At 35.5% G+C, this 144,179-nt stretch overlaps 4 protein-coding genes and 2 long non-coding RNA genes across 7 annotated transcripts; 4 read left to right on the forward strand and 2 right to left on the reverse strand.

Moving 5' to 3' along the window:
* Positions 1–8,387: 8,387 nt before the first annotated feature.
* Positions 8,388–16,009, forward strand: LOC144351979 (uncharacterized). 2 transcript variants are annotated; one of them, XR_014929091.1, is made up of 3 exons: positions 8,388–8,541; positions 15,462–15,521; positions 15,852–16,009. It is a non-coding gene; the product is annotated as an uncharacterized LOC144351979 (long non-coding RNA). The 2 variants fall into 2 exon arrangements; XR_013420511.2 differs by lacking the exons at positions 15,462–15,521; positions 15,852–16,009 and adding an exon at positions 8,794–9,212.
* A 1,832-nt stretch (positions 16,010–17,841) lies between these two features.
* LOC146746633 (uncharacterized) lies at positions 17,842–19,808 on the forward strand. The gene is made up of 3 exons (XR_014929160.1): positions 17,842–17,974; positions 19,300–19,479; positions 19,607–19,808. It is a non-coding gene; the product is annotated as an uncharacterized LOC146746633 (long non-coding RNA).
* Positions 19,809–33,398: 13,590 nt separating this feature from the next.
* On the forward strand, positions 33,399–42,359 carry LOC102805298 (synaptic vesicle glycoprotein 2A-like). The gene is made up of 6 exons (XM_085497810.1): positions 33,399–33,762; positions 34,414–34,497; positions 36,169–36,359; positions 36,903–37,120; positions 37,850–38,009; positions 41,740–42,359. The coding sequence occupies exons 1-6, from the start codon at positions 33,493–33,495 to the stop codon at positions 41,921–41,923; spliced, it is 1,107 nt and encodes a 368-aa protein (XP_085353936.1). The 5' UTR covers positions 33,399–33,492; the 3' UTR covers positions 41,924–42,359.
* LOC100375867 (sorting nexin-25-like) lies at positions 42,158–68,711 on the reverse strand. Its single transcript, XM_006816478.3, has 23 exons — positions 68,648–68,711; positions 67,211–67,582; positions 66,446–66,524; positions 66,260–66,344; positions 65,759–65,816; positions 64,706–64,779; positions 64,065–64,240; positions 63,116–63,302; positions 54,648–54,792; positions 53,641–53,852; positions 53,379–53,418; positions 52,471–52,587; positions 50,839–51,015; positions 50,586–50,747; positions 49,969–50,100; positions 49,334–49,486; positions 48,099–48,215; positions 46,520–46,614; positions 45,542–45,658; positions 45,189–45,329; positions 44,730–44,911; positions 44,211–44,311; positions 42,158–42,806 (listed from the first exon to the last, which is right to left on the reverse strand). The coding sequence occupies exons 2-23, from the start codon at positions 67,421–67,423 to the stop codon at positions 42,672–42,674; spliced, it is 2,898 nt and encodes a 965-aa protein (XP_006816541.3). The 5' UTR covers positions 67,424–67,582; positions 68,648–68,711; the 3' UTR covers positions 42,158–42,671.
* A 30-nt stretch (positions 68,712–68,741) lies between these two features.
* On the forward strand, positions 68,742–81,274 carry LOC100375716 (transmembrane protein 185A-like). Its single transcript, XM_006816469.3, has 7 exons — positions 68,742–68,903; positions 72,192–72,368; positions 72,752–72,959; positions 73,801–73,884; positions 74,556–74,732; positions 77,414–77,537; positions 78,431–81,274. The coding sequence occupies exons 1-7, from the start codon at positions 68,866–68,868 to the stop codon at positions 78,655–78,657; spliced, it is 1,035 nt and encodes a 344-aa protein (XP_006816532.3). The 5' UTR covers positions 68,742–68,865; the 3' UTR covers positions 78,658–81,274.
* A 9,326-nt stretch (positions 81,275–90,600) lies between these two features.
* Positions 90,601–108,787, reverse strand: LOC100375573 (diphthamide biosynthesis protein 3-like). Its single transcript, XM_006816468.3, has 3 exons — positions 108,621–108,787; positions 106,366–106,440; positions 90,601–93,036 (listed from the first exon to the last, which is right to left on the reverse strand). The coding sequence occupies exons 1-3, from the start codon at positions 108,726–108,728 to the stop codon at positions 92,974–92,976; spliced, it is 246 nt and encodes an 81-aa protein (XP_006816531.1). The 5' UTR covers positions 108,729–108,787; the 3' UTR covers positions 90,601–92,973.
* Positions 108,788–144,179: the final 35,392 nt, after the last annotated feature.

Consider the following 144,179-nt stretch of genomic DNA (forward strand, 5'->3'; position numbering starts at 1 on the left):
ATTGAATGTAGCAACCACTCGCATGCACATGAATACAAGCGGTCCACATTCTCAATGAGAAATGCATGGATTTAATGGGATACACTCCCAGAACAAATGATGGTATACCTGACTTGTTGGCTTGTCTCTATTCTAATAGTCTGCTAATCTTTGATAGCAGACAGTTTTCGTTCTTTTATTAGTCCCTGTTCGAACAAAGTCCGAAAATGAGGACTTATAATTCGTTCTGTGCGTCCGTTCGGAGTCGTATTTCAGAATCCTTTATACCGATTCCGTTCATTCTTTGCAAGTGCCGAGTACTTTATGTGGGACATATGCACATGCAGTGGTTTAGCGATTTGATTCAAAATGGCCGACTGGCAGCCATCTTCTTTTTTGAAAAAGTTGTATTTTGGACATGCATGTACTTGGTACATAGATTACCGGGGTATACATGTTAGGATACATGTCCATGACAATTTTTTTTGCAATTGGATCAAAGATGGCCGACATCAGACATCTTTTTTTAAATGTGGTATCTTGGATATGCTTTGTCAGTTTTCATTCAAATTTGGCACATACTTTTTTTTTTTTTTTAAATTTTAAATTACAATATACATATTCACATAACAGTAAAAACGTCAGACACGACATACAAAACATTACAAAAATAGTTTAGTACAGGGAATGATCACATACTTAGGCACATACTTTATACATGTTAGGATACATGTTCATGACAATTTGTTTCAAAATCGGATCAAGGATGGCTGATTGACAGTCATCCGACTTTTTGGCCTTGCTACTATATTTCCATGATTTATGTACCATTTTCATTTGTATTTGGCACATACATCATACATGTCACTTTGTTTCATAATAGATCACAGATGGCCGAATAACAGCTGTTTTTATTTTTGGCCATATTACTATATCTCTGTCATTTTCATTGATATTTAGCATGTCATAAATGGATACATGTACATGTCAATTCAATTTGCAATTTGATCAAATATGGTCGACTGGCGGCCATCTTGTTTGTTTAAAGTGTGATTACTTAGACATGTTTTTTTTTAAACTGGAGGGGTCGCCACGCAACACGTGTTTGAATTTGATGTAAATAAACAATCTGTTGTATACACCACTTGGGACTCAAGTTTCAAGACGCACTCGTGACAACCCCTCCACTTTAATATGACGAGCACAATGACTTGTTTGAAAAGTAATTTCTTAGTTCAAAACAGTACCAATTTACTAGGAAAGTGCTATTTTCAGGACTATCTTGTTCATGCATGATCTAAGTGAAGAGTGCGTTTCGCCTCACTGAATAATAATTGAGCATTTTTTTTGAGCGATAGTGCCCTGATATTCAAACAAATAATTTCCAAATCGACAAGCAGTGTGGATGCATGGGCACTGTACTGAATGAGCTGTATAAGTATGAGATGTGTGATGAAATACAATATATCGTTATATGTACATAAATCAGGTGTGGTTTCATTGGCTCAGTGTCTTGAACAAAAGGAGTTACATAACATGCTGTGATAACACGTGATGGGGGTGCAGAAAAACTATCTAAAACTTGCTAAATTTAACAGTATTACCGGTACAAATAGAGAATCGTGGGTTATTTCTGGTAGTGTGGAATTTTTCGGCCTATAAAATGTTGCTTGGTTTGAAAGTTGCTGATGTTTGATATGTTATATCATAGCTACAAATGGGGTTGTTTGTAACCCATCCACAGTGGAGGATCATTTAAATAACCTAAATTGCAATGAAAAAAAATGACATTACATAATTCACTCCTGAGACAATTTATTCATGATTTATATACATCAATATTAAGTGAAAATAAAAAAAAAAACTAATAAATAAATAATACAGATGTCTATTGGCAAAAATCCATCTCTCAACCCACTGGTGACAGAAACATGAGGAAGCTCGTTAGTAGGCCAGGTATGTTTAACGCTGTCATAATTCCACTGCTGCTCCAGTGCAGCCGCGTTTTTGTTGAGCCATTCTTCTTGGGATCTGGCGAGGTATTTGAGTCTTTAATCATGGCATTAGCTGAACATTTAGCAGTCAGAGGGTGTATGTGGATGTTGGGTGTTGACCTTGGTGCAGGACTGCTAGTGTGATTAGGTTTGTTCGCAGCCTGCTCTGACTTGATTGTGTTTGAAGCTTGGACCCCATATGATGCAGGAACGACAGTATCAGGGGTAGTTGACTCTGTGGTGGTGTCTGCTGTCTCTGCAGCCTGTTCTGATTCTGGGAGGCATTTGTTGGAGATACTTTCATTGGCCATATTAGGAAGTACATGGGTGTCAGCTCTCTCTGCTGCTTGTTCAGACTCTGGGGAAAGGTTGAAGAGATATTCTGTGGCCAATTCAGGTAGTGCAGAGTTGTATGCTCTGTCTGTTGCCAGTTCTGATTCAGTGAGATATTCATTGAAGAGACATTCGCCTGCCAATTCAGTTAGTACAGTGGTGTCAGCTTTTTTAGCTGCCTGTTCTGATTCAGTGAGACATTCATTGAAGAGACATTCGCCTGCCAATTCAGTTAGTACAGTGGTGTCAGCTTTTTTAGCTGCCTGTTCTGATTCAGTGAGACATTTAGTGGTCAGTTCAGATAGTACAGTGTCTGCTCTCTCGGCTCCCGATTCTGATTCAGTGAGATATTCATTGAAGAGACATTTGCCTGCAAATTCAGTTAATACAGTGGTGTCAGCTTTTTTAGCTACCTGTTTTGATTCAGTGAGACATTCAGTGGCCAAACACGGTAGTACAGAGGTGTCAGCAATTTTTGCTGATTCAGTGAGACATGTGGTGGCCAATTCAAGTAGTACAGGGATGTCTGCTTTTGCACGCTGTTCGGATTCAGTGAGACACTCATTGGAGAGGTATTCAGTGGCCAAATGCTGCAGTACAGGGGTGTTGATTCTTTCTGCTGCCTGTTCTGATTTAGTGAGACATTCATTGGAGGGGCATTCAGTGGCCAAACATGGTAGTACACAGGTATCAACTTTCTTTGCTGCCATTTCTGATTCAATGAGATATTCAGTGGCCAATTTGGGTGGTACAGTGGTGTCCGCTAATTCTTCGGCATGCTGTTCTGAATCAGTGAGACATTTGCTGGAGAGACACTGGGTGGCCAATTCAAGTAGTACAGGGATGTCAGCTTTCTTTGCAACCTGTTCTGATTCAGTGAGACATTCATTTGAGAGACATTCAGTGGCCAAATAAGGTAGTACAGGGGTCTCTGCTTTCTCTGCTGCCTGTTTTGATTCAGTGAGACATTTGGTGGTCAATTCAGGCAGTATAGCGGCATCTGCTCTTTCTGCTGCCAGTTCTGACTCAATGAGGCACGCAGCCAATTCAGGTAGTACAGGGGTGTCTGCTCGTGATCTGAAAAGAGAACGTTCATGTTACTTGTTGTATCAGAATAAATATCACCCTCAGTGATAACACAACATTAACAAGACATGTTGTCAAAATGATGAACAATAAACAATGAAAGAAGACCACAAATGACCTAAAAGTCAAATATAGGACTGCAACTTACCCAATATAACCCTGGTGAACATACAATTCCATGTGACACAGCTGTTCAACATTACTGAAGTTATTTCTGTATGTGTATGTATATTCCCCATCACACCATGTTTTAACCACATTCAAGGGGTCAAAGGTCGACTGGTGTTCATACGTCAGTCGGTTGTATACGTCCATTATGGTGGAATTATATTTCCATGGTAAATCCTGAAAAATTAAATATCATTATTAATTTATATGCAGAGGCTGGAATGTTGTTAGTTTGGTTGTTCCTAACATCGTCATCTCATGGCCTTTTTTGGCACATGATGGCTACAACAAGAACGGCATAGTAAAATACGCTCAAATTATAGTATATTCAGTAGCTTACAAACGCACCAATCAGCATGCCTTCCTTCCATGACTGGGAACTGATCAATCTACTTGTAGAAGTAGAAGATTCCTGTTCCCCCTAAAATGACGCACTGCCTGTCATTCGCTTTCACATTTACTCTATGCGCAGTAAAGGCATTTCCTTCGTCTTCATATTTATAAATTTCAATGGCAGTTAAAGCAAACAAGCCAATCAACGAGCACAGTGCGCAACGAGGTCAATTAAAAACGTTCCAATGATATTCAATTGGCCAATAGTAACCACTCGAATGAATGAATGAAGCGAATGCCTTTGTTTCGTCGAGAGTACTCATTTCAAATCATTTTTGCCAAATACAAATGCAAGCCAAACTTAGTGTATAACACTAAACAGTTCCTGGATAACTAAAGAAATCCCCAGCACTTGGTTGTTTCAAGACTTCTTAGGAATTGAATTGTACGTAACGACTTGAATATTTCGTAAATATTTGTTGATGCGTTCATACCTGTTGTGACGTCATACTACTGTAAATTGGGTACAGGTTAGAGTTCAACATCTGGTGGTGATATGGATCCCCGTTTACTTGAGGGCTGTATTGAGATTGGTATGGATCCTGTGTGAAGGTGGCTGGCATATAAGCAGGGTCTGCATGAAATGTCTGTGAAGAGGAAAAACGTGTTTAGATACTTCTGTCACCATAGCAACAATAGTTGTACTACTGATATACTGGTATTTGGCAAAATCGTTGAATGCATTCTGCGTAACGTGAAATATAAATAGTAATGTAATATTACGTGGGTGGCGCCCTCTATCGGTGAATGTACATCTGTGTTGGGCAGCAGTCACCTACATGACGTTTACAGACCATTGGATCAATGATTGTCATAGTTCAAACCATCTGGCCTAACGATTTTTTTTCGACCGTAACACTTTCCCAATCTCAAGATAACCCACAGATGGCCTTAAAAATAATAGTTTGTACGTACCTGTTGTGACGTCATATCACTGTAACGCGGGTATGGGTGAGTGGTAGACAACATCTGGTCGTATAGTGAAGTCAGGCTGTTTGATGATTGGTTGTATTCATGTTGTAAATTGCGGTCCATGTTCCAAGAATCGTCTTGGGAATCAAGATTGCCATTTATTAACGATGTGAGGGGAATACCCGGGTATTGATCTTTGCAAGTTTTCATTAATGCTGCTAGGAACAGGGATGAATTGAACTGTGAAGAAAAATGTTTTCAAGATGTTAGCGTGAAGTTGTGCAGGCGGGGGTAACAATAACGCTATGTAGCGCCCTCTGCGAATGAAACTAACGATTGCTTACACCCGGGTGGCGTTTTACCTGATTTTGTGTACTTTGTGTTTCCTGGAAGCTGTTTGCTGCGTCAGATGATGGCCAGCCATGGCAACCATTATTGTCAGGTGTGGCAGTTATTTGTTTTGCCGGAAGTTGGGATTGACTACTTGAAAAACACTCCATCTGACCAGTCTCTTTCACGTCGGCCACCTCAGAAACAGGAGTGTCTGCTCTCGATCTGGTGAAACAACATTATAACCGTTAATGCTGGCGTTTCAGCCTTGATGTATAAGTACGCGTTGCGTGAGGATCACGACGAAGCTGAACGAGTAAAGCCACGATTTGGAACAACAACACCAACAACCGCAACAATGAAACAAACAATTACATACCCTGCATAATACTGGTGAGCGGAAAGGTGTTCTTGACAAAACTGCTTCAGTTTTTTTATAGTAGGCATATATTCATTGCCATATTGGCCGTTATGCCAACGGAAAACCACGTTGCCTGTGTCAAAGTTGACTTGTTCTTCAGCGGGTAGACGAGCATATATCGCTACAAAATCGGGAAAACCCGCTTCACATGACATGGGATCCTTTGAAATACAGAAATATTATAGTTTTAGTGTTCAGAGATAAACGTACAGTATGTGTACTGAATTGTACTGTCAGGAAACTATATCATGTACAAATATAGATGCAACTTGCTTTTTCTAGGATACATTAAACTGTCCAGATCTACTATTGAGAAAGAATACTTTGCCCGAAAAGTTTGTGGTTATACTATTACCAGGGTCTACAACTACCTACTATAATTTTCTATATATTTTTTTTATCGGTTCTATCAGCTTTCTCCTATTTCATCATGATACATAGCAAACGGAAGGCGAACGTCATACGCATAATTTAGCATGATTATGCAGATTATGCAGATTATGGAAAAATATTCTATTTAATATTAGTTTGAAACATACCTTAGGCTTCTGACGTGGAGCGTTAAACATTTTCTGACCATTATTATTGGTGTACATTTTGAAAGGTGGCTTCAGTGTTCGCTCTTCTCCAGCAATTTCTCGCTCCCGTCGGCGTTTAAGGTGGTTCTTGTCTAAGTCGGCGTAAGACAGATGAACCTGCATCCAGTGCAAGGAAGACATTTCCAAGTCGTTTTCATCCTGGCCACCCTGAGTGTTTTTAAAAAAAATACAATTATTGTAAATGTATATGATTTGAAAATATGATTTTACTTCAACTGCTCCTGATTACATATATTAAATTCAGCATTAAATACCTTGCTCAGTAAAGTAACCATGCAAGCGCATCGAGTATACATTTGTATTTGTAATGAAAGCCATGTCGTCAAACAACACGCAATACGCCCATCAGAAATGCGCGGACATAACGTGTGTCCCAGACAGTTAACATCGAACGTAATGAATAATTTTAAGGAATGCAAAAATATGGTTCATACCTGATTGTTTTCAATCTCACTGTCCTGAGGATACCATATGTCCAGTAATGAATCACGATATCCGTTTGATCTGCGATGACCATCGTTTTTCCATCCCTCGTCGCCATCCGTGGAACTGCATGTAATATGCATACTGAAGAGTACTGCTTTTGGCCTGGGTCACTTTCTGGATTTAAAATCTGTAATTCGTTGAACTCAAGTCTTTCCAAAGCCGTAATAATACGTAAGATGTGTAGACAACTACAACAGGAAAACTTATGAACTTAGTTGTGTCGTTTTGTTGCGTAGTAACGTCCGAGCGATTGTACTATATGTTCCATTTGCGCCCTCTAGTGCCTCGCGCCGGTGATACGCGTTCGCTGAACTGTGCGTCAGATCACGTGATCCGGCTGGGCGTAGAGGCGGGGACCAGCCAATGATACGCGCTGCCGCGTTGCATCCCGGGTGAACCGTGCTATTCTTCACGTCCATCATTCCAAGAAAGAATGGAAAGGGGGAAGTCATCCTCTGTTAAATGTTGTATATATGGACAGCAAGCACAATAAGCAAGAATAATAATACAAACGACAGTCTTAGGTTGAATCTAACATGAAAGTAAACAAACTAATGTGGAGACTTCATGGGATCATGTCCAATACAAATTATGGTTATTTATTTATTTATTTGTTTGTTTGTTTGTTTGTTTATTTTATTTTATTTATTTATTTATTTATTTATTTATTTGTTTGTTTGTTTGTTTGTTTGTTTGTTTGTTTGTTTATTTGTTTGTTTATTTATTTATTTGTCTTTGTCTATAACATATATATTTTTAATAGTCTTGTTTGATACTTTTTGCTTGTCGATGTTATTTTTGCAGCATGCACAACAGTGTTCGTTTCCCGGGTTTCAAAATTGTCTGATCTTAATAAAAAGGAAAACAACAAATTCAAAACTTATGTCATTTAACAAAGCAAGTGTGAAGATTATTTGGATTATATTTCTAACCATATAGACATCGAATTAGTTTAACAAAATAGAGTTCTCAGTAGTCACAACCAGTCAATTAAAACTTGCGACATGTGGAGAAGTTGGTGATGAGGTTCACGTATTATTTAATTATAGAAATGATATAGTTACTCAGTTCGTGAGAAAATGTTTTGATTTGACTAGTCTTTCACAAGCAGGGGAATTTAACCATAACGCCTGGCCCCAACCTCAGGCAACTAATAAACTTGACTGAGACTCAACAATGGAGATTTTGAATGTCGCGACGCCCCCAGGGAATTTGACATCACCCAAAATTGATAATATAACTACACTCCAATTTATTGGATCCATGTTCATATACTAGTATTTCTCTGTGCTTTGGTAAAGGGGTTGGATCCCGGAGTTGGATGCTAGGCTACAACCACAGGTGCTCGGAACGTTTCTTGGATAATAAAAAATGACCTAAAGTGAGATCGGCATAGTCAGTCAGTCGCCGGTACATTCGCCGATCCCACTTTAGGTCATGTTTTATTATCCAAGAAACTTTCCGAGAGTATTTATTAGACCGCGCCCTCTTGCGCCAACGAAAGACATGTTAGGCTGTCGTTGACCTGATTTTAATTTGACCTTCACACTTTGCTCAACTCATGGACGTACTAGGTCTCATGCCACTAATCAACCAATGGCTGCTCGTAGCCCGCAATTTAAATGCCTAGCAAGAACCAATGATTTTTTTTAAATATTTTTTTTTCTCAGGTGCTCCCTGTTTGAGGGCGTAATCACCTGGGTCAGAGGTGAGACCAACAAGTGGTCTTTTGTTTACTACTTAGCGGCTGTGTACCTGTGGGTTTATTCTGGGTGTATTTGGATGTTCTGATCTTGGCGTTTTTCCAGTGATTTCTCTTGGTGCAATCCAAATACAGTAGGTGTGTCTTGTTTACCTGAGATTTGCAAGAGTTTGAGCTGGCCAACATGTTAGTTTTTTTCACATGATTGATTACTGGCATGTTGATTTCCCATTTTTGAGCCATATTTTCAACTTTCTTCGTCATTTTCATATAGCAATCTCGTCATATGTTAACATTGTCGTCTATGGAAATTCAATTAGTGGTATGAGCCCTGTACTAGTACGCCCATGCTTAAACTACAAGACGGCGTTTTGTAATTTTTGTGTTCAGGAACCTCCCTGGGCAGTTGAAGGCTATAATATCAAAGTATTCGGGCGCTCTCAGCTGTGAGCCGGTTGGTGGCGAGACAATTTAAATGGAAAACAAACGTTCTGAAGACAGAAGACATCTTCTAGAGGAGTCAGATTCTTCGGATTTCGAACTAGACTATGTAAATAGAAAGCATTTTGGTGAGTTTAGTCCACTGGCTTGCAGGTTCTTGTCAACGAGTGGGGGCAGTATAACGTAATTGGAGTGCACGCTGAATTTGAATTATACGTGTATTTATATCCCAGATTTATATATTACTAAACAGTGGACACTACTCACCGTATTTACTCTATTAGAAGCTCATCTCCACATAAACTAATAATTGCTTCTGTTGTATATATTTCTATTGTTTGACAATAGACTCACATTTACATACATGAGCATGATGTGTTTTTTATCAGGGAAAATTGTAAGTGGTGTCAGTGCAAGTTATTTCTATATACTGTGGAATACTTTATTTTCGCTGAAAAGGCTTTTTGGGCATTTTGTATGGACTTTATTTTCACTGATTTTTGATGAATTTAATGTGAAATATAGGAAAAAAAGTATATTCGCTGGATTTTATTTTCACGGAATCATCCACTCAGCGAAAATAGCAAAAATAAATTCCAAGCGAAAATAAAGTATTCTACACAAATTGGTGACATCACAAAATACATGACCTTCAATCGGGGTCGTTTCCTCAGCATATACGAATTGGTATATACAAATTATAATAAAGATATTACACATAAGGTAAAACAAATCACGTGACAATATAATGATAATAACAATAATAAATCCTAGCTTAATTGCTGAACAGAACGATTATATACTAGTAGTCAGTTGGGTCACACCAAGGGTAACGCACTTTGTTGCAAAATGGTCGTGTGGTTGAAACTGGGTCATGGCATGACAGGTGAGGAAATAAAAAGACGCACAATACAAACGCCATGAGTTCGAATTCCACTAGATACACACTCACCAAAACCAAAGCAATCGGAAACCAGCAATCGTTTTGGCTTTCCCGTTCAACTCATCGGAACATTGAAGTAGTTAGCAAAATGAACACCACTCAACGTCCAACGTCGTGGCGTGGCACACAAGCGTGCCATCGAGATAAAACAGAGAGCTACCGTAAAAACGTAAATCAAATAAACTGAAATCCCTCAAACCGTAACAAGTAAACAAAGAACGTTGCGAAAAAATAATAAATCTCACGAAACTCCACCATGCAAAACTGAATGAATAAATAATAAAATAACTTACGTCTTAAACTGGACGATGCGCAATTTGTTCAACAGTTTCCAGATCGTCACAAGAGATAAACAGAAGACCAAGGTAAGTTTTGTTAAAGTATCGATGGCGTTCCCTATATTACGAAAACAATTCAGACAACAGACGAAAATCTCTTGTGGTGTTGTGGAATTTATACTGTGTCTGTGAAATTGTTGATCGGGGGTTCGAAGTCAGCAGTTAACATTTTGTTAGAAAGTTTCACAATTAAATCAAATATCCAATGATACCAGTATAATTATTTCATTATTTTAACAACATGCAACAGTGGAAGTTGATCAAACACGAGTTCTTACACCTAAATAAGTATCAAATATTTGTCGACACATTTGTTCTCTCAATTTAACAACTTGCAATTGTGGGAATTAATCAAACGAGAGTTGTCTACACCATAATAAGTCTCAAATATTTGTCCACACATTTATTTTCACAATTTAACAACTTGTAATGGTGGAAGTTAATTAAACATGACTTGTTTACACCAAAATAGGTATTAAATATTTGTCCACACATTTATTTTCACAATTTAACAACTTGTAATGGTGGAAGTTAATTAAACATGATTTGTTTACACCAAAATAGGTATTAAATATTTGTCCGCACATTTATTCTCTCAATTTATGACTTGTAATGGTGTAAAATTATTAAACGCGACTTTTGAACACCAAAATAAGTCTCAAATATTTGTCCATACATTTATTCTCTCAATTTAACAACTGGTAATGGTGTAAAAGAGAGTTGTCTACACCAAAATAAGTTTCAAATATATATGTCCACACATTTATTGTCGCAATTTAACCACTTGTTAATAGTGGAAATTACTTAAACGTGACTTGTTTAATTAATCAGTTAAATCAGTAAAAACACAAAATTGGCAATTTTTTTGTCAATTGTAACTCAATAATAGAAATATGTTATATACACACTATATAGTCTCATCAAATGCAAACACAACCAGACAATCCATCGGGTCTTGTGGGTCAGTTGTCTACATAGTGATAAAGAAGACCAGGGTTCAATTCCCATGCCAGCCGTCTTTTCTTGCAAACAGTAATTTGCAATAAAGCTAAATATGACAACAAATCATTCATTTGTATGACTACCCACATGGCTCAGTGGATTTGTACAATGTCAGCAATGTGAGAGATTGCTTGTTCGAATCCAGTATGGTTAGTACGATTTTTGAATGCTAGTGAGAACAGAGCCTCTATAAATAGGACTTAAATCCTATCACTTGTGTGAAAATCCTTTTGATACAGTGCGCTGGGAACTCAAAGCGTGCAAGTTTGAATCACAGACTGGACACTCCTACAGAAGACATGGAAGAAGTTAAATCATAAACAGCAGCTTCAGTATATCAAGAACACAAGTCCTTGACGAAATCAAGAAATTCCAAAATTTAATTGACTCGGTAGATATCCCTAACGTCGACAGTTTGCAAGAACTTGCAATAAAACAGGATGAACTACAATCATATTACTCAATGAAAACAGATGGTCTCATTATCCATGCGAAAGCACGCTGGATGTTAGGTGGTGAACGGCCAACTAAGTATTTTTTAAATTTAATTCAAAGGAATTGTTCTCGAAAGAATCTAAAGAAATTATCACTAACAAATGGTACGATAATTAGTGATCCGGAAGATATTCTAAACGTGGAATTGGATTTTTATAGCAAATTATATTCTTTGGATGGATAAGTTGAACTAATCAGTAAAAGATTATGGTAAATTACAATTCTGTTAGTGAATTGAAAAATTCATTGTGCGAGGGTATGATCACAGTGTCCGAGTTACGTAATGCAATCAACTCTTTTCCACCTGGGAAATCACCTGGTTTATAAGTGTTTTTTTTACACAGTTAGCCCCCAACATGCTTCACTGTTTTGAATATTCATATGAATGCAGTCAAATGTCATCGTCACAAAAAAAACGGGCTACTAACTTTGCTTATCAAAAAGGATGCCCAGGGCAAAAACAAAAACCCAGTGTTTTTAAAAAATTGGAGACCACTAACTCTTTTGTGCTATGATGTCCGTATCCTTGCAAAATGTCTTTCTCGTCGTGTGAAACATGTGATCCCAGATATAATTAATGAAGACCAAACTGGGTTCATTCATGGTCAATTTATTGCAGACAGTATTCGAAGGTTGCTGGAAATTATTGATACGTATGAAAAAAATGATTGGGATTGGTCTTTATAGCTGATTTTGAAAAAGCATTTGATAAGTTGAGATGGGATTTAATTATAAAAAGTTTAGAATATTTTAATTTTGGTCAATCATTTATAACCTGGGTGAAACTCGTGTACCGGGATATTAGTAGCTGTATAATCAATAATGGTAATATTTCAATGCAGTTTGTTCTCTCCCGTGGTGTTAGACAGGGTTGCCCCATGTCACCTTATCTGTTTATCATTTGTGTTGGCCAATCGAGTGAGACGCTGTGACAAAATTAAAGGTTTATATACAGGTCCCATAGAGAATAAGATCTCTCAATATGCGAATGACACGAATTTTGCTAAGTATTTTGTCTAATTTTGCAATTATTTCTGGGTTGAAACCAAATTATGATAAATGCAAAGTCTTGAGGGTTGTGTCTATAAAAAATACAAACTTTACTATTGAAACATCTCATCCTGTAACCTGGGCTGATGGTTCTGTTGATGTGCTTGGAATACATCTTCCTGTTGATTATTCACAAATAACTACATTGAATTTTAATTATCACATTGAAAAAGTGAGAAAGTTTTTGCAGCCATGGATGGGCATGGGTCTGACAGTATATGGTAAAATAACGATTATAAAATCTTTGGCAATTTCACAATTTACTTGTTTATGTCTCTTCCCTCTCTGGACGCGGCTTTTTTTCAAAAATATGATAATATAATTTTCCAGTTTTTATGGAGAGGTAAACGTAATTAGGTTAAAAAAGACAATGTCTACAAACCATATGATAAAGGTGGCCTCAACCTAACCAATTTAAGAGAATTCAATGCTGTATTAAAAGCAGCTTGGATGCCGAGACTTTATTGTAATACAAAATCTTTCTGTAGTGTATATTACAAAGCTATACTAGGTCAATTTGGCGGTATTTGACTCTTTTTCGCAAATTTAGAAAAAAAAGACAATAGTACTCTCGACCCATTACCCTCCGCTTTTTTGAAAGAAATTATTTATCCATGACTGCAATATAACTATACCTCAATTGATAAAAATAGATAACATTTTGCAGGAAATAATTTGGAACAATTCCAATGTGCGCATCAACAGGGACCCTATTGTATTTAAACAATTTATAGATGCTGGTATTATCTTTATCAATGATTTATTTGGTGAGACTTGTACATTTATGAAATATGATGAATTTATTGTAAAGTTTGGTAAGTTATGTACACATCACGAATATAATCAGTTAGTATCAGCCATTCCATCTACTTGGAAAAAAACAAAGCCGAATAATGAAAAGATTTGGGCATGTATGCCAAATATGCGCAAAAAAACATTAACAGGTGATAAAATTAACAGAGATATTTACACGTATTTATTGAATCTGCATAGTTCAAATGTTATCTCTTTGCATATTAAACACTATTGGCATGACATTCTTGACTGCAGAATTTCGTGGAAAATAGTGTTTTCACTTCCTTACAGGATAACAATGGATACCAAATTAAGATATTTTCAATACAAGCTTATTATGAAATTTTTGCCATCAAATCGTCTTCATCACTCATGGAATATGATTGATGATCCTGTATGTACGTTTTGTTAGGAAGTAATAGAGGACTATTTTCATCTCTTCTGGGATTGCGTTTTTATTTCAAACTTCCGGTCATGCGCATTACAGTGGTATCGCACTATAACACATACCAAAGTATCATTAAATGCAATGAAATGTATCCTTGGTGATGTTGAAAACCATGGCAATATATTATTTAATGCGTTTCTCCTGATGGGTCGATACTACATCTATCGTTGTAAAATATTGGGAAATAGTATCAACATGAATTGTTTCAAGCTGTATATTAAGAGAACACAAGTCAGAAAAAACAGAACACAAGAATACTACCTCACATGGAAGCCAGTCATAGACAACGAAGCTGGCGTCGAAGTATGAACACAGTCGACAGCTGCAAGTCACATGCAACAACAAGACACGAGGATCATTGCTGCTCTCTAAATGGGTCCCTTCTTTTGTAATTGACCCGCTAAGGATTGCTAATTCCCTCTTTCTAACTCTACCCCCAAAAATAACATATCGCCTCTTTTAGAACGTATTGACCCACTAATTAATGAATATTCATGAGCACAGAAACTGCTACGTCATTAATAAATTAGAATAATTTAAAAAAAAATTACATAAAGTGTAGTTACGTCTTCTGGAGTCCTGCCCTAAATGCCATCCAGAGGTGAGGACACAAATTGTTTGTTTCATTGCTGTGGCTGTTGATGTTACTTTCAAAATCTTTACACGTTCAGCTTTCTCGTGATCCTCACATAATGTTGCATTGGGTGGGGGGTGGGGGGTCTGCTAACCATCTCTTGCGCCCGCCCCGTAGGCACATTCCTTTATAATGCAGCCTTTCAATTGGTAATGAATGGGCAGATATTCTAAACTTAGTAAAGCTGACTCTGTGTTTTAAATTTTTTAGCTGCTCCAAGAATGGTTCAAATTCATACGCATGTTTATATTTATTGTATGTCCGTAATTTATTATTTTCAGACTTTGTTTTGGTGATTCTGTTTTATAATAGTTTTGAATTCTTTTGAGTCAGTTGAATCATCACTAATTTGTGTTATATTTATTAATTTGGTAATGAATGACGACCATGTATTACCACTCATATTGTTGTCTACAGTGAATGCACAGTGCAGTAGGTGATTTTTTCTAATTGATTTTATCCTTTCATAATAATCGAAAATTTGGGTACATATGTCAATAACAATTGGGTAGCTACCAAGTTCAGCTCTAGTAGCCAGGTTGCTTGCTTTTTTATTAACACCCAAAATTTGTTTGCAAAATCTGATGTGAAGTTGTTCAAAATTGGTCTTATTATTGAAAAGTTTTTCAATGAAACTTTCATTAGTAATTTCTCGTGATTGTTTTGATTTATGGATTTTGAAAGTATATGCTCCCCCAAATGGGTGATTTTGGTTCATGCTAAAAGTTCAGGCAGCAAATCTCGGCACATGCTGAGTTTCCATTCTGAATCTCAATCAGGACTGAGATTGTGCTGGCACGTGTTGACTCAATCCGACTGTTCAGACACCACATGTTTCAGCACAAGCCGACTAGGTCCCGACTCTCGGCAAATGTAACGTGAATGCCACTAATGTTGTATGTTTTCATTTAGGAACAAGAAATATTGAAAGTCAACAAACTTGTACGTTTGAAGAGGCAATTGATGCTACAGGTACACGTATTTTTATTGTCATAACATTTTCTGTTGATATGACATCACTGTTGTATGACATTGATATTATTGTTACATGACATCACTATATTATGACATCATTATTGTATGACATCACAAGCATTTCCAAAATAACAAAGTCAATGCGCATAGCAATACATTATCTGTATATATATCATGCATACAATGTAAAAATGTAAAGAAAATGACGTTGTTTCTTTTGATTGGCATTATACCATACAATATTTTGCCAAATACAGCTGACTAAATAAGTAGAGTTGTCAAACTGAAATGACTTCATCCACACACTAACTGTCAAATATTCTTTAGGTTTTGGGTTGTGTCACTACGTGTTATTAATTTTATGTGGATTGGCCAATGTTAGCGATGCCGTGGAAGTTCTTTGCATATCATTCCTAATGCCACATGCCAGAAAAGATATGAACTTGACAGGCATACAGGAAGGATGGTTAAGTGCAATCATATTTGCTGGTAAGTGATTAAAGGGTGATGGTTATCATGGAAACATGCAACTGTTGTGGGTCTCAAAGCAACGTATAGCAACATATTTACATTTAAGTCGAATGTGTTGTTTATTTACACATGATTTATATGCCTTTGAATGATGGCCCTTTAACTGTCGAAAAAAAGTATTTGGTTTTACATTATAAATTACTTTTGAGAAAATGATAAAACCGTCATATGTTTTTACCTTGCCCGTAACATCAAAGATGGAAGGGAAAAGTATATTAAGGGAAAAATTTCTGTCCAGCGTTGTCGTCGTTAATAATTGTTATTGTGTGCACAATAACTTTACTAATTCTATTCCAAACTTTATCAAACTTGATCACCTTATTCATCAGTATAAAGTCTTCCCTGAGTAGGAACGACAGATGTCCTGTATGAAAATATCATACAAAAATCAGGAGAAAATCTGATAAAATATTTTGACTGTTTCTACTTGACTGATCACTGGTGATACACATTCAAAGGTCATTGATCTCAGTGGAAATATGCATTGTTGTATGTGTTCAATGAAGTAAATCAATTATCTTGTAATAATATCCTTGGTAATGTATCTCCCAAATCCCATGGGAATACTAGACTGGGTTTCAAAACCAACTCATGGAGAGAGTTTTTGCACAGTCTGATACACATTTGCAAACCTACCAATAAAATCTTTACAGAAAACAAGATGTCAGAAAATCGATATGAGCACTCCTATGAATTGGGTGCCAAACTTTGATCAAGATCTGAAGCTAATAGAAAATCTGTTTATTCCAAGGTTATTAAATCAAAAACAATACATAAAAAATACATAAAAAGCAAAACGTTGCATCCACATTTTGATAAAAAAATTGTACTCAAAAATAGGTATTCTGTATTTGACAAACAGTTCATTCGACAAATGAAAATTCACAGGAATTTTTTTCAGCTATTAGAACAGAATGATAGAGCTTTTATAATAGTAATTAAAAATGCACTTTCTCTCTCCACTGGACACCAACTAACTATTTAAGTTGATTTGCATTACAAAACAGAGCTTGCAACATGATAGCTATTCATTTTTTTTTTTTTACTTTTTAAATAATACAGTAGTCACACAATGAATATCATAAGGCAGTTCATAATTGTCTCAGTGAATCATTAATTTTTGACAGACACCTGTACAAAATACTTGGGCAAAAGCCTGCTATGATTTTCTGGTATCTTGCATGTTTTATGAATCTATTCAGGTCTAAATGCAGCACTTTTTTTCTGAGATGCGACATTTGTTTTCACAATAACGAATCTGAATTACTTTGAATAAAGCTGGAAATTATGTCCCTTAAAATAATTAAACAAATTAGGCACCAATGTTTTTGTATGAAATTTACATCTATCACAGACATTCGGTAAACTGCTTTCCCACTTTTGTTTCAACCCCAAAACTTGTTTGTATTCAAAATTAATTATGACAATGCATATTGATATTGAAACAAACTATGATATAGAAATAATATAATATAATATAACAAAGGGCAAGGTCACCAGAGTTTAACTATGTTTGAAAATTATACTAAAGGGCCACGTTTACTACCATGTGAGATATTTCAGGACAAGTCATTGTGGCGACAATCTGATTAAAATAAGATCCTGGTTGGCTTAATTTTTTTTTTTTTTATATAATTACTATAATTATTATTTATTTTAATTATTTAATATAATTATTATTATTTATTTTAATTATTTTTTAACGTTACAATTATTTTGCTGCAAGAATGGTTTTGTTCGTGAAAGCCACCTGGATCTGAACAACCCGCATAGGAACTCTCGTTCCAGAACCAGGCAATTTACTCAGCCAATCACAGAGCGTCTTACAAAGCGGTTAAACTCATGTTTTGCGCAAGCGTAGAACTCCAGATGAAAAAATGGCTGACCACACATGTACTGCTGCAGAGGTGAAGTTCGAGGTAGGTTTAAGCGTGTTTCGATGAATTTCGTAATTATTACTGACAAACAATCGTTGTTTCCTTGCATACTTCGCATATTGTCTTGTTTGTAGCTGTTGTCCTGCAGCGTAACTTTGCGTTCGATGGCCGACTGGTTATTTAGCTTCTCAGACTTGAAACTTTAAGATACTAGTAGTACGCGCGTAGGATGCGTGCCTTGGCAGAACTTGCTGCGAGTTTGTTGACACACGTTAACCCGAATATTTCAGAACGCACTCGCATTTATCTGTTTTATGTGTTTTCGTAATGTCATTTCGTAATGTCATTCAAGTCGGCCAATTTTCGCCTGAGTCACAGCATTTTAGTATCTTCTACTTTGGTCTACGATATCTATGTCTATGAATACATAGTGAGCAAATTTATATCAGTATTTGTCATTATTTTGATTTTTCGCATATGAAGGTCAAATGGCGTCGACAGTGTTGTGTGAACGTTTCGTAGTTTTTTTGTGGACATTGCGTTTGAAAATTTGATATACTCACGCAATTAACGATTGAAGTCATTTAATATTCAGCAGGAAGCTGCAATAACTTGCATATGTTTTGTCGCAATTGTGGAGATTATTTAAAGATAGACAGTACTGATGTTATGTCATTATTTGAAGCTTGGCAGGCAGAGCACTTCCTGTTTTCCAGCCAGTTCAACCCTTACAAGAGCTTACTTGAATAAATACAACATTAGCATACCTATAACCAAAAGGGTATTTTCATAGATATTTAAAAGGGATAAATTAGGTAAAATCTACCCTAAATTACAAGACAAAAATTAAAATTTTGCAAAACTTGATGGGTAAAATCCAGGTTAGGTCCGCTCAGTTTTTGATGATTTTTCTTCTTTCTTATTCAATATACACAAGTCGCAAATTACTAGTATTATGTATTACTGCATCTAACAATGGCTAGTGTTTACCAGTACTGTCAATCTTTAACAAAGAAAAAAAGGAAATAAACTGGGATCTCACTAATACTACTCCCTGTCACAATCCCTCTATCCTCATTTCCAGACCAGGGATAGAGGGACTATGTGTACATCTTGCACTACCTGGTATCTTACATTTTTTGATAAAATAATAAACATCCCCTCATGCTATAGTCACATCAGTTTATTTGATTAAAAAGTTAAGCCCCCAAACAAATGCATCTGACCAATGCTCATCTGTTCTATAGTAGTCAGAGTTATCTTTCGATTCGTGTTATTGTCTTATTAAAAACCTGGTAATACACAGCTCGAGTGGTACTACTTATACATGACTGATCTATGTTATTTTTTTACTATTTAATTTTAAGGTCTGTGAGAAGTTCGGTTTTGAAAGAAAAACAAAAATTGGCTATAAAGTATCTTTTAGGTAAAAATGATGTACTTGCAATTCTGCCAACTGGATATGGGAAATGTTTTCAATGTTATAATCACCAACTGATGGAGCAATCATAATTGTATCACCTTTGGTGTCCCTGATAAAAGACCAGGTATGTACCTAATAAAATGATTTTAGTAGAATTCTACTTTACTTCCCCCTAAAAAAAATAATTCAATTGATTGATACAAACTTGATTAATTACAAATTAATGTTAATGTGCTCCTTTTTTTCTTTAGATATTTTTCATCAGAAATTGTAATTGTGGTTTGTCAGCAGCAACAATAACAAAATTAAATCTCGATGCTGACCTGCCAAAATAAAATTTTGGTCGCCAAAGGCTAACTTAAAGAATACACAAAATATTGAAATATTAAAGGAAAAACATGGTAACAAGATCATTTTATTAGAGGTTGATGAAGTTCATACAGTTCCAAAGTGGTAAGTATATCACTCATTAACAACACATTGTACCACAGCGTTTTAGAATTTATTGTTTAAAGCCATAACCATCGAATATGAGATCAAAGCATAGGCGTCATCAAATTTGCTACAAATTAAAGCGGGAGGATTGTCACCTGTGCACATGCAGGAATTGAGTCTCAAGTGATGATAAACAACACGTTAAAAATGTGTAGGCTTATGAGTAGATGCTTATTTGTGAACAATGACACGCTATGGCCATCTGCCATGCGCAGGTGATTATTCTCTACTTTAAACTACACGTATAACTATTTGATTTGCCAAAACTGCCCACTTTGTGACAGCCATGGTACAAATTAGTTAAATAATGCTTTACAAAAATTTGTTCACACTCCTTCCAAGTTTCAAATCCTCAAGCCCCTAAGACAGAGGAAAAATGAATTACCGGTATCTATATTAAATTAAGTTACACATGTTGAGTATCTTCATTTTTGCTCTTTACAGGGGAAAGCCGACTATTGCTCAAAGTAACAAAGACAGGCGCAAAGAGCAGGAATGTGCACTTAGAAAGTATTTTACCTATTTAGGAGAACTATGATCCTATTTTCCTGATGTGCATTGACCGCAACAGCATCCAAATTGTTACAGTCACAGATCAAGGACAGTCTCCATTTCAGACTGTAATAATATAAATGTTTGTCCCAATAAGGCTAATGTTATATATGGTATTTTGAAAATTGTATGTGATATCCCCTCAACTTTTTACTGGATGGTTGATAAGTTGATAGAGGAAACTGACCAGTTTCCACGTACACTTGTCTACTGTTCATCACTTGATTATACATCTAGATTATATGATTACTTTGAAGGGGAATATCCTGCCTCAATTTCTTACATTGGGATGTACCACAGCGAAACTGATTCTGTGGTATAAGAGTCTCACTTAAAAGAAATGACGAAAGTGTCACATAAAGAGTTGCATATTATTTTGTGTACAACAGCTATTAGAATGGGTATTAATTGATATGACAAATTTTCATCATGTTATTCACTATGTTCCTTCATTTGATATAGAGTTGTATGTACAGGAATTTGGGAGAGATGACAAACCATCTCATTCCGTTATTTTGTATCATACTTAAACTCAATGTATGCAGACGGGTGATACTTTATGAAGATTTTGCTTCAAGTCTGGAAATAAATCAATTGAAAGACAAAGTATTATATCACATATTTGATATTTGTGTATCTAAGTGTTCATGTGGACATGGCAAAGATGAGAGTAGTTATATTGAAAGACATCTTATTCATTACTGTGCTGATACAGATAGTGATAGTTTTAGCAGTGACAGTATAGAGTCTGATGCAATAATTGAGAATAGCTCATCAAGCACTGGTACACAGGACTGAATGTGCCATTGATAATAGCAGTGTGAAGTTGGTATAATCAGATTGGCATTGTATTTGTATTTTATTGTCAACGGATTAAAAACATTTAAAAAATATGCATTTTCATAATGTTATTCAGTGGTGAACGAGAATTGATCACATTGTCATAATTTACAAGTGTGACATGAGGATCTGTATTTGTTATCCAACAGATTCAAACAAATATCTCTGAATATGTGAAAATTCTTATTTTGGGGATATTTTTAATCCAATGTTGATACGATGCCAAGTAGATTTTGACAAACTTTAATAATAAATAACTAATTAAATTTGTAAAACCTTTTTTTACCCATTTTTTCCCTCAGTATGAGTCAGACATGTTATTTGTGATTGACTACAAAAATTGTAGTAAAAAGCTCTATCTTGCATATGAACTATTACTTGTAGTACAAAATTTCCTTTATTGGATCTGTCCCCATGCTGGGAAAACATGTGCAGAGACATCAATTATATTTTTTTAATAAATTATTAACAATTGCCAATGTGTCTTAATTGCTGTGAAAAAAGTTTTATATTTTGTTTCCTACACACATTTAGAACTATAAAACCATGTACCTAGGGGGTGATCCTTGTAGACAATACAACTGCATTTTATTTTTTGACCAAAAAATTGATTCTAACAGGCTAGAAACAATCATATGAGCTCAGCTGCTCTGCTGGGCACAGTCAACCATTTTTCAATCCAATAATTTCATCTGTATTCCGGAGAATCTTTTTTTCTGGTGTATCCACTGGCAAGGTTTCCAGCTTTATTCAAAAACTCTATTTTAAAACCGAAACTACATACGACATCGTAGCTAACAAACGGAAACAATCTGAAACTAAAAGAAACAAAATTAATAATTAGTTCACTTGTATTTACAGCTCATATTCAAGTTACGTCACGATAAATTATTCAATTATGGCGGCAAACACTGGGATTTCGCTGTAGTTTTACTATTTTCCGCGGTTTTCTTCGTGAAATCGACCAATCCTCAATGAAAATAACTGATGAAAAAGTTTCGGAACCCATCGACAGTAGAAACTTGAGGCGGAAAAATAATGAAAAAATTGCTGTTACGGCCCGACCTGATTTCAGGTCGGTAAAATAGAGCAACTCGCATAAGATAGAACTGTAGCTCTCTGATTTCGCGTTAACACCACGAAGAAGGAAATACCAGACAGCGAAACCAAGCGAGCTACAGAACTGCAGCTAACCTCCGACGCAAAATAACAAAAAGTGATTGAATTAGATCCATCATTACGAATGAATACAAACAAAATTGCTTTAATTTTCACAATATGTCATACATACACTGTCAGTTGACTAAAGTTGTCTGTCGTTTTTTTTGGACCAAGAAACGAATCTATAAATACACAATATACTTACCAATAACAACTCCGAAATCTTCACGCTGACGAAAAACAAAATGGCGACCATAACAAAAACAATTACACTCGCGTAATCTTGCACATGTTACAACGAATTTGATTGGCTGCTGTTTTTCTCGTAAATTGTGAGACTGGAACGAGAGTTCCTATGCGGGTTGTTCAGATCCAGGTGGCTTTCACGAACAAAACCATTCTTGCAGCAAAATAATTGTAACGTTAAAAAATAATTAAAATAAATAATAATAATTATATTAAATAATTGAAATAATTAATAATTATAGTAATTATATCAAAAAAAAAAAAAAAAAAAAAAAAATTAAGCTAACCAGGATCTTATTTTAATCAGATTGTTGTGGCGATAAACTGTTTATAAGCTCTGTTATTGGGGGGGGGGGGGGGTGGACTTGCAGAATAGGTAAACAACTATTCAATGTAAGTAAGTAAGTAACTATTCAATGAAAAATCTTTGTTTCCAATAATTTTCTAAACATTATTGATCTTGTTAGCAATATTGTACCAAGTTTACCATATAATCCAACATGAAAATAGAAAATTCCACTAACTGTCTTCTGGTTGATAAATATGTTCAAAATAAGCTTGGGATATAATTGAGAACTTAAGCTAATAAGCTTTGTACATGTGGATTACATTATAACAAGCAGATAATGTATAGATTTATAAATATTGTGGATCCCCCAACAGGATTGGATTCAGTTTACACATGATTTATTTTGGATAGGTTCATTTTACACAGGGTTCAATTTACACAGCGTTCAGTTTAGACAGATATTCAGTTTACACAGGGTTCACTTTATACAGATTTTCAGTTTACACAGGGTTCAGTTTAGACAGACAGGTTAAGTTTATACAGATTTGCATTTTACACAGGGTTCAGTGGGTTCAGTTTACACAGATTTTTAGTTTACACAGGGTTCAGTTTACACCGATTTCCAGTTTACACAGGGTTCAGTTTACACAGGGTTCAGTTTATATGGGGTTCAGTTTACACAGGGTTCAGCTTACACAGGGTTCAGTTTACACAGGGTTCAGTTTATATGGGGTTCAGTTTATATAGGGTTCAGTTTACACAGGGTTCAGTTTACACAGGGTTTAGCTTACACAGGGTTCAGTTTACACAAGGTTCAGTTTACACAGGGTTCAGTTTATATAGGGTTCAGTTTACACAGGGTTCAGTTTATATAGGGTTCAGTTTACACAGGGTTCAGTTTATATAGGGTTCAGTTTATATAGGGTTTAGCTTACACAGGGTTCAGTTTACACAAGGTTCAGTTTACACAGGGTTCAGTTTATATGGGGTTCAGTTTATATAGGGTTCAGTTTATATAGGGTTCAGTTTACACAGGGTTCAGTTTATATAGGGTTCAGTTTATATAGGGTTTAGCTTACACAGGGTTCAGTTTACACAAGGTTCAGTTTACACAGGGTTCAGTTTATATAGGGTTCAGTTTACACAGGGTTCAGTTTACACAGGGTTTAGCTTACACAGGGTTCAGTTTACACAAGGTTCAGTTTACACAGGGTTCAGTTTATATAGGGTTCAGTTTACACAGGGTTCAGTTTATATAGGGTTTAGCTTACACAGGGTTCAGTTTACACAAGGTTCAGTTTACACAGGGTTCAGTTTATATAGGGTTCAGTTTACACAGGGTTCAGTTTACACAGGGTTTAGCTTACACAGGGTTCAGTTTACACAAGGTTCAGTTTACACAGGGTTCAGTTTATATGGGGTTCAGTTTATATAGGGTTCAGTTTACACAGGGTTCAGTTTACACAGGGTTTAGCTTACACAGGGTTCAGTTTACACAAGGTTCAGTTTACACAGGGTTCAGTTTATATAGGGTTCAGTTTACACAGGGTTCAGTTTATATAGGGTTCAGTTTATATGGGGTTCAGTTTACCCAGGGTTCAGTTTACCCAGGGTTCAGTTTACACAGGGTTCAGCTTACACAGGGTTCAGCTTACACAGGGTTCAGTTTACACAGGTTTCAGTTTAGATTTTGATGTATGTCATGCTATAAAAATTGTTGTTATATTTAGAATTCCATACAAGAATTTGAACTTATCTTTCAGGTATTATGACAGGAAGTTTTAGTTGGAGTGTACTTGCTGACTTCAAAGGGCGTAAAGTGGTATTGATGTATTCCCTTTTTAGTCCCCGTTCGGACGCAGTCCGAAAACGGGGACTTATGTTTTGCCCTGTGTGCGTCCGTCCGTCCGTGCGTCCGTCCGTCCGTGATCACCTGTATCTCGAACATGCATGGACCGATTAAGTTCAAACTTCACTCATACATCACACATTATATGGGACATATGCACATGCATTTTTTTCATGATCCGATTAACGATAGCCGAATAGCGGCCATTTTAAGGCCGAAAATGCATCAAAATCACACATTTTCACCAATCCGGACCCGGATCTCAGTTATGCATGGACGGATTTCGTTCAAATTTGGTACATACATTAAACATAATAGGACCTTGATGCACGTCATTTTTTTTTTTCGGATCAAGTTCGAAATGGCTGACTGGCGGCCATTTTGTTTTGAAGAATTCAGTTCTGGATCTGTATCCGAGACATGTCTGGATTGATCAAGTTCAAACTTCACACACACAAGGTACATCATGTCACAAATATGTATGTGCATTTGTTTCATGATCTCATTAACGATAGCCAAATGGCGGCCTCTTTAAGGCTGAAAATGCATTGAAATCGCACATTTTCACCATTCCGAACCCGGATCTCAGTTATGCATGGACGGATTTTGTTCAAATTTGGTACATACATTAAACATAATAGGACCTTGATGCACATCATTTTTTTTTTTTCGGATCAAGTTCGAAATAGCCGACTGGCGGCCATTTTGTTTTAAAGAATTCAGTTCTGGATCCGTATACGAGACATGTCTGGATTGATCAAGTTCAAACTTCACACACACAAGGTACATCATGTCACAAATATGTATGTGCATTTGTTTTATGATCTCATTAACGATAGCCAAATGGCGACCTCTTTAAGGCCGAAAATGCATTGAAATCGCACATTTTCACCATTCCGAACCCGGATCTCAGTTATGCATGGACGGATTTCGTTCAAATTTGGTACATACATTAAACATAATAGGACCTTGATGCACGTCATTTTTTTTTCGGATCAAGTTTGAAATGGCCGACTGGCGGCCATTTTGTTTTAAAGAATTCAGTTCTGGATCCGTATCCAAGACATGTCTGGATTGATCAAGTTCAAACTTCACACACACATGGTACATCATGTCACAAATAGATATGTGCATTTGTTTCATGATCTGCTTAACAATAGCGGAATGATGGCCATTTTAAGGCCGAAAATGCATCAAAATCACGTATTTTCACAATTCCAGAACCGGATCTTAGTCATGCATGGATGGATTTTGTTCAGATTTAGCACAATGTGTTGTACATATGCAGGTGCATTTCGGTCATGATCTGCTTTGAATGTATATGTCACTCAAATATGAACGGAACGGGGACGTGTCATTGACAATGACTTGTATTTCACTGGGAGTAACAGAAACTGAATGTACACAATAACTCAGTAGAGTCTTAATTGTTTTAGTAAGAGGCTTTATAGTATTTTTTAACAAGTAACAGAAACTTAATATACAGATGAACTCAGTAGAGGTTGCTGTATCTTGTATCAGAGAGGCTAATGGTATTTTTTTATATTTTATATAGAACTGGATTTAAACTTGTCTGAACTGATTACATTCAAACTTCAAACTTCACACATCATACATAATATTACACATATACACATCAATTTGTTTGACGATCTGATTCAAGATGGCCAAATTGCAGCCATTTTTGTACTAAAAATTGTCAAAATCGAGCATTTCTTGGTTGTTCACAGATGGATTTTGATCAAAATTTACACATACATTGACATTATGGGACCACGATGCATGCCATTTTGTTTTTCAGATCAAATTTAAAATGGCCGACTGATGGCCATTTTGTTTTATTGAATGTGGTTCTAGTGCCATATCTCTAACATGCTTTGACCATAGACCTTAGAAAGAGAACCGTGAAAGTCAGCAGCTTACACCGGAAATGGCTGACCCGTGAAAGTCAGCAGCTTACACCGGAAATGGCTGACCCGGTTTATTTTAGATCGCCGTATTTTCGCCCGACTTGTCAAAAATAAAACATCTGTTGTTCAAATTATTGCATTTTTTACTTGAGTCGTATAATTTTCGAAGTAATTAGGGTATTTTAATTTGATGACTTTCGTTACAAAAGTCGAAATTCTGAATTTTCCAACGTGTGACAATCGTCCGACAACGAAAATGGCTGACCCGATCTTTTTTTGATTGCTTTATTTTCGCCCGATTTCTCAAAAATAAAACATCTATTGTTCAAATTGTTGCATTTTTTACTTGAGTCATGCCATTTTCAAAGTAATTAGGGTATTTTATTTTGATAACTTGCTATACAAAAGTCGAAATTACGAATTTTCTAAACTGTTTGAAACCGTGAAAGTCAGCAGCTTACACCTGACCTGGTCTGTTTTAGATCGCTGTATTTTCGCCCGATTTCTAAAAATAAAAATATCCGTTGTTCAAATTATTGCGTTTACTAAATAATTTGGGTATTTTAATTTGATTACTTGCTTTAAAAAAAGTCGAAATTCTGAATTTTCTAAACTATTTGGAGACGTGTGATACTAAGTGGAAAACCATTAACATACAGTTAGCATATTCATGACCGTCGCTTCAGTAGTCACGCAGGGAAACTCGCGCGTTTTGCGCGATTTCACGAGTGCTGCCGACAGTACAAATAAACAGATGGTTGTTTATTCGTTAATAGGATTGTGAGATTATTTGGAGGATTATAACCCAGGTTAAAACAAAAGAAATGATGTAGTTGCCTGTCCCTCTCTTTCTAAGGTCTATGCTTTGACTGATTATGTTTAAATTTGAAATATTCATTAAACATCATTCCATAGATATACAGATGTATTGGTTTGGCGATTTGATTCAAAATTGCTGAATGGTGGCCATTTTTGTGTTGAAATATCAAAAGTCAAGCATTTCTGTCATTCTGGAATTGGATCTCATTAGATTACTGATGGATTTCATTCAAACTTGGTACATACATTAGACATCATGGGTCCCTGATGTATGTCATTTTGTTTTTCAGATAAGATTCAAAAAGGCTGACTAGTGGCCATTTTGTTTTAATGAATGTGATTTGAGTGAGAGCCATACATGTATCTCTGACATGCTTTGATTAATGTTCAAATATTATATATTCATTATACATCATGTCATAGATATACAGATGTATTGGTTTGACGATCAAAATGGCTGACCGGTGGCCATTTTGTTTTAATTAATGCTGTTCTAGAGTAATAACTTTCAATATGGACAAATAATATATTACTATAAACAAAACTATATAACTAACAGAGACTGTGTCATACATGGCTTCTTATATATAAAAATTGTTTATGATTGCGGCATATTTTTAGTGCTATCAAACACAGCAAATCCATTCATTTATTTTTATAAATGTATTCCAATTTCAATGGCAGTTGAATCCAACCAGTCAATTGGTAAATGCAGTACAAAGTGGCATGAATTGAATGTCTTCAAATGTTATTCCATTTGCAAATTATAGAAACCTCCTGTTTGAATTCTGAAATTTGTAAAAAAAAAAAAAAAAGGAAATTGCTTTGTTACAAGAATAAAACACAGTTTTTTGATAGTGAGTTACAATGCATGACAAATGGTTTTGACCATTGCCCTCGTGGTACTTGCTCAAAATTAAAGCTATTTCATATATTTTATTTCTAAGCAGTGGATTTTTTATGTTTGGTTTCATAAATAAAAAGACTAATTCTATGCAATGTCTGTTTATTTTGAATTTCCTTGTAAGTGGTTGTCATGCTCATTGTAGAACCTATATCGATGTTTACAATATACATTGTTAAAATGTTGACATTGTCTTGATGTGCATTGATAACCATAGCATGTTGAGGTACATGTAGATGCATTGCATATAAGACATGTCAAATACATGGTTATTTGCATAAATTTCAAAGGCGTTGCACACCGACCAATGTGAGGGTGACAAATACTATACTAATGAAGATGTCTTTTCATCCTCGCAAACAAGTGTCTACCCATAGGCCTTTACTATATTTGGTGTGCAGTGTTATCGTTCAAGACTAGTTTCTCTCACATGAGCAGGTGATGATCCCTTCTCACACATACCAGTCAAATTTATAAATATCAAACCTCTGTAGCCGTAAAAATTTGTTTTAAAAAAACTTTTGTACATGTTGGGTAATCCCCCACAAATTCTTAATTGCTGGCACTGAAGCAAGCAAATAACTCATGAACACATTCCTACAACAATGCAAGAGAATAGTTTTAGACTTACAGAAGCCCTTTCCTACAACTATGCGAGACAATATGCACATGCGTGTTCTAAATGTCGTGGAGAGAAAGGTAAACTTTTAAAAGTTTGCATTACCATAAAAACACATCAAAGGCACAGAGACGGGCATATTTTGTGGTGTTTTGATTTTCAAGAAGTCTGCATTGTATCAAAAAAGTCGTTAGATGTGTATTGAAAAATCAGTTGAAACGAACTGTTTTTGATTTTGTAGAACAAGCAAATGTCCAGTAAAGTGCCCTTGGAATATATAATTACTACCAATATTTCGTTTGTGGCATATTATACGTGTCAGCATCAGTCTGATTTGTAGATGTGGTTTTATTAATCTTGTGCTTTTCGTTTAATGTATACGTACTACTCAATGCCGAAATCATTCGAATAGAGACGCAAGTGTTCATGGTCCTTCACTCATATTCATCATGTAATGCATATATATATATATATTCTATTACCTGGCTATGGGTATTAAATTATTGTAATTTTAATCGCTACTGCATAATTTGTGGTCAAATACATCACTCAACGTTATTTGTATCAGTGGTTTATAGTCATACCCATTTAAGCCCTTTTGGTTTGGTTCTTTGTTTTAGTGAGTACATGTACCTTATCTTGTCAACAACATTCTTAAAATACCCAGCAACAAAAACCAAACACATTTACAGTTCTACGCTAGAAAAATACAGTTTTTATTGGACAATTATGCATTACAAAAAACTGAATACAGCTCTTAGCATGAAATCTGAATAAATAAGAGAGATAATTAAAACCAATCATAAAAATAAACTATTTGTGTACTGATTCAACATAAAAACGTGTAAAAAGACCAAGCAGCACATCCTTCACTTCAGGTCCTTCATGTGAAGATGTAATTGATATATTTTTATATTGATAGAAAACTCAGTTGATACCTTGCAAACAAAATGGTAGCCATCACACTTACATAGTGGTTGATTTGAGTAATATTTATACCACTAACCATTTATATACATGCCATAGACTGCGCCATGGCAAAAGCAAGTTCTGTACATTGACAAATGTATTACGGTACACGTACGTACTTGAATATTAGTGTTAGCTTGACATCTAAAAAGAATTTTTCATTTCTGTCGTCAGTTATAATTATGTACATATGTAGCCTAAAATAATGCAGCACAAACATTTATTTTGATTTGATTATACTGAGAACACATTATGTGATTTGTTATAAATGATCTGTGAGAAATCACTTTTGAAATGTGAGTTTTGAGAAGCACTATTTTTGTGAGAAATGACTTTTAATAAATAACTTGGGACTTGGGAGTCATTTGATTTTATTTCTTTCCATTCTCAACACATCCTCAAATACGGCAAAATGTCAACAAGATAAAATATTTCTAAAAAAAAAAAATATTTATGTACTAAAACCTGCCAAGCATATAGTGGAGTAAAGTAAAACAAACCAACATTCCTTTAGCGCAGCTACACTGGAAATAATTGTATGAAAAAATTAATCATAAACACATAAAACAACAAAATTGTATTAAAAAAATGTGCTGGCCATGTGAATTTTGACTTGAGTAGAACAATGATTGTGTTACATTGAAATTTTAACTTGAGTAGATTAATAGACAACAACTGTGCCACATATGAATTGGACTTGAGTAGATTAATAGACAACAGGACATGATAGAGCTTGACTTGGAACAATCCATGAATAAGAGTTTGTTTGGAGTATCAGCAGGTATTTCTGTAATCTTGTCCTTGGTAGCACTGTAATACAAATCATAAATTATAGTATAAGTGAAGACGTCAAGGTTTTCTGGTTGTCAAGGTTTTCTCTTTGCTTACCTTGTTTGAACAACAGTGATTCTCATCATCATCAAATGTTTATAAACTATGGAAACTACTATAAAACATGTCTTTTTCGCTAATTTAGTGAGAGAACTGATTCGCTGACTCAAGATATCGCTAATGACTTTTTTATAAATTCAAAATGGACGCCAAGCAACGTCTTTTTTCTACACACACAGTTTTGGTGCAACTTTTTCTAAATTGTTAATATTATTTTCTAATACATAATACCTACACATTTATTTTTGCATGATTACTTCCCTCAGGTTTGCTTTACAAAATCTTCAATTATTAGATGGCTGTGGAGTACAGCTCTCCTGCACAGTTTTTCCCCCCTCCTCCCCCACCCAGAATACAGGCAAGGTACTTACACTGCTAATAGCACTTTCTACTGCACGATTCATGGCAACAGAAAACCCTCCTCCTAATGACATGCTGTAATAGGATCATTTATATATCAGTTTTTAACATTTAAATGTTTCAACATATGTCATTTAATTGTCAGCCATCATACTAGCATGACACTATGTCATTTCACTGTCAAATTCCCTACTACTGGTACTCGCATAAAAACAATCACGTTTTATAATACAAACCCACATTTTGAAACAATTCTTTTGCGATATGGCAATCCTTATTAAAGGTTGTAGTGTCATACTTAGAAGCTGCTATTATAAAACCCACATTTGAAAAGGACATTTATTTAACCACAATTATATTAGCCCAGAAAACATAGAAATATATATTAACAATATCCAACGAAACTAGGGAGTTTACTTACTTGGCTACTGACCCCTTAGCATTTGTGCTTTTAGTCTTCTTTGTCAAGTGATTGTCTTCTACCCATCTTACACCGTCAATGATGGCACTGCACACAAGAATAAACGATACAAATAATAAAACATACCATGTTGATAAACATTGATTTTCCCACAATCCAATGCGCTCTTCTAATGGAAATCACAAGTATGAGGTTTGACCTGGGCGCGACTTGCACTAATTACCACTAGTGACTCCCTCGATACCTTCCAATCACCTAAAAGATACCTAATTAGTCCCCGTTCGGACGTAGTCCGAAAACGGGGACTTATGTTTTGCCCTGCGTGCGTCCGTGCGTGCGTCCGTGATCACCTGTATCTCGAACATGCATGGACCGATTAAGTTCAAACTTCACTCATACATCACACATTATATGGGACATATGCACATGCATTTTTTTCATGATCCGATTAACGATAGCCGAATAGCGGCCATTTTAAGGCCGAAAATGCATCAAAATCACACATTTTCACCATTCCGGACCCGGATCTCAGTTATGCATGGACGGATTTCGTTCAAATTTGGTACATACATTAAACATAATAGGACCTTGATGCACGTCATTTTTTTTTCGGATCAAGTTCGAAATGGCCGACTGGCGGCCATTTTGTTTTGAAGAATTCAGTTCTGGATCTGTATCCGAGACATGTCTGGATTGATCAAGTTCAAACTTCACACACACAAGGTACATCATGTCACAAATATGTATGTGCATTTGTTTCATGATCTCATTAACGATAGCCAAATGGCGGCCTCTTTAAGGCTGAAAATGCATTGAAATCGCACATTTTCACCATTCCGAACCCGGATCTCAGTTATGCATGGACGGATTTTGTTCAAATTTGGTACATACATTAAACATAATAGGACCTTGATGCACGTCATTTTTATTCCGGATCAAGTTCGAAATGGCCGACTGGCGGCCATTTTGTTTTAAAGAATTCAGTTCTGGATCCGTATCAAAGACATGTCTGGATTGATCAAGTTCAAATTTCACACACACAAGGTACATCATGTCACAAATATGTATGTGCATTTGTTTTTATGATCTCATTAACGATAGCCAAATGGCGACCTCTTTAAGCCGAAAATGCATTGAAATCGCACATTTTCACCATTCCGAACCTGGATCTCAGTTATGCATGGACGGATTTCGTTCAAATTTGGTACATACATTAAACATAATAGGACCTTGATGCACGTCATTTTTTTTTCGGATCAAGTTTGAAATGGCCGACTGGCGGCCATTTTGTTTTAAAGAATTCAGTTCTGGATCCGTATCCAAGACATGTCTGGATTGATCAAGTTCAAACTTCACACACACATGGTACATCATGTCACAAATAGATATGTGCATTTGTTTCATGGTCCGCTTAACAATAGCTGAATGATGGCCATTTTAAGGCCGAAAATGCATCAAAATTACGTATTTTCACAATTCCGGAACCGGATCTCAGTCATGCATGGATGGATTTTGTTCAGATTTAGTACAATGTGTTGTACATATGCAGGTGCATTTCGGTCATGATCTGCTTTGAATGTATATGTCACTCAAATATGAACGGAACGGGGACGTGTCATTGACAATGACTTGTTATGAATGGAGTCTTTGGTTTGCTGTCAAGTTGTATGCAAACATATGGACCATTCCTTTTTATGAGGTTTCTCAGTGGCGTTGGGTAAGATATGTTGGATTGCTAGGATTTCTCGTTCTTCATATTAATTACAGATCTATGATGCTTTGTTTGAATTTTTTTTCAGAGTTGGTGGAACAATGCCAGTACTATGTTCGTATTTTATCGAATTTCAACCCAAGAATCATCGTGGTTCAATGTTGGCAGCCTTATCTATGTTCTGGATCTTTGGGAATGTGTTGACAGCGGGGATGGCGTTTCTCATCATTCCACACTCATACCTTGGATATTATTCCGAGAAATTTCAATTTGCAAGCTGGAGGCTGTTCGTTGTTGTCTGTACCATACCAAGTTTTATGTCTTCATTTGTCTTTTTTCTGCTTCCGGAAAGTCCAAAGTTTTTACTTGAGGTAACAAATGAATCAAGGATAATATTAGGTTACTCTAGTATTAGGGGAGAGTAGGAAAGTTTTGAAAGACAGTTCTCAATCACACACTGACTTTGCGCATTCAACCTTGCCGTGTATGACAGGGAACGTTCTTATGTTATTATTTTAACAAGGAAGTGTTGTGAAATTCGTGGGTAAAACGCGAGTGACTAATGTACTAATTCAAACTTTAATGTGAACAGGATAGCATCACAAGTATTTCATCTTTTAGTTGTCTCTATGACAACTTGATATCAAAGAGCTGGGAATTGCTACACTTTGTGACAATTCACAATGTGCTCCAGTTAATGGCATATATAATGCTTCATCCTCCAGAAGAAAAAAAAACAACAAAATCCATGTAACAGTGAATCTGCAATATTCTTTACTCTTTCACAACGCCATCAGTACATAACGAGTGAGATGCATGATGGGAATACCACAATGCTTCACTTGTAAAATAGCAAGAGCTGTAGTGTACATGTACTAGTCATTTTTCCCTTCAATTTTATTTAGCAATCGCCTCAAGAATGACTGTGATTAATTACTGTGATGAACTCGCACAATTGCAGTATTATTGTCTCCCTTTAACAAATTTCATTCTTTCATTTTGGAAACATTTCTTATTTACAGAATGGCCAAGAAACCCATGCACATAATGTCTTGAGAAAAATGTACATTATCAGCAATAGAAATAAAAGGAAAGAAGATTATCCTGTGAGTGTTCCTTCTAGCTGTGAGTGAGTGAATCGTTTTATGTGTAGGTTGGATGAGTGACAACAGAACCATGTAGAAAATGGTTTATGGTAATAACTTCTAACATTGCTACCGTGTCAGTTGAGTGTATCCCTGGCGATTTTTGATTTCCACTATATTGTATTAAGTTTGCCACTGCAGATGCTGTTATTGTTAATGTCAGTGCTGATTTTGTATGGCGAAATTGACAAATTAATGCGACTTTCGCTACAAATCAAAATACAGAACAAAGTTCTAGGCAGTTCCATGTGTCTTCACAATGATGACTCGCATTTCATGAATCTTGTTACGATACTTGATTGCTGGAACAACTCGACCAAATTCTAAATTAAACACCCTGCATTAAGAAAATCTTTTCTGAGATCATGAATTCTGCTATCTGATTGGTGGAAACGACTTGGTCATGTTAGAAATACAGTGCGGGTTTTCTATTCACTCTCAAAAGTTGAGTGAATATAAAACTGTTTTATTATCACTTTATACTTTAATAGCTACAAATGCACACTCTAGTGGTATTTATTTATTTATTTATAAATAAATATATAATCTGAGTTTATCTCTCTGTATTTGTAGTACAGCATTAATCTCAGTAGTCAGACTAAATTGCTATAAATAATCAGAATAAAATCAGTTTCCAAATATGACTAGTATACAATATATAAACTAATTATACCGGTAACATAGTTGCATGTGAAATACACCACAAAACAGCTGTTTCCAATTTTCTCAATGCCTTTTCCTGGATTGTATTTTATCATCAACAATCTCTCAGACATAAACTGTTTATTTCCCTGTAAGAAAAAAACAAAACAATGATGGCATCTATGAAATGTCTATGACATTTTACACTTGCCTTTGAAGTTTGTTTTTTATTCTCACAGAAATAAAAACCCTGGGGGAATGTTGACAGTTATTAAGAGGCATAATAAGATGTAGTTGTATTTGCATGAATTTACATTCGAATACTGTAGAATACTTTATTTTCGCTTGGAATTTATTTTCGCTATTTTCGCTGAAGTGATGATTCCATGAAAATAAAATCCAGCGAATATACTTTTTTTCCTAGATTTCACATTAAACTCATCAAAAATCAGTGAAAATAAATTCCATACAAAATGCTCAAAAAGCCTTTTCAGCGAAAATTAATTCCAGCGAAAATAAAGTATTCCACAGTACATTTCATATTATAGAACTTGCACGTAGATGACAATATAATTCAACTTATTTCTGGTGAAATTAATGATACTCTTTCTGTACATAATCCAAGCAAACAAGTTTAAAAACGTATGTATTGTTGATGTCATGCGTTCAATTTGAATGCTATGATGCAAAGAACACACTATTTCCTTGTGGAGGTTTTCTCAAAAATTCATAATTTTATTTTTTTAGGTAATAATAATAATTAGTATAAGCGTGCCAGATACAAAACCTTGCTTTAGCCAATCAGATTGCTAGATACAAGACTTTACTTCAGCCAATCAGAACGCTGGATTCAGGCAAAACATGTTAATTCCATCATAGAATGCACATCCAAGCAACATAGAACATGTGATGTAGCTCAGCCAATTAGACTGTACATTTGACAGCCCAACTCCTGTCTAATCAATAACTGTTTTTTCTCATTGTGTTTAGGTAAAATCCTTATGTCCGTCTCAGCTGGCAAGAAAAACAACCCAACTGGAAGCCGTAGGTCAGAAAATTGAATGGACACAATTAAAACAAAACTTTTCACATAGTTTTGCTGGTACAAAGAAACTGTTCCAGCCACCATATTTGGGTGTGATAGTAAATCTCATGGCGATAGTATTTACACTTTCATTTGGGTGAGTTTAATTACATTGTAATTTTTTGGCTCTACCTTGACTGATGAGAAAACAACCAAAATTGGCCTGTCACTTGGAGGTCAAACAAAATAATTTTTGTAATTTCAATTTTACATCAGTTTTGGACCAAATTAATAAAAAATGTTCCCTAAAAGCTAAAAATACGAAGCAGTGTGCATACATAGTAAGCATGATATCATATTTATAGTCTTTGATGAACTCATACTTATCCAAAATGTTCTAACCATATAATAGATTTCATGAAGTCAAGCCAAAATTACTAAAATATTCCATAAAAAAGTTGACTATATCATCACCAAATGTACTTATAACATAGGGTGGTTTTCAAGAAGAAGATTGAAATATCCTACAGTTAGTTATTCTAAAAAACGAACAAGAACCCGAGTTGGTCTGTTCATTGCACAGCTCACATGGTGTCTCTAAAACCAGTTCTCTGTTTTTACCAACAGACAACTTCTGTTGACTGTATTGCCAGTCTAAGCATTATGACAAAAATTATAATTACCTTCTCTGTAATTTCAGATATTATGGTTTGTGGATGTGGTTTCCTGAGCTGTTCCTGAGAGTGGAACAGTCTGGCGGCTCTGCTTGTTCACAGCTGCCTCCAGACGTCACTATCAACAAACAAAATTCTGAAATGTCCGTTTATCGATCGTCTTTCATTACGGCTGCGTCTAACATCCCTGGAAACCTCTTTGCAGTCCTCACAGTGGACAGGTTGGGCAGAAAAGTTTTACTAAGTAAGTACATTCCCTTTAATATTTGGTGTCCATCTGTGTTGTTATATCCATCCAAATTCCCTTGTTCATAGACATGTAGTAATAATAATAGAAATTTATATAAAGAATTCTTTTTGGACTATCTGAGTAGGTGATTTATGTCTGAAGTATGAATGTTTAGTTCTACCCAATTCCATAAGAATATTACCGTATATTCAGTCCAGCAGTTAAAATGAGAAGAAATCACTTGAGTAATGAAGAATCATAATAATAACAAAAGGATGAGGAATTGCATCATGACCATACACACATATGTCTTTTATGTAAGCTAATAATACCCCCCCACCCCCAACCAAAGGTAGAGTGTCTCCGATCTGAACTCAGTGCTGAACAACTCCCCTATACATACCCACACTGTCTATAAATAGACCATTACATCAGCATACATAATGAGTCTAGAATTTACTATAAATTTCTAGAATGTTCCATTACCTTCTATTGCCTCCTAGTGTTCTATTGCCCATTCAACCAGTTTCTAAACAAAATCTAGAATATTCCACCCAGACACAGTACGGTTCTAGAACATTCTCAGTGACATGGGAGTGGTAAATAAGTCGTATGCGACATAGAGCATACATGGTATGTTATATGTCTTGTTGCTAAACAGAATATTCTGAAGTTTTTATTCCAAGAAATTTTTTTTTAATTGTATATTGTGCGACTACATGTATTTTTTGCATTGATCCCTAGGTGGTAGTTTACTGTTATCTGGCGCCAGTGTGTTCTTCATATGGTTTTTAAGTAGTAAAGCTGAAGTGATTGCAATGTCTTGTATATTTGGTGGTGTTTCTGTCATATCATGGGCAGTACTCAATGTTATCAGTCCAGAAGCGTATCCGACAAATATGAGGTATGGACTAAAACTCCTGTATTCAAACTTGAAATATAATATTAATTTTGTTAGTGAAGCCACGATTAGATAATATGCATTATTTTACATCTTGTCACCATAACGCCAAAAGTTACAGTGTGCCATAATTTTGTGGTATTTTCACTGGGTATATTTTCATCCTACCATATTAGAAAACATGAATTCAAAATATGGAACGATTACGTGCATAGGAGTCCTCTAATAATAAAAAGAAACATTGCTGCCCCCAGGGTTTGAGTGGACCCACACAAAGAAGTTCGCTAAATCTGTTCTAAACGTTTTGGATTTTGGCATTTCCAAAATAAGATAATAATGTTATTACTCAGACAGTACATGGTTGCATCAACCTCCACTGCACGTCGGTCTATACTCTCGCTGTTTGCAGTATCCTCTTAATAACTTCATAGTACATTTCACTTTGTAAAGAGTATCATAAATACCGGTAACAAGGATATTACCAATATATTTTTAATCAGAACTTCCACGACATGGCTGCTATAATAGTTACACTGCATAGCTACTTTATTTCGCTGGAAAGACTTTTTTGGTGTTTTTTTTATGAAATTTATTTTCACTGATTTGGAATTGAATGTAAAATATAAGGGAGAAAAAAAAAAGTATATTCACTGGATTTTATTATTAGTGAATCATCTCTTCAGAAATCAAAGAAAGCTTAGAAAGAACTCCCATGTGCTGAGAGTATTGGAGACACATTAAATATAATTTGAAATTACTTAGCTGAAAACTTATTACTAGTATGCAAATCAGAAAATTAACATGAACATATTTGATTGTAAAACTAATGAGGTCTGCGCAATGTAACAAAAACTCTATGTACCAAGTTTAATTGAAATGTGATTAGAACCAAAAAATTATGAATTATTATGCTAATTAGGGAAATAATATGAACAGAGTTTTACCCCAAACTAATTACCGGTAGGTTTGTACATTGTCCTAGAGCATCTTTGTACTAAATTTCATTAAAATGGAAATTAGTACTTTAGATATCAGTGTGAAAGCTTAAAATTGGTTAATTATGCAAATTGGGTAATTAATATGTACAGATTTTAACCCACAATTATCCAGGTCTGTCTATTGTCCTACAGCATCCATGTATAAACATTCATTGATATGTGATGATTAGTACCTGAGATATCAGTGTGAAAGTTGGAAATTGGTTAATTATGCAAATTAGGTGATTAATATGCACAATTATTTACCCTGAAACTAATCAGGTCTCTGCATAGTCCTAAAGGATCAGTGTTCTCCACAAGGGGTTTTAGGTGGGCGGCCCGCCCATCAAGTTTTACGGCCGCCTAGTAACTCTCAACACCCGCCCACCAACGTACATCCAGCTGAAATTATTTGTAAAAAGCTTGCATTGTTCTTCCCAAGCCTAAACAAAAGAGTAGTTGCCCAACCCTTTATTTTGCTATTGTTTCAAGAGTCCAAACATAAACAATGACCACAGGAAGTCTGCAAGCAGTTATCAAGTGTATTCATGGCAATGTGTCAATCGCCTGAATTCATCGTCGCCCGACATTGTTGCCACTTATTGCTCACAATACGCAACTACAGTGGTTTCAATTTACAGCTGTATTTTTAATAATCGTCTTCCAATCACGAAAGAAAGAATTAAATACGAACGAAATGTATATGCACAGAAAATAAACAAATATATTAGCATATTGCACGTAAACTCGAACAAAAATTTAAATTCTAGCCGTATTTACAACGTTCGCTCGATTTTCATCGTGAAAACAGCATGGAGAAGGCAAACTGGTGACCTTTTGACCTACCCCATTCAACGACCGTCGGCCACCCACCGGTGTTGGCGCTGTAACGATTTAGTATCTAAGTTGCATAGAGGAGCAGCGCATTCTGGGTGTTCGTGTACTGAATTTGGAAAGCGGTAATAAACATCAAACAAGGCTGCCGGATTAGTTTACCGCGAGTATTTGTAATTGAATAATATTTTAGTTATCTTTTCCACGTACTTTTTTCATTTATCCATTTTTTATGTCTAATCTTTCGAGAACATAGCAGATTCTTTTATTTTGCCGATTGCTAGCATTTTTCTTGAATCCCAAAACAACGTGTGAAAACGCAACGTATCGTGACCGTACATGCGTAAATGCATCTTACCGTCCGTTGGCACGGGTGAGTACTGATGCCACAAATAAAAAATGTTATGAGTTTTATTTTGACAAATCGTCTGTTTTGGCGTCGGGAACAAATCACCTCGTATATTTTCTACATTATAACTCGTACTTGCTCTTGTGGTTACTCGAATTGCATTTCTTGAATGCAGAATAATTTGCGAACGTATAAATCACCGATTTCAAACTTTTTGCATTTCGTAAATATTAATAGTGACCAATCTGTTCGTATTTCAAAAAATTGTAACATGTTTCAATTAAATTAAAAAGAGAATAGTAAATAACTTAGTGTGTATTGCATTTCATGACATAAATGCTAGAAAGATGTATGTAAATGACATGCAAATTAATATGCAAATTTATGCTAATTAGGCCGCCCACCAGCTATTTTGGATTGTGGAGAACACTGAGGATATATGTACCAAGTTTCATTGAAATGCGATGATTAGTACTTGAGATACCCATGGAAAAGCTGAAAATTAACTAATTATGCAAATTAGGTAATTAATATGCACAAATATTTATCCGAAACAATCAATCTCTGCATAGTCCTTGAGTATGTAAGTACCAAGTTTCATTGAAATGTAATGCTCACTACTTATATCAAAAGCTGAAAATTAATTAATTATGCAAATTAGGTAATTATATGTACTAATATTACCATAAAAACTATCAGGTCTGAGCAGTGTCATATGACATCTATGTACCAAGTTTCATTGAAATGTGATGATTAGTACTTGAGATATCAGTGGAAAAACCGAAAATTGACTAATCATTATGCAAATTAGGTAATTAGTATCCACGGATTATTACCAAAAACTAATCAAATCTGCGCATATGTTCAGAGCATCTATGTACCAAGTTTCATCAAAATTCAATGAGTGGTTCTTTAGATATCAGTGGAACAGTCATAGAACAGCTAAAAATTAGCTAATTAACGAGCATGGATTTTTACCAAAACCTAATCAAATCTGCGCATTGGCCCAGAGCATCTATGCACCAAGTTTCATCAAAAACCGATGTATGGTTCTTGAGATAGCAGTGGAACAGTCGGACACACATACACACATACACACACACACTAACTGCAAAGACTCCCATTTTGTGCTTCGAACATGGGAGTCAAAAATAGCGAAAATAAGATATTTTATAGTACAGCAACTATGTTTTTGTACAATAAGTGATTGTATTGGTTGATTGATATTCAATGAGCTTGTGTATTGCAATTAAAGTACATAATACTAGACGGACAACACACAATTCCAAACTTATCGAACAGGTTTAAATACTTTAAAAATGCAAACGAATTGTTTTTCAGGACAGACAGATTGTTTACACATTAGAGATCACAACGAAATGAATGAGGATAGACTGAATGATGATTTGTAAATTCATAAGCTTTTTAATACAATTAGTGTAGTTGATGTGTTCAACAATGATATAATTATTGAGCAGCGCCCCCAGTGTTCAATCTGTGAATTTCCGATTAAATATATTGTCTGAAATGTATTACAATTAATCAGTTTTTATTAACTTGTTTTTTTTTCCAGGTCCACTGCAATATCTGTACAGTCACTGGCTAACAGAATGGGAGCCATCCTGGGGAATGTTGTTTTTGGAGCATTTATGAATACCCACTGTGCAGTGCCCATATTATCCGTCTCCTCACTCATGACGATCGGTGGTCTACTCACATTGAAACTTCCGAACACAATGAAAGCAGACTTGCCTTAATTTTTGGCATGGTATTGCAATATGACCAGTGTCTTTGGTCTAGTCATTTTCTTCTGTTCATCAACACCACCGTCTTTCAAAAAGTTGATATTTTTAAGGAATTCTCATAATGTACAACAATGATAATTTTATTTTTAGATTAAAGCATATTCTGTGGTATGATGACATCACAATTGCTTTTTAAACTGTAGTGAATGTCATGTTTACATTACATTACATATACAAACAGACAGAAACAGATGAAATTCTTTATTGTATATTTTACAAGATATCTAGTAGAAATACAATTTTGTTGTTCCAAGACATGCTCTCTTTATTACAAATACATGTCAGTATGTATATATAATATTTATATCCAACACTTGTCAATTGGTCTTATAGCATATCAGTCTTTCTGTACCATACTTTACAATAAATATATGATGTAAACAACTTATATTTCTTTCTGTATTTTAGATCACAGACCATATACATGACCTTCATAGCTCCCCAGACAATAGTTTCACATTTCGTGACCACATTTCTGCCAGCAAATTCTGCATGGGCAATTCTGTTTGCTTTTTGGCTAAACTCTACATTTCTCACATTTGAAGATATATTCTCGATTATAAAACTATATTCATATACATAAGAGCGAACTGAAATGAGAGAACCTTTTTATTCAGACACATTCTTGGAGTAAGACTCTTTTGACATGGGGAATTTTTTTCTAGTTCTATTTCCACACATACAGAGGTGTCATCAGTGACTACATTGCCATTGCCATGGTCATTTTTGTTTTATGTTGTTGTCGTGTCTGTCTCTGGTCCTCTTGTACCTTTTTCAGCAGTTTGGGATCTTTCAGTTCCGGGCACACTTCCAAGAGTACCAACTCGAATAACACCTGTGGAGATAATTATATAGACATCAAACTGGCTTAGACAGTTCTGAAACAAACAACGCCGCATTTGTTTACAGAGTATGCACATACTTTGAAGCAGGAGGGTTCACCTGCGCACACGCGAGAATTGAGTTCCAAGCGACGATAACAACACATGCAAAGGCTCATGTGTGAACAGTGACACGCTATGCGCAGCTGACGACTCCCCCGATTTAACCAGTCATTTGCTTGCTGCTGTTATTAAAGGAGATGAAATAAAGCCCACATTCATGGTTGAGTTAAACTATTGATGTTCACTTCCATCAAAAATAACAATAACAAGTCATTGAAAATGACACAGTCCCCGTTAAGTTCTCTTTGTGCTTGTCATATTAAAGTGGAGGGGTTGTCGCGAGCGTGTCCTTGAAACTTGAGTTCCAAGTGGCGTATACAACAGATTGTATATTTACATCAAAACACGTGTTCCATGTAGTAGTAATATGGCCAAAAATAAAAACAGCCGTTATTCGGCCATCTTTGATCTGATTATGAAACACACTGATATGTATGATGTATGTGCCAAATACGAATGAAAATGATACATAAATTGTGGAAATATAGTAGTAAGGCCAAAAAGTCAGATGGCTGTCAATCGGCCATCCTTGACCAGATTTTGAAACAAATTGTCATGGACATGTATCCTAACATGTATGAAGTACATGTATGTGCCAAATTTGAATGAAAACTGACAGAGTACGTCCAAGATACCGCATAAAAAAACAAAAACAAGATGCCTGCCAGTCGACCATCTTTGATCCAATTGCGAAATAAATCATCATGAACATGTATCCTAACATGTATAATTTATGTACCAAGTTTGAATGACAACTGACAAAGCATGTCCAAAATACAACATGGCTGCCAGTTGGCCATTTTGAATCAAATCGCTAAACCACTGCATGTGCATATGTCCCACATAAGGTACTAGGCACATGCAAAGAATGAACGGAATCGGTCCACAGGATTCTGAAATATGACTCTGGACATACTGACGCACGGACGGATGGACACACGGACGGACAGACTTAGGAACTCACGAACGGTCGGGGACATGTACCCTAACATGTATGATCTATGTACTAAATTTGAATGAAAACTGACAAAGCATGTCCAAAATACGACATTTTTAAAAAACAAGATGGCTGCCAGTCGGCCATCTTTGATCTAATTCTGAAATAAATCAATAAACCAACATTCAGAGGGATACTTCCAAGTGACAAAATGTATGATATTAAAAGAAAAGTTACTCAAATGATGAAATTTCCCCTGAGTGTTACGGTGGCTCAAAATATGTAAATATAAATTGGAGGCATGCCCCAAGCACAAATTCTAGATTACTCATCAAAACTGTCCAGAGTTTATACTTACATAAAATAGATGTTTGTTTGTTCTCACATCTTGAAATGCATTAAAAATCTTTATAGCTCCCAATTTACTATTTCTCTTACCGAGCAGATTCTGCATAGCATCTATATATAAAGTATAAATTACAAATGAGTTACAATGGAAATTATTTATTAAATGAAGATTTTTTTTATCAGACATTTAAAAACAAGAGAAAATATTGTATATAATGTTGAGGGCACTTGCATTGTTTAATCACTTCCCTTCTTCGTCTTGCATGTGAAAGCAACAGATTCAAGGTCCAGCAACACATATTTAAGTTTCTGACCATCGAATGCACGATTTAAAAATTGTGCACAGAACAAATTTCCTTTTAAATGTTTTAAATCAGAATTTTTCAATAAAAACACTGAAAAAAAAGTAGAATTTGTTTGGAAATTTTAAAATTAGAAAAATTCCACGATATTTAGAAAATTAGAAGTGCCCATCTATTTGCACAGCTGCCTATAGATCTGAGTAGATGTCTTCCAGTCATAAACTCACCTGGTATATTTTTTAGTAATTTCAGTCTGGCTTTTAACTTCGTTGTTATCTTGTCATCCTCACTTCTGACAGATAATGGCAGAGCTGGTTCTCCATTTGGCCACATGGCATCACGGAAATAATTAATGTAGTAGATCAACATTGGTTCAGACACGACCCAGTCGACACCCTCACGAATTTGTCTGTCAAATTTTAGCACAAAAAAAAACAAGCAAAATACTTTTAGTCACTCAAATGTAAACCTGAAAATGGATATAAATCCGAATCAAGCCAACTTCAGAATTGTGATCAATGAGAATTTTCAAGATAATGCCACTCCCATAACATCAGTGATCATAATTTCCAAAAGTTTTGTTATTCAAGAGAACAATTAACAATAGCGACATTAACAATAGCTTTTCTGATGTGTATTTCAGATATGGGTAGCAGGAGCTATTTACAAATCAGTGAAACACTCACTTGTTTATTGTACCTCCAAATGTTACTTGCACAAATACTATTAAAGTTTTTCTCAACCACTTAAAGACACCTTTCAGTTCAAAGATTTCACCAATCAGAGCGTACAGAGGCTCCGCTATAGAATCACGTCTATCTGGAGCACTGTAGAAAAACAATATAGTACAATAAATAAATACATTACAATAAATAAATAAATAAATAAATAAATAAAAATATTCATTTGGTCATACAACTTAACTGAATACAGCAATATCAAAAATCACACAAACAGCAAACATTTTTAGTAATAATTAGTAAGAAATAGAAGATGATCTGATTAAGGAATTTAATAGTTGCTAGGCAACAAGATTCACCTTTCTTCATCACCCTCCTCCTCCTCTTTATCTTCACTATCTTGCTGGGAGAAGAAATCACCGGGGAGATTCTTGAATATAGTTGCCAAGGAGAAGGCAGGTTTTCTCTCCTCTTTACTGCAAACAATAAGATGAAGTTTCGTATTTAAAGTCAGTATTTTCTGTACTTGAACACTGCAAGATCCGTACATGATGGACTCACTAGTTTTATTCATGTGGTTTATTGTATTGATTTCCTTTCTACACATCATAGAGATGAGCAGCACATGGCTGAGAATGGTAGGTATTTAAAGGGAGTCTGAATACATATAAAAACATAATAAAATGTACGGTACATCCTTTGAAATGGCCAGTGAATCAAAACACAAGTTTACATTCTTTACTTTGAAAGCACCCCTGATTTGGTTGACTCATTGTAGTTTTTTTTATTTTATTTTTTTTTCAAAAATGTGTGTGCCAGGCAACAGAAACTGACATTGAATGTCATTTTTTCAAATGCAAGTTCTATCATTTTTATATTTTTAGAACATTATGTCTTGGAGTGCTTTATAGAAAAAGTCAAACAAATATATACACAAAACAAAATATATACACAAAACATTTTTGACATCTTTTTTTAAATACGTCTTGCAAGTGAGATGACATGACTGAGTCAAATGTTTTCAGTGGTTTAGAATTGTCTTGTCATGAAACATGAATACTGAAGAGCTCAAATAAATAATCAGGGCAATGACCCCGAAGATTTTGAACTTGATGCGATACTCAACTTTCAACCCGTGTGGACTTTTCAAAACTAGACAAGTGTTATGTGATCAGATTTTTTGGTATATCTTGCTGTTCTGAAGGTACATATATCTGAGGTACCATTATGCTAATTCTCAATGGTCTACATTGTGACACCCTTGGTAATAGAGATGTTCAGTGACTGGTCAGTCACGCCATTGTGGACGGTAGAAACAGATTAGTTATGTGGCTTACCTTGGTGTCTTTTTGACTGTTTCTGTGCTAGGACTTGGTATCAGAAATGAATACAATGCTTCACTATAACGCAGACTTTCATCAGCAAGAACCGACTGCAATGACAAAGCACATAACTTAATGCTACAAAAACTGAATAACATGCATTACTGAATACTTCAACTCCTCTGCCATATTGAAAATAATCTACCACAACAACATCAAAGTAAAATAATTAGGGGCCCAAGCCTGTCCGGTTTTTTCTTCTTCTTTCTGAGGGTCTAGGCGTCTAGATTTTTTTTATGGTATATAGTACAACTCATGTATAATAGATATCAGCAATAAAAACTTTAGCGGTCACGTGACTTTTCCCGTCATTTTGTTTTTCCTAAAAACGGCAAAAAAACTTAAAAATCTTCTTCTTCAGAACCGCCAAGTAAAATGCTCTCATATTTAGTACTTAGCTTCGATATATGAAGCAGATTTAGGTTTGAAAAAATTATTATGATTGGTCACATGGTTTGGCCGCCATTTTGGGTTTCTTCTAAACAGGAAGTAGTTATCAATATTGCTGCATAGCATCTCTATATCAATCTCTTTCAGAAACCTAAAAAAGATTTCAGATCAGTCACATGGTTTGGCCGCCATCTTGGATTTTAGGCAAAATTGACCAAACGTTTGGGCATTTGTTTCTCAGAGGTGATTCAACCAATTAACTGCTGATTTTGAATATAACATGCCTGAACATTGCTCCATAAGAGAAAAATAATATATTTTCGATAAGTCACGTGGTTTAGCCGCCATCTTGGATTTTGTGAAAATAGAAATTATGCAACTACATGTTTTGTATTAGTCTGATTTCTTTCAAATTTTGTATGTGCATTTGTGTCATCAGATACATCATTTTGCCCCGATAGCACACTGCTAGGGCACGTGACCGGGCACCCATGGGGTGGGGGCTTCTAACCTCATTAATATGCATAACTGTTATATCTCAAGCACTGTTGCTAGTAGGAAGATGAAACCTGTGTTATTATGATGATGTTAAACAAGAGATTTGATTAAAATAACAGATGACCATATATGGTCATGGGAGCTCATTAATATGCATAACTGTCATATCTCAAGCACTGTTGCAAGTAGGAAGATGAAACCTGTGTTATTATGATGATGTTAAACAAGAGATTTTACTAAAATAAAAGATGACCTCATATGGTCATGTGAGCTCATTAATATGCATAACTGTCATATCTCAAACACTGTTGCAGTTAGGAAGATGAATCCTATGTTATTATGACAACATTGAACAAGAGATTTGATTAAAATAACAGATGACCATATATGGTCATGTGAACTCATTAATAGGCATAACCTTTATATCTCAAACATATATATGGAACCAACTGCATTTCGACTTCATGGTACTAATCATTCAAACTAACCAATTGTGTATCATGTGTATCATTTGACCTCATTATTTTTGGAATATATGTTCGAAAGCTTGGGCCCCTGTGACGCTGATTTCTTTTATTATTGTTGATGCAATAAATAAAATATTTTCATCATTTTGATAATAACAAATTACACAGAGAATACTTACTATGAGGTAATCTGACAACTGTTTCTTGGATTTCTCCAGAAATTCTTTGTCAATTGATGATTTGAATGGACTTTTACTGACTTGAGGTAGTTCTATGCGATGTAACCAACTACAACACTGCAACAATGACAACACAATGCATCAGAGTGTATTAATGTAGAAGCCTACTAATAACTTTTGAGAAAGTTGGTCATAAATCACATGACAATGTTCAATGGTTCATTATGTAAAATAGTGACGCTAGTGTCTCATGGAACCATGAAATAGCATTCTGCATATTTTGAGAAATCTTTCCTAATATTTTTAAAAAATTCCATAGAGCACAATGTTAAAGAAAAAAATATATATTTATTGACACTTTTTAAAACCAAGATTTTTGAAATAATTCAGCACAACAAAAAGTACCGGTACTCCATCATTACCAATATATGATTTGTTCAGCCTATGTCACTAGGCTATATTTTGAGATATGGCATTAATTAAGCTGGTGACCCCCAACTTTGTTTATTAAGTCAATATTTTTATATTGCCTAGAAGTACAATTTACTGGAAAATGAATAAATCATGAGTAATTGTAATCATGAGTAGGCTTCTACCTTAATTTAACAAGTAGAAGTGAGACATGATTGACAAGGTGACGGGGTTCAACATGCTACACATTTAGTAAATTACATCACTATTTTGAGTCACACAGACAGTTACATATATTGCTTTTCATTTTTTATCAAAAGGTCTGTAAATTTTTCTCAATATTCCAAGTAGGAAGGAGCAGACTACACAAAATCATATTGTAAATGGTGCCAAAAGCTGACAATGGTGCTCAAAGTGTCAACACAGAATGATTGAAAGATGCTCTATGATTGGCTTGCCAATTACATGTTAGGCTTTGATATCCAATCAGGGTAAGTCTTTGAAAAAAAATTAAGGAGTATCACATGAGTTGAAAGTTACTGAAATAAAATTAATTCAACCACACTGGTACATATTATAAAAGAAGACCCAATTGAACACACCATCTAAACATGTCAGTGCACCGCTTTAAAACCATTAAATTTCCACTCACAAATCTAAGGGTTAGTTTTCTGATATCACATTCAACAAAACAAGCATGCCTTGCAGAGTATTGATACAATTCTATTTGTGGTGTAATACCTGAATGCCAGCCAAGTTGAACAATTTCAATATTTTTTTGATTCATCACTTAAATTATTTTGCAGCATGACATTTTTTTTTACCTCTTTAAGTCTTTCATGCAGGTTATAAAAGTCCTTGAGTTGATGGGACACAACCCATCCAGTGGTAGATTGGTAGACTTCCTGTGTTGTGGTTTCATTCAGGTGTACAACAATAACGTAATAAGGGACAACTTTATCCTGTTCTTGTATCACCTAATGAATGATAACAAAAATGAAGGCATGTGTATACAGAGTATGTGATATACCATAATTATGACATGACTGACATATTTAAGCTTTTTAGTGTATCCAGTATCCTTAATAAGCAAATATGGCACTGATACAGTGTATACTTATCATTTCATCTCAAAAATGAGAGGAATGATTCTCAGTAATTTCACTGAGAAAGTTCATCTTCTAAAACAAGGCTTATTGTTTTACTTCTCGGGCTACCTTTGATGTATTTTACATTCTTGGTTTGATCTCCTGTAGTGGGTAGGGTGTTGTGGATAAAGGAGGCCATAGAACCACACAGTTTATATTGATTTGCCATATGAAAGATATAATAATTAACCAACAAACAACTTTTAAAACATTTGAGTTAATAAATGGCAACCAACCAATCATCTGCCCAATCACTTTATTCACATATTGTACCATGGATGACATGTTATTACATCACACAAGTTGCTCACCTCTGCGTTACAGATGTTAACCTGCCACTGTCCCATAAATTCACACCACATATCGGTACGGTCAATGTGCGACTCCAACTGACGTCGTTCTAATCTCATAGCCTCTATGTCACGTTCCAATTTCAGTAAAATCTGCAAAACCGCCAAATATAGAGATGTAAACAACAATGACAATGAATGGTTGATCTTTCTGACCCATTTTACCATATATGGTTGAGATCTTTGTCCCATATTACCATATATGGTTGAGATCTCTGACCCATTTTACCATATATGGTTGAGATCTTTGTCCCATATTACCATATATGATTGAGATCTCTGACCCATTTTACCATATATGGTTGAGATCTTTGTCCCATATTACCATATATGGTTGAGATCTTTGTCCCATATTACCATATATGGTTGGGATCTTTGACCCATATTACCATATATGGTTGAGATCTTTGACCCATATTACCATATATGGTTAGGAAATGTGCAAAACTTGTACAAGAATAGATATCTCCACATACATTCATTCAAGAGAAGATAGCAATCAGCAATAATTAATTGATAAATTCACATTTTAATATAGACATGTTTGAAAAGAAAAAACATGTCTATGTTTTCTTTACCTTAGAATCAGGTCTCTGTGAGTTTTTGATACTGTGCCATGTATGTATTTTATTGGCTAGTCTCTCATCCAACATCTGCAGTGTACTGACAGCATAGTTTGTCTGCTCCGCTATGCTGCTGCTCTCATTACTGTCAGTTTCATCCACAGAAAAATCTTCCTCCTGACATTTTATTCATAAAAAATACAATTATGAACAATATGCTGATAAAAAATGCAAAGTGTACATCATTGGTTGAGACACAAATTTTTACCTGTAAACTACCCCCTCTATCAGAATAGTCTGATGTGGTATCCATGGTAACATCTTCTGACTCTTCAAAACTTCCCATGTACTGGAGATAAAAGTCACTGACAATAAAAGATGGGTAGAACTCTTCATCTAATAAGTTGTAGATGTCCTTGTGAGCGTCAAAGAACGACTCCGGACCCTACAAACAGTAAATATGTAGTAGTTGTAGTTGTATGACTATAGAATGATGACATAGATGATTCGCAATAAACATTAAGAGTAGCCGAGAGTCTCTTTTTATTCAGTTTATATGTAACTAGTACAATATGCAAATAATCAATATGCAAATAATCAATATGCAAATATTACATATGGCAGCAGTATGGGATAATTTTTTTTGTGTTATTAATGTATTAGAAATTTAACCTTTTCACCACCAGGCTTTCTGGCCCAAATTTTTCTGCACTTTTTTTCATTTATTCTTCAATATTTCTAGAAATGAACCTTAATTTTGGAGCCAACAGACAACATTTTAGTCAATTTTCAGTTTTTACTTCAAAAAATTTGGCTATTTTTGTCCCAATCTGAAGGAAAGTGCAGACTATAAACGAGACTATTCTGTGAATTTGTGATGAAAAGAGGAAACTGGTTGTAAAAAGGTTAAAGTCTGCAAATTTGTCAGATACCACCCTTACAAATAAAACACCATAAAATGTTAAGATGGTGGGTGGGTAATGAGAATTTAAATGCAAAATTTGAATTTAACTTGGTTTATTGATTTGAAATTGTGACACTCTTAATAAATAAATAAATAAATAAATAAATAAATAAATAAATAAATAAATAAATAAATAAATAAATAAATAAATAAATAAATAAATAAATAAATAAATAAATAAATAAATAAATAAATAAATAAATAAATAAATAAATAAATAAATAAATAAATAAATAAATAAATAAATAAATAAATAAATAAATAAATAAATAAATAAATAAATAAATAAATAAATAAATAAATAAATAAATAAATAAATAAATAAATAAATAAATAAATAAATAAATAAATAAATAAATAAATAAATAAATAAATAAATAAATAAATAAATAAATAAATAAATAAATAAATAAATAAATAAATAAATAAATAAATAAATAAATAAATAAATAAATAAATAAATAAATAAATAAATAAATAAATAAATAAATAAATAAATAAATAAATAAATAAATAAATAAATAAATAAATAAATAAATAAATAAATAAATAAATAAATAAATAAATAAATAAATAAATAAATAAATAAATAAATAAATAAATAAATAAATAAATAAATAAATAAATAAATAAATAAATAAATAAATAAATAAATAAATAAATAAATAAATAAATAAATAAATAAATAAATAAATAAATAAATAAATAAATAAATAAATAAATAAATAAATAAATAAATAAATAAATAAATAAATAAATAAATAAATAAATAAATAAATAAATAAATAAATAAATAAATAAATAAATAAATAAATAAATAAATAAATAAATAAATAAATAAATAAATAAATAAATAAATAAATACTAATACATTTGTAATAAAGGTGCTTAATTAGATTAAAGATAATTTATGAAAATATTGTTAGTATTTATTACCTTGTTTCCTACAAGAAAAGCTTCCATTCCTTTGACATGTGACCTTTCAAGTTTGACCTGTTTTGGTATGGCAACATAACTTTGGTAGGCCTCACTAGCATGGTGAGCAAGATCTTTCTAAAATCAATAAAAATACTGTGAATAATATTATTTTTTGGCTGGATTAAAGTTTTGCGGAGAAACCCTAATACCATAATACACTATGGGTTTGTATAAAAAATTGATATATTATGGTGGCTGTACTACAATTATGTAAATAACTGTGTGTGACTATGGCTAAAATAATATTTAATGGTCAAGCATACAGTAAATTTAATTTTTGGTTTATATGTAATTCCATTAAGATGGACTTGTAATAGAGTAAATATGGTATAGGGAATACATAATATACCATATATGCTCTATTAGTAGCACATGCACTTATGTATATAACAGCAAGTCAAAATACCGTAAGTAAAATTTTAATTATCAAAATATTGAAAACAAGCCATGCATGGCACAGTCCCAGTTAGTTATCGAATTTAAGATACATAGTTTTGTTTATAGTAATATGGCTGGAATATAATCATGTCAGGAATATGATTATGATGATTGTTTAACATTGAGAGATATTGCTCTAGAACAGCATTAATTAAAACAAAATCAGCCATTTGAATACATGTATATATCTATACCATGATGTATAATGAATATATAAAATTTGAACATAATCAGTCAAAGCATGTCAGAGATATGGCTCCAGAAGCCCATTCATTAAAACAAAATGGCCACCAGTCAGCCAATAAAATAATAAAATAAACAAATAAAATAAGCATCCTACAATATGTAAACAAGATGCTATCAGTATTCCTAGCAACAAACAAACAGCTTCATGAATTTCTTTCTCAAAAAAAAATTGTTGACTTTACCTTGTTTAAAAACTTCAGATTCTCAACTGCAATCCAAAAACTAAAATAAAGCATTACTCACAAGTTATAGTAACATTAATTTTTAAAATTTCCATAAATTTCTATCAATATACAATTTCTTCTGCCCCAGGGAGTAAATATGTGCTAAACATGCCATTTGCTCTTACATTTACCGTTTTTAAAAAAAAAACATTACCCGTACAATATATGTTTCCTGAAATATATTGATTGAAATAGAAAGGTTAAAATATATATTATTTACCCAAGTAGATTGTTCCTCTTTTCTCTTTTTAAAAATGCCATAAAGTATTTCCTGGCATGTGGGTTGTCCATAATCTCAGAGAATGTCAGTACCTGTCTCTGTTTAGACTCAGTGCTTGTATCATGGGTTGGTGAGTCCTGGCCATATAACTGATATTCAGGTCCACCAAGCAGACGAATTCGCTTCTCACACTGAGACTTGGAAACAGTACACTACAGAACAACATTGAAATCTTAACACATTACATGCTGAAATCTTCCACTTAATGACGAAATGAATAGACAAGCAGCTTCTCGGCTGAGATAGCTCCGCTGTTAGCAATGCACATTTCAAGTGAAGTATCATTAGAAAATGAACAAATCTAAGAGAGGTCTACCTGTAGTACCTACCAGTATATATATATAATATCAAAGCAATCGGACTTAAAGTTTTTAACAAGAAGTCAAAAATATCATTTTTTACCAGAAATACATATAGTACATATGTATGTAATATCAAAGCAATCAGATTTGTAGTTTTTAACAAGAAGTCGAAAATATCATTTTTTACCAGAAATACATATAGTACATATATATGTAATATCAAAGCAATCAGATTTGTAGTTTTTAACAAGAAGTCGAAAATATCACTTTTTACCAAAATGACAAAAATGTTCACCAAAATGAGAGAATAAAAGATTTCATCATGAAATAAACAAATCTAAGAGAGGTCTAAAGTCGAGAGCAGAGATAAAAAATGGGATAAGCTAACTGGTGCCAGAACTGTACATTCTACTGTTCTGTGGTTGTACTTCACTATCATCACTTGCCTGACTCACTATATTAATAATACTATAGGCAGTTATTTCAAGTACATGTACAATAAAACTTCCTCCCATCCCCCCCCAAAAAATATGTTCAAACACAGTTAAATTTTCACCTTATGTCACCTTCTGGTTTCACTGATGACATTGCATGTATACAGGGAGATTCATATTTATTGATTTCTGTATGGACAGAGACTATTACCTGGTTAATATATCTTTTAAGGTTTCTAGCCTTTAATAAGTCACCTTTCCTCTGACCTTTTGGTGATGCTTCAGTTTCAATTCCTCTTTCTTTCTTCAGATTCTGTATTGTAGTAGCCTGCATAATTTCTGTCATAATTTGATATCTATGCAGCAATTAACAAGAAGTCCAATTAACAAGAAGTCTCTTAATACAGTAAATCATTTACCCCCCGGTACTTTACCCTGCGAACCCGCCTATTCACATAGTTCATACTCACCATAGACTCCGGTCAGTCAAAATGACTATTTTGAACTGTAGGCATTACTCAGCGATTCTGCCAGTGACGGAGAGATAGAATCTAGGTCAGGGGAAGCCCCATGACCCCAAGATTCTTTTACCCCTTACGTCACAAACCCACGTGACCGAGGCCACATGGCAGCGCCATAGGCAGCCGTACAATCACTTTGACTGGTTCCTTTCTCTCCGCCTCGAGGACTTAGACCAACGCTACGGAAAGAGTGGGGTGGTTGGGGGGTATCCAGAGTCTATGGTGGGTATGAACTATGTGAATAGGTGGGTTCAGAGAACCCTCGCTTAAATTCACTACGTTCAATTACCCACCATAGACTCCGGTCAGTCAAAATGACTATTTTGAACTGTAGGCAGAGTCAGGCGCCGATAGGTGGCGGGTTTTTCTGAGCAAAAAGAAAAAAATGATGAAAGTCTTTTCCCAGTCCGGGATGAAAACAAACTCAACACCCTAGTTAAGACCCAAAAAAGGGTGGGGTCTTACCTTGCCTGTGCTGTCCCCAGAGCAAGAAGCCAAAATGCTGCTACGGTGACAGGGTTCGGTGTGCCCGAGAAAGCTAGACCCCAACCCAATTCTGGGGGGTAATAAGCTTTCGAAGTAAAGACCGAAACAGTTCTGCATGAGGAAATAGGCCGCAAAGCGGGACCTGGGAGCTTCCAGGGGAGTGCTGATGGTAGAGAAATCTGTCCGCATAAAATGCCGGACTGACTTATTGCCTATGCGCAGGGACCCTAGCGGTCGTTCGGGCTGGGTTAGCAAACCAAGACTAAGCCGCTACGATGGGACCCAACCTAGAGAGACCCTTTTCAAAGGATTCGGTGTCTCTCAGGTGGTAGTTGATAAAGACGTTCTGCGTTCTCCAGAAGCCTGCCCTCCATATGTGCTCGAGGGGGGCGCCTGATGCTAGCACTAGCAAATTAGCAATCGCACAGTCCTCATGTGCTCGTACTTGGTGTCTCTGCAAGCTCTGTGTCGAGGAAGTTAAAGGATTATAGACCTCTAATACAGTTGCAGTAAACCACCTGGTTATGGAAGTTGGGGAGGCTGGCCTATCCTGCCTGCCTGGGCCATAACACAAAGATAGCACAACTTGATTGTCCATAACGGCGGTACATCATCTGAGAAGGACAATGCCCCAGCTCCGGCCGACGCCTACCTGAGGCGAGGGCCAGTAGTAAGACTATTTTCCACGTCAAAAATTTGAGTGATGCTGATTGGAGAGGCTCAAAGGGCGGTCTGCTTAGAGCAGACAACACAGCCGACGAGTCCCAGTTGGGCGGCTCCCTTGTATGGGGTCTTGGCGTTCGGAAAGCAGTAAATAGTCTGCTAATAATAGGACAATCAGCTAGTCTTGTTCACAACTAAGTGGGTCCACAGGGTTAGCAAAGCGACCCTGGTCGAGGCTCCTGGAGTCAGCAGGAGTGTTACGTACGTTGGGAGCTTGGCGTTCCGGGGTGCGGCAAACCGGTTCAACTTTGGACCGTCCCACAGTCGAAACAGCCTGGAGGCTACCCACTGGGGTATCAGCTGGAGACGGAGCCATCCTGAAAGGGCGTCGCCAGACTGTTCCTCACCCCTGGAAGGGGGTGTGTGGTTAGCTCCACATTGTATTCCAGGCACCAAAGGAGGATTTGCTCCGCTAGGACTGACAACGATCGGGAAGGCGTCCCCCCTCCTTCTTGAAGGAGACCAACGCTGCGTTGCCTGTGCGGAGCAGGACTCTGTGGTCTCGAAATACGGGTAGAAAGCGTGGTAGTGCTAAGTACACTGCTCTCAGTTCGAGCCGGTTGATATGGTGGTCCCGAAACTAATGCGGGGGCCATATCCTTGGGCTTGTTGGTCCAATAGACGCGCTCCCCAACCCTGGGGGGAGGCATCTGTTACCAGAGTCATACCTGCGGCGAGCGGGTCCAAGGGCCTCCCTGTCCGAGGTTGGCCAGTGACGACCACCAGGGCAGGGCTTCCTTCACTTGGTCCGAGAACGAAACCTGTCTATCTAGTTCGCATAGGAGAGCTCGGCGTTATAACAAGCGTTATACTGGGCTGCTGCGTAGTGCGGCCTGGGGAACGACCCTTTGAACTGAGGTCATCATTCCGATGATCCGCATTAGTTCTCGGAGGGACACTGAGGAAACGCTGACTAGGCATTCGGCTAGGCTGCTTAGCGCTAAGCAACACGCTTGATAAGCCAAGCTTACCTCTGTGTCAAAACTCCATGCCCAGGGACACCAACTGCGCGTTGGGTCGAGGTGGGACTTGTCGATTTACTAACGAGCCAAACTGGTGAAGTAAACCCTGTGTTAGCCTGACGTGTTTGGCTATTAACCCCTTGCCCGGGTTGTTAGTAACCAGTAGTCTGGATACGAATTGAGGTGTACCGACATCTGGTGAAGCAGCAGCACTACCTGTTTCATCACTCGGGTGAACACGTAGGGCGCTGTGCCTAACCCGAACGGGGGGCACCAAAAACTCGAATACTTGGCCCAGCTGGGCAATTCGAAGGAGATGGCAACTCGCTGGGTGCATCGGTATGTGCAGGTAGGCCCCGCTTAAGTCTAGTGGGGCTAGCCAGTCGAAACAGTGGATGGAGAGGAGAACCCTGAATGGTGTCTCCATGTGGAACCGATCAAGGAGCACATACTGATTCAGTCTGTCTAGGTCCAGAACTGGACGCCGCCACTTGTAGATTTGGTACTACGAACACATTTGGGTAGAAGCCTGGACTTAGTTCCGGCTGATGTACCCTGTGTATGGCGCCTTTTCCCAGCAAACTGCTACTTCCTGTCTGATTGAGTCCCCTGTCAGTGCCCAACAGGGGAGACACTGACGGGGGAAATGGAGATTTCAGCAGTATCCCGTAACAGGATGTCACCACCTGGAAAGGTCCAGAGATCGGTCACCCGCTGTCTCCAAACCGGACTACACCGGCGTAATCTGTGTACGACAGGGATATGTGGCCATGGGTTCGGCAGTTGCGAGGGGAGGGGGTGCTCCCTTCCCCCATGAGGTGAGTTCCCCAAGGCCTGAAGTAGTCACTAAGTTGTGACCTGGCCACTCGCCAAACACATGCCTGTCCCCCCTGGTTGCAGAGGTGAGCGTCAAACATGCTTCTTACGCTGATGGGTAGATGTCTGCCCAGGGAGGGTGAGGAGCCACCACCTGGCGCTTTCCCTCCTGGGGGTGCGCCACTACTCTTCCCTCCCATGAAAGGGTATTAGCGCTTGCCTCCTGGCTGACTGTGGCTAGCGGACGACGCCCTAGGGCGTTGTGTTTTCTGTGTTTTTTGTGCTTGGGGTGCCCTCCGCTTGCCCTTGACAGGGCCAACTGTGGCTAGCGGATTCGATCTGAACCCTCTGGTTCATTTGAACTCCGAAGCTTCGAGACTGTACCCACCATTCCCTGAACAAAGAGGGTGGAGGATGTCCAGTCTGCGTCACTGAGGTTAGGGACGTAGCCCGACTCAGCTTGTCGGCGAAAACACATGCGTCTAAGGCCGCGTCTCGTAGCACAGTAGTGGCCCCGGCCAAGAGAGCCAGGTGACACTAGGGGGGTGTCGCACGTAGATGTGCGGTGGCCCACCACTAAAAATGTCGCCTGGTCTAGAAGGCTGGTGCGTTCTGCCTCCAAGGTCTCCAGAGTCCTGGGCACGCACAATAATGCGCTCAAGCAATGGGTCGTCTTCGATTGACAAGGAAGCCCATGGAACGCGGCTGTCCCACCTTGCCCGGTTTGCCAAATTCATGGTACCGGGGTCTGGGGAAGGAGCCTTGGAATCCGGTTGGGGCGTTTTGGTATAATCCCACACTATGGGGTCTGATCCCAAAACAACACCGACCGGGTAGCGTTTGGTGCAGCGGGAAGTGTTGCCTAATGTTTTCCCCACCCGGGGGCCTTAAGCGTTACAGCTTCCGCGGCTGACCAACGCCGCTTATCAACACAGTTTGCGTGATCTGCGCCCCACTCTGCACTCGGACGGACAGGGAGAGACGTGCTGATGGGGTTGCTTTGGATCCCGACGCCTGTGATCCCATAAGCGTTGAAGCAACCTTAGGTGGTCGCCTAAGGATCAAGGGTGGGGGTATCTACATCGTATCACTGGGATCAATGATACTCTGCATCACCCCAAAAGCGTGTCCACCGAGTCATACGGATGGAAGACTCTGAGGGACCGCCCGGAGTACCGGCTGTATCCAACGCGAGCGAACTGCGTCCTCTTTCACTTTAATGGGTCGGTATGAAGGGAGTCAAAACCCACAGCAGAAATCGAACACAAGGATAAATTCTTTACCATTGTACCATTACCGCGTGACGAACCCTAGCTGGCTGAAAGTAGGGGGGGGGTCAACGTGTGCCCTGCCCTGAAAGCCCTGCCCCGAGATCGGAGGCTTGGCTGCCAGCACCCCGTTGGCATTCAGTGCCCGAGGCTCCAGAGGAGGCCCGATGCAATTAACCTGAGCCTTGGTCTCCCCAAAATTAGTGGGAGAGCCGCGGCTGGGAACGGGGGTTCCCCGGAAGAGACGTGTTTGAATGCAAACATGCTTTCGTGTTTCTTCCTGCTTGCCCACCGAGGGGACACAGTGGAGACAGCTCGCTCCGACCAGGGACGCAATTGCTCCGACAGTCCTTCGACCAAAGCCAAAAAGCAACAGAGCCAGGCAGAGCCGCTCAGAATCATTCGCGACGAGGCGGAGATGAAAGAAGAGTGATTGTACGGCTGCCTATGGCGCTGCCATGTGGCCTCGGTCACGTGGGTTTGTGACGTAAGGGGTAAAAGAATCTTGGGGTCATGAGGCTTCCCCTGACCTAGATTCTATCTCTCCGTCACCGGCAGAATCGGTGATTAATGCCTACAGTTCAATTTGACTGACCGGAGTCTATGGTGGGTAATTGAACGTAGTGAATAGATGACATTTTGTGAAAATCATGAAAATTTCTCTCGTGAATTTAAGAGATTCATAGTGTTACACAATAAACTGCATGTTGGTATCATTTAAATTAGACAATAATTATCTTATTATTGACAAGCATCTGAAATAGAACTAAACATAGTTAAAACTCTGGTGACCTTGCCTTTTGTTATTATTTTGTTAATATTTGTTACTTTTCTCATAGTTTGTTTCAATTTGAATATGCATACATAGAAATAGTGAGCATCCTCGTCGCCAGTGTAGGATTTGAGTACGAAAGAAATGCAACCAGATGACACTGATTACCGGTGTAGAACTACTTTATTTCACTTATGACCCTGATACATGATATTCAAATTCAAGTACATTTGAACTATAGAGGGTGTTATGTCATCATGACATTATTCTGAGTATATGAACATTACAGTCATCATATAATATCATTTTAAATACAGGTAAATTTAATACAGGTAAATTTCCAGATAGTTGGCGAAGTAGCATAATCAAGCCAATCTACAAGTCAGGTGATAAGAATAATCCAAGTAATTATAGAGGAATAGCACTGTCAAGTTGTTTGTCAAAACTATTTACATCTGTGATTAATAGTAGACTTCATATACATGTTGAGCAAAATAACATTTTAAATCCATGTCAGGCTGGTTTCAGGCCAGGTTATAGAACAACAGATAACATGTTCATTCTTAAAACAATAATTGATAAATATATAAATAATAGGAGCAATACCAATCAAATAAACCAAACAAATGGTAAATTAAACAAAGTATTTGTTGGATTTGTGGATTTTAGAAAGGCTTTCGATAGCATATGGCGTAAAGGGCTCTATTACAAATTATTAAAAAATAAAATTAATGGAAAAATATATAATGTAATTAAAAACATGTATAATGATGTTAAGTATAGCATAAAATTAAACAATGGATTAACAAATGATTTCAAATCACTCAGAGGGGTGAGACAGGGATGTAACATCAGCCCAATGCTTTTTAACTTATTCTTAAATGATTTGCCAAGTGAGTTAGATGAGTCATGTAAACCTGTTAAGCTAAATGATATATCAATTGGTAGTTTATTATATGCAGATGACCTTGTGTTCATATCTGAAACAGATTCAGGTTTACAAAACTGTTTCAATAAATTATCTCAATACTGCAGTAAGTGGAACCTTGAGGTAAACACTACAAAAACAAAAATAATGGTATTCAATAAAAGTGGAAAATTATTGAACCATAAGTTTATCTTTCATTATAAAAATGAAGAATTAGATATAGTTAGAAATTATAAATATTTAGGCATAGAATTTAAACCTAGTGGAAATTTTGATTTAGCAAAAGAAAAATTATATAAAAAGGCATTGAAAACTTTTTTCTATATTAAGAAATTAATTACTACATCAACTAATATAAGTATACCAACTTGGATAAACATGTTTGACCATGTAATTCGACCCATTCTGACTTATGGATGTGAGATTTGGGGTTCAGAAAAATACACAGATAGAAGTTACCCAGAAATGCTCAACCTTAAAATGTCTAAAATGTTACTACAAGTTAATCAGGCGTCAACAAACTTAGCGGTGCGTGGTGAACTGGGCAGACAACCAATATCAGTCTTTATAAATAAAATGATGATTAGATATTGGCATAATATTTTCAATACCAAAAAACACATCCTAATAAATGATGCAATTACATGCAATATTAATAATCAGCTAAAATGGGCAAAATCAGTACAGGAAATAATAGGAAGTGAAATAAATGGATTTTGGAGTAGAGGTAACAAAAATATACAACAAATAAGTAGCCAAATAGAAAAGAATTATATTGAATTATGGAAAAAACAAATAACCTCAAAAAAATCATCATCAGGTGAAAATAATAAATTAAGAACTTATTGTAAATTCAAAAATGAATTCAAAATGGAACAGTATTTAACACAAATTAAAGACCCCCACTATAGAAAAAGTATCTGTAAATTCAGGATAAGTGACCATGGTCTAATGATAGAGAAGGGTAGGCATGTTAGACCAAAAATAAAGTTTGAAGAAAGGGTATGCAAAAAGTGTGATACGGATGCAGTGGAGGATGAATTCCATTTCCTGATTGATTGTCCAAGTCATAAAAATGCAAGATGTCAGCTGTTTGGAAAAATTGCTCATATACATCCATATTTTAATTTGATGAAACCAGATGACAAGTTCATATACATTATGAGCAATGTAGATAAGGAACTTGCGAACTATATTAGAGAATGTGGAGCATTTTAAATATATATATCAATATTTCATAATTTTAAATATGTATTTATTTAAACTACATATTAATTTCTTCCTTTTTTTTTTAATTTTAATTATTAGTTTAGCACTTGACTGTATGTTCTCTTCAAACAGAATGATGTCAATAAAGTAAAGTATAATGCATGTTTAAATGTTGGTGTCAACAAACAATGCAATACACACTGAATAAGTCTCATGGAAATCCTATTGAACACAATACGTTGCGATGGTCTGGTGCTGTTAATAATAAATAAATATTTATTTATTTATAAATTCAAATGGTAGTTACACAATGTATGAGCATGTACAATGACATAGGCCATTCTAACATTCTAATTAATGCACAAGAATAAAAATGTTAATAAGTATATGGCTTACTTGACTTTGGTGTACTGAGTAAATGTTAGCCTGACAAGTAGGCATGAGTAGGCCCTCGCCGGCTGAATGTCATCAGACCTCACTAACACCTGACAGAGTAGTGTATGTCTCGTCGGCAAAATCAATACTGCAAATTTGCAAAGTTCACAATTTCTTGTGATGAATATTCATTTTGGTGGTTCTGGTAACACTGTCAATCAAAGCAGTGTTTGCATTGTCGGCAAAAATCACAGACTGTTTTCAACAAGATGATAAACATTGGGCGGAAATTTTCCAGCACCTTATTACACATTATGTCAACAAACAAATAAACTCTGCCATGAATGGTTACTCTTTGATGGCTGTCACTATCTGACATTCCTGCAATTTGATTGGTACCGACAAAAAAATCGTCAGGGTAAGTGAAAAACTACATTGTTCTGTCAGGCATGTGTTGGGTTGGGAGCACCGTGGAGAGCGCAACTCACGCGACCTCATCAGGCCAAATAAATGTGTAAGTAATTTGTTAATGAAATAATTGTTTCAATTTTCAATTAAAATTCATAAATTTAATTCTGCAAGTAGACTTTATTTATGCATACATCAAATACTGTCTCACCTGATTTGTTTGAGTTCTTCAATATCATGGCAGGCATTAATCAATTTAATAAAATCTTCATAACTTGCAGCGTATGCATATGTTCTCTTATGTTTTTCAGCCAACTGTTCTCTGTACTCCAAATGACTCAGTATGGTCAGATTGATGTAGTCCGGGTCACAGATCATGTCAACACATGGTTTCATTACTGGAGGAAAGAAAGTACAAACATGCCGAATTGGATAAAGAAGTTGTTTATAAAAAATAAAACACAAACTACTTTTAATATAAGTGTTCGGTTACTTATGACTAACTGGAAGAATGGAACAACAAGCACTTACTCGGTTTCATTACATGAGAAATGGAACAACAACGACTTTAATAATGTAAGGTTTCACTGCTACAAAAATTTTCATCACAAATTCACAACATTGTCCCGTTTATAGTCTGCACATTCCTTCAGAAGATTGGGACAAAAATAGCCAAAAATAGTAAAAACTGAAAATTCACTCATATTTTGTCTATTGGTTCCAAAATTATGGTGTATTTCCAGAAATATTGAAGAATACAAGAAAAAAATGGAGAAAAGTTTGGATGAGTTAAATTGATTTATGTCACATCTAAATTTTCTTGGAGATTGGAGACAAAAATTGGAGACATTTATTCAGAACGAAGTTGTATTACCCATAATACCCATAATTCCTTGCACATAATTATTCTGGTATTCTGCAGGTTTCATTACTAAAGAAATAAGCATAAGTGCTGGTAGAAACACATTACCACATTTACATACAGCTTATTTTGACTATAGACGCGCCACACAAGTGCTTACTTGTGATTTACAAAGCACTGAATGCTGGGAATGTGTAATTTGATGTACTCAGTGTCACATAACAGGAATAAAACAAAAAAATTAAAAATGTTGGGTGTGAACAAATTTAATTATTCAAAAATATTCACTGAGTGATACCTTGGCAGGCTATTATTTCCCTTATAAGGTGTCTGGCCGTGGCACATTTTCCGATCCTCTTAGGCGTCATAGTCCATATAAGGACATCTGCTGCTTTGCGTAAAAACTCTAACTCAGCATCTTCACTATTCAGGCATGGGTGGAGGTAGAACGGTGACGTGATGTCATCAGGATTTCTAGACATGGACAAGTAGACAACAAATTTAGTTTGTAGTTTTTTTAAAATTTAGGTTGAAATGAAGATTTTTTAGAATTAGAAGTGTGTTCTATATATATATGTAACCATAATCTAAAGCAACAAATAAATAAATGTAATTGATAAATTTGGCAACAAGGAATATGCAAATATTCTTTTTACTGAGTATCTAAACAGTGTAAAATGTGCATGTATGTATTCAGACAGTGCAATATCTACTGAATTGTACATGTACTTAATCTGGATATTTTGAAAGCACAACAAATTCATAATTCCAAACTTGTTTCCATGGAAACATTTTACATTGTGATTACATAATAGCATTAATCCTACTTTGGCCACCATTTTAATTTGAAAATTGGTCAAAATAAATACAACTGAGAATACACAGTAACTGTTATTCTACTGAAGTGCAATTTAAGGTTGATCACGCATGGTACGGTACCTTGATGCTGATTGCTTCAAGTCTTGGAAATGACTGTGTAATTTAGTAACAGTATCTTTTGTAATGAACCTGACCTGTGGACAAAACAACATGTCATCAATTACATGAAGTTATTACAAGGATACCACAAAGTATGCTGAATGGAATAAATCGATAGTACTGACACATATTGAAGGCTGTTGCAACTACTTTTGTCAAGTTCAATTATAGTAGGTCAAGGGAAACAATATTTGTTTTTCCAATTACCCTACCTCCCCACATTTCTGTGAAACTCAAACTTATATTTTTTACAAATTACCAATACTGTAAAATACTTTATTTTTTTTAGCTGGAATTAATTTTCGCTGAAAAAGACTTTTTAGGTGATTTGTATGGAATGTATTTTTCACTGATTTTTGACGAGTTCAATGTAAAATATAGGAAAAAAGGTATATTCGCTGAATTTTGTTTTCACTGAATCGTTCCTTCAGCAAAAATTAATTCCAAGTAAAAATAAAGTATTTTACAGTGGTCTGTTTTTTTTTTGTTTTTTTTATTCTACCTACAAAAAAAAAAAATTGAGAGAACACCCAGATGATGATCACATGATCAACAGCAGATGTCAACAGGTCTCAGAAAAATTATGTTTTAGGGCTTGAACTTCATAGAGGCCAAGAAGGGAATTGCAATTTGCCTCGGTGCCCTTCAATATTGCCTGGGTTATCCCTATATGCAAAGACCATTTTATCATTTTTGGCCTTGAGTATGGGTACCCTCTCAACTCCGAAGTTCAAGACATGAAATTGACTATGTAAATAAAACAGTTAACTGGGCTAACATCGAATACAAATCCCAACTGCCTACTCAATATTTTGTTTGTACTGAAAGCACATTTTTTTCTCTGGCCTTATTAAAATATATTCCTTCTATAATGAAATAGGTTACACACTAGATAAAAACACTGATAAGTCTATTGTAAACTCCTCAGAGCAAAACTTTAATAGATGTATACTTGCATAAATTAAAAATTCAGCCAATCACAATGATGTATGCAAATAAATGATGACAACTTACCAGGTCTACTTTGGCAAACCGATGCATTAATCTTTCTATTGATTCCCACATGTCATCTCTGGAATAGAAAAATTATGATTGTAAACTACTGGTAGTTGAAATCTTCCCATCAAATATATGATAAAAGTGAATAAAAGTGGGAGATCCCTGAAACAATAACTTTGTGATTTGCCAAACTCTACTTTGAGTTGAAGAAATGAGAGCGCATAGAGAAGTAATCACTGTAAATATACTGTGTATTGTGACTTAGATAATTTACTAAAACTGCATACTTTTTTGCCATAATTCATAGCAACTTAATAATTAGAATGAAGAGTTGACAGTCTTTGGATACATAGAGCAAAACATTCAAGCAAAAAACAAGGCACATTCAAATAAAAACGTAGAGTGAGCCTCTGGTATAGAAAAATTGATCAGTCAGTTGATATGACACATGATTCACTAATGAAAAAAAAATTAATAATCAAGGTTCAACAATAAGAGAGAAAAGTCATTACTTACTCTAATACTGCTATGAAAGAACTGGAATCCAGACTGAGGTCACTGTACCAGATCAGAATGTAATGCTGGACTATCAAATCAAATACTGAAAAAGAAAGAAAAATTATATAATTATTGTAAATGGTTCAAACAATCACAGATTGATTTACATATAGCATATACATGCAACAACCAATCACAGCTCACCTTCCTTTATAGCTTCATCCATATTCTTTGATATAACCGTTCTCCTTGGTTTGCTGAGGGAATCTTGCTCCAAATACTCCTAAGAAAACAGATATCACTATACATGTATTACATCTTTTTACCCATAGTGAGTTTATTTTTTTTAGTAATTTGCATAAGTAAGAGATATCATTAGAAGCATCCTTGTTATTTTTTCATTCTGAGATACTTAGGTAATATCATATAAATCTTTGAATAATTCAATTTTCTAAATTGTATAAAATATAATTTTAATAGAAATATTGCACAAAATTCTAATAAATGATGTGGAAGTTCTCCTATATCACATGCTTCAAAATTTACATTAACATATCATCCACTGAAAGCTTTCATTGATAGCCAAAATAACACACCACTGCAATTCTGACAGCAAGGCAAGAAAAATTAAGGATAATTCAGGCCCAAAATAGAAGATAACTTTATCTTTTCAAACTTCCATACCAGTGGTGACGATCACCGTCATATTCATGATATCAGTGGAAGTCACTGTTTATTAGAGTATGATCATTCCAATTTTTAAAGCCTCTTGTTCCAATGTCAGCTTTGATCTACATTTTTTCACAGAATGACGTTGCATTTCTTTTGCTTCCTCAATCAAATATGTGTGCTTTTTACTGAAATTCTACCAAATTTTCTCTGTGCAGTTTATTTTTTTATCAAAATCTACCCCACCCCATATTTTCTAATGGTCAGTCCCTTACAACCATTTTTATCAATGCTACTTACTGCCATTTTACACAGCAATGCATTGGCAACTGATGCGTCGCCAGGCATTTGGGAAGGTCTCCTCTTCCTCCCTTTGCAAGCCACCACAACAAAACCCAGGATAAACCCAAGTACACCAACACACAGGTACAGCGCAATGCAGAACAGCTTGTAGAGAATTCCGAACTGATAGATGACAGCAAAGATGCCAACTGTCATTGTCAACATAAACATGTTTATTGCATCAATTTACATTGGTTTCATCAGCAAGATATACCATATACTGTGATAATCTTTAGTGAGTTACTCAGGTGACTGTTTCCATGGTCGCAATGATACTCTTTTCCATCCAATGGTTACTCCTTTATGCCAATTATTAATTGACACAACTTCCTATGACATAAACAATACAGCATTATACATTTAAATTTCTCGTAAACAAGCAATGTATTTTACGAGTGTTGTATATTTAACAGGTGACCCACATCGCAAAGTGGATCAGATATAGGGTGATGTATTACTTGCATTGCACAGTAATATTACTCCCCGACTTCAGAGATAAAGTTTTTTTCATTATTTCAGAATTAAACCTTGGTAAATTTATATTTTATAGCTTTCAAGTAAGACAACTTATGCTTGGAGAGACCACCTAATTATTCACATTTTATGTATTATGATTTGTTTTTCTTTATTCATTTCTGCAACCATTCCAATCCTATTTATTATGTATTTATTTGTATCTGTACAGTACAAAATAAGGAGATTCTATATATCTGATCCAAAATCATAGCATTTCTAGCAGAGTTAGTGTGTGAATTGTGATCTTGGATCATCACAGTTACCATTAACACAGATTACATATTTTTACAACATGTATGAATATCTTATCTCTTTATCAATCTTAATAACTCATACAGCCAGCCAATCACTTTCAAATATTTGAATTTGAAAGAAAACTGATGATCAGTACTAGAAAACCAGCAAGTTTATAAATTAAGGCTCAGCTTTCTGTTTCTCACTGTATATTTGCATGGACACTTGACAACAACAGATTGAAACAGATTTATGTTATGTAGATTGGCAATGGTTACATAGAAAGTAAAATAAGATTTATATAACCCTTACCCTAAATATAACTACTATAATTCGATATATATTTTGACAGCAGAGGAATAATAAGGAAATACGTTTGGTGATACTTCTAGGAGCCTTGAAGAATTAAATAAATTCAGTTTAGCGACAAAAGATGATATTATACCTTTATAATATTGCATATGAATACACAATACGTACACATTTACAAATGCAGGATGAGGAACGAATATTCGGTTCAAATCACAGGGTCTATGTTCAAATTTATAATGTTATTTTCAAGTGTGAGTTAGGTTTGTAGAATTTAAAACTTTTACAAATCGTTCTGTGAGTGTTTACAAAATATGTGTTATTTCATCTACTCACCACTGTAAATCGAACTTGACCTTCGCAACAGGGATAATATTGTCTTCCTGTTTGCGCCCTCAGTGTTCGTGACACGAAGGAAAATGACGAGTCAAGGGTCAAATGTTACTCTCGAGGAAGATGGCGATTAACTTTTTATTATGTTTTATCTGTTTGTTATGATTTGTGATTTAATGGATATCTATGTACGTATGTTACGCTGAGACAGATCCAAAGAAATGAACTTGAAAGGGCTATTCCAAGATTTCAATCCAAGGTAACATACGTTTCTCGTCTTTGCGTTAAATGACGCCATTTCTCGTTCAATTTGCAGGTCGGAGATCATGCCTCGTTTGCTTTGTTGCGGTTTCCGTGTTGTGAATTGCACTATTTTTGAGTTCTAGTTGTCCCAAGATTCGTACACTGTAATAATGACATCATATTAAACGTTTCGAGTTTTATTTTTGTTTGTTTATACTGTTCTCCCATCCCAGTCCATTCCTCCGTAACAACCACTTGCACACCCAGAAAGACCACTCCGTACTTGTTGCATTGTAAAAGCGGAATACTACATACTAGTACCCGGTAATACAGATGCAAAAGGAAATGTCTGCTTACTCACCTTGGACATGGGTGATAACGACTTAATAGACCAATTAAAAAATTAAATACAATAACAAAAATATATGTTAAATGAACATCAGGTTACATTTTGGGCATGGTTTTGCAAAAGTGAGCGTAGTTTCTAATAATATAGTCGAACTCGACCAAAAAAAAATAGTCCAACTCGGCCAGTTGTAATTGCTGAAGTGATCAATGGTCACAATTATCACCCTTTTTGCAACAAAAATAAACTATCAATCAATCAACTATTTTGTATCAAAAACAGTAGAGCAGTTTTTTTTTTAAAATGGCAACACAGGCAGAACAGATCATGCAGTTTTTCAAGATAAAAAGCCCCACTGATCACCAAAACCATGCAATTGAGGCATTACTAGCTGAAAAAGATGAGTTTGTTGCAACGAGAACAGGGAGTGGCAAATCATTGTGCAACAGTTCAACTCTTGAATGATCAGTCAAATTGAGTTTTCTGAGAAGTTGAAAGTCTCATTACTTTGTTAAAACATGGTCGACATAAATATTTGTCACTTTGCTGACGAATTATGCCACAAACAACCTGGAACGTTGGCATCAAAAATTGTGGAAAACTGGGTTTGGCAAACAACCTAAACACTACACACACAGTTACTAGAAGAATTTTGAAGTAATCATGCTAAACGTCGCTATTTCCGACATTTTGTTCTTTAGCTTACTGCGCAATGTTACACAGCTTCTGATTGGGCGCCTTTCCAACAAATACACGGTTGGTGAAGTCGGCAATCCGTCGGCACCAACATACCGTGCGATTCGGACGATGAAACACGCCCAGTGACGCATACCCTTCACTGATATGTTTTGATTAACTCCCATGACTTGTTTTGTTGTCAATTTTAGCGACACAAGTTTACCAAAAAAAAGGAACTATCTTCCCAGCAACAGTTTTCTGACATGTTGATTTCAATAAATCGCATGTTTGTTGTCGATTTCAGTGACGCAAAAAAAACAAACAGAAATATTACATCGGGAACACAGACATTGCACTGGTGACCGCCTGGCTCTGCGACGTTAAAACAACACACTAATGTTTCAATTTGTAGCTGTTTTGTATGAAGCAACATTATGTGATTATTATGTGATTCTTTCAGATCTATAACAAAATAGTGTGAAGATTTTTGAGTAATAAATATAACATTTATTAAATCACTTCTTTATAGAAAGCTTTATGTTACAGTAAAATAAACTATAATTTACCTTGATATGACTCGGGGAGTCTGTAAGTACTTTGTTAGAAATCAACAACACTACTTTGTTAGACAATGACACAGCGCTGGCTACTGTGTCACTGAAATCGACAACCCTCAGTATTTTCTTAGGTAGTTAGAATCAGGCCCAGTTCAGCGGTCACCATTTCTGAAATTTGGTCATTTTGTAACTTGTAACTCGGCCTGTAATTCAAACATTTCAGCATCTCATGAAAAAATATTCATGCCTGCATGAAATGCAATGTATCTTGTGTATTTTATCTGTCACTATTATTACCTATTTATTAGTCCCCGTTCGGACGTAGTCCGAAAACGGGGACTTATGTTTTGCCCTGTGTGCGTCCGTGCGTCCGTGCATCCGTGCGTCCGTGATCACCACCTGTATCTCGAACATGCATGGACCGATTAAGTTCAAACTTCACTCATACATCACACATTATATGGGACATATGCACATGCATTTTTTTCATGATCCGATTAACGATAGCCAAATAGCGGCCATTTTAAGGCCGAAAATGCATCAAAATCGCACATTTTCACAATTCCGGACCAGGATCTCAGTTATGCATGGACGGATTTTGTTCAAATTTAGTACATACATTAAACATAATAAGACCTTGATGCACGTCATTTTTTTTTTCGGATCAAGTTCAATATGGCCGACTGGCGGCCATTTTGTTTTAAAGAATTCAGTTCTGGATCCATATCTGAGACATGCCTGGATTGATCAAGTTCAAACTTCACACACACAAGGTACATCATGTCACGAATATGTATGTGCATTTGTTTCATGATCTCATTAACGATAGCCAAATGGCGGCCGCTTTAAGGCCGAAAATGCATTGAAATCGCACATTTTCACCATTCCGGACCCCGATCTCAGTTATATAATGCATGGACGGATTTTGTTCAAATTTGGTACATACATTAAACATAATAGGACCTTGATGCACATAATTTTTTTTTCGGATCAAGTTTAAAATGGCCGACTGGCGGCCATTTTGTTTTAAAGAATTCAGTTCTGGATCCGTATCCGAGACATGTCTGGATTGATCAAGTTCAAACTTCACACACACATGGTACATCATGTCACAAATAGATATGTGCATTTGTTTCATGATCCGCTTAACAATAGCTGAATGATGGCCATTTTAAGGCCGAAAATGCATCAAAATCACGTATTTTCACAATTCCGGAACCGGATCTCAGTCAGCATGGATGGATTTTGTTCAGATTTAGTGCATATATTAGACTTAATATAAGCTTGATGCATACCAATTTTTCTTCGGATCAAGTTCAAAATGGCCATCTGGCGGCTATTTTGTTTTAAAGAATTTAGTTTTCGATCCATATCTCGGACATGCCTGGACAGATCAAGTTCAAACTTCACATACACATCATACATTATGTCTTACATATGCCTGTGCATTTGGGCCAGTCCTTTTAAGGTCAAAAATTTACAAAAATTGCACATTTTCACCATACTGGAACTGAATCTTAGTCATGCGTGGGCAAATTTAGTTTAAATTTTTTTTTGGATTGTGTTGAAAATGGCTGACTGGTGGCTATTTTGTTTTACTGAATGCAGTTCAACATCCATATTGTTGCTGCTTTGAATGTATATGTCACTCAAATATGAACGGAACGGGGACGTTTCATTGACAATGACTTGTTAATAAAGATTTCTTTACTTTTATCTTTAGTAAATTCCTTGTATATTCATTTCTATTGGTGTTTACCATATTATTGGCCTTACGATTGGACAACACAATAACAGGTAGTTTCTGGACCGTTTTCATACCGTTATGGATATGGAACCTGATTGTGTTCACTGGTGCGACTGTCGGTGTCACCGTGTGGATAAAGCATCCAGAGTACAGGTAAATAACAACGAATTTGAATCAATGAGATATTTGTCATGTAAGATTCTAGTAATTCAAGCATTGAGCTGAACACGTATAAAAAGCTACTGTAAAATACTTTATTTGCGCTTGGAATTAATTTTCGCTATTTTCGAATGATTCAGTGAAAATAGATTCCATCGAATGTACATTTTTCCTATATTTTACATTCAACTCGTTTATAATCAGTGAAAATAAATTCCATACAATACAAGACTTAATTTAAAATGTTTCAATGTTATTCCATCAGTCATAGAAACCTCTTGTTTCAGTATTTATAAAAAATAAGAGAATGGGTTTGTTGTGTCGATAGTATAAGAAACATTCATGTCATCATGACTGTTCATATTTTCTCTTTACAGAGTTGAAGGAGAAGGTTATGTGGAGTTCAAAGCAATGAACATCTGTGTGACCTTGAACTTGTTATTATTTGTGTTTGAGATACTAGCATGTGACAATCTGGAGACACATCGCCATCTCTGGATACTGGTTTTCATGCCGTTATTCTTCGTATCGCCGCTGTCGATAGCGGCATGTATTTGGGGATTCAGACATGACAGGTCACTTGAGGTATGTGAGATTTGGTTGCGTCAGGGATAGTTCACGTTCAATTCTTGCTTCTGGTACTCAGCCAGACTTTCCAGGCTAACTTTAGTTGGGAGAATCAGGTCTAGTTGGAGGGAACATGTAGAAGTAGTCTCTGTGGGTTGTTTTGTACAATTTAAAATACCGGTAGTAAAACATGCATACTTGTTCTGGGGTATAAATAATTAGCTAGACATGGGATTCTGATGCACGCTCGGGCCTACCCATCTTTCATTCCTTAAAATAATTAATAAATATAACAATATAATTAATAATTTATCTTTTAAAGAAATTCAGTCTTTTTCTTTTACACATTCTTCTGAAGTCAGTAAGCTTTCATGCCCTACTACATTTGGTACATTAGAAAAAATAATTTGTCTCTGGTCAGTGTGGAGCTAGTGCATCATTTAATTTCTTGTTGAATAGGAGGAAAAATATACGGCTTCATATTACCAGTTTTGCCACATTCTGACCATGTACAGGGTTGAGGTACATTACATAACAGAATTCTAAATGTAAAAGAAAATTCACCTTTAAACAAGAGGGATTTATTCATATGCAAATGTGATCCCTGCTAATAAGTTTTGTTGGATGTGAATGCCCCACATACATGTATGTACCATGGTGATTCTGTTTGTGACTTTGTTAGTCCCAGTTCGGGGACTTATGGATTGACCTCTGTGCGTCCATCAGTGCGTGCGTAAGAGCCACTTGGGAGTTACTAGTAAGTTACACTCAGACGGTACTACAAATGTATACGGCTTCTGTATACATCTATAACTATCATGTCTTATATTGAGTACTGTATTTTGTTTGTGTTTTTCAGTTGGAGGCAATATTATCTGTGAATATTCTGCAGTTTATTTTTATAGCGCTAAGACTAGATGGAGTTATAACATGGAGCTGGGTGGTAAGTCTTCAACTCACATTATGTGAAATATGTGAGACAAAATCTTTTTTTAATGCAGCTCCTAGGCAAATTAGGAGAATGCTTCACTTCACTCAGAATATGAAGGGAAAATCAAAATATTTCACTACTATTTTGAAGGTTTTTGTATATGGAAACAATCCCACTATAATTCAACTTCTCCTCCAATATAATATTTTATAGTTCTAATTTTGCCGATAAGTAAAATCTGCTAAAGTAAATCCATGTGAACATATAGATAAGAATAACAATAGAACTTATTGTTTTCCTGCCAAGTTTGTGAACTTAAAAAACCCAGTGAAAAGGCTCAAACATCAAAATAGAGAAATTAAATGGTTTTATAGTATTTGGCCAATTAATTAATTATTGTTTCTAGTATATTACTTTGACATCATCAATCATTACTACCAGCGCATCTCTGAAGAGTGGATGATATTTAAATCTGGACATTAACTGACCAATCAACCACCACTATTGATCTGCTTGTGAAAAAAAAAAAACTACTGAGATTTTTGAAGATAATTCCAAAGGTTGCTTTTAATGTGTTTGGTCTGAAACTGTGGGCATCAACTGTTTAATAATGTAGTGCGTAATCGAAGAAAACTACATGTTATGGAAATTAATGTTACTACATCATTGTTATTATCTTGCAGATTGTCTTCATCCCAGTGTGGATATTGATGTGTTTATTGTGTCTAATAGTAATATATTATATTATATGGTCTATATTGTTCATGAGATCGACTGATATCATGGCGGAGCAACGAAGAGCACATGTAATGATGGCATTCACTGCTATGGCTTTAGTACTACCGTTATTGACTTGGGAGGTATGTGTGCCTTAATTCAACTCAACTCTTTCAAAAATGTTTGGAATTATTGTTAGCTTTGCTGTCGACTTTGTCGAGCAGAACTTATCATATGAGTCCAATTGCTTTGATATTATATTTATGGGTATTACATGTTGACCTCTCTCAGATTTGTTCCTTTTGTGATGATATCTTCAATTCTCTAATTTTGATGAGTATTTTTGGAAAAAAGTGATATTTTGGACTTCTTGTTAAAAAACTCAAGTCTGATTGCTTTGATACTATAAATATAGGTACCTCACGTAGACCTCTCTCAGATTTGTTCATTTTCTAATGATATCTTCAGTTCTTTAATTCAAATGTGAATTGCTAACAACAGAGCTATCCCAGCCGAGAAACTGCTTGTTTTTGACTCCCGTGTGCAAAGCACAAAAGGGAGTCTTTGCAGTTACCCTGTCTGTATGTCTGTATGTCTGTATGTATGTATGTCACTTTTTTTGTTCCACCGTTATCTCAAGAACCACTAATCAAATTTGGTGAAACTTGGTACATAAATGCTCTGGGATAATGCTGCTGATCTGCACTGGCTCGGAAGATGAATTCTGATTGGCTAAAAAAACAAAAGACTTGTGGCGTTGAATGCATGTTCATTCTCAGTAATGTTATGCAAATTAGAAATTCAAACTAGCTAATCATTTACAACCTTCCGAGCCAGTGCAGATTAGCCCGGATAATGCGCAGAGTTGATTAGGTTTTGGTAAAAATCTATGAATATTAATTACCTAATTTGCATGATAATTAGCTGATTTCAAGCTGTTCCATGACTGTTCCACTGATATTTGAAGAACCACTCATTGGATTTCAATGAAACTTGGCACATGGATGCTCTGAACTAATGCGCAGATTTGATTAGTTTTGGGTAAAAATCTGTTAATATTATTAATTACCTAATTTACATAAAGATTAATCAATTTTCGGCTCTTCCACTGATATCTCAAGTACTAATCATAACATTTCAATAAAACTTGGTACATTGATGTCATATGACACTGCACAGACCTGGTAGTGTTTAGGGTAATATCAGTACATATTAATTACCTAATTTGCATAATTAATTAATTTTCAGCTTTTGATATTTCGAGTAGTAATGATCACATTTCAATGAAACTTGGTACATAGTTACTTGAGGACTGTGCAGAGACCTAATTAGTTTTTGGGTAAATATTTGTGTATATTAATCACCTTATTAGCATAATTAGTTAATTTTCAGCTTTTCACCTTTTCTCAAGTACTAATCATCACATTTCAATGAGACTTGCGACATTTTCTAGGACTATGCAGAAACCTGATTAATTTTGGAATAAATAATTGTGCCTATTAATTACCTAATTTGCATAATTAGTTAATTTTTTGCTGTTCTATGGCTGTTGCACTGATGTTTACAAACCACTCATTGGATTTCAATGAAACTTTTAAAGAGTACCCATCACATTTCAATGAACCTAGGACTATACACCATATTAGTTTTTGGTAAATATGTATGCTTCTTAATCACTTAATTAACATAATTAATTAATACTAATATCTCAAGTATTGATCATCACATTTGAATAAAACTTGGTACATAAATGCTCTAGGACAATAGACAGCCTGATTAATTTTGGGTTAAAATCTGTTCATAGTAACTCTCTAATTAGCATAATAATTAATATTTTTTGGGTTCTAATCACATTTCAATGAAACTTGGTACATTGTGCAGACCTTATTAGTTTTACACTTAAATCTGTTCATATCAGTTACCTGATTTACATAATTAGTTTTCAGCTATTCCATCAATATCTCAAGTACAAGTAATTTTGAATTAATTTTTAATGTGTCTTCAATACTCTCAGTACACTGGAGTTCTTTCTAAGCTTTCTTTGATTATTATTTGATATTTGTTGATGTAAAACCCACTGTTCGATATTTAGTCTTTACTCAGTAAGAAATCTGGGTGAATATAACATTTTTGTGTGATTTTGATTTTTGTCACTGAAACTAACATCAGAATCACAGTATGTGTGTGTTAATGCTTCTTCTTTCATATCATTTGCATAAATGTTTCTTGAACACATGCTTGGGTACATTATTTAATGCCACATGTCATTCGATGTGTGTGACCGCAAACAATTTGAGTCGGTTTATGTGATTCTGACCACAACAGGGACTATGACTGCAAATCTTTGTAAATCAATGTGTATTTGAGCATTGCCAAAAAGCGTTAGCACAGGAAATTTGAACACACGATCGAATGTTACTATATACCCTAGAAAGGTCAAAAATTGTGTTTGAACATGAGACAGAATAACATCAATTTAAGATTTATTGTACTTCATTTGATCACATGGAATGTTTTCTAGCATCAGAAATTACATAAAATTTCCATTTGTGACTCCATTTCGTTGTCATCATGAGAAACATTTGCTGATTTAGCGTATCAAGAGGTGGTATGTCAGTAGACAACAGCAGCATTATCTTACCTGACACGGGTTTCAAGGCAAGGCATGAGGTCTCCACAGTCGACAGATCTGATAGTATATGATTATCCCTAGAAACATCTATCTATTTTTGGATTCACTGTGGTTCAACTTGAAAAGATGTTCTAAAAAAAGGATTACTGCAACATTAAAAAACTAAACATGTTCATATTGTGATGTTTACAGGTACTATTAGCTAACAAGCTGGACGGCAACAATGATTACGCCTTTATTGCAATATTTACTCCATTGTATATTTCATTGTTGACGCTGATTGGTACGGCATTTGGCCAGCGAGGGGGTAATCCATGTAAGTAATTGAAATATCATTTTTTCTCGAATGGAATCATTGGACACTACCATATTTGCTTTATCAGAAATGCATCTCCAATACTAAATGTTATATATTGTATTATTCATATTACTTTCCTGCCCATAAAAATACCTTTGCATTGTGTTCTTCGCAGGCCTTTCAAGCCTCGCATGCACCCGGCGCTTAGGCCACCATCTATGTCGCTTCTGTTCCACTCGCGATGCTTTAATTGATCGCAGCTCATATGAGTGTGTTGCTGTCAACATTTATGCAAATATAAATTTAGGTCAGTTTTGATAGTGCATTTGTTTAAAACAGTGTTAATGAATAGAAAACAATGACACCTCAGGATCACTGTGAACACATTATGTCATTTTATCTGATCATAGTTCTTCTATTTAGCTAATCGAAAATTGTCTTTCAAGTTTTAGAGAATTACTGTTTACTTGCTTGTAGCAACATACTTTTTCTTTCAATGTTCATATTTGTACCAAGTGTTGACAACAGTAGTCAAGCTAGTCCTTTTTTGCAGCCCCGCAAATATCCAACAAGTATTTAAAAAAAGCAAAATGTCTTTCCCTGTCATTCGACAAGCCAAAAACACTGTTAAAGGGTAGTGATCATCTCGTAGCGTGTGTTTCAATTTTGTATGAACTATGTATTTGACCTGCGGTGTATATGTCACTATATTCGTATCCATATCGTACATTACTTGCTGTGATGACTGTTGCCCTTTAAAAAGCAGGAATAAGCCCACCAGCGCACATTGTAGAAGTAAACGCAGTGTCCGATTGAGGGACAGCTTGACCGTGAACTAGCAATGATAGAATTGACTCGATTCCACAGATATGTTGTACCTTTGATTTTATCATATTCTCTTCCTTCTGTAGGGTGGTTTGGAATAAGGAAAGATTTCTGTCAGTTTCTGCTGGAAATCTGTCCATTTTTACAGGAATATGGGAACATTTCGTACAAGATACAACGAGATGAGAACTCAAGTCCAGAGTCATCAGAAATAGACAGAGATTCAATCTCGGAATGTGATTCTAAGTCTAAAATAAGTATAAGTTCATCCAGGGTGGTCATGCCTCTAGTATCAATTGAAACACCTGACTAAAATATGTACTTTATTAATTGATAAGAACCTGTGGACCATGGAAACCATGTTATCAATTGAAATACCAGATTAAAATATATTCTATATTAATCAGATTGGACCTTTATGTCATGGAAATCATCTTTATGCCTGATTAAAATATACACTTCATTACTCTGGCAGGTCCTGTGGATCATGGAAATTAATTGGCTTGTATCATTTGAAATACCAGATTAAATCATGTACTTTATTAATTGGACTTAGCCTGTGTATCTATATTACAATTATTATCATAATAACAATATAAATTCAATAAAGCTTAAAATTGTAGATGTTTAACTCAAAAGAGCACAACTGTGAGTACATGTCTCAAATCGTGAGATTTAAATTTTATTTTTATTTCTTGTATAAGCATCGTATAAAATAGTTTAAAATAAAATTTGTATTCAGAGCTGCAGAAATGACCACCGAAGTCGCGTTATGATAAGCATTTATATTAAATGAAAATATTATTTTCCCTTCAAAAGAAATCACATGACAAATATATGCTAATTTCACTGACATTGATTGACATTGATATTCATTGATAGACGTCACTGATACATTTAACCAATACACAGTGCGTGTGATTACCCACAATCCTGTGCGGTTTGTTCTAACAGAAATTGGTTAGTAGAAGTTAGGTAAATGTCACTGGTACACATCTGTAGATATGCTTCATGTATAATATGTAAATTATTTTCAAAATGTTCTTTTCTTTTTTACAAATTACTGAATAGTTTGATGTTTTGCTTCCAGTAGTAGTGTGTTTTTGACAACAGTAAACCAATCTTATTTTGTTACCATACTATATAATTTTAAGATAACAAAGTAAATTCCCAGCACCTGGTTGTGTCTTTAATGGATTAAACAAAGAAATATGTATATTATCTGCCAGGTGATGAGAGAGAGTACTAATGTTGGAGTTTGCCCAAAGACTGGCAGAGTTTTTACACCTCCATACATTTTTTTTGCCAGAATTTGAGGTAAATTTAAGGTAAGCCACTATAAAGTTTAAGAGAAAGTGAAATTAATTTCCAATGGTACAAATCAGAGAGAATTTTGGGTAATTTATAGTGCTGTGTTTCATTGGTTTTTCTGATACACTTCATTGGCACTCACACATTTCACTGATACACTTCATAGACACATTTTGTTGAAACATTTCACTGATACACTTCATTGATACTGACATATCTCATTGATACACTTCATAGACACATTTTGTTGAAACATTTCACTGATACACTTCATTGATACTGACATATCTCATTGATACACTTCATAGACACATTTTGTTGAAACATTTCACTGATACACTGCATTGATACAGACATATCTCATTGATACACTTCATAGACACATTTTGTTGAAACTTTTCACTGAAACACTCCATTGATACTGACATATCTCATTGGCACAGTTCGATATTAACACATTGATACACTTCATTGATATACTTCATTGACACTCGCACATTGGCACTGCCACATTTCATTGAATACACTTCGCTGATACAATTTATTGAAACATTTCATTGACACTGACATATTTCATTGAATACACTTCTCTGTCACATTTAACTGATGCACTTCATTGGCACTGACACATTTCATTTAATACACCTCATTGACACTGGTACATTTCATTGAATACATCTCACTGACACATGTTATTGACATGTTTCACTGATACACTTCATTGACACTGATACATTTCATTGAATACATTTCACTATTACATTTTATTGAAACATTTCAATGATACACTTCACTGATACATTTCATTGAATACACTTCTCTGACACATTTAACTGATGCACTTCATTGACACTGACACATTTCATTTAATACACCTCATTGACACTGGTACATTTCATTGAATACATCTCACTGACACATGTTATTGACACGTTTCACTGATACACTTCATTGACACTGATACATTTCATTGAATACATTTCACTGATACATTTTATTGAAACATTTCACTGATATGCTTCATTGACACTGATACATTTCATTGAATACATTTCACTGATACATTTTATTGAAACATTTCACTCATCCACTTCATTGGCACTGATACATTTTATTGAATACATTTCACTATTACATTTTATTGAAACATTTCAATGATACACTTCACTGATACACTTCACTGATACATTTCATTGAATACACTTCACTGATACATTTTATTGAAACATTTCACTGATACACTTCATTGGCATCGACACACTTTGTTGACACATTTCACTGACACATTTCATTTGCACTGGTGCATTTCATTGACACATTTCACTGATACATTTCATTGACTCCTTTCATTGACTCATTCCATAGACATATTTGTGTTGCTTATATACCCTAAAAACATGTAAGGGTCTAAAATGATGTTTTTGTATCAGAACTGTATATTTTGATTTATTTAATTGTTTCTGTGAACATGAAATGAAGACTTTCTCAAAGTATAAAAAAATCAAGTGTACTTCAAACATGTTCGAAAATAAAAAAAAAATGGAAAAATTTCTTTTTCCTCACAAATGCTTATATTTAATTTGAAAATGATGCGAATAAAGAGAATTAAGGTCATTAAATTACTGTTGTCGTGACCCGAAATATTTGTATGTATGTGTTTTGTGTATGTAACAAGTGTGCATGTAATTGGTCCAGGCATATGTGCATTGTTGTGATACGAATGTTGGATTGTACAGAGATTAATTAAGTTTGAATAGTCATTCTTTCTTTCAGTTATTCAAAGGTACAGTAGCTTCACATTTTAGTGCCGATTTGTTTGAGGGAGTGAGAGAGGGGGTGGTACAACAACAACGTTTTAAAGTTGTTTAGATACGCAAAAGTTACTAGGAAGTTAGAACATTTTTTAGAAGAAGGGAAAGTTGCTTTCGGTGGCTAGAAATCTGTCTTGCAGATTGGCTAATTGCCAGAGAAGTCAGTTGAGTTGTTTTGAAAAGCCGAAAGGTTGTTTGTGTTGTCTGTAACACTGGTGGAAAGGTCGAGTAGTAGTCCACGTTTTTGGTTTGTGCATCCACCTATGAAATAAGATTTGTTACACTTGAAAGTTTTTATGAACTTAGCTTTGCAGATGTATGTTACGGTACTGAATCGATGGCACCTTTGCTTCAGAGTCCCATCCAGTATGTGACTTAGGATTCAATCCAGTTTGATACGAACAGGCAAGTAAAATATTTATTGAATTCATACTCTGAAATTAACCTGCTGTATTTCAGGGTACTTGATCATAGAATTGAGATTGTAGAAAAATATAAATTTGTTTCTTTTTTTTCAATTTCAGTTTCCACTGACTTAATAGGATTCAAAAATATGTGTGCTAATAACCATTCATGACGACTATGAATAATGATATGAATTGTACAAGTACTGTTAATAATAAAGTCAGATTAAAGCGGGGGAATCGTCACCTGCGTCAATTCCCGCGCGTGCACAGGTGACGACCCTGTCGCTTTAAATTGCTTGTGAAGGTGAAAATTCAGAAAGGTTGTCTTAAAAAAAAGGCAAGAATAAAATGTTGTCGTTCTAGCCAATTGTTTTTAAAAGCAAGACAGTTTCCAAGGTGACATAGCTGCAAGAAATGTGTTTGGAAAGGTGAGAAAAATGTTTGCGATGAAAAGATTGTTGTTTAGATAGAAAGCAGTTTGGATAGCAGTTTTGGAGTGACAGACAGTTGGATATTTATTTGAGAGGGAAAAACAGATGTTTGGAAATTGGGAAGGTTGTTTAGGAAGATAAGTAAATTGTTTGGATAGAAACCAAATTTGATTGAAAATGTAAGAATGCTGTGTGCATGTTATTCGCACATTAAGATAGAAAATATAATTGTTTGACAATCTGAGTTTGTCATTTGTTATCTCCAATTTTAATGTATTCATAGATTACATTCATTGATAAATACAACCAATGAGATAACTCGGACCAGTCAGTTCTACAAACAATTAGCATAATGATAAATATCATTATACATCTGTATCCATAACGCCACAAATTACAGCGAGCTGTAAGTATTTTTATTCTACCATATAAGGAAATGCGAATTTCAAATATGGATTGATTACCTGTGTAAGCGTCCTCTATTATTGAAAACAAATATGGGAGCCCCAGGGTTTGACAGGGCCCCACACAAAAAAGTTTGCTAAATCTGTTCTAAACTTTTTGGATTTCAGCATTCCCATGATGTATTCTTGGGAAAGAATAAGGAAAGAATGTATAATAATATTAAGGATACTGCATAAGTATGCCCTCAGACAGTATGCAATCACATCAACCTCTGCTGCGCGTCGCATGATTTCTCACTATACTGTCTTCGTGCATTCGGTATCCTCGTAATAAATACAAATTATTGAATTAATGAATCTATCTATCTATCACATCACATCTATCTTCTCATGTGATTCATACTTGACATTTTGTTGATGCAGTCAATGACTCTTTGTAAAAAGGTGAATAAGCGCTCCCACCATAAAAACAAAATAACACAAATAAAAGATGTTGATGGCGTTTGACAACCAGCTTGAAAATGACCTCCCTTCCAGGTCAGTGAAACAGGGTACTTAGATTACATTGTATTTTGTTAAACTATGTCTATGTTTTGAATTCATTCTTCCAGTTTGCTTATTTTCCATGTTTGTATAACAGCTGTTTTGTAAATACTTCATTCGCTGAGAAGAATGTGATCCTGGCTTCTCTACAAGTCCCATTGTAGTGAGCTAAAATACTTATGCCGGTAAATCTTGCATGAGAACTACCTTGAAATTCCAAGATTATCCCTCAGGCAAAATAAACCACACAATGTAACACATCCGGTATTTTAACTACTGTGTTGTTTTATTTATTTTATTTCTAGGAGTATTCATGACAGATTTCGTCCACACTCGGATTTCCTGGTCCCAGGGAGATTCTTGCTTTTCAAAACATGCGGTTATAAGACGATCGTCGCAAGTTTCGTTGTCCTAAGGTCATTGATTGTTGTGTTATTTTTCTCAACTTCTCCAGTCATGTACACTTTCAATTCACTCAAATGAAATACGTGCAAAGAGATCAGTATATTGTTGTTATAATGTGCGCCCCCTAGTGTCAAAAGAGCCGTAACGTTGATATTGCTTCGAATTGTGGTCAGTTTTTTTTTTTATCTTCTCAACAACACTATTTAAACAAACGTTACTTATACTCATTACGTCATTATGACGTCACAAGATGGCGCGACTTATTGAAAAGGTTTATTATAAACAATATTTTCTCACATATTAAATGATTAAATATGCAGCGGTGACGTAAAACACATCTCCTGTCTATTTGATTTTCAGTACACTTACAAACTGATTGTCATGGTAAAGTTGTATTTATTTTTTCATATGAAGCATTTCTCTGTTCTACACATCACACAGTTTATACAAAGACGTCCCTCATGAACACAGTTTTAAAATTCATTTACTGTAAAATAATTTATTTTAGCTGGAATTAATTTTTTTCTATGGAATTTATTTTCACTGATTTTTGATGAATTGGGTGTAAAATATAGGTAAAGTATATTTTACTGAATCATTCCTTCAGCGAAAATTAATTCAAAACTAAAATAAAGTATTTTACAGTAGTTTGATTCTTACACTTCAGGTAACCCTGTATTTACGTCTCAAACAGAATAAATGAATCCCCTCTAAATATTAAACTTGCTTTCAAATATACTGTAAATGTATTAATTATTCACCAGGTTTTAATTCTGCTATTTTTCGCTGATAAATACTGAATCTATGTGAACATGTAAAATAACAATAAAACTCATTCTTTTCTTGGCAAATTCATGAATTCATTAAAAAACAGTGAGTATGCTCAAAACATCAAAATACTGTAAATTTTCCTATATTTTACATACAACTCAGTCAAAAATCAGTGAATATAAATTCCATAAAAAAACACCCAAATAATATTATATATTTATAATGAACTGTACAAAACCAAAAAATAAGTGCTTCTTCACCTTTTGTCTTTGTCCACACAGTACCCAGTGCTAGAACACCACCAGAGACTGAAACCTTAGCAGATTGTGTTGGCAAAACAAGAACACTACTATGTAAAATACTCTCTGAGAAATCAGTGTATTCTATAAAAACCAGAGGAAAAGATGACGTACATCATAATATTTTCAGCGAAAATTTATTTCAGCTAAAATAAAGTATTTTACAGTAGTGAAATTAAATGTCAGTGAACATAAATGGTTTTACAGTAAACAATGTATTATTATAAAAGTGTCTACCCCCGGTACGTCACATGGGACCCATATTGAACGTGACAGAGAGCAACAAAGGCAACTAGAGCTAGGCATTAACAGGACAACAATTCCACTTTACAATTTCAGGTTTGTTTAATTTTCTGTAATTTGATATTTTTAAGACATACAGGTATAATTATAGGGAATATATTTTAAAGTGGTGAACAAAGTAAGCTGTATGTGCTTCGATAATGCTAAGATGCTGCTGCAATGTGCCGACATGCTTTAGTCAACAACCTGAACTTGAACATGAGTTTAAAGTTTCTTGTATGAATACCTTTGGCACTTACTGCCCTCAAGTATGCCATCTAAGCTGATACTTGAAAATTGAGTTCTCCGTTTCTATATCCTGCTTGTATATTTCAAACTTGACCATGAACTTACAAATCCTAATTCGTTTTTTAAATTGCTACAATGTATTTGTATGAAATGTGCAAGCTCTAAAAGCGATACTTGTACCATTCCATTAGTGTTAAGTCTCTCCACTCAACTTCCAAGGTCAATTTTGAAAATCCGCATGGAATTGTTAGTATTTCTACTACCTAGGTGTCAAGGGCATCATGGTACAGTGATTGCAAATAGAAAAGTCTTCATAATACATACATCTGTTATAGAACACCCCCCCCCCCTGATTTCTGTTTTTGAAACATAAATCACAAACCAAACAAAAATCACAAAGAATTATAATATATAATCTTATAAAGAATTTGGGAATCGAAATTAAATTAGTATGAAAAAAAAAAAACATTTAATGATTTCCGCTTCTGAGCTATACATATGCATTCACTAAAGCACAACGTGACATCACAAAGTGAGCAAACATTGGAACTAAACTTATACTCCCCCCCCTCAATTCAAGCATTGATACCCTTACACATCTCAAAATCATGGCTTATGTAAATACTAATTTACGAGTATGCGAGGAGTTTTACAAAATAATAAATGATTTTAGTGTCTCAGTTCACAGTTTTACCAAAATACCGAAAAAAGCCTAAACTGAAAATAATCTGAGATAAATATACTATTTTAAGACGAATGAAACGATCTATTTATTTCATAATTCTTATCTCTTCTTGTCATCAATGATTTGTATACAGGGATCAAATGTATACAACTAAAATAAAGAGTCTTTGTTTTCAACAACACTTGAAATATAATGATAAAATGGTATACTGCAACAACTGAGTTGTCACCATGATCTGTTAAGGGGTTCACCATAAAAAACTCTGAGGAGGGGGGTGCTATTCTAATTATACATTTTAGGATTTTTTTTTTCCCCGGAATGATGAAGCATTAAATTTGGTTTTCTTACTTAATTGTTTTGTTTTGTTTTTAATATAAATATAACTCTTTTCTGGTATAATTCCTGTTGATTCTTATTTTCTGTGCAGATTTATTTTACTTAAATACCCCTACCCACATTTTTTTAATTGACCCTAAAGATGCAAATAAGTGATACAAGCTAGCAAAGACCTCTCTCAATATCATACTGTTATTATAGGGCTTGATTATTCTTCCCTAGTTGTTTCCCATGGGCGAAGTATGCAATGGGAGTACTTGCGGTTAGTGCATGTGTGTGTATGTCTGTCTGTTTCTCTGATATCTCAAGAACTAGTCATCAGATTGTAATGAAACTTGGTACATAAATGCTCTGGGATAATGCCCAGGCCTGACTAGTTTTGGGTATGTATATTAATGATCTAATTTGTATATTAATCAGCCAATATTTAACTTTGCCAGGTACATGGGGTAATCCATAGATTTGATTATTGTACTTCAAGGTTGAAATCCATGCAAATTAATTACCTACTTAGTATAAATAGGTTCATGTATACTTTTTAATAAGCATAACTGTAATGTTCTAAGCACTGCTGCAGACATGTAACCAGTGCTATAATGAAGGTATCTGACAATGTGATATGACTAATGTATCAGATGACTATATATGGTCATGTGACCTCAATAATATGCATAACTGTAATATCTGAAATACTGTTGCAGACAGGGACAAGCAACTGGTGCTATAATTTTGATGTCTGACAAAATATATGACCAAAATATTAAGTCATCATATATGGTTGTTATTTCATTAAATATTTATAATTGTTAAACCATATATGAGGCTACTTGGAACCACCCTAATAATTGCCTTTTAATTGCTGTATTTGTTTTATTAGAAGCACATGTGCACTGTAAATATAAAGGACAATCAAAATAAGACATATTTTAATAATTCTGCATGCAATATACATGTACACAATTTTTGCCTTATATAAGTATTGAAGATGTTATTCTAATATGGTAAATACAGTATTCCATGTTTGTACTTCATGCCTCCAATACCTTCAGCACACAAGAGTTGTTTCTAAGCTTTCTTTGATTTTATTTTTGCTATTATAATGGTAGCTGTATGTGCTAGTCAAAGTGCAAATATGCAAAGTTAAAGGGCACTGGTTGAAGTACAGAGCATGTTGAAATTCATATAAACAATGTTTTCTACACATATTGTGTACATCGCTATAGGGTCTATATCAAACAGGACACGGCACGACAACCACCGCCCTTCAACAATAGAATTAGTTTTTGCCTACACAAACCAAGTGAATATCTCGGCAACATCAAACTTGTGAAAATTAAACCTAGTGAGTATTTCTCCTTTTACAGAAATTCAAACCCCAAAGTCATTGCCTCCAATTTGAATATGTAAATCAGTATGTATAGCGTTCTCTAATGTAATTCTCACCTTCTCTGCAGTTGTACAGCACCAATATATAGCAAATTTGATTTAAAACCATTGTGAATTTTTTTAAACTTTGCTTTACAGACACATGGACACACCAAACTCATTACCTCCCCTGTGTGCATCACACACACAGGAGCTAAAAAAAGCAGTTCAATAACCTCAAAACTTTCAAACAGCCACTCACAGGGAATAGTTGCTGCCAAAAATACCTATCTTTAATTGATTTTTACACATGCCATAAATCGACAAAGTGAAACCAACTAATACATCACCATGCCAATATATCATTATATTCTATGGCATTGCCGGGTTTAAATTTTCAGGCTACTAATTTTGTCATTTATCTTGTAACGGTATTTTTTTTTACTGCCTCGAGCGTGTACTGATCCTGCATGCAGATTTGTTTTCCCCCCTCCCCCTCCCCCTCAGAGTTAATGGTCCATCGTTTAAAGTGAATTATTGATTTGAATTGTCAAAATGTCAGTCACATTAAAACCAATTCATGACAACATTGTCAAAATAACGGAACAATACCCGGACATACCACCGATCAAAGGTAGCCAAGTTAAAAAAAAAATGTCCATAATAGTCGTGTAGTTCTGTGTGATAGGGGGAAAAGAGGGTTACTGACCTTTGAACTCTTTGTATGTATGTTGGTACAGTTGTTAAAAAAGTGTAGGATTAACAACATAATAGAATACTGGTTGTATTGATTGATGAGCATTCGTTTTATTCGCTGGTTGTCAAACTGCCAACTTTCACAACTTGTTTTTAGTTACATTTAAACAAAAAAAAACTGCAAATTATTTCTTTTCCTATGGGAATTATTTTTTTATTTTATTATCCTCTAAAGTTGATTTTATTTTCGGTGAATATAGTACTATTAATCGAAGGTAACAAACTGCACTACATGTATCGACAAAAACTAATGTTGACTTTGGACAAACATGTATTTATACAAGTTGTTAAGAAAACAAAAATGTTCATACTATGTTATTTCAGATTAAAGAAAAAGCCTGGATTAATCATAGAATATCATTCTCATTTTTGATAACTTCAAATATCTGACATGAATTCATATATTATTAAAATTTGTTGGGGTCTATTTTTTTTTAAATCTATTGTTGACCAAATAATAATAAAAAAAATATACTCGCCAACAAGTAATTTTTGACTTACTGTAAAGGGGTTAATTATTCACTGGGTTTTAATTTTGCTTATTTCGCTGACTGGAAAATGTGCTAAATTAAAACCCAGTGAATATGTAAAATTAAGCATAGAACACATTATCTAAAAGATAAAACTGTGAATTTAAAACCCATTGAATATGCCTGAAATGCTAAATCAGCGAAATTTAAACCCAGTGAAAATTAGTCATTTTACAGTATATGGCATTTATGTTGTCGCTTAACACAATAGAAAAATCACAAGAGCCACTATTTTTAACATTTTATGGGATTTTTGTTTGATGGAAACTTTTTTAAATACAGATTCAAATCATACATATATACATTCATACTACTAGGTATTTTTTATGTATGTACTTTACAGGGAGATGGTAAATCATCAAAATAGAAAATTAATAAGTTTGTAAATAAATGTTTACAAAAGTTTAATGTACTGTATTTGCTCTATACAACCACATCTATAAATGCTGTCAAAACAGATGTGAAAATTGATACGCTTCTAAAAAGACTGTTATATTGTTTTCAGTATCCACTTCTCCTGGAGACTCCCTTTTAATAGAACAAATACCAGAAAATAACCACTAGAACCAGTGTCCTACGAACACTTATAGCCACGAAGAGTGTTATATATTGAATCAAAATCTTGATTTGACAGCAACTGTTGTTGTACACGCCAACAATCCTCAAGTCCACTCCAGAACACTGACAGATAAGAGAATACAATTCAGCGATGTGCATTGTCACCACCTCTGACTGAATTGGCCATCCACGCATAGCTGCCAATGCAAACAGCGTAAAAACTCAGTGGTAGTATAGTAAACCAAACAGGTGTAACAGTACTAAGTCTATGCTGGGTTCAACACACAGCACACAAATGCTTGTATTGTTGCTTGTCCGATTGGCTGCCAAGTATCGAGAAGTTAAGATATTGGTTTACACTCTGTTGTGAAGAGGCTATCGCCAGTAATGAAATCCTCGAATAGAATCTATTTTAGTTCCAGTCGCCTTCTCATTAAAGCCAATGACATTTTGTAATTTTATATCTGGTACTCTGGGCAATGTTTGCAGAAATGAAAGCTGTATACACTCCCGCAATTGTATTTCAGAATTGTGTCGGTGTTTGCACGATTAGAAATAACTGGATTCATCAGATAAGAGTAAGACTGGATTTTGTGTGATGCAATACAATGCCATTTTTCAAGTAAAACCTGCTAAATTACATTCATGTAAACATGTAGATATAAATCAGAACTCAGAGTATTTAAAATATAAATGAATATGCTCTCTATATCAAAATAATGAAATTTCATTTTTTTTTAATTACAAAAATATATGTCTCTGCACATTCAACACAATAGTAGACAATATGACCCAGAACAAAAAAGAAAGCTTCTGGTCATAGTTTTTGATTTCTCTGTCTACAGGAGGAAGTAACATTAGAGAATATTTCACCAACAAAAATATTATAAACAATTCTTTTTTTTTATTTGTACTTTATTGTCAGCTTTTTTTCTTTTCTTATTTTGTTTGTTAATTTTGACTTTTTTTGCATTTTAATCAAAATTCTAATAAAAATAAAAAAATGCAATGAAGATTATTATTAGTATTATTAGTACATGTTTAACCATAAACACAACCAGGAGTGATAATATTTTATTCATACTGCAACAAAATAAAAAAAAATGAAAAGTATTTATTTATTTATTTATTTATTTATTGCATCCCTTTTGTAACAGGGGCTCACTATGTAAACCAAATAAAAAATACATTTCACTCAAAGACTTATGGATAAAAAAAAAAAAACTTTTGATAGACAAAAAGAAATTAAGTTACATGAACTAAGATAACAAAATATAACAACAACAAAAGACATCTAAAAGTAGCAACAACAACAAAAAATAAGAAAACTAAAATATAAGAATATGAATAAGTATTATTCTCCACTTAGCTGTATGGTTAATTTACATGTACATAAAAACAAAATGGTTTATTGTACATTTTGTTATTTCAGTAATGGTGCATGACATCAAAAGCACTATTGGATTTCATTTATTTGCACTGCGATTTCAACCAAATCTGCTGAGATAAGACTATCTTTTTCTCTCTGTATATGAAGAGCATGTTACTGTCTAGCCATTTTTTGCACTAGTCGAGAAAGAAGTCTGACCTTGGCGAGGTTGCAGAATGTGGTCTATTTACAATCCAGATTTATTGGGGTGCTTTTGTAATACAAATAAGATTTACAATACTCAAATGAATATATACAAATGCTTGATTTACGAAGTCACAAAGTGCAGATTTACAGGGATAAACCAACTAAAGACTATACAATGTGTCACATGACCAAGAATTATACAAATACAGAAATTGGAAATGTAGGATATTTTATTTGCATATTTAATCTATTTTCATCTATAAAGTTACATCATAAAATACCATTTATCACAAGAAGAGAGATAAATCATTGGGGCGCTGTTCACAGGGAATAGAACCAGTTTTCTGATAGAGTGGGAACAGAAACAGACGCTTGTTTGTACAAACTATCCTTTTATATGCACAAGATAAGACAAGAGACAATTTATTCTTCTGTCATATTTAAATACTTCTTGTTTATTTAAAAATTACATTAAAAAAAATTTCAGTTCGTAGTATGTAAATTGCTCTATGAAATGAAATCAAACAAATGTTCTTGTTTCCATAGCAACTAAAATACAGATTTTGGTGTCTAAATAATCATGTTCTTGAAGTTCAATCGCCAAGGTCAATGGAAAGTTTTCGTATTTATTTAACCGCTTGGCAATATCATCAACAAATCACTCACAAAGAAACAGAGTATTTTATGCAAAGCGGTTAACTACTTACAATAGAAGCCTTATTGCCTGAAGCATTGAGTCATGGTTAAATTAGTTTGGATAATTGCAAATTGAGATTAAGTTAGTAATTTGGGTAAACCAAATTGGAGCTAATTCATATCATTACGGATTTACCGTTTTAAAATAGAACTTTGTTGCTGTACTGGCGTCATCTTTGTATAGAAAACATCGTGTATTTATATGAAGAATCTTTTTGAACATGCTAAGACCCCGTCTCCAATAAAGATGAACAAATGTGGTGCCAACTTTTCTTTAAAATGATACCACAATGACTTCATCTTGACTTGGTAATGCGATAATTGCGTGTAAATGCTACATGCTCAAAACCCTACAAACTCATAAAACAGAAAAAAAATTGATAAGGGTCAGCAACTGGTGTAATATGACATGTGTGAGGTAATCACAAAATCGCATAACAGATGTACATTTCTTAAAATTGAGTGTCACTGAGAATACAAGTCGGTGTTCACATAAATTTAAAATAGTTCATGCACACGAGGAAGAAAATAAATGTAATATAAATAAAACGATTAAAAGGTTTACAACTGTACATTGAGAAAACATCACCACATAATTCTTTCAAGCAATCTTGGACCAAGAACAGATTTTTTTGTTGTTGGTCTAATGTGTTCTTGCTATTTTTGAATAAGGTGATAACCTTGCTTACCATGTGACTATTGCATTTATTGGATGCCATTGGTTGGATGGTTCAATTGATGTCCGCATGAAACTCACAAGGAAATCTTCATTACATATGGATTTCATATTATCCTCATATCCATTATCAATTGATGAATTATTATGGGTATGTTTATACCGGTAGTAGTCTTCTTTAAAGCGAGAGGGTTGTCACCTGTGCACGCACAGGAATTGAGTCCCAAGTGACGATAACTACACATGCTAAAAATGCAAAGGCTCATGGGTAGACACTTGTTTGTTACGATGACATGCTATGGCCAACTGATGCATGCGCAGGGGACGACTCCCCGCTTTAACAAATTTATCCAACAACAAAAAATCTGTATGAACCACACAAGTCCAACATCAAGGCTACCAGACACTGACTTCTAGGACCCATTGCTCTCATAAATTAATTAGTCACAGCTTATTGGTCAGTGTTCTTTCGCCAGGTGGTTCAACATTAATATGCAAATCAGCTGCTTGTCATAATATGGCAACCATTCATCAACTGTCACGCCTTCTCCAATTCTCTTTTACTGGGAATCACTTCTTCGTCCTCATTTGCAAAGTCATCCTGAAAATTGTAAGAAAAGTGCTCTTATTGTTGTTTTAAAACTTTGCAGTTCATAACTGTTATGAGATCACTATGCAGTATGTGTACTGTAAAATTCTGCAGTGTGACTTCATGGCTAAATCTGTTTCATTGTATTTCGTGAAATTTTCATAGTTTGCACACTTCTGTTTTGATATAGTTTGTACAAAAAGTATTTAATGCATGCATGCCTGAATAAAATTATTTTCCCTGAAATTGAAAAAAAAACAAAAAAACAGAAAAATAATTTAGCCATACAGCGGTGTAGTTGCATGCTTTCCTATTACTGTTTAGCAACAGGTGTGTTTTTGTGAATTCGTCAGTGCATATGTAAAAACAATTCTCTGTCAAATTCAAAAGACTGCTTCATACTTGTACTCTATACTGTGCAATATAGTCAATCAATTTAACATATTTTAGTTGCAGTTTTTTAATCTTCATTGCCATAGCTAGCTCCAACGAAACAGTATCTCCTCAGTGTATGAAAAAATATATGCATATATAACCCTAATGTAGTATATTTGTAAGCCACTGCCCATGAATGGTCTTGTAGAAACTGATCAATGCTAACAACTCTAGAACACAATTTCACAGTGAGGCATTGTAGACCAATGTCAATGCCATCAATGTGTTGAAGCGCACTCAATTTTGTTGACTTCTCGCTAATAAATGCATTGGGGTCATATTGACCTAGCTCATTCATTCATTCGAATGCAGAGTGCGCATGAATTGAATTGGCACCTGACAACTCTTCCAAGTTATACCCATGGCATTGTGCTACCTTACAATAGAGTACAATAGTATTGTTATAGCATTGTTACTATTGACACTTGGTCCAATAAACACCTGTACTGGGGTGATGGCATGTTCTATTTCTATTGTTTAGCGGTGTGTGAATTATTTGTATATGCCCCTTGGTGGAAGGGTCTGGAAACACTGAAGATCACGTGACCACAGGTAGTGTGCTTTCCAAGGCAACAAATTCTTGCCAATATGGGAGGGGGGGGGGCTATCATTACTTGTGAACCCATGTTTATATATCTAATGGCTGTCTAAGTTAGTTTTTTTCAGTAAATTAAGGTTTTTTCATGTTCACTAGAAAAACCAGCTGCATAAAAAGGCTGTATAATTTATTTGCAATATGCATGCATGAAGAATTAAGTAACTATATGAATATTACACGTACATTCATTGAATAAATATATTCACTCATTGTATCATTTTGTCCACTCACTATACCATTACGCATTCAATCATTGTACCGATTCACTAGATTATTACATTCTATTCACTAGATTATTAAAACATTTGATAAATCCTTATATCCACCATGATTTGTTATGTCATTCACTAAATCATTATATCCATGCACAGAATTATATCTACTCACTGAAACATGCCATTCACTGTATCAATTCAGTGTAGCATATCCACTCAGTGACTGATTATATCCATGTACAAAACCATTCATACTCACTGACTAATTATGCCAGTCACTAAATCATTATATCCACTCACTGACTAAATATGCCATTCACTAAATCATTATATCCACTCACTGACTAATTATGTCATTCACTAAATCATTATATCCACTCACTGACTAATTATGCCATTCACTAAATCATTATATCCACTCACTGACTAATTATGCCATTCACTAAATCATTATATCCACTCACTGACTAATTATGGCATTCACTAAATCATTATATCCACTCACTGACTAAATATGCCATTCACTAAATCATTATATCCACTCACTGACTAATTATGGCATTCACTAAATCATTATATCCACTCACTGACTAAATATGCCATTCACTAAATCATTATATCCACTCACTGACTAATTATGCCATTCATTATATCATTATATCCACCCACTGACTAATTATGCCAGTCACTAAATCATTATATCCACTCACTGACTAATTATGCCATTCACTAAATCATTATATCCACCCACTGACTAATAATGCTATTCACAAAATCATTATATCCACTCACTGACTAATTATGCTATTCACAAAATCATTATATCCACCCACTGACTAATTATGGCATTCACTAAATCATTATATCCACTCACTGACTAAATATGCCATTCACTAAATCATTATATCCACTCACTGACTAATTATGGCATTCACTAAATCATTATATCCACTCACTGACTAATTAAGGCATTCACTAAATCATTATATCCACTCACTGACTAATTATGCCATTCACTAAATCATTATATCCACTCACTGACTAATTATGGCATTCACTAAATCATTATATCCACTCACTGACTAAATATGCCATTCACTAAATCATTATATCCACTCACTGACTAATTATGGCATTCACTAAATCATTATATCCACTCACTGACTAAATATGCCATTCACTAAATCATTATATCCACTCACTGACTAATTATGCCATTCACTATATCATTATATCCACCCACTGACTAATTATGCCAGTCACTAAATCATTATATCCACTCACTGACTAATTATGCCATTCACTAAATCATTATATCCACCAACTGACTAATTATGCTATTCACAAAATCATTATATCCACTCACTGACTAATTATGCTATTCACAAAATCATTATATCCACCCACTGACTAATTGTGCCATTCACTAAATCATTAAATCCACCCACTGACTAATTATGCCATTCACTAAATCATTATATCCACTCACTGACTAATTATGCCATTCACAAAATCATTATATCCACCCACTGACTAATTATGCCAGTCACTAAATCATTATATCCACTCACTGACTAATTATGCCATTCACTAAATCATTATATCCACCAACTGACTAATTATGCTATTCACAAAATCATTATATCCACTCACTGACTAATTATGCTATTCACAAAATCATTATATCCACCCACTGACTAATTGTGCCATTCACTAAATCATTAAATCCACCCACTGACTAATTATGCCATTCACTAAATCATTATATCCACTCACTGACTAATTATGCCATTCACAAAATCATTATATCCACCCACTGACTAATTATGCCAGTCACTAAATCATTATATCCACTCATTGACTAATTATGCCATTCACAAAATCATTATATCCACTCACTGACTAATTATGCTATTCACAAAATCATTATATCCACCCACTGACTAATTATGCCATTCACTAAATCATTATATCCACCCACTGACTAATTATGCCATTCACTAAATCATTAAATCCACCCACTGACTAATTATGCCATTCACTAAATCATTATATCCACTCACTGACTAATTATGCCATTCACAAAATCATTATATCCACCCACTGACTAATTATGCCATTCACTAAATCATTATATCCACCCACTGACTAATTATGCCATTCACTAAATCATTATATCCACCCACTGACTAATTATGCCAGTCACTAAATCATTACATCCACTCACTGACTAATTATGACAGTCACTAAATCATTATATCCACTCACTGACTAGTTATGTCAGTGACTAAATCATTATATCCACTCACTGACTAATTATGTCATTCACTATATCATTATATCCACCCACTGACTAATTATGCCAGTCACTAAATCATTATATCCACTCACTGACTAATTATGCCATTCACTAAATCATAATATCCACCCACTGACTAATTATGCTATTCACAAAATCATTATATCCACCCACTGACTAATTATGCCATTCACTAAATCATTAAATCCACCCACTGACTAATTATGCCATTCACTAAATCATTATATCCACTCACTGACTAATTATGCCATTCACAAAATCATTACATCCACCCACTGACTAATTATGCCATTCACTAAATCATTATATCCACCCACTGACTAATTATGCCAGTCACTAAATCATTATATCCACTCATTGACTAATTATGCCATTAACTAAATCATTACATCCACTCACTGACTAATTATGACAGTCACTAAATCATTATATCCACTCACTGACTAGTTATGTCAGTCACTAAATAATTATATCCACTCACTGACTAATTATGCCATTCACTATATCATTATATCCACCCACTGACTAATTATGCCAGTCACTAATTCATTATATCCACTCACTGACTAATTATGCCATTCACTAAATCATTATATCCACCCACTGACTAATTATGCCATTCACTATATCATTATATCCACTCACTGATTAATTATGCCAGTCACTAAATCATTATATCCACTCACTGACTAATTATGCCATTCACTAATTCATATCCACTCACTGACTAATTATGCCATTCGCTAAATCATTACATCCACTCACTAATTATGCCATTCACTAAATCATTATATCCACTCACTGACTAATTATGTCATTCGCTAAATGATTACATCCACTCACTGACTAATTATGCCATTCACTAAATCATTATATCCACTCACTGACTAATTATGTCATTCGCTAAATCATTACATCCACTCACTGGCTAATTATGCCATTCACTAAATCATTATATCCACTCACTGACTAATTATGCTATTCACAAAATCATTATATCCACCCACTGACTAATTATGCCATTCACTAAATCATTAAATCCACCCACTGACTTATTATGCCATTCACTAAATCATTATACCTACTCACTGACTAATTATGCCATTCACAAAATCATTATATCCACACACTGACTAATTATGCCATTCACTAAATCATTATATCCACCCACTGACTAATTATGCCAGTCACTAAATCATTATATCCACTCATTGACTAATTATGCCATTCACTAAATCATTGTGCTATTCACTAAATCATTATATCCACCCACTGAATCATTTCTGCTCACTGAATCATTATGCCATTCACTAAATCATTATACTCACTCACTGAATCATTGTGCCATTCACTAAATCATTATATCCACTCACTGAATCATTATGCCATTCACTAAATCATTATATCCACTCACTGAATCATTATGCCATTCACTAAATCATATTCACTCACTGAATCATTGTGCCATTCACTAAATCATTATATCCACCCACTGAATCATTTCTGCTCACTGAATCATTATGCCATTCACTAAATCATTATATCCACTGACTGACTCATTATGCCATTCACTAAATCATTATATCCACTCACTGACTAATTATGTCATTCGCTAAATCATTACATCCACTCACTGGCTAATTATGCCATTCACTAAATCATTATATCCAATCACTGACTAATTATGCTATTCACAAAATCATTATATCCACCCACTGACTAATTATGCCATTCACAAAATCATTATATCCACCTACTGACTAATTATGCCATTCACTAAATCATTATATCCCACCCACTGACTAATTATGCCAGTCACTAAATCATTATATCCACTCATTGACTAATTATGCCATTCACTAAATCATTGTGCTATTCACTAAATCATTATACCCACCCACTGAATCATTTCTGCTCACTGAATCATTATGCCATTCACTAAATCATTATATTCACTCACTGAATCATTGTGCCATTCACTAAATCATTATATCCACTCACTGAATCATTATGCCATTCACTAAATCATTACATCCACTCACTGGCTAATTATGCCATTCACTAAATCATTATATCCACTCACTGACTAATTATGCTATTCACAAAATCATTATATCCACCCACTGACTAATTATGGCATTCACTAAATCATTATATCCACTCACTGACTAAATATGCCATTCACTAAATCATTATATCCACTCACTGACTAATTATGGCATTCACTAAATCATTATATCCACTCACTGACTAATTAAGGCATTCACTAAATCATTATATCCACTCACTGACTAATTATGCCATTCACTAAATCATTATATCCACTCACTGACTAATTATGGCATTCACTAAATCATTATATCCACTCACTGACTAAATATGCCATTCACTAAATCATTATATCCACTCACTGACTAATTATGGCATTCACTAAATCATTATATCCACTCACTGACTAAATATGCCATTAACTAAATCATTATATCCACTCACTGACTAATTATGCCATTCACTATATCATTATATCCACCCACTGACTAATTATGCCAGTCACTAAATCATTATATCCACTCACTGACTAATTATGCCATTCACTAAATCATTATATCCACTCACTGACTAATTATGCCAGTCACTATATCATTATATCCACCCACTGACTAATTATGCCAGTCACTAAATCATTATATCCACTCACTGACTAATTATGCCATTCACTAAATCATTATATCCACCAACTGACTAATTATGCTATTCACAAAATCATTATATCCACTCACTGACTAATTATGCTATTCACAAAATCATTATATCCACCCACTGACTAATTGTGCCATTCACTAAATCATTAAATCCACCCACTGACTAATTATGCCATTCACTAAATCATTATATCCACTCACTGACTAATTATGCCATTCACAAAATCATTATATCCACCCACTGACTAATTATGCCAGTCACTAAATCATTATATCCACTCATTGACTAATTATGCCATTCACAAAATCATTATATCCACTCACTGACTAATTATGCTATTCACAAAATCATTATATCCACCCACTGACTAATTATGCCATTCACTAAATCATTATATCCACCCACTGACTAATTATGCCATTCACTAAATCATTAAATCCACCCACTGACTAATTATGCCATTCACTAAATCATTATATCCACTCACTGACTAATTATGCCATTCACAAAATCATTATATCCACCCACTGACTAATTATGCCATTCACTAAATCATTATATCCACCCACTGACTAATTATGCCATTCACTAAATCATTATATCCACCCACTGACTAATTATGCCAGTCACTAAATCATTACATCCACTCACTGACTAATTATGACAGTCACTAAATCATTATATCCACTCACTGACTAGTTATGTCAGTGACTAAATCATTATATCCACTCACTGACTAATTATGTCATTCACTATATCATTATATCCACCCACTGACTAATTATGCCAGTCACTAAATCATTATATCCACTCACTGACTAATTATGCCATTCACTAAATCATTATATCCACCCACTGACAAATTATGCTATTCACAAAATCATTATATCCACCCACTGACTAATTATGCCATTCACTAAATCATTAAATCCACCCACTGACTAATTATGCCATTCACTAAATCATTATATCCACTCACTGACTAATTATGCCATTCACAAAATCATTACATCCACCCACTGACTAATTATGCCATTCACTAAATCATTATATCCACCCACTGACTAATTATGCCAGTCACTAAATCATTATATCCACTCATTGACTAATTATGCCATTAACTAAATCATTACATCCACTCACTGACTAATTATGACAGTCACTAAATCATTATATCCACTCACTGACTAGTTATGTCAGTCACTAAATAATTATATCCACTCACTGACTAATTATGCCATTCACTATATCATTATATCCACCCACTGACTAATTATGCCAGTCACTAATTCATTATATCCACTCACTGACTAATTATGCCATTCACTAAATCATTATATCCACCCACTGACTAATTATGCCATTCACTATATCATTATATCCACTCACTGATTAATTATGCCAGTCACTAAATCATTATATCCACTCACTGACTAATTATGCCATTCACTAATTCATATCCACTCACTGACTAATTATGCCATTCGCTAAATCATTACATCCACTCACTGGCTAATTATGCCATTCACTAAATCATTATATCCACTCACTGACTAATTATGCTATTCACAAAATCATTATATCCACCCACTGACTAATTATGCCATTCACTAAATCATTAAATCCACCCACTGACTTATTATGCCATTCACTAAATCATTATACCTACTCACTGACTAATTATGCCATTCACAAAATCATTATATCCACACACTGACTAATTATGCCATTCACTAAATCATTATATCCACCCACTGACTAATTATGCCAGTCACTAAATCATTATATCCACTCATTGACTAATTATGCCATTCACTAAATCATTGTGCTATTCACTAAATCATTATATCCACCCACTGAATCATTTCTGCTCACTGAATCATTATGCCATTCACTAAATCATTATACTCACTCACTGAATCATTATGCCATTCACTAAATCATTATATCCACTGACTGACTCATTATGCCATTCACTAAATCATTATATCCACTCACTGACTAATTATGTCATTCGCTAAATCATTACATCCACTCACTGGCTAATTATGCCATTCACTAAATCATTATATCCAATCACTGACTAATTATGCTATTCACAAAATCATTATATCCACCCACTGACTAATTATGCCATTCACTAAATCATTAAATCCACCCACTGACTAATTATGCCATTCACTAAATCATTATACCCACTCACTGACTAATTATGCCATTCACAAAATCATTATATCCACCCACTGACTAATTATGCCATTCACTAAATCATTATATCCCACCCACTGACTAATTATGCCAGTCACTAAATCATTATATCCACTCATTGACTAATTATGCCATTCACTAAATCATTGTGCTATTCACTAAATCATTATATCCACCCACTGAATCATTTCTGCTCACTGAATCATTATGCCATTCACTAAATCATTATATTCACTCACTGAATCATTGTGCCATTCACTAAATCATTATATCCACTCACTGAATCATTATGCCATTCACTAAATCATTACATCCACTCACTGGCTAATTATGCCATTCACTAAATCATTATATCCACTCACTGACTAATTATGCTATTCACAAAATCATTATATCCACCCCCTGACTAATTATGCCATTCACTAAATCATTAAATCCACCCACTGACTAATTATGCCATTCACTAAATCATTATATCCCACCCACTGACTAATTATGCCATTCACTAAATCATTATACCCACTCACTGACTAATTATGCCATTCACTAAATCATTATATCCCACCCACTGACTAATTATGCCAGTCACTAAATCATTATATCCACTCATTGACTAATTATGCCATTCACTAAATCATTGTGCTATTCACTAAATCATTATATCCACCCACTGAATCATTTCTGCTCACTGAATCATTATGCCATTCACTAAATCATTATATTCACTCACTGAATCATTGTGCCATTCACTAAATCATTATATCCACTCACTGAATCATTATGCCATTCACTAAATCATTATATTCACTCACTGAATCATTGTGCCATTCACTAAATCATTATATCCACCCACTGAATCATTTCTGCTCACTGAATCATTATGCCATTCACTAAATCATTATATCCACTGACTGACTCATTATGCCATTGACTAAATCATTATATCCACCCACTGACTAATTATGCCATTCACAAAATCATTATATTCACTTAGTCTATCACATCCACTGACTTTATCACTAAGTCTACATTATTATGATTTACTGTAAAACGTGTCTTTTTAGCAACCATGTTAATTTAGCTAATCCATAATTTCACTAATTTAAAATAAAGTTTATTCTCACAATGAGATTGTTGACACTTTAGCTAAATTAAGATTCTGTTAATTCTTGAGTCAATTTCGCTGAAATGACATGTGGCTATTCCATGTTTTACAGCATATCATAAATAGGTAGTTGATTATAAAGTTTTGCTAGCTGACATACTGCCCTGGATGGTGCAATGTTATCTCCCTCTATAGCTGTAAGTAATTCCCAGCCAATGAAGTATGAAAGACTCTTAATGATAAGTATAACAGCATTGCGGCTGTCAGCAAAGTGGTAAACTAAGATAAAACCAAATTTCATTTCTAAAACCACACTGTGTTTCTCAGCACCATCATCAATGAACAATGCTTTGATCTTGATTTTAACACTCTCACATTAATTACAAATTAGTGTACAGTTCTGAAGCACAGTCAGTCTTCATTGGCATTTACATTTGATATACTATCGGTACAACAGTGCTAAACTCTCTGTAGGTGAGATTCTATTGGAAATATTACAGTAAAATAATCATACTGGAAAATATCAGTCTGTCAAAACAAGTGTAATAATTTACAAGAGTTTAATAAATCAGATATCACACAGTAAAGAACTGAAAATTATTTTCTGAGATATCACTATACTCACGACTTCAGGAACACGTTGGCTTCATTATGAGGCACTCGCAGACCAAAAAAATGTTTTTGCAGTTTTTATATGTAGGCTTGACTTCATATTGTTAAAATTTTAGAGCATTACCATATTAAAAAAAAAAACATGCTCTGCAGGCATACTTGTACATAAATAATGTATAATTTTGTTTTGAAAGTTGATGCTGGGGAGGAGGGGAGATTTTGGACATTTACTAAATTCTGTGATTTTGATCTTGTCAGATATTTGTCACTGTGAATTTATGTTCTAAACCTTTTGCTATACTACTATTTAGTTTGTAAACTTGCTTCTTTAACAAAAAAAAATATAGAGGAGATTGTTAACTTGATGTACGATAAACTCCCAGCATGCATTGGGGTAAACATCCGGTTGACCTTTCATGTAGTGAACAGCTGAAGTTCAGGATATGTGTGAGAACTTTAATATTGAACAGAGAACCACTGCAGCATATTCTCCATGGAGTAATGGATGCCTTGAAAGACACAATCAGACACTAACTGAGATTGTAAGAAAAGTCAAAGCTCTGAACTGGGCCTTATTCGCTAAGAACAGCCTTACTAACATCCATGGATATAGTTCTTATCAACTTCTCTATGGAAAAAAATCCTAACATGCCATCAGTTCTGGTAGACAAACCACCAGCTTTATAAGGTACTACCATGAGTAATATAGTTGGTAGTCACATTGCTTCAATGTATGCTGCTAGGCGATCGTTTACTGAGTCAGAATGCTCAGAGAGAATAAGAAGAGCTTTAAGAAAGCAAATTCGTCCATTGATGGAGACTTGTCAACTGGGAGACAAAGTATACTACAAGCGCCCTGATAGCCCTGAATGGAAGGGTCCTGCTACTGTCATAGGACAGGATGGTACTGTAGTTTTTGCATGACATGGTGGTATGTTGGTCAGAGTGCATCAATGTAGACTCAGAAAAACAAGCCAACCAGAGACTGTTACAAGAGAAAGTATCAGTAACCATGACAGATCTCAGCAGTCAGAAAGTGTTAGTGAAGAACCTACAGAAATTCAGCATGATACATCTATAGAATTAGAGACTGAAAACAGAGAGACAGGAGAGATTCAACAAGATATGTCTGGAGACCAAGAAAATGATAACGGAGAGACTGGAGCGCAGATGTCCAAAGTAGACTCAGCTGTATTTTATTGGGTAGATGATAGTGGGAACTTAATTGGTGTATTAGCTTGTCATGTAGATGATTTTATGTGGGCTGGTGACTCTAAGTTTGAGGAATCAGTGATTAGTCAAATTCGTTTACGTTTCTGTATTGGAAAGGATGATAGTAATGCTTTTAAATATGTCGGGATTGGGTTGGTGAGTGAAAAGGGCCAGATTTATCTTGAACAAAGTGATTATGCCAACAACCTGATTCCTATTCCGATAGCCAGAGCCAGAGCGTTAGAAACAGAATCACCACTGACTGAAAATGAGAAGGACTTACTGAGATCTAAAGTAGGACAGATACTGTGGATAGCACGTCAAAGTCGCCCAGATGTACTGTTCGATGCATGTAACTTGGCCACCAGCATAAAAAATGGTCAGGTTAGAGATTTGTTATGTGCTAACAAGGTAATTAGAAAACTTAAATCTGATAGTGTACCCCTTAAGTTTCAGCATTTGGGTGATGGTGAATTGTCCTTGGTAGTCTTCAGTGATGTCTCACTGGGTAATCTTCCTGATGGCGGTAGTCAAGGAGGATATTTTATTTTTCTCATGGGGGAAACTGGAAAATTCTCACCAATTTGTTGGAATTCAAAGAAGATTCGCCGGGTAGTGCGTAGCACTTTAGCTGGGGAAACACTTGCCATGGCCGATGGCATCGATTCTGCAATGTTTATTTCAACTTTGTATTTAGAACTGACAGGTAGTGATAGTAGATATACCAAGTTGCCACTTATTTGTGTAACTGATTGTAAGTCTTTGTATGAAGCTGTTAAATCCACTAAACTAGTCAGTGAAAAACGACTACGTATAGAGGTTAGTGGTATTAGGGAACTGATTGAAAGCAATCAGATTAAAGAGTTTATATGGTCTGAAAGTAAAAATCAACTTGCAGACTGCCTCACTAAGAGAGGTGCTTCTCCGCTGGTGTTATGGAAGGTACTTCAAGAGGGGATTTTGGACATTTACTAAATTCTGTGATTTTGATCTTGTCAGATATTTGTCACTGTGAATTTATGTTCTAAACCTTTTGCTATACTACTATTTAGTTTGTAAACTTGCTGCACATCCGAAATATTCAGTCATAAAAATTTCATTAATGGATTTCTCTTCTTTGGTTAATAATGTCAAATTACATACTTCGGGCTCAGAATCATGTGATGACATATTTACAACAGATGGATCGGATCTATGTTGACAGTCCTTGGCCCAGTGAAAAACTGACTGGCATATCACACATTTTGTACGTCTACCAAATTTGTCCAAGGGATTCGTACCTTTAGGAGCATTAGCATTTCCATAACGTTGAGGTGGACGAACCATTCGTCTAGTATCAGTATTAAATCTCTGTGTTATGAAAGCCGACTCATTTCCAATGGTTATTCCGGATGCATCTTGGCTCGAATTGCCGCCATTAGTCACGTGACTTTTGGCAAAAATACGCTTCATCTTTATTAGAATCCTGTTCACAGAAATACAGACTGCACAGCTCCAGAAAAACACACGGAGCATGTGACTCAAAGTACTGCACATGTGCAGTTCACTACATGAAAGGTCAACCGGATGTTTACCCCAATGCATGCTGGGAGTTTATCGTACATCAAGTTAACACATGAACCTCAACTAAGGAAGTAATCCTATCAGCAACCTTTTACACATATAACAAGAATCCGGCAACTGTAACATTAAAGAAACGAATCCAGTGCACTAAATTAGAAACGATCAAGTCCATATACTTGACTGTAACAAACAAAACACTTTGGTGACTATCAGTGTATATCAAACATTGCAGGTACTGATCCAATTTGTTATTGCAGGTCGGATATCTATAATATTTAGTGGGCTGTATCTCATAGAAGTATGATATAAGCAATAAATTATGATAATAAATACTTTAAAGATATATATATTTAATATGGCTGGTACTCACAATATCATAAATAACTTTGATAATGAGTGAACAACTCGGACAAGTTGCTACATCCTCACCATTCTGTAAATCTTCCTGTAAAACATAAAAGGTCTGAGATAAGCAATAATAACCTAGCATAAACAATAATTACCTGACATAAGCAATAAAACCTAATATAAACAATGAAACCTAGTATGAACAATAATAGCCTGAGTAATAACCTAGCATAAACAATAATTACCTGACATAAGCAATAAAATCTAATATAAACAATGAAACCTAGTATAAACAATAATAACCTAGTATAAACAATAATAGCCTGAGTAATAACCTAGCATAAACAATAATTACCTGACATAAGCAATAAAATCTAATATAAACAATGAAACCTAGTATAAACAATGAAACCTAGTATAAACAATAATAACCTAGTATAAACAATAATAATCTAGCATAAATAATAATAATCTTACATAAGCAATAAAACCTAACAAACAATAATAACCTAACATAAACAATACTAACCTAGTATAAACAATAATAACCTAGCATAAACAATAATAATCTATCATTTGCAATAAAACCTAACAAACAATAATAACCTAACATAAACAGTAATAACCTAGCATAAACAATAACAATCCAGCATAAACAATAATAACCAGATAAAAACAATAATAACCTGATAAAAACAATCATAACCTGATAAAAACAATAACCTAGCATAAACAATAATAACCTGATAAAAACAATAATAACCTGATAAAAACAATAATAACCTGATAAAAACAATAACCTAGCATAAACAATAATAATCTAGCATAAACAATAATAACCTAGCATAAACAATAATAACCTGATAAAAAACAATAATAACCTGATAAAAACAATAATAACCTGATAAAAACAATAATAACCTAACATAAACAATAATAACCTAGCATAAACAATAATAACCTGATAAAAACAGTCATAACCTGATAAAAACAATAACCTAGCATAAACAATAATAACCTGATAAAACAATAACCTGATAAAAACAATAACCTGATAAAAACAATAATAACCTAACCTAAACAATAATAACCTAGCATAAACAATAATAACCTGATAAAAAACAATAATAACCTGATAAAAACTATAATAACCTGACATAAACAATAATAACCCGACATAAACAATAATAAAACCTGACACAAACAATAATAACCCAAGATAAGCAATATGGTAAGATCAAGTTCAATTACAATTTTTCTAATTTAAAAAATCGGTCACAAAAGATCTCCTTCAATGACTGTTTGTGTGCAGTTGCATTCTCTGAGTGGTATTAATGACATGCAAGACTATATTGTCTAAAAGGTGTGAATCGTTATTTATAGATGACAGGCACTGTCTGAAAGAAATTCGGTTCAGACTGTACTATAGAGGGATTGTGATGTACGCATATTTGTCTTTAAAAATTATGATTATCAAATATTTAGAATGCTATTTGAACATTAAATTTGTTACCATGGCTTCTAAGATGAGCTGCCAGATAAAGGTCAGTGACATCCTGAATGTCTGAAACCCCTTTTTTTACAATTCAAGGGTATAAAGCAGACAGGAACATTACTGTAGACATTTTTTTACAAAAAATTGCAACATGAGTATATATTTTTTGGCTGTCTGGAAAGATTGGGATAGTGTCTAAAAATATTTTTTTTTATTAACTCATAATACCCTATTGGAGGAGGTTAAAGGTCACAAAAGAAAATTACGAATAAAAATTCATCAAATTACAATAGCTAAGAACAACCAATAGCAGACTAAATGGAATTAGTAACAGAAAATTATAAAGTAGAAAAAAAATACCCACAAAATACTATAAGCTGAATATTAAAAAAAATAGTAGTGGTACCGGTTCTACACTCCTAGCAACCAAATGTAGGATACAGTGACTGTGACCTGCGTCTTGTTATTTGTAAGTCAAGTTCTATATCTCCATCCGTTTATTTGCAGACACTTTCTGCGACAGCTTATAGTTAGGTTGGGTGGTTAGGGTAATGGTAAAAAATATTATTATTTTGTTATAATTTTTATTATTATATTTTTCCATAGTATACTGGGGTTATATAACCCATGGATAACCCAATCCAACCCAACCCAACCCAACCCAACCCTAAACGCCTGTTGCAATTGCTCACTGGAAAACAAGCGACTCCACGTGAGAGAACGTCGAGCCCACTCAACATTATTGGTGCTTCTTTGGACTGACACGTTTATACGTCACTGACCTTCGTTATTTCAAATCTGTCACCACAAGGACATGGGTAGTAATATATTTCCTCTTCTTCGTCATATTCCATGTCTTCTATTTCTATCTCATCATGGTAAACAGACATTTCGCCAAACCGTCAGAGAACACAACGTGGTCGCGACAACATGGCTGGAGTTTCCGGAAGTGCGTCACGGGAAAGCCCCATGACCTTTACCAGCGTACTGTAAATGTATTAACTATTCACTGTTTTTTTTAATTTCGCTATTTTCGCAGATAAGTAAAATCCGCTAAATTAAATTAATGTGAACAACAGAACTTTAAAACTCAGTACTAAACGCTGTTCCGCGTATCATCAGTGTATTCCTTATGCAGTATTAGTACACCATTGTAGTAACATAATAGTAAATAGTCACTCGGCAAATCACGACTCGAACAGGAAATTACTCTCTCATTTGGTCACCATAAACACCGACCTTTTTTATTTAAGTCGCATAAATAATATATTGTTATATCCAAAATAAAGTTGATTTATTTATTTATAAGTTCAAACATTTAGCGCGTTTATTTACAGTTAAAACCCGTTATTATTCGTTGCCTATGATAAAAACCGTCATTTTGTGATTACGTAACACGAATTCCATAAAAATGTGATAGAAAATTTAAATAGTTACACCGGGTCCAATCTATAGAGTTCTATTCCACTGAGCGTTAGGAGGTCGCCCCCTGTTTCGTCTTTTAAAACTAGTTTTGTACGTGTACTTGTACAATACAATACAACACAACACAACACAATAAAAACATAAACCTGTAGAGGGCAAACATAACAACTTAACTTCCGATAACAACCACAAATACTTATCATTAATAAATCCAATATAAGCCAAAGACAAATATTAATAAATAAATAAATAAATAAATAAATAAATAAATAAATAAATAAATAAATAAATAAATAAATAAATAAATAAATAAATAAATAAATAAATAAATAAATAAATAAATAAAAAGGGTCGGCAAGGGATATTTTCGTAAGCTGTAATCAATTGTTTTTATTTTTGTAATAATGTGATTTAAATAAATAAAAAACGTAAATTCGTAGACATACACAAAGTGTAAAATGTAATCAGTTATTTTATTCGTCCATAATTTGTACAAAGATCTTATTTTTTGTAAGCGTATAAAACATTTTCAACATTTAAATGTCAGAATTCGTAAGCAATTTCCAATTTTGATTCACAAATAATATATTAAAAATATATATTTATGAAAATGTAAAATGTAATCAGGAATTTGCTTTAAATTATCTGTAAAGTCTAAAAAACATTTTTTTATTGTAATAGAATTTCCTGTAAAATTAACGTAAACTGCATTTTTTATTCCATGTAACCTGTTACCGGCTCTCCCCCTTGCAGCTCCCCACATAAAGAGTTATCTTAAATAATTCTAATACGGAACAAGAATAAATACCAATCTTCAATAAATTCAATATAGAATAAATATAAATACGTATTCTTTGATACATCCAATGAAGGACAAACATGAATGCTTATCTCCAATAAATTGAACAAATATTTCACTAAGGGAACTATGTTAATCTGTTTGTTTTTTCTTTGCTTAAACGGGAAGTTCATACATGTTATCACAACAAAACAAACACAAGCTCACTGAAAGAAATTATTAACACAAAACATAAATATAAGTGTTGTCATGGTAATTCAGTAATTCAATTTATTTGATTATACTTTATAACCGTGACATATGGGACCATGAGATCACAAAATTATTTGGCGTTTTGTATATTTGAATTAAGTTTTTAGTTCATTTGGAGGATAAAATGTTCTTTTTATTTGATATACTTGTCATTATATTGTTATAACAATTGTATATTTTGTTTGTATTAATTTGTTATTTGTGTTTTATCGTCTAAATACATTATTGTCACATTTACTGTTTAGTTGTTTATATGTCAATGTCGCATCTTTTTCTAACTCACTGGATAATTTCAGCTTTTGAGTTTCTGATACAAGGAGGTAATTGTTTAGTGTTCAGGTTTTTAGTTGACAATTCCCATCTCACTTTTTTTCCACAGCTTCTTCAAATTTCCTATTTCCGGATAATTAAATATGTTAATTTCTATTCACATCTATACGAAAACCGTCGGTTTGTTTTATTGAAGATCGTTTGTGTAGGCGGACAGGTCTTAGGCAATTTGGCGAAGCTATGGGGATTACTGTGGTTACAATTGAAACAGCACGGCAAGTCGATTTTTGTACTAAGAAAATGGGGTATGTTGTGTAATAGATTGACGAGAGTGGAGTAGCAACGTTGCGAGAAAAAAGAGCCTACTGCGCATGGCCAGAAACTTGCATGCGAAACTTTCTACCAATCATGCACGGAGCGAGGTAGAAGTGCCGACCACCTTGAAGTTCAAGTCACGAACACCAGTCCTCAATGTTTCAAATACCGCGGGCATGGCGTACACGTCGCAATGCATACTCTTTAACATTCTAACAATATTGATTTAATTTACAATCTGGACTCAGAGGGTCAGGGAGTCAGGGGCAAATACCATACGTGATTGAACAATATGTTACCTTGAATATGGTGTAGCCTTCTTTCGTCTTGATAATGATAGGAACACTGGTATTTGGTATTTCGTGTACCTTTCTCCGATTTCTCGCCAATAAGCTGCACGGAAATCCCCAAGGTTGACAGTCTAAAGAACGCATCCTACTCCGTTGTCGTTTTTCGTCTATCTGTGTTACAGCGGCTACACTTTACATTATGTGTATTTTGCATAAAAAGCAATTAATTTGTATCTTTTGATATCTTACTGATGTACTATATCAATAAATATTATTAATATTATGTAATTTTTATTAGTTTACATGATGCTGTGCGCTCCAAATGGAATGTCCTATCATATCAGAATAAATTATATCACGTTTTGAACGGCAGCGTACTTTTATGAGTGAGGCGTGTGGCAACGTGTCCAATCCACACAAGGGTCGTTTGGTTACACTTAAATCAATAAATGTGCTTGTCCGTGTATCATAAACATATGTTAAGTTTAGGGAAATAACAGAAATAATATTGCCAATTCGTTTTGTATAATAATCACTCTGTTTAGTCTTCTTGTGCCTTTGTGCATAACATGGCGATAACCACTTATCGCGCTCGTAGAATCTTATCGAAACATCCAATTGTCCATCTGGCTGGAACATTTTACGGTGACATTTCAAGATGCCTGCGATATCAAGGACGAACTTATATATACTCGAACACATAACATTATAATGATTTTTTATTTTTCATGAATAAGTACCTGTCAATTGATCGAATTGTCGATCAAGTGAGCGACCCTCCAACATACCTCCACATACACTCGGCATACGTGTGTCCGATTTAATCTCTTCGGGGTCAAAGTTTCGGATGTCTGAGCGGTTGTTTTGATACGCAGAGGTTATAGAATATTGGGGTCCCGTAGTTATGAATGTTCACTTGTGACGGCGAAGTTTGAATTATGTGGCACGATAGCGGTGAAGTATGTGGGCAGCATGGACAGAGAGATGGGGTGAACGTGGAGGTAATTAACTTATCATTTAATGCTGTATATTTCATTTAGTCTCGGCGGCTGCTAGCAGTAGTTAAAACCTTCAACAAGTACGCTGGCAAACTGTTAAATTTATGATACGCAAACGGTGGTGAGTGAACAGTGTTATGATGGAGCGTCCATTGGCGAACGTTCATAGTCGGATCGCTTTTACGTATCCGATTTAGAACAGAATCAATAGACACTAAAGTCACAGAGCCTCGCAAGGCTTCCTTGTGGAAAGAAATCAAAATTTTGCGACAGCTCTCAAAATTCGGACTTTTTGTTTGTTTATATATAATATATATCCCACGGGTTCCTAAAAGTAGAAACAGATGTCGACCATGTATGGAAGCTGCAGAGCCGTGATGTTAACTAAGTAAATTTTAGAAATCTCGCTTATCTTTCAGAATGAGAAAAGGACATCGCTCTTCAGTGACGCAACTGTTTATGAGTGATATTGTATCAACAGTAATGATTTCACGACCAACAACGACCGTCTTTGGACGCTTGCACAAATCGACAGCACGTGTTCGCAATAGTACATGTTTGATGTATTTCCTTGCATTCCTTCGAGACTTGGCATTACGTCGCGAAAACAACGAATCTCATCTATTGCTATTTCATTATTTCAACTGGCACAGGTGTAGCTTTCGCAGGTCATCGGACGTAAATGATTAATTTATGAGGGATGAACCATTCTACATCACGGGGTGAAAACATTCATTCCGTTAATAGATTTAATGGGAACGATGGCGTGTTTACAGTGTGGACATAACTTTGATCGTTCCAGTTGTTGCACGACAACACTTACATTGGTGTTTGTTGGTGCATCGACAACACTTGTTCCTGATAATGGACAACATATATTCAGATAAAACATTACGCATTATCTAAACACAATCGCATTTTTGCTCGTAACCCTTGTTACACTAAGGTAGTGGAGATAAAAGCAATTAAATATGGCGACTAGACTCAAATATCAGTTTTCAATAGAACGTTCAAGTTGTTCATTTCGGAATTTTGATGGTGAGGCCTGAGTGTGCGTAGCAAAATAGGAAATTGAGAAATGTTATACTTTACAAATAGAGATAGATCATAATTTACCAGGGTTACTGTTGTTTATACTGTTGTCAGTTTTCACAAACATGAATGCTGTACTTATTTACAGAAAACCTACAGTAAATAATGAAAATAAAATTAACAAAAAAATTGTACTATCTCGGAGTTACTTCTAATTATAGTGGGAAAAAATAAGAAACCACTAGCAAATCTAAGAAGAAAAGACAAAATGCCTTGTTTTTACTATAACAAATAGGATATATACAAATTATTAAAATGTCTACATTACTTATTCTGTTTGATAAATTAACCCGGCGAATTCAAGCTCACGGTAGCACCGTCTGCCAATAAACAATAATGGGTATTTACAGAAAATTGGGTAGATTTCCAATCGAACCATTCATAAAAACACAATTAATTAATTAATTAAACGTTACAACCGTTTAATAACTACAGACAATTTCCAACTTAAAGAATCAGCACAAGTAATTAAAGAAACATACAGAGGAATCCTTCATGGCACATTCGACAGAAGACATTTACAATGACAACAAATACTCCACAGGGTAAATAAACAATTAAAAAAATTACATAACATACATTAATTTTATTGAACCTCATAAACAGCTACGCAAATTTAGGGTTGGAAATCATAATTTGAAAAAATGGATCTGACCGGAAAATGAAACCAAAAACACCAGTTGAAATAAGATCATGTGACCTATGAAATACGGGGGGGGGTAGAAATGCATCCGATATTTAACAACATTATAATAATTCTGTGTCCTATAAACAGTTATTAGTTGAGGATATTGTAAAACACATAATAATAACATTTCAGTTCAGAGTAAATTTGTCTCTATAACGATTCTTCGCAGTACATTGATCACTACGGCACACTTTATCAAACGGTGCCTTAAAATAAATAAGAAATATTGAATTGTATTTCCGTACGTTTAATTGCCATTGAATCGTCTAGTTTGCAAAAAGTAACTTTGTAATTTATGTAGACTTGCTATTGTTCATTTTGTTGATTATAGAGGTATATGTATGTCAACACAACGTTTTAAAGAACTAACTGACTTTTAAATAAAAAATATAAATACTCTTCACTCCACCCCCCATTTAGTACCAAGTATGGTTCCGTATCTGTTCCAAGAGGTAATTCAGCTCCCAATTACCAAAAGGATTCTATATGTGATCTGGTGAGAAACACAATTGCTGACTTGCAAAATGTTGCTCACTTCCTGCGGAGAAACCCGTACTACGCGAGACGGGCATCCACAACGTTGCTAATGAATTGGTTTCAAATGCAGTCTTATGTTACAGACAGGAAACCAACATTTTGAATGGATTCATGTGCCCATGGTCAGCGTATATACCCAAAACACCTCAAAAGGTCAATTGCCCTCTAACATGTGCTGGAATTCCGGCACGTACTTCTGGTGGCAATTAGATTGTTTTTTTTGAAAAAAAATCCATATTCTTTGGATCATTAATTTCACGCTAAAAAATGATGTAAAATCGTTTTAATGCGATCTGTGTATATGACCGCACACACACACGAGTGGGTACCAGGAAGTCGTTAATCACATTCGTAAAGTTGTGCACAGCCAACCTTGACAGCTGGCTGCCCTCACGTCTCCCTCTCTCTCTGCCTTACATAATCGGTATATTTTCTTCGTTTACCAGGATTCTGTCCAGGAAAGTTTACATTCACACGTTTCTGGGAATTGCCATTTACTATGTTTGGTTTGGGTAAGTTTATTTTTATCACTCAGTTATTTAATCTGTTTACGTATATAAGTACGTTCTGTATTTACGAAAATCTTTTATTTGTACTCTGAACCGATGCCATTTATTAAATATTCAGTTGCAACGAGTTGAAACCTAGGCCAACAAGCACTAAGTGCATGCATGGCCCACTTTCCAAATATAGTTCACCATAGTTTGTTTTAAAGTGAATTTTCCCGAAAATAGCCCAGTTTTAAATCACCGGAGCCAATTATCAGCTCTCATATTGACGGTTCATGGAGTTGTATTACGTACACAGGTATGTATCTGTTAACAGTTGTAAAGTAAAACGATGTCACGCTGCAAACAACATATCGGCAAAATGTTAATGTCATGGGGGTAATCCGCAGGAGATCGGGCAACCGACGTAGTGTTTTTTTAAGATCATTTCATGTTGAATACGGCCACGAAAACTAATTGGTATAGCATTAATATTATGTATACGAGTTAACGATGACGTAGTTGCTTACAACGTACATTATATTGACTCAGTTGTTCATGACCACTGTTCGTTGCATGCACACAATATGCACATTTCGCGTCATGGGGTTTAATGCATCATATCATATAGTTTGTACAATAACGCCCGTGATGTAACACTATCGTTATATTCTTTCATCAAACCTCAAACAAAACACTGGATTATTTATTTATTTATTTATTTATTTATTTATTTATTTATTTATTTATTTATTTATTTATTTATTTATTTATTTATTTATTTATTTATTTATTTATTTATTTATTTATTTATTTATTTATTTATTTATTTATTTATTTATTTATTTATTTATTTATTTATTTATTTATTTATTTATTTATTTATTTACCATGAGTTTATTCTCTGCGATAAGTTAAGTGGCCTATTTCACAGGCAATGTTTCAAAGATTGATAATAATTTGTAATAGTTCCGTTTACTGTTCACATTTTGAGTAGGATTAACGCTACGCAGCTTATAATGGTGTAAAACGGCGACATTACCTGTCTCACTAATTCCGCAATTTGTGAACACAACTTGTGTTTGAGTCGTGACAGTCGCGTGTTTAGGTTTTAGTGAAAATACATGCATATTTGTTTCAAAATATTGGCGTAGTTGAATTCTCACTATTATTGTAAGCCATACAAATTATTCGTTTCCATTGTCACTTTTGTTAGATTTCTCTATGATGGCACGACTCAGATACTCCCGAATTGTCATATTGGACATTAGACCCACTGAAATGAAGTATAAAATTAAAATATATATGGTACAAAACATTAGCTATCATTTTACACATTTGACGAAGAAACCGACTTTCGGTGCTGAAACAGTCGTTACCGGTTCTGTAACCAAGCATGCATTTTAAACTATACAAGGAGTATATAAGAGGAAATCCAGCGAATAAGTTTAAAGCGGGAGGGTCGTCACCTGCGCATGCGTCAGATGGCCATAGCGTGTCATTGTTTATAAATAAGCGTCTACCCATGAGCCTTTGCGTTTTCAGCGTGTGTTTTTATCGTCGCTTGGAACTCAATTCCCGCGCGTGCACAGGCACCCTCCCGCTTTAACGACAGCCACCAGCTTGTTCTTAACAATAATATCTCGTCGCCATGTCCACCATACTAAAAGAAAATCTGATTTCATCTTTGACTGAAACTCTGCACTCAATTATAGATGCATAGGCAAATAATCTTGTATTTGTTCAAACATACGGTTGAGTTTAGTTTTGTTTTTGAAATGTAATTGTTTTTAATCAATTCCTAGAAATTCCATTCATAAATGCGTAATTCGTCACCGTTCTGATCGAAAATCGATATCAGCTTTAAATTGAGTAATTCCTTACTCCTGTTAATTTAATGAGTTATCGTTCAATTAGAGGTGCCCGCCCCATAAATCAATTAGTTTCATTGGTGTTGTACATGCACATTGATAACCTTAATTGAGGTCTTACACCACAAAGTTGTTTTGCAATCTGTAAAGAGCTCCAACGTCGCTATAATTGGCTGAATTGGCAAAGTGTCAATAACTCGACCAACAGGTTACTGGTTTAAGGTCACTCTGGTGCAATTGATACGAGTCTTCATACGTCGCATTTCAGAAGAAATGATGAAAATTGCCAATTCTATATGCATTATACCCATATTCAATTCTATCTATATTATACCAATATGAGATTCTACATACATTATGCCCATATGAGATTCTATATTCGATATGCCCATATGAGATTCTATATTCGATATGCCCATATGAGATTCTATATTCGATATGCCCATATGAGATTCTATATTCGATATGCCCATATGAGATTCTATATTCGATATGCCCATATGAGATTCTATATTCGATATGCCCATATGAGATTCTATATTCGATATGCCCATATGAGATTCTACATTCATTATGCCCATATGAGATTCTACATTCATTATGCCCATATGAGATTCTATATTCGATATGCCCATATGAGATTCTACATTCATTATGCCCATATGAGATTCTACATTCATTATGCCCATATGAGATTCTATATTCGATATGCCCATATGAGATTCTACATTCATTATGCCCATATGAGATTCTACATACATTATACCAATATGGGATTCTATATTCGATATACCCATATGATATTCTACATTCATTATGTCCATATGATATTCTACATTCATTATACCCATATGAGATTCTTTACACATTATACCCATATGAGATTCTACATTCATTATGCCTATATGAGATTCTATACACATTATACCCATATGAGATTCTACATTCATTATGCCTATATGAGATTCTTTACACATTATACCCATATGAGATTCTACATTCATTATGCCTATATGAGATTCTTTACACATTATACCCATATGAGATTCTACATTCATTATGCCCATATGATATTCTACATTCATTATGCCTATATGAGATTCTTTACACATTATACCCATATGAGATTCCACATTTATTATGCCTATATAAGATTCTATACACATTATACCCATATGAGATTCCACATTTATTATGCCTATATGAGATTCTATACACATTATGCCCATATGAGATTCTTTACACATTATACCCATATGAGATTCTACATTCATTATGCCTATATGAGATTCTTTACACATTATACCCATATGAGATTCCACATTCATTATACCCATATGAGATTCTACATTCATTATACCCATATGAGATTCTTTACACATTATACCCATATGATATTCTACATTCATTATGCCCATATGAGATTCTACATTCATTATGCCTATATGAGATTCTTTACACATTATACCCATATGAGATTCCACATTTATTATGCCTATATGAGATTCTTTACACATTATACCCATATGAGATTCTACATTCATTGTGCCTATATGAGATTCTTTACACATTATACCCATATGAGATTCTACATTCATTATACCCATATGAGATTCTACATTCATTATGCCCATATGAGATTCTATACACATTATACCCATATGAGATTCTACATTCATTATGCCCATATGAGATTCTTTACACATTATACCCATATGATATTCTACATACTTTATACCCATATGAGATTCTTTACACATTATACCCATATGAGATTCTACATTCATTATACCCATATGAGATTCTACATTCATTATGCCCATATGAGATTCTACATACATTATACCCATATGAGATTCTTTACACATTATACCCATATGAGATTCTACATTCATTATACCCATATGAGATTCTACATTCATTATGCCCATATGAGATTCTATACACATTATACCCATATGAGATTCCACATTTATTATGCCTATATGAGATTCTATACACATTATACCCATATGAGATTCTGCATGCTATATGCCCATATGATATTTCACATACATTTTACCCATATTAGATTATAAATTCAATATACACATTATACCCATGTGAGTTTCCACATTCATTATGTCCATATGAGATTATATACACATGCTAATTGTATTTGCAACAGATAACTGTACATAACTTGTAAACTGTCTTAACTACATAATTGTAACTGGTATTCAAACTCACACTTTTCACCTTAGTAAAACTATGACAACAGAAGTTCTTCTGAATTTTTTGAAAATGTTGGCATAGTAAGGAGTTCGAACTCACAACATCAACCACAACAAGTAGATTTGGACATTAGAAGGGTCATTTCAATGTCAAGTGATATACATTGAATTATTCATGAGTCATTCTTTTTTGTACATTGCAACCGATTGCTGAAACTTCTAATTTTATCGTATTTCGAACGGATGCGTTTACAGATATCCCCATAGTTTCGACCAGAGTCCTGTCAATTGCACTCGGGCTTAACGTTGGCACTATCGTTCAATTTACTCGACTCTGACCAAAACGAGGGGTTTATATCTGTAAACACACACTTTCTCGTGGTGTTTCTATTACATACTATTTTGAGAGGTGGCTTATTCCGGTATATGTTTGGAAATCTGGTTTCAAAGACAATCGTGTCAGATAAATAAACCTTGGATGCGAATGGCTGCATATATCACTTGTTTTCCCCTCAAATAGTGTACCATCGTCATCGAATGTACTGTTCCATTGACCTAGGTAACAATGGTATTTAGAACAATGGACAATATCACAATACAAGTCTCGTTGCTCTCTCTTTCTCAACGGGACCTCGACGGCCATTTGTCAGAAAATGGTCTTCTCATAGAGGTCCAGAGCGGTCCTGTCACGGAGTTTCCAGATCATCACAGAACGAAGCTCTTAGAGAAAACCCCAATTTGTCACAGAATGGTGTTCTATTATTATATTCACAGAAACTCCTAAGGCATATGGCGATGACAGTATATACTCAAAAAAGGTAGATAGCTAGACGGGATTATGTTGTTCGGGTCTAAATATTAATATAAATAAACAATAAGTACAGTAACAGTAGTAGCACCAATTTTTTTTATTGGAGATAAATTCAAACTGATAATAATCTTAAGTCTCGAAATTCAGTGTCCAGGGCAGCTAATTGTTCTCATTAACGAAAGTCGCTGTATATGTGGACTGGTGCAAGACTGGGGCGGAGCAGAGTCTTCTGAAATCAAAGATTCTGCGGTCCTCTGGACAGGTGTACCCTAGATTTTCCTCGTGTTGCGCTCAGCTTCCAGGTAATCAGATATGGCTGGTATTAAGTGTGTGTGTGTATTTACAAGCTCAATTCAGATGTGTGTTCGACATTGTCTAGGTGGCTCCATCGTTGAAGGGCAAGGTATAATCGAGTCAGGACGATACCTTAATTTATTTGCCACTTGAAATTTTAATCTACGGTTAACGTATAGGGCTAAAGTTGTGATTTATTTTACACATACAAATGTTGTAGCAATGTCGCGTTAAGACTTGTTACATGTTTGTTTGAATTGTTTCGTTGTCAATGGTTACTTACGTTCATGAGATACCGATCTTCCTCCGCAAACGCGCAGCAAATTCAGTTAGTCCGAATAATAATAATTTTGTTCTTTATCATGCTCTTTCTTTATTTTTTATTTTGGGTACAAAATTGTTAGTGATTTTAAAAGTATGCTATCTACCTACGCTAACCGTAAAATATTTATTAGCATTTTTTTTTTCTAATAATAATCCTAGTCGAGTAACTATTCGAACAACTTTACTTGACAATAAATCCGGAAATCACGACAGCGCCGACAATGGCAAACGAGGAGAAATTTGCATCACATTCCTAGTTAGGCTTATTCCAATACAAGCTGCTTGCTTATGGCTTTGCATATGTACGTATTGTTTATACAGCCACACTAAGTTTGTCTTGGGTTTCCCAGTCCTATGCACGGTGTCACGGAAACCAATGCGATATGGGTCGTCACGATCGTTGGAATTCGACCCTCTCGGAGAATAATGAAGTACTGAACTCACCAAAGCCAATCCGTGTTAAGTGGCAAGGTTGGGTTTGAAAAAAAGGTATCAGCCATAATCTTCTGCAGCTCACTAACCTTGATTTGGCATGGTCTTCTCTCGCCTAGACGTACTGGCTATAATCTGGACAACTTTGAAACTCAAAGTGTCAGTTTCACAAAATTAATATGATGGTGATCAAAAGATAATTTTGATTGTACTACTATTTGACAAGTAATATCGTGCCGTACTAGTGGCATGGTGACACAGTTATGGCAATTGGTCGTTGAAGCATAACATGCGTCTGCACAAATTGCAAAGCTGAGGACTGAAAACGTCCTCTTCCCCCCCAAAAAACCCCCCCGAAAATGTGTCAATTTCCCTAATTCAGCGGGTCAGCATTTTCTGTAATATTACAAACCAGGGGCCAATAGTGCAAATATATATATTCGAACGTATCATGGAGACCAATGCCACCTGTTCGTGACCCCGTGCCCTGTCATTTCTCATCTCACGCCTTAAACAAAGGCTCGACAGCTTGGCTTTTTTTCTCAAACTATTAGCAGAGGTACGGACATACCTATTCAGTTAGTCCGATGGGGCGCGGGGGTGTCTGTGATTTTACTATATAGTTCAAAGTGCGCATAATGATCTTCGCTATTAATTCAATTGAAATACGTTCGTGTTACTCGAGACTTGCCCATTCTGATTCGAGAACAAAGCCACGGTGTTCCGCCTTGTTGATGTGAACATTTAACCCGTATTTTGTAAGCACATTGCAAAATAGTGTTCGCGTCGTGAAAGGAGTCGACGACGCGTACACTAATATGACTTGTTCGACATTACGCACACACATCGGAATGGACGACGTCCAACACCCCTGGATTACTATATATACATAAAATCTCTTATAGAATAATCCATCATTGTCCCGGCGTGTATTATACACGCTATCATCGCATACTTCTTATTGCCATTGTATCTATGATATTTTAGGAACGCATAGCTTCAAGTAATCCGAAATGTATCATATATATATATCATATATATATATATATATATATATATATATACCATGTCTCTCTCTCTGTCCCAATATATATATATATATACCATGTCTCTCTCTCTGTCCCAATTTTTTAAGCACCAGAATCTGGGTACTGACTGACTCGACACATTTATGTTTCTTCTTATATTTAAACAAGTTAAATTTGTTTTTCTTGTTTTTTTCCTCCCTATTATTCCCCATCAATACGATCTTTCTGGCGTGACACAAAACGTTGTATATATCCGAGCAACGAACTGTGTTATGCATAAGCGAAAAATGCTGAACTGTTGTTATACAAACACGGCATTCTATAGTGCGATCGGGGTCTTTGGACTGGGAAGTTTGCATCATTTGTATCCATAGATATGTAGGTCGCGTACAGTGTATATATTCTGTTTTAAAACACTTCGAGAAATAAGCAGTTTGTATGTACGTAGTACCAGGGTATGTTAGTCTGTTAGTAAATACTATAATCACGTGATCCCCCATTTCGACCGGACTGGTCCGACCTTTTCCTTCTACTGGTGCCCTTTCTGGTATTCAATTTATGCCGTCACACAATGCAATGTTATACTAGAGTCTCTTTCCAAGGTGTCTATATGTAACCCTTGACAACCTAGAAATGCCAATATATCTGAAAGAAACACTAACGTATAAGTTAGCAAAATAGAGATGTTTGGAGCTGCAATATGGTTAACGTGCTGAATATTGCATACGTGTTACGGATATGGTTTAAGTTGAACTAAAACATTATGTTTTAGTTCAAACAATGCGAGTGAAATTGAATAAATAGTACGTACCAGTACGTGTCTAGGTGAGTAAATAATACGTACTTCTAAGTGTGCAGGTGAATAAATAGTATGTACCACTACATATGCAGGTGAATAAATAGTACGTATCACTACGTATGCAGGTGAATAAATAGTACGTACCAGTACGTATGTAGATGAATATATAGTACGTATCACTACGTATGTAGATGAATATATAGTACGTACCAGTACGTATGTAGATGAATAAATAGTACGTACCAGTACGTGTGCAGATGAATAAATAGTACGTACCAGTACGTGTGCAGGTGAATAAATAGTATGTATCACTACGTATGCAGGTAAATAAATAGTACGTATCACTACGTATGCAGGTGAATAAATAGTACGTATCACTACGTATGCAGGTGAATAAATAGTACATATCACTACGTGTGTAGGTGAATAAATAGTACGTATCACTACGTATGTAGGTGAATAAATAGTACGTATCACTACGTATGCAGGTGAATAAATAGTATGTACCAGTTAGTGTGCAGGTGAATAAATAGTACGTACCAGTTAGTGTGCAGGTGAATAAATAGTATGTACCAGTACGTGTGTAGGTGAATAAATATTACGTACCAGTACGTGTGTAGGTAAATAAATAGTATGTACCAGTACGTGTGCAGGTGAATAAATACTACGTACCAGTTCGGGTGTAGGTGAATAAATAGTACGTACCAGTACGTGTGCAGGTGAATAAATACTACGTACCAGTTCGGGTGTAGGTGAATAAATAATACGTTCAGTACGTGTGCAGGTGAATAAGTAGTACGTATCAGTATGTGTGCAGGTGAATAAATAGTACGTACCAGTACGTGTGCCATTGAATAAATAATAGTTGTATATTTTACGACAGGCCAAGGTTACCGTATAATAACTGAAATAAAGGACTCCGCACTACCCAATATTGCTTGATAACCCTGTTGCCACGCAATAATGGGCAGTTCGTCGTCCGTTATTCCCTGAAGTAGTTAACGTGTTCAGTTCGTTTAGTTCAAGCATGGAAGGTACTAAATATTCGTTAGTACCTTCCATGGTTCAAGAGCGAAACGAAGATTCACGGTGTTTACGCCACCAACGACAACTGTCTCTTGGGTTGGCGGACGTAGCCCACAGGGAACTTGTCGAGGTGTGTTCCCAGGGGCGTCGATCGTTCCAATGAAGTAAACAACCCGAAATAAAGTGAAAGCGATTAATTACGTAAACGGAATATAACAATGTGTGTCAAAACGATGACGTCACCGAGATTAATACAGTGTGACCCAAGTGACTTCAATACTGAAGCACAAACAATAAAATTAAATTAGAGGTTGACCATTTGTTTTCTGCCAGTGTTGCGACTATTTTGAACAATGTGAAAACGTGTCGCTTCACGCTGCAACGCTTTATCACCTCGCCTGCAGTAACGAGTACATTTGTTTCAGTTGGAAGGAGCCATGAATTGCCATATGGCACGTCGATTTATTTCCACGACCTCATCAACGGACCCAACTGAAATAACGACACTTCCCTAGAAATATGGAACTGCCCTTTGCGTGGGTTATCGTGACCTGCAACAATAGCTTAGGGTCAGTGGACCTGCCCTACAAATTGAAGTAATGGTATGCAAATAAGTCAAGTGATATGGCAAATCTATAAAAGAAAATACGAACTGAAATTGGTTTAGGGAGAACTGAACAGTGAAATACAATACTTACTTTAGTGACCTGTTTTTTTTTTTCAATAGAGTTTTTTTTAAATATTTATTTACAGGACTAAGATCAAAGCAATTATGGAATTCGGTGAAATAGGGAAGTGCGCGTGCATTTTAAATTAATAGTACGTACCAGTAAATAAAGCGCACGCTCATTTGCGTAACCATGAGTAGAAACTGTACAATTTTATTCACAGTACCTCTCTATGTGTAACAGTATTACCAATATAATGCTTTAGCGTTCAACTGGATTTACTCGTATTTGTTTTTGTAATATGTCTGCCCAGGTGTTTATCGTCTCACTCATCCTTCTCGCTCTCCCATTCTTCCTCTGCTACATTTTATAATATAGAATGGGTTGATAAACCCTGAAGGTGACCGACTTTTTATTGCCAGCTACACAAACATAGAGATTTAGGCTAAACCAAGCAAAATGATCGGAAAGCTATGAACCCCGTGTTATAGTTCACTAATGGTCACGTGACTTTTTTGGGAAAAAAGTCTTTTTATTCACGATGCTCGCATCAACTGTTCAAGACTCTGCCACGGAGGGCATGGCGTCCAGTCTAGACAGACCCGTTTAAATGCTTTGAAATCATTGTTAAATGTCAAAGTTCGCACTGCAAAGGTTAGATATTATCGGGGCATGACCGGAAGGTTACCGTGAATATGATATACATATATGGACATCAGTTGTGTAATAGGCTTTAACTCAAGTCATTGATAGGCGACCTTTGTACAAACTGATTGTGCCTACTTAATACATGTCCAGCATTTTTATTCATCCCTATTTTTTGGAGGGGTGAGGTGGATAGAGCCGAGTCTATCCACAGTTAAAGCGTCGCCGTTCACGCGACGCGTGCGTATACAACGCGTGTAAAAGTCGAGCGCGCTGCGTGTTGTGTGTAGCGTTTCATCGTAACAAAAGATGGCACGCGTACAGACCGTTTATATAACACAAGCCCATTGAAAACTGTAAATAATTTGTCATGCGATAGGTAATGTCCAAGCAACACGTTGCACCGATTTAATGATACACATGCACTATTCGGTGACATGGGGTTTTTATGTACACTCAGAGTGTGGTCAAATTATCATCGCGAATGTATCGGTATAAATAGGTAGATAAACGATATTTCTAAAATGACTGTATTGTCAATATTGTCCTCACGTATTATTATATGATTGATTAGCGCTGTCGTTCACTTCGTGGTCAATACTCGCAGGTGTCAACATTCTGTCAATTGCCTTTTCTGGATTATGAACCTGTATAATACAAGAACTAACGCGTACAGAATGGTCGATACCGTTCACAAAATTTGCCTTGGCAGCATTTGCGATGAAGTTATCGTTCATATTTGACGTCAACGAGTAGACTTGAGTTATTGCTACTGCGATAAGCCATTGAAGGACTGAAGTGGCGTAAAAAATTACCCACACTTGAACGAGGTATTTTTTTTGAAGAACCTTGGTCTGATAGTAGGATTCGAGCGATGTTATAGGTATGTTGAATCTTCTGCAGTTCGTCACAGGGACGAGCGCGCGTCAATGCTCTATTGGACGCAGGTGTGTTCATTGCATGTTTACTCGTGCCCTCCGCGAACATGTGCGTGGCCAAGCGCAACTAGGTTAGGATGCCACCCAAAGCGAAAAAAGTGTCTGTTTGGAAATTATAACACGTGGTATTCGTCAGCCGGGATGACAACGTAATTAAGCTGTCTCGCCAGGCTACTTATTTTCATCGCTCCACTGTACACTGACTTCAAATAACCGAAAAACTGGCGCGTAAATTCGTGATTTTCAAACGAATGTTACGCCCACTAGCTTGACTGCCTTCGTGTTATGACCTGTCGGTACAGCAGATGCCCGCCGCTGCCATATGATTGCATGTGTTTTTTTTTTGTTTTCGTCAACCACTGATTCTTGATGTTAACTAGATACTTTGTGAGTGACGATCACATTTCCCAAAAATATATATACGTAACTGTGTATATCGTATGTTGCCAGGTAGTATGTTAGATATTATACTCATTGCTAATAACCTTAACCCAATTAAATTGTTTACAATTACAAAGTAATTTGATCGATAGTTCAGACAGCTCGGCACCTGAAGCGACCCGCTTCAAATCGACCCTGTAGCTCACCGCCACCTGATGTCAAATGAAGACATATTTCTGCATTACTGTCGCTGCACGTAGGTCTGTAGATTACGTGCAAAATACAGAGTGCGTGTTTTCGCATATGGACTACAAAATACTTGAGATATCAAAGTTACGATTGTAGAAGTAGCGCAGTTATCTGCGATGCCCCTTGTATTGTCACGTGACTTATCATACGGGTGATGCAAACCACAAAACAACCATCTTTTAACGGTCCGCACTGAAAGGAGTGGGATAGGAGAGTAAATTTATTGCTAGCAGCGATTTTGGAATCACCTGGCAGTTTAAAACGGGATCAGCGGACCTCAATATTTGTGTACAGACGTGATATACTACTTGTAAACTTCCATTATTGACACTGGAGTTGATGAATAACAAACTACCAAACTACAAATTCACCTCAGTCTTTTGGGCTTTGTTTTAAAGTTTTAGGTTACTCATTTCGGGACAGATTTGCGAAAATAAATTTGCTGTTTTTTAACATGAGAATAAAAATCACGTCAGAAATATTTTCATCTGCCAGTGATTTATTTGTCAAAATGACCGTTGTACTATTAATTCTAAAGTCTACATTGTTCTTCCCGTGCACGTACTAACCTCGTTGACATACGCATTTTGACACCATTCCGCTTCTCAATCGAATACATTTCATCGGATGATTTTTGGTACTTGAAGGAGTGTTGTAAAATATTTTTAGCGGGGAAAATTCTAAATGTGTATTCGCTACTAAAAAAATCGTGCGATGACATATAATTTCTCGTTGTACAAACTTTGGTCACACAGTTGTTAATCCGTCGCCGAAAAATGCCAACAAGATTTATCTTGAATATGCATCTTCGGCCGCCATTATGGCGCAAACAAATTATCCCAAATCCACTAACAAATCACGAATCGAGCTTTTGGGAACATTTTTAAACACCGGTAAAATCTTTTTGTCATTTATTGAATACTAAAGAACACGTTACTCGTTTGCTTGTGGAGTCTGATGTCGTCCGAGTTGGCAAGCTACCCCCACCCGCCCGGGTATGTGCGGTCGTTTTATGGCAGTAATACAAATAAATTAATTGTTGACATTTGCAGAAACTATTTACGATGTATATTCAACAGGACAAGTCGTAAAATCAGCCACACATAAAACACATATTAATATTAATTGTGACAAGTCGGCTTGATTATGGCGTAGTTTATCGGATGTCTGCAACCCATCTGGCCGCGGCTATAATTAGATACAAGGAGCTAACGTACTGAGACATGAACAAGTGTTTCATTATTTAGCCCCTTGTTAGTTATAGACTGACCCCTAGACTGGCTCATGGACACGAATTGCTATCACAACGGTATTGGTATGAAATTTAAAATTAGAAATGTCGGGCTGTTTAATTTGTAATCTTGAACAGTTAACATATACTAGTCACAGTGGCAAGTCCATTCATATGTCCATGTTGTATTTTGAGGTTATTTAGCAGCAACATAGGTCATTAATTAACCTCTCCCGTAAGAGAAAGCACGTTGAGGATAGAATGTGATTATCCACGTGTTTTGTTTAACAGTAACGCCATAAGCACGTCGCCACATTGAATGCGAATAAGTATATATAGTGTATACTCTATACTATAGAATCACCTCCACGTCCAAAACCACACTACATGGAATTCATCGCTAGATGATAATCTGGAATGTCGTCACCTATGTTTCCTGAAGTATAGTTTGTTGGGTTCGAACATTGCATCTTTAATTTGCATATTTGTCAGTTATGCTTTGAAATGATGGCGCTCTTCTTGACATATTTATTGAATTAATTTTTAGAGATTTTAGTTTTTTCTAGAGGATGCCTTATAATCACATTGCTATGAAAGCTTACCAAACATTTTCTTCAGTAATTACGACAAAAAAAAAAGATTATTTAAAAAATTTAAACTATTTGAGAAGTATACAAATTATACTGCTTCAAATACGAACAAGTTATGCTATTTGTTCAGTTGTGCTCAAAGCCGTAAATGTATTTAACTATTATGAGCACAGATTAAAATATGTTAAAAACGCAACAAGGATTTGAATTTATGTTGTACACGCGTTAACAGGGACACTTCACAATAAAACACACTAGTAACAACGTCTAAAGACACTGAAATATATAACTCAAGTTACATTCGTCTTTACATAATTGTGTTTAAATTTTTTTGGTTACTTTAATATACAAATAATGTAATTTCATACACAATATGGATTAATGACATCATGATGACGCTATAATTTTATATTACACTTGGGTTAGGAATTGACCTGCTGATCTCATGTTCGTTCGATTGATACCAAATTTGTTTAGGGTTAAATCAGGTAAATACATGTTCTCATTATGACTACATTATCCCATGTACCTGTCTGTTTTCTGTTCTCTACATCTCATAATTCAACGGATTGTCAAAAAAAAAGAAGATTCGATTCAAATTGCGAACAATCATTAGATTGTCAGGTGGGGTTTATTCCTATCTTGGTTGCTTGTGAGTTTTGGATTCCTGATCCCCACTAAACCGTTATAAGCTGTTTTCCATAGTTCCAAACATGACATTACTCCCTGTGTACCCACGTTTCTGAACATATATTATTTTTCGAGTTTGGTTTCAGACATTAAGAATTTTTGTGTGCAGACAAGAGATCCCTTAATTAAATATGCAAGCTGTCGTAGAGACAATGCACTGTTACAGTACATTACGATCACGTGATAGTTAGTACTGCGTGTTCATTGCACAAAAGTATTACATTACATTAAGTTTTGGAAAGAAGTCCAAGCGTTTGCTTAGTTCTGGTGACTTCATATTACATAGATCAATAATGGAATGGGAGTCACATTCTTTTTGTTATGAAACTAGGTGAAGGTTGTTTTTGCAGGACATTTGTAATTGACTGTCCGTGTGCAATCGATGTCGGGATTATGACGAATATTGCACTGCGTCGTCGCCCCCCCGGGGGGGGGGGACAATACATAGAACTTGCCTAAAGGGACATGCCCCTGAAATGGGTCTCGTATTTGGGATTTTAGGTATAAGTATCGGTCTTATTTCTGGTCAAGATAGGTATAAATATCGGTAATAAATATGCTCTTATGTAAGTGACAGAGGTGTTTCTATGGTGAAAATACATATTGTAATAAATTAATATACAATGCAACTGTTGGCTTACATGTGCTTCTGTTTGAGGTGTTCTTCAAATAGAGCAAATACGGTAACTGTTTTATTTAGAATAAATAGTGATGACAGAAATGGTACTTTGGTATAAATATGGGTATAGATTTTGCCACTATCCAGGTATAAAAATGGTCACACTTTTGAGCACACTGGGGCACCTCCCTACCCAGAGCTACGTATCAAGCCCCCCCCCCCCCCCCCCGTGTCGTCGCACAACAGCTGCCACGTTATGAATCGTGAACTCAGTTTATAACCAATCTGAGGACGGCTCGACCCCAAAACCGGGACTGACCAGTTACGCGGGTCAAGTAACAAATCACTCCGAGTGGCACTGACACGCAAATTAATAAGGAGAGTTGTTGTGTAGACGATCTTGACGAGTACATTCCACACTTCAACCAACTTCTCAATTCAGCTACCGCAAATTATTCACAATGAATCGACAGTCAACATTCTCCGACAAATGCCTTTATGTCTTTCACCTTCTGTCATACTGTGTACAATGTTGAGTTCGAAACGAAGTACTTTCATTGGTCAACTTACATAGAATGTAGAACAGTATCACTACGAGTCACCCTGGTTAGGATTGTGTATTGTCCGATTTCGTGTTGGCTGCTGGCAAACATCACTTAGAGCAAACATTTACTATAAGCAAACAAACGAAACCACTGCGAAAAATTTGCATATACTATTGCAAAACAGCGATTCCAAACATTCTCCGCGGAAAGTAACGAAAATCTTTTTATTGGTAAATATATCAGTCATAATGTAGAATTATCCATTTTATGGGTCTCTTTTTTTTCAAGAGAGATTTTGTGAAAGTAGTGAAACCTCTTTCACCGAGTGGGTTCAATGGTAAATGGTGTCGTGGAGGCGGGAACACAACACCAAGCACAATACCGTACATTGTTTCGACAAGAGTAGACACTCAAGTAGTACAAAACAAAATCAATTAAACCACAAGTGGCGAATGGTTGCATGACGACTGATTTGCCGTCCAAAATGGGGTCTCTTATCAGTTCCAGGTGACGTGTTGCATTATTTTTCAGTCAAGAATTGTGCAATATCTAATTAAAATGTTAATATAGAGTACACTGTGCGTTTAACCCCCCCCCCCCCCCTGTTATCGGACTGCAGGTTACTGCTTAGCCTTTTCACCACCGGTCCCCTCTTTTCATCAAAAATTCACAAAATAGTCTATAGTCTGCAGTTTCCTTCAGTTTGGGACAGAAATAGCAACACTTTTTTGAGCAAAAACCAAAATTGACTCATATTTTGTCCACTGGCTCCAGAATTAAAGCTCATTTCCAAAAATATTGAAGAAAGAAAAATTTCGGCGAGAAAGTCTGGTAGTAAAGAGAATAGGATTGGCGCGATGTTGCATACAGAGGTGGCAGCATAGCCAGATGTTATGCTGATTGAAATTGTTGTTTTGGGTTCGTCGTAAATGCTAGCTTAAATTCAGAACACAAACAAAATAATTTTCATTCGTTGCAGCATGTGAGAAAGTGTGCGTATGTCGTATAAGCTGTGTATAATTAGTATATGATGATTTTACTCCAATTTAAATGGAATAGTCTTACCTGTCCATACATGAATGTCTCTATTTGTTGAATAAATGAATGTATTTATTTGACACAAGACAACAACCCGAACTCCACGATATTGAGTCACTAAATTACTTACCCCGGTTCATGGTTATCTGAATTGCAACGCAAGAACGAATTCTCAATGCAGGGCCCATACTTTCTGGTTGAATGTTGACATCTATCTTTTTGTGAAAATCTGGTTACTGTCTAAAGACACGAACGTGAAGTGAACGATAGACACATCCCCTGATTTATTCTGATGATTTTTTTGACAATTAAATACAGGTGTCTGTACACCATTGCGAATATAACTTAAAAGCAAATGGCCGCCGATATATCAATGAGGTCAAGAGAACCACGAGACTTTTGATCAGTTTTAAACACTGTACACGAGGACGAGAGAAAATGGATCACTATTTCAGGTGTCAAATAAAGTCTCGTGGTTATCTAAATTTTAGAGTATTTTCATTTGTAGAGGCCACTTAACTAAGTATAAGCTATCGCTGCATTTCAATCATTTACCTCATTGGTCACAACAAAGTGTGATAATTACTAATATTCCCCGTAGAGTACATCAAAGTGCTCTTACCCGCGTGACCTTTGACCCACTTATGTAATATGTTTCAATCATCACCACCACACTTTGCACTTTATTAGACAACAAAGGGAGACACTTACACATTGAGCCCCAGTCCCCGGTCCGCTTCAGTTGAGTTGCAGACGAAAGATGGTAAAACACAATCAGTCGTTTTTTTGAAAGTCGCCATATTTGCAGATTTCAAAAGCCAACGGTACCTTGTAATCATGTGCCCATTACTACGTACACCCTCCCATTGCGCATGCCCAATATTGTTGTCCTAACATCTAGAACAAACTAGTAGTTAGTAAGGAAGTTTTTACTTGTTATGTGTAGGGGTAGGCGGAGCCCACGAAAACAAACTCCCTCCAAATCACGAACTGTAAAACACTATTAAATGTATCGCCCGAATATTATTTTACTGATTTCAACGGTTAATAGTGTAGTACAATTTGCCAGGAATATGCATGATACGATAAAATAACAGTCAATCAAAAACGGACTTTGCCCAGCCATTCATCAATAAATAAAACATACAACAAATAAAATGGTCAGGCGACGTTTAAAATGTTATGTCATTGACTTGTCCACTGAAATTATATTCTCTTCAGTTATGTTAATACAATCACAGTTCAATATTGAAGTCTTTAAAGGGGAAGTCAAGCCAAACAACACAATGACCCCCCAAGAAAAAGCTCCACAAATGTAGGAGAATGCAATTTACAGTTTTTTTATATCACTTTTCATTCTCTAGATATTCAACATTTCATCAGTATTATGTAGTCAGCCATCTTGATTCTCAAGCAAAGGATCATGGGTAAAGTATGACATCATAGAGTCTGTTGTCAGAAACTGAGAAAATGATTTGCCGAGCTCTTCCATCGAGGAGTATTATGTTGTTAGCCTTGACTTTCACTTTAATATTCGAAAAAAACTCACCCCTTTGATTTCAACCAATGCCCCTGACATAAAAATAATGTAAAACAAGGAATGACAGGCCCCATGATGACTCAATCACCGCATAATGTTACTATTAATTAGAAACACTAATTATCATACTTATTCATTAATCTACATAAGTTGATTGACATATAGTTAGAGCAATACAGAATGTAAATTAATTTTGTTTTATTTGTTTATTATGTTCACATACAGCAGGAACCTATTTATAAAGATTTCCTAGATGAGTGTGATCAGTGCAATGTCTCTAATATCAATATAATATTTCCCACTACATTTACCAAAAACCGAGACAGGGGTACTTATTAGATTGTGTGGGTGATAATTTGGGAAAAAAATCATTAGTAAAATATCTGGAGTTTAATACCAGTATGGAGACAAGAAATAACGTACATACATACATACATCATATATGTCAAACATGTAACACAGTTTATGGGAACCTTGATAAATTTGTCGTCTCAAGAAGTCTGAAACGAATATTGAATATTTTGTTTCGCAATTAAATACAAAATACTCAGACACACTTTCACAGATTCAAATTTGATTGCATGTTATTTTCAGATTTCGATGTAACTTTTTCAGGTGTGCTTGTTCTGGTTTTATTCAGTTTAAACTCATGGGAGACGGGACGTTACGGATGCATGTCATTTGTTTCGTCGTTTCTTTCAATCTAGTTTCATCCTGTGCATTTCACGGATTTTGTTTCACTTTGGTACAAATGCAGACATAAATAATTGTGTAAATATTGTTTGTGATAGCTTCAATGTATATGTAGGTTTCTCCTGGAATGACATCAGTACTTCCTAGAAAGACCTGTTGCTCAGTTTAGTGCAGTGAAACACTATGATGCCTTGTCTGAAATAGAAACCGGAAATTAAATGATATGTACATAAAAAAATATGAGTTTGAGAGAATATCGATTCAAATTCTGGAACATTTGGTGGTATGCATTTGAATATGTCGTAACTATTTGACTGCCATTGAAGATGAGTTAGTTAATGAGCCAACCCTAGAATGAAAACATCATTGGCAATGTTTGTGATTAATATTTAAGTATTCATTTTCTTAATATCCTCAAACATTGTAGACAGAAGTGGGAGCGGGGAGAGGCACTTGAAATAATAATAGTACGTAATACTAGTCAGAGGTCTTTATAATGATGATCACTAATCAAGGACGATACAGGGACATTTAAAATACCCTAACTAATTCACAGTTATTCAAATATTATATGGAAGGGTTAACTATGCTCTCTTTGGAAACATTCATGCTGATGCTATTTTCGATGAAAAATTTGCTGAGGTTGCTAAAATGCTTGATGTTTTTGCTGTGTGCCACTTACGTTAAGAAGCTGCAACTAGCAATTGACCAAACAAGTATGTTGGATATCACTCAGGCTAATTAAAAGTCAGTAAAAATAACTTTAATAACAAGTTCAGCTAACAGAATAACATGAATAGAAAGCTAGGTTCTTATTCAGGCAGGTGAAAGGAATAGTAAGCATGGCTGTAACAATGGTAAACATTTTAGGCCGCAATTCGGACTCATCTTCCCGGGAATAGTAACAATGAGTCTCCCCTTGGAGGCAAGTCGAATGTAATTATTTTCACAATTTTTTTTGAAATCCTGTCTCATTCAGGTATTAAATGTGTATTTGAAGTAAATGCATATTTCTCTGCAGAGGGCAAGGCAAGTAGGACAAAACCTGTCAGTTGTTAAGACCCCTTGATAATAGAAAACAATAAATCTTGCACACCAGGGTGTATCCCATCACAGGGAACTCAAAACGTGCTTGCATATACACTTTGACGTTTCTTGGTGAGTCTGCTAGATCACATTTTGGTCAGTTTAGATATTTTGCGTGATTGAAGACAGCTCACGTTGCATGTTTCGGACCTTATTTTAATGCTATATTGAAATATTAGTTATGGATTACCAATCCATTTGCTCCCTTTTTAATGACCGGCTATTAATGATAGTCATAAATTGAGTGCAGCTTAGCTGCCAATATGGTCAAATTCAATGACTGACAATACTGCATTGCAGCTTGGCCACCTACTGGACACAGTGTAGTCATGACTTATATCACTGAATTGCAGCTTGGTCACCTACTGGACACAATGTAGCCATGACTTATAACACTGAATTGCAGCTTGGCCATCTACTGGACACAATGTAGTCATGACTTATAACACTGAATTGCAGCTTGGCCACCTACTGGACATAGTGTAGTCATGACTTATAACACTTCATTGCAGCTTGGCCACCTACTGGTCACAATGTTGCCATGACTGATAACACTGAATTGCAGCTTGGCCACCTACTGGAAACAGTAGTCATGACTGATAACACTGAATTGCAGCTTGGCCACCTACTGGAAACAGTGTAGTCATGACTGATAACACTGAATTGCAGCGTGGCCACCTACTGGTCACAATGTTGTCATGACTGATAACACTGAATTGCAGCTTGGCCACCCACTGGTCACAATGTAGTCATGACTGATAACACTGAATTACAGCTTGTCCACCTACTGGACTCAATGTAGATGACTTATAACACTGCATTGCAGCTTGTCTACCTACTGGACTCAATGTAGTCATGACTTATAACACTGCATTGCAGCTTGGCCACCTACTGGACACAATGTAGTCATGACTGATAACACTGAATTGGCCACAATGTAGTCATGACCGATAACACTGAATTGCAGCTTGGCCATCTACTGGACACAATGTAGTCATGACTAATAACACTGAATTACAGCTTGGCCATCAACTGGACACAGTGTAGTCATGACTGATAACACTGAATTACAGCTTGGCCACCTACTGGACACAATGTAGTCATGACTGATAACACTGAATTGGCCACAATGTAGTCATGACCGATAACACTGAATTGCAGCTTGGCCACCTACTGGACACAATGTAGTCATGACTAATAACACTGAATTGCAGCTTGGCCATCAACTGGACACAGTGTAGTCATGACTGATAACACTGAATTACAGCTTGGCCACCTACTGGACACAATGTAGTCATGACTGATAACACTGAATTGCAGCGTGACCACCTACTGGACACAATGTAGTCATGACTTATAACACTGAATTGCAGCTTGGCCACCTACTAGACACAGTGTAGTCATGACTGATAACACTGCATTGCAGCTTGGCCACCTACTGGACACAGTGTAGTCATGACTTATAACACTGCATTGCAGCTTGGCCACCTACTGGACACAGTGTAGTCATGACTTATAACACAGAATTGCAGCTTGGCCACCTACTGGACACAATGTAGTCATGAATTATAACACTGAATTGCAGCTTCGCCACCTACTAGCCACAATTTAGTCATGACTAATAACACTGAATTGAAGCTTGGCCACCTACTGGACACAATGTTGTCATGACTTATAACACTGCATTGCAGCTTGGTCACCTACTGGAAACAGTGTAGTCATGACTAATAACACTGAATTGCAGCTTGGCCACCTACTAGACACAATGTAGTCATGACTTATAACACTGAATTGCAGCTTGGCCACCTACTGGACATAGTGTAGTCATGACTTATAACACTTCATTGCAGCTTGGCCACCTACTGGTCACAATGTTGCCATGACTGATAACACTGAATTGCAGCTTGGCCACCTACTGGAAACAGTGTAGTCATGACTGATAACACTGAATTGGCCACAATGTAGTCATGACCGATAACACTGAATTACAGCTTGGCCACCTACTGGACACAATGTAGTCATGACTGATAACACTGAATTGGCCACAATGTAGTCATGACCGATAACACTGAATTGCAGCTTGGCCATCTACTGGACACAATGTAGTCATGACTAATAACACTGAATTGCAGCTTGGCCATCATTTGGACACAGTGTAGTCATGACTGATAACACTGAATTACAGCTTGGCCACCTACTGGACACAATGTAGTCATGACTGATAACACTGCATTGCAGCTTGGCCACCTACTGGACACAGTGTAGTCATGACTTATAACACTGCATTGCAGCTTGGCCACCTACTGGACACAGTGTTGTCATGACTTATAACATAGAATTGCAGCTTGGCCACCTACTGGACACAATGTAGTCATGAATTATAACACTGAATTGCAGCTTGGCCACCTACTAGACACAATTTAGTCATGACTAATAACACTAAATTGAAGCTTGGCCACCTACTGGACACAATGTTGTCATGACTTATAACACTGCATTGCAGCTTGGTCACCTACTGGAAACAGTGTAGTCATGACTAATAACACTGAATTGCAGCTTGGCCACCTACTAGACACAATGTAGTCATGACTGATAACACTGAATTGGCCACAATGTATTCATGGCCGATAACACTGAATTGCAGCTTGGCCATCAACTGGACACAATGTGTCATGACATATAACACTGAATTGCAGCTTGGCCACCTACTGGACACAATGTGTCATGATTTATAACACTGAATTGCAGCTTGGCCACCTACTGGGCACAATGTAGTCATGACTAATAACACTGAATTGCAGCTTGGCCACCCACTGGACACAATGTGTCATGACTTATAACACTGAATTGCAGCTTGGCCAACTACTAGACACAATGTAGTCATGACTAATAACACTGAATTGCAGCTTGGCCACCTACTGGACACAATGTGTCATGACTTATAACACTGAATTGCAGCTTGGCCACCTACTGGACACAATGTAATCATGACTAATAACACTGAATTGCAGCTTTACCACCTACTGAACACAGTGTAGTCATGACTAATAACACTGAATTGCAGCTTGGCCAACGACTGGACACAGTGTAGTCATGACTGATAACACTGAATTGCAGCTTGTCCACCTACTGGAAGCAGTGTAGTCATGACTAATAACACTGAATTACAGCTTGGCCACCTACTGGACACAATGTTGTCATGACTTATAACACTGAATTACAGCTTGGTCACCTACTGGAAACAGTGTACTCATGACTAATAACACTGAATTGCAGCTTGGTCACCTACTGGAAACAGTGTACTCATGACTGATAACACTGAATTGCAGCTTGGCCACCTACTGGAAACAGTGTAGTCATGACTAATAACACTGAATTGCAGCTTGGCCACCTACTGGAAACAGTGTAGTCATGACTGATAACACTGAATTGCAGCTTGGCCACCTACTGGAAACAGTGTAGTCATGACTAATAACACTGAATTGCAGCTTGGCCACCTACTGGAAACAGTGTAGTCATGACTGATAACACTGAATTGCAGCTTGGCCACCTACTGGACACAATGTAGTCATGATTTATAACACTGAATTGCAGCTTGGCCACCTACTGGAAACAGTGTAGTCATGACTAATAATACTGAATTGCAGCTTGGCCACCTACTGGACACAATGTAGTCATGACTTATAACACAGCATTGCAGCTTGGCCACCTACTAGACACAATGTAGTCATGGCATGACTGATAACACTGAATTGGCCACAATGTAGTCATGGCCGATAACACTGAATTGCAGCTTGGCCATCAACTGGACACAACGTGTCATGACTTATAACACTGAATTGCAGCTTGGCCACCTACTGGACACAATGTGTCATGACTTATAACACTGAATTTCAGCTTGGCCACCTACTAGACACAATGTAGTCATGACTAATAACACTGAATTTCAGCTTGGCCACCTACTGGACACAATGTGTCATGACTTATAACACTGAATTGCAGCTTGACCACCTACTGGACACAATGTGTCATGACTTATAACACTGAATTGCAGCTTGGCCACCTACTGGACACAATGTAGTCATGACTAATAACACTGAATTGCAGCTTGGCCACCTACTGGACACAATGTAGTAATGACTAATAACACTGAATTGCAGCTTTGCCACCTACTGAACACAGTGTAGTCATGACTAATAACACTGAATTGCAGCTTGGCCAACGACTGGAAACAGTGTAGTCATGACTTATAACACTGCATTGCAGCTTGTCCACCTACTGGAAACAGTGTAGCCATGACTAATAACACTGAATTGCAGCTTTGCCAACGACTGGACACAGTGTAGTCATGACTAATAACACTGCATTGCAGCTTGGCCACCTACTGGACACATTGTAGTCATGACTTATAACACTGAATTGCAGCTTGGCCACCTACTGGATACAGTGTAGTCATGAGTTATAACACTGCATTGCAGCTTGGCCACCTACTGGACACAGTGTAGTCATGACTGATAACACTGAATTGCAGCTTGGTCACCTACTGGAAACAGTGTAGTCATGACTGATAACACTATATTGCAGCTTGTCCACCTACTGGAAACAGTGTAGTCATGACTAATAACACTGAATTACAGCTTGGCCACCTACTACTGGAAACAGTGTAGTCATGACTGATAACACTATATTGCAGCTTGTCCACCTACTGGAAACAGTGTAGTCATGACTAATAACACTGAATTACAGCTTGGCCACCTACTGGACACAATGTTGTCATGACTTATAACACTGAATTGCAGCTTGGCCACCTACTGTACACAGTGTAGTCATGACTTATAACACTGAATTGCAGCTTGGCCATCAACTGGACACAGTGTAGTCATGACTAATAACACTGAATTACAGCTTGGTCACCTACTGGAAACAGTGTACTCATGACTGATAACACTGAATTGCAGCTTGGTCATCTACTGGAAACAGTGTAGTCATGACTAATAACACTGAATTGCAGCTTGGTCACCTACTGGAAACAGTGTACTCATGACTGATAACACTGAATTGCAGCTTGGCCACCTACTGGAAACAGTGTAGTCATGACTAATAACACTGAATTGCAGCTTGGCCACCTACTGGAAACAGTGTAGTCATGACTGGTAACACTGAATTGCAGCTTGGCCACCTACTGGAAACAGTTTAGTCATGACGGATAACACTGCAATGCAGCTTGGCCACCTACTGGACACAGTGTAGTCATGACTGATAAGACTGCATTGCAGCTTGGCCACCTACTGGACACAATGTAATCATGACGTGCAACACTGAATTGCAGCTTGGCCACCTACTGAACACAATGTAGTCATGACTTATAACACTGAATTGCAGCTTGGCCACCTACTGAACACAATGTAGTCATGACGGATAACACTGAATTGCAGCTTGGCCACCTACTGGACACAATGTAGTCATGACTGATAACAACTGATTAAAATGTGGACCCGTAGAAGGGCCAATATTGTTACACTGAACTCAAATTTCGTCTCCTAGAGGGTCCGATCTGGTCAGGAATGGTACCACTGCGATGCAATTGGTTGCCAACACAGTCTAACTAAAACTGAAGTATTATCGCATCATCAGTAGGCTTGATTCGGTTCAGCTCTATTGATTTGTTTTATATTTTACAATCATGTTTCTATTCAATTTGGTTTTAACTTAACCCAGCGAACAAAACAGCTATCTCTACAGGACTATCTATCAGTGTTTATTTTTCACAAATAACACATTATTGTACTTGATAGTTGCAAGTTAAGCGATATAATCAAATGTACGTCAAGTTAATCCGAATAAATTGAATTTATATCCCTAAAACACCTCTTAATATGTTCCGAATTTATCCGCTGTTTAGATAATTGCTCTTAACGGTTCTTTATCTACCTATCACATCTCCTGTGTGCGTGTCGTTTCTCAATGAACTATATAATTAGGTCTAAAGTTTACGTACTGTGTCAATATATAAGACAGCTTTATTGAAAAATCGATGCTTTTAATATTGCCACGCACGGCGACGCAAATAAATTGCAAACTATCAGAGCTATTTTTACTACCGTTTGAAACAATTGAAGCCTTGTATCCTGTCGTATTTCAGGATTACATCGTTGCTCTGGAGACTGGACAATCGCAATTTTAATCGGCCAAATGCGATTTGGGTAAAGCTGACATCGGACACTTGAGAGAAAAGCAATCACCAGAAGCATAAATCGTCGCTTCGCCGTTCAAAGATTTATGGCGATTTTATGAAGTTTTTGATAAGATTACAAAACATTAAAAGACCTTAAACAGACCCACACAGCGATAGCGGAGTCCATTTTTTAAGTATTACCATGGTGATATAATGTTAAAAGTACAAAACGTGTCGTGGTACAGAGGGGATAATCGTGTGACGTCATGGTTTAACTAATTCCCGGGCCGCCTTTTACATAGTTATTGGAACATTGTTTTTCATTGCAGATAGTGATTTAGAGTTTGGGGTTTGAGTTTCCTGTGCTTATTGTCGGTAGCGGAGCACCCATAGATGGATCGGAGTCCAACATTCAAGGTCCCGACAAAAAGTCTGATTTGTAGTACATTTGTTGTATATAGGCGATTCTGAATCGTTTTACTCGTTCGTAGGCGACCTAGTCACGTCACAAAGACGATCCACAGCATCTACAGATTCAGATTTGTATCGCATATTACCACATTAATTGTCAATGTTGTCATTGACGTTCATGCCAAACTTGTGATTATCTTTAATGTTTCTCCTGTCATCACTCAACGACGAATAATCTTGAGTACATTTTGTATACATTCCTAGTTCAATCGTGAATTCTTGCCAAAATCATATAAAGGAAATACTTTTCAATGTATGTGAAATTTCAACCAATTACACGAACGACTGCATATTTTCTTTACATTAAAACTTTCTCTGTAATTTGGTGTTCCTCGTTTGTGCGTAGACACGCCTCCCAGGCCTGCTAATGAACAGGTCCACGAGACAGTCTCGCAGATAATCACAGGGTTTCGATAATAACTGCTCGTCGCGGTTGGGCTTCTTTATATTCATCGTTACGAGTGACCGGATTTTGCTCGTGTTAATGGTCGCAACTATCTGCCCGAAGATGAGTAAAACGCACTAAAATATGGTATCTGCTGTGCGATTTACACATCAAATTTCCGATGCGAAACGGATGGAGGTCGATTTGAATATTATTCTTTGTTGTTGCTGTTTTTCAACGTGGATAAACTGAAGAGAGTTTATAACGTAAATTGTAATAGTCATATTGATGGATGGAGTTCACTGATTCGGGATAACGCGCGCTCTCGGGTGTAACGAAGCTTTTTATACCCTATACATTGTCAAATTGTTAACGAAAACATTTTTTTTTTGTTTCTCTAATGTGTCACGGCCGAGACCATACACCCGTTTTTACGGCGTTTTAGTTGCGTCTAATAAAAACACGGATTTGTTAAATTCGACTGCGACTACTAGTACGGCAAACGTCATGTAAAGACACAGACCACCTGTTGCGCCCGAACTTGTCCGTATGACTGGTGTTGTAGCCAGTACTACTTTTATTCTAAAATATAGTTAAAAGGCTTTTTTTTGTATTAATTAATTAATTTATTCAGTACTTGCGATTGAAAATCGGCGTTAAAGAAGAGGAAATAGACAGAAACGCTGTTTTCTAGTTCGCGTACAGGCACTTTGTTTTTGTTTTTATCGCCGCTTGAAATATCAAGATTGGAGCTGGAATCCCGGTGTTGGGGGTGTATACAGGTATTTGGCCTATGGTCAAGTGGTTAGATGATGTCTCTATCGACATCTCCATACAATAACTACTTTATTTCCTTCAGCCTAGTCACTTCACATGTCTAAACGCATAACTACGACCTAGACCCATCGCCATCTTAAATTCCAGTACGGGGACGGAGATCGCTCTATCTCCGGCGATATTACTAAATTATAATTGCCTGGAGCTTCGCCCTGTTCCAAAACGTCGCCAGGTCCGGAGATTGCTAGCGGCTGGCGATAAGATCAAAGGTACTGGCCATCCCGCAGGTCACGTTTTCACTGTGATGACTGAGCACCGTGGAGTCGTCTAGTCGATGCCCCTTTGTCTAGATTGTTTTATAACTAATCAGAGGACGTCACTCAAGTGGTAGGTACACCTATGTATTGCCAGATCTCGGAGAATTTCCATACCATGTATATTTTTGTTGATAACGAGCGTGTTAACGAAACAAGACTAATGTTTACGTACTAACACCAACCGAAAATAAATACCAATATTAAGTTAAGAAATTGTATGTTATCATCGTAATCTCATAATTATCGCAATTTGCAATTTTCAAGAAGCTTGTTACCGCGTAAGTTTAGTAATCAATCTAAAATGGCGTCGGTCATATATCGGTATGGTCGGTACGCTACTTAATGAGTTTTTGAATTGGGTTGATTACACCAAAGTGCGCTGATTGTGACGCCTGGCTGGCGTAAATATGCCACTTTGTCAACAATTGATGTATATTTAATTTCGTTGATTGAGTATTAAATCGCCGTTTAACTGTGGAGTCATTCCGGAAACGTCTATACGAAACATATGTCACTTTTGAATTGTATTTTAATGAAAATTTCGAAATTTGCGGTGCAGACAATTTTTCGTCGCAGCAAATTGGCCCGATGTTCTAACATAACCAGAAATGCCGTTGCAGTATGACAAAAGGTCGTCAATTTTAATTTAAATATATGCAGCGTCTGCCGGCTTGTGCGTTGCAATGTGCATATATTATTCGCGGAATTGTTTCCCAAGTATTGCCCATTTTCTCATTTTTACCTTTGTAAGGAATGATCCATTAAACAAAGAACGAGCGAGCACGTTAGAACAGGGTCAACTTTGCTCAATGTTCTGAATGTATGGTTTGGTGTAGAACGATTTGTGTATTTGGTTATCTCACAGTGTTGGGCAAGTAGTCAGTCAATGATGTTTCTCCATGTCATTATGTTTATCCCATAAAATCAGTCAATAATTGTTCAATGCTTCAATCCGATGTCAATGTGTTTAACTAAAGTCATTTAATGTGTGTAATTACTTGTAGTTCAGCATGTTGCTAGTGGTCATTTGCCCTATCTATGTGTTAATATAGTAATAACTAAATGTTTCCCTATATCCCTACCTATTGAGGTAAAGTAAATAAATAATGTTGAGTTATTCAATGTGTGTTCCGTTATCTCCGTGTTTAACGAAAGTCAATCAATGGTCCCCTTCAAGTCAGTCAATGTTAGTACCTATGCCATCGTGTTGGGTTTGTCAATGAATGTGTGTTCCTCATGTCATTGTGTTGAGGTAAAGTCAATCAATGTTGGTACCTATGTCACCGTGCTGGGCTTGTTAATGAATGTGTGTTCCTCATGTCATTGTGTTGAGGTAAAGTCAATCAATGTT

Source organism: Saccoglossus kowalevskii, chromosome 4, assembly GCF_978046115.1.
Source record: "Saccoglossus kowalevskii chromosome 4, keSacKowa6.1, whole genome shotgun sequence".
Lineage (NCBI taxonomy): Eukaryota > Metazoa > Hemichordata > Enteropneusta > Harrimaniidae > Saccoglossus > Saccoglossus kowalevskii.

Bases quoted from the DNA above. Each gene is read 5' to 3' on its own strand.
- LOC102805298 (XM_085497810.1), top strand. From the start codon at position 33,493: ATGCCAGTACTATGTTCGTATTTTATCGAATTTCAACCCAAGAATCAT. The intron at 33,763-34,413 runs GTAACAAATGAA...TCTTATTTACAG, and splicing joins GTCCAAAGTTTTTACTTGAG to AATGGCCAAGAAACCCATGC. The intron at 36,360-36,902 runs GTGAGTTTAATT...CTGTAATTTCAG, and splicing joins GTATTTACACTTTCATTTGG to ATATTATGGTTTGTGGATGT.
- LOC100375867 (XM_006816478.3), bottom strand. From the start codon at position 67,423: ATGTTTATGTTGACAATGACAGTTGGCATCTTTGCTGTCATCTATCAG. The intron at 64,780-65,758 runs GTAAGTTGTCAT...TTTTGTCCACAG, and splicing joins GGTTTGCCAAAGTAGACCTG to GTCAGGTTCATTACAAAAGA. The intron at 45,659-46,519 runs GTAAGCCACATA...TATTGTTTGCAG, and splicing joins ACAGTCAAAAAGACACCAAG to TAAAGAGGAGAGAAAACCTG.
- LOC100375716 (XM_006816469.3), top strand. From the start codon at position 68,866: ATGAACTTGAAAGGGCTATTCCAAGATTTCAATCCAAG. The intron at 68,904-72,191 runs GTAACATACGTT...TTTTATCTTTAG, and splicing joins TTCCAAGATTTCAATCCAAG to TAAATTCCTTGTATATTCAT. The intron at 74,733-77,413 runs GTATGTGTGCCT...TGATGTTTACAG, and splicing joins TACCGTTATTGACTTGGGAG to GTACTATTAGCTAACAAGCT.
- LOC100375573 (XM_006816468.3), bottom strand. From the start codon at position 108,728: ATGTCTGTTTACCATGATGAGATAGAAATAGAAGACATGGAATATGAC. The intron at 106,441-108,620 runs GTCAGTGACGTA...TATGTTTTACAG, and splicing joins ACAGATTTGAAATAACGAAG to GAAGATTTACAGAATGGTGA. The intron at 93,037-106,365 runs GTGAGTACCAGC...TACAATTTTCAG, and splicing joins TCAAAGTTATTTATGATATT to GATGACTTTGCAAATGAGGA.